The sequence below is a fragment of the Oreochromis aureus genome, linkage group 17, assembly GCF_013358895.1.
Source record: "Oreochromis aureus strain Israel breed Guangdong linkage group 17, ZZ_aureus, whole genome shotgun sequence".
Taxonomy (NCBI): Eukaryota; Metazoa; Chordata; class Actinopteri; order Cichliformes; family Cichlidae; genus Oreochromis; species Oreochromis aureus.
In genome coordinates this window covers 35,026,898-35,150,715 of record NC_052958.1, presented here as the reverse complement: position 1 = coordinate 35,150,715, position 123,818 = coordinate 35,026,898, and the positions used below count along the sequence as shown (strand labels likewise).

At 39.9% G+C, this 123,818-nt stretch overlaps 2 protein-coding genes and 1 long non-coding RNA gene across 4 annotated transcripts; 1 reads left to right on the top strand and 2 right to left on the bottom strand.

Moving 5' to 3' along the window:
• Positions 1 to 34,794: 34,794 nt before the first annotated feature.
• LOC116330925 (amphoterin-induced protein 2) lies at positions 34,795 to 39,058 on the bottom strand. 2 transcript variants are annotated; one of them, XM_039600762.1, is made up of 2 exons: positions 38,692 to 39,058; positions 34,795 to 37,267 (listed from the first exon to the last, which is right to left on the bottom strand). In XM_039600762.1, exon 2 carries the CDS (start codon positions 37,180 to 37,182, stop codon positions 35,668 to 35,670), a length of 1,515 nt encoding a protein of 504 aa, XP_039456696.1. In that variant the 5' UTR covers positions 37,183 to 37,267; positions 38,692 to 39,058; the 3' UTR covers positions 34,795 to 35,667. The 2 variants fall into 2 exon arrangements, with proteins under 2 accessions (XP_039456696.1, XP_031609249.1); XM_031753389.2 differs by having other exon boundaries at positions 34,795 to 37,261.
• A 20,622-nt stretch (positions 39,059 to 59,680) lies between these two features.
• On the bottom strand, positions 59,681 to 115,284 carry LOC116313818 (anoctamin-4-like). The gene is made up of 27 exons (XM_039601265.1): positions 114,955 to 115,284; positions 106,051 to 106,251; positions 105,217 to 105,365; positions 104,904 to 105,053; positions 103,706 to 103,806; positions 102,925 to 102,969; positions 102,716 to 102,847; positions 102,342 to 102,448; positions 101,551 to 101,606; positions 101,248 to 101,369; positions 100,937 to 101,071; positions 99,795 to 99,891; positions 99,250 to 99,310; positions 91,958 to 92,040; positions 90,607 to 90,747; positions 80,950 to 81,114; positions 80,660 to 80,696; positions 80,404 to 80,515; positions 80,072 to 80,129; positions 79,314 to 79,411; positions 77,086 to 77,228; positions 75,547 to 75,699; positions 75,313 to 75,460; positions 75,108 to 75,227; positions 74,671 to 74,776; positions 71,528 to 71,731; positions 59,681 to 60,243 (listed from the first exon to the last, which is right to left on the bottom strand). The coding sequence occupies exons 2-26, from the start codon at positions 106,109 to 106,111 to the stop codon at positions 71,540 to 71,542; spliced, it is 2,772 nt and encodes a 923-aa protein (XP_039457199.1). The 5' UTR covers positions 106,112 to 106,251; positions 114,955 to 115,284; the 3' UTR covers positions 59,681 to 60,243; positions 71,528 to 71,539.
• LOC120433977 lies at positions 93,379 to 98,676 on the top strand. Its single transcript, XR_005608878.1, has 4 exons — positions 93,379 to 93,695; positions 97,332 to 97,449; positions 98,008 to 98,151; positions 98,406 to 98,676. It is a non-coding gene; the product is annotated as an uncharacterized LOC120433977 (long non-coding RNA).
• Positions 115,285 to 123,818: the final 8,534 nt, after the last annotated feature.

Sequence of the window (123,818 nt, the reverse complement as noted above, 5' to 3'; positions counted from 1 at the left end):
CTCAAGCTCCCGGGCTTACGGTAGAGGACGCGAGCATGAAGGAAGACTGCTTACAGTAGTGAGTGGCGATTTTTATGTAGATAGGCCCTTTTCCTTCATTTAACTCATCAGCTGTTGCTTCAAGTTTGTTGCTGTGCACCTTTGTGCATGTTTTGGTTTTACATTTGAAAGCTCATTATCGTCAAACATCATCTAAACGACACACTGAACATGTCTGTTTATGAAAACATTCCAAGTGTGCTTTGTTGACCTGCTGTTCTCTGCTACATCCTTGCCCCGTATTTACAGGATGGAAAGAGGAAGCTGATGTTGGTTCAACTTTATCCACCTCCAGGTTTCACCTCTCAGCAGGCATTCATCTGAGAAAGAAACCATTTCCTAGGGGCTCTGCATTGACACAAGTGATGGTTTTCTTTATTATATGAACAGTACAGCTGATAACAGTGGGCAGGAAAATATTTTGTAATAGCGTGGGTCATTGATTGCATTAAAAAACAAGCTTCTTATTATTCTTATTCTTATTATGTCTTCTTATTATTAGCCAATGTGCCCACTGAGGTCAGAAATAGTTGTGTGTGGTGTTACAGGCCAGCTCGACATGCTTTCCCCCCTTTTTGGTGCTACGTGTCATGTGTTGTCTCATGTTTTGAATAACAGCACAGAAATGCTATAAATCATCTCATGAGAGTCGGCTCATTTCAGCTGACAGTGATTATGAATACTTGAACCACACTGGCAGTAATTAGATCGAGCTTCTGTCAGCAGGTAAGTAGGTCCCAGAGTTATGGTCCCATGAAGAACTCTCTAATACCTCAATGAGTTAACCATCCAGAAGTTGGCATCTTTGTCTGCTTGTATATCACTTTGGCTTTTTCTGTCAGGTAACGAGTTCATGTGAACTATTGTCACACGATAGCTGGTCCATGGAGCAGCTATATCTGAGACCAGAGGATTTGCAGGCAGATATTCTGAACTGCACGTCCCAACAGTGCAACACGTGCACGAACATGAAGCCAGATGACCTACTTTTTTCGAGTTCCTTTTCAGGCACAGAACATTGCTGGGTTCTCCACGCTGTTAAAGCGCAGGTAAAAACACGTGCGGGTGACTTTTAGGGTCACTGTTCGCAAAGATCAAGGATCACAGATTCACAAAGTTTAATGAAAAAAGCCAAGATGGTGTCACAACAGCAACAGAAGTTAACCATGGAGCTTTATTAAAGCTGGGTCTTCAACTGTGAGAATTTTACCACAAAGAAACAGGTGATACTCCTGGGATGTCTCAGAAACGTGAATAAGCCACTCAGGTAGGCTTCTCGTTAGAAAATCAGACAGGTTTCTGCAATCACCTCTAAAACGAATGTTTTATTCAGGTAAGTAACTCGTCACTGAATCAGAAGTGTCCTTCCTTTCTTGCACTGCTTTCTGTCCTCTATCCTTTATACATGGTCGTCTCCTAGTCTGGGATGATAGTGGGTCAGGCAGGAATGTAGATGTGTATGCTATTCCAAGAGGAGGAGGAGGGAAGCAGGTAAGTGCAAGCACAGATTAACAGCAGGTAAGTAGATCATAAGTCTGAATTGCAAGCGGCCTGCACTTCACAGCCACATGAAGTAGGTTAACAATCTGGCGAAATGTGGAGATGAAAGCTGGGTTTAAATATTGCCAGTGACTACAGATGGAAAACAGGTGCGCCTGGGCCAATTCCTGGAAGACACACGCTCATGCTCACTGAGAGGGGAGACGAGGAGAGAGCAAACGAGGAAGACATAGATAGAAGTCAGATCTTAATGAAACTTTGCATAAATATTGCCTACCTACCTTACAACTGCATTCACCGTGTGCATTTCTGGACGTATGGTGTTCAAATGCTATGTTTGTTTAGTTTGTGCATGTTGTGCATGTTGGTTACGCTATGCATCTTTATGGTCATTGCAAAATTGCCATCTTTGCAGTGCCGATGAGTGGCCGCTAAGTTACTGATATTAGCCAATAAAAGCACAAGGTAGGAACATAACACAGCAGAGCAGATGTCAACAACATCGGGATAAGAGGTAGAAGTTTGGGTGAGCATCCTCATATGATAAGGAAACCAGCTCTACAACTACAACTATCTACAACTCATCATTAATGCTTCAATACTTAGTACAGTGTAATAGTAACATTTTATACCCTTAACCACTTAAAGCAGATGGCTGCTTCAACATAAACCTGGTTGTGTCATAGGTTTCTTCCTGTTAAAAGGGAGTTTTTCCTTCCAACTGTCACCAAGTGCTTGTTCATAGACAATCATTTGATTGTTGTTGTTTTCTCTGTAAAATTGTAGGGTCTTGAACATAAAATATAAAGTTTTGGTACCATATATTTAAAGGGTTTTATTGTAAATGCAATGTATATTACATAAATATATTTGCAATGTTGACCATCATTAGGTGATAACAGTTCAAGTAAGACTGTTAAACTCAAAGTATGTGCCACATTTTCAGCGATCAAACAAGCACTGCAGGCCAGGCAGAATCCGCCTGTATGAAACTCAGAGAATTTACACTTACTAAAATTACTCACGCATAGCACAGAGATTTGATAGTTTATGTTTATGCTCCTCATGCTTTCATTCAAACACACCTACAACACTGATGGACTAAGCCAAGTTACCATTATGGGATTTTAGAATGTCTGTGTGTGCTGGACTGTTGCACTTTTATGTTTATGAAACAATGCTGCTGCCAAAATGTGGAAAAAAAGGCCCAATGCCCCATGTTCAGACCTTGTCGTGGGCAGTGCAATTCTTCAACACTTATATGTTAATATTTGCTTTTTAAAAAAAATATTAGTCTCCCTTTAAACTAGTTTGAGCAGAGGACACCTGCAGTTGTAATCCTATTAATGTGACGTGTGCTGTGCTGACAGTGATACATAAATGTTGCTACAGTCTTACTGTGCCAGATCAACCTTGCAAGATTGTAGTCGCTAATTTTATAGAAGAGTGACAAGTGTGCACATTCGGACATGAAGCTGACCCGATCAAATGCTCTCAGATTAATGGAAAGGAGTGCAAGTCTGGGACTTGACCTAAAAATGGCTTTCAATAGCAGAGCTGCAACTATTTGAGAGCCTTTGAGCTGCGGGTTACATTCTGTATCTGAAAACAAAACCAGTACACGTGAGCAACGTGCTAATTGCAAAATGCCGTTTATAAATAGATATGGTGCAAAAGTTGACATGAATATGTTTAATTAAAAACTTTCATGTTTAATGTACAGGATCATAATGGTTGAATGAGATTTATTCAATTTTATAGATGACTGCTTCCTGTAATAATGTGGCTAATTGTAGACCCAGAGAGCAGACTCAAAGAACAGCTGGGAAGTTTAAGATTTATTTTATTGACAACGACTGAATGAAGATGTAGTGGATAGATGGTCGGGAGGTTCTGCAGTTCATTAGTGAGCTCTGCCTTTAAATAGGGAGCTAAAAGCAGTCCAGTAGTGGGACACTGTTGACAGAGGTGAAAACTGTCAGTCTTACTTGTTTTGCAGGTGAATGGGGTCATGGAGGGGGTCTATAGGTGGCTAGTGGGAAACCAAAAGTTAGCAAGAGCAACAGGCAGAGAGTGAACTTGTGAGGAGGTGGGCAAGCCTGGCTGGAGGTTTGTATTTCCAAAGAGCCAAAGTTTCCACAAGAGCTCAGTTACCACAGGTAACTGGGAGGAAACAAACAAACAGATCATTACAAAAACCGGTAATGAAGGTGGCTCAATGGGGGCCATGATGGTGATGACAAACTTGCAAAGAACCAGTGAATCCACCAGCCTAGATATACCCAGGACTTGATCGCCAAATATGAAGCAGGTGTAGGAAGGAGGGAACTATAGGGAAATGCTGCCCAGAGGCGGACCCAGTGAGAGAAGCCAGCCCAGCAATTCCACCTGAGACTGATAGCAAACAGTTTAGAGAAACAAAGAAAATCAGGCTTCAAAGGCCATCCAGCCACTCCCATCATAACACTCCCATCATGTGGTTCTTTTGTTTTCAAAAGAGGAACAGAACCTACAAGTGCCTTCTATGTTTAGATGCAGTTCCCACAGAGGAAAATTAGTCCTTTATAAATAGCAGTCAGTGGATCTAAAGAACTTTTATTTTAGCTTTTGTAATTACAAAATTAATTACATAGAATCTTAGAAGTGAACTGCAATGACCTTTGTTCTTTCCTACCCGAAAAGGAATGAATGCTGATGGTTAGGTTACTGTTTACAGCAGATTGTGACAGGATCTTCTCCTTTGACGAAAAGCTAGGCCTTGTGGTTCATTCATACTTACAGGATGGTATTTTATTGTCAAAAAATAACTCTTAAAATATAAAATATTCCTTCCAAAATTCTTCATAGAACATTGAGGCCCAATCACACAAGCTTAAAGACTGGCTGGGACCTCCTGCCAACCACTGCTGACAAGGGGTAAAATGTCTATTCCCTGATGTCAACTGCCTAGCTTCTGAATTTACTAGTCATTTAAACGGGAGAATAAAATCAGAGTCTAAAAAGCAGGAAACAAACAAACAAAAAAAAACCCCATAAAAGCTTTATAATGGACGATGTTGAACAATAGCAGTACAGATACTGCATGTATTTAAGAGCAAGGTGAAACAGATAATCACATTACTCTATACTAAAATTGTGTCATATGTTGCTGAAATGTGCTGCTCTTTGTGCCTTGCATAATGTTGAAAACACACATAATGTCAGTTTGCAGTGTGGCAAACTCCATATAAGCAATCTCACAGGCATCGACATGAACATAATATAACCAAAAACCTCATTGTGACGGATTTGGTTGCTAGAAGATTGCCACAGTTGCCCATACTTTCAATGGAAGATGGCAATTTATAGCATAGCATATCACTAGGTTTGTTTGACTTGTGACTCTTTTCCTTGATTTGACTCAAATCGACTCTACTTGGTTTTGCTTGGTTTCCATTACAATTGAGCATCAGCTCAATGTGCAATTTGTTGTGGTTTTGATTTTTGTGAAGCAGTCGCTCTCAAGACTTATTGAGTGACGTCATTGACTGGCCAATCAGTGGCCTGCTGTCTGTTGACGTCACATTCTTCCTCACTTGAAAAACTGGCTGAGCAGATACTTTTTAGTACCTGGTACTACCACCTAATGGAAGACACTAAAAACTTAAATTGAATCAAGCAATCAAGCAAAAGTAGCATTAGGCTTTATCAATAGATGTATTGTAGCCCAGTGAAACTGAGCTTCCCATTTTATTTTTTTCTTCCCTTTCTGCTTAACCTATTTGTCGTATAATTCATTACAATTTATTTGTATTGTTTCGGCAAACATTTTCTATATTACCCCATTTATATGTCTATCAAGGTTATTTTGCTATCTTTTCACTTCATTGGTTAAAACTATAGACATGTGCAGCTGATTGACTGTGGGAAGTAGATCCCTCCTCCTCATGCTGACTGGAGGAAATTTTTTGGGTCATGTAAAGAGGCTACAGACCATGAGTGAGATGATAGCACAACTACAGGCTGGTAAGTAAGAGTGACCTAAAAGTAATAAAAATAATTTTTGTTGTGGAAAAAATAGCAGCTTGCAAAGCTGCATTTTGGCTTGCTGTCTGGTGTGGCAGTTTCTTTTCCATGTAGAAAAGCTAACTATTTATTATCAAATGACAGATGAACAGTTAGCTGCAAAGTTAGCTGAGGAAAAAACCCCAAACCAAAATATTTCCCTAATGTTAGTTAAGAAGGAAGAGATTTTGCTCTGGGGTAAGCAGAACAAAAGTATTGCTAAAGTGGATAAGCGACATAAACATAATGATAAATATCGCCCTTTATTGTTGAGCATGTAACGAAGAACGTGCTAATGCTAAGCAGAAAGATAGTAATTAGCAACATGATAATGCGCTTTCTAGCACTTAAGCTTTAATTGAAGGTAAAACATAATATTATACTCAGAACTTTCAGAAATAGAAAAGAAAGTGAAAATACTAAAACATGATTCTCAGAATTGTGAGTTTTACTAAAATATTTAACCAAAAAAAAAATTGCGAAACATTTTTGGACTGTAGAGCTAAATGCTCCTATGCTACTTTGATGTGTGCATGCTAATAAAAGACTGGTGTAACCAGGGCTATGACTGGTAACTTTGTAACAATGTCTGTTAAGTGCAGGTGAGCAAACTGTGTATTCCTTGTTAACTAGCATTTGCCAGCATGGATATTACTTGTAATAATTAACACAATAATTGGTATAATTACTTTAGAGATGTCAACACATCTTGTGACTAAAATCTACAGCAATCAATTTTAGTGGTTACAGAAGGAAGAATAAAACTGATCATAAATATTTTATTAATAGTGATCACTGTGGTGGGATACACATACACAATTCAAGTGTAAAAGTAACAACAATTAGAATAGAATAGAATAATCCTTTAATTGTCCCACAAGGGGAAATTTGGTTGTATCAGCAGCAAAAAAACACACATATACAAAAAGAACAGGACACAGAACAGAAAACAAAAAACACAATTTTTACATATTTACATCATGGACAATAGTTACCAGAGCAGTGTACAGTACAGTTGTTAAAATTAGCGTACAGATAGTGTGCAAACAGAGCAGGATACTGAAAGATGTTTAAATAGTTAAGAATATTTAGAATAATTAGAAAAGTGCAGATTGTGTATTGTATTGCATTAAAAAGTAGACATGTAACTTCCAATAAGTTAGTGCATATATAAAAATTATATATATAAAAAAAAAAAAAATTAAATATAGATTTAAAAATGTTACAAATTAAGACAAATGTCACATTTTTCATCATGCTGCAATTAAAGGGCTGGCTACTCTTAAGTAGATATTAATAAGCTACTTAAAAGCAGTGTGACCTTTCCTTTCATTTGATGTTACACATGTGTATCCCGTTTATTGGTTATTGTGATGGGCCCAACAACGCTGTAAGAGTTCTGTTTGCTCAAAGCCATCCCACCCTCTCTGTTCAAATACTGGTGAACTTCATAACTTGGACTTGGAGCGTAATATTAACAGAACTTAGATAAACTTTAGACTGGAACATACCTGTTGCTGCATGATAATACTCCCACTCAGCAAACCAGTCAAACGAATGCTCGCGTTATATAACTGACAAACTGAGAAAGACATTGCACAAATGCATTCGCCAACTTTCTGAACTTTTGCTGGAGCGCTCGCTGGGACAGGTTGAGTTTACTGCACGTGAAGTGGGACAGATAAAAACTTTGGAATTTGGAACTTTTAGGCCCTTGTTCAATGTCAGACCCTGTTTTCTGAATAATAACCACATCTGTGTTTTGCCACAGCTGAACAATGTTCACAAAAATCAAAGGGGAGGGCAAACGCGTAAGACCCCAGAGTGTTTTTGTTAAATCTAACATCTGTCTTCCCAATTTAGCATAAAAAGAAGTTCTAAACTGTTTAAAGACGAGAGGCGAGACCCCGACTAAGACCCTTCACCTCTTACAAATAGATGTTTATCCAGATGGGTGTTTTCTGACCATCAGAGCCACTGCACATAACTGATTTACAGAGGATAAAACTTTATTTATGACTCACTTGTAGTAAGTAAGTGGCACAGAAAATCATAAATAATAGTAATCAGATTCCTGGTTAAGTCACATTTAATTACATTGAGCATCAGTGTAGGCTGCTCAGATGTACTGCACACATGAGACCAAATGAAGTTGTGCAATAGAACTAGGAAACAAAATGAGATCTGCTGGCATGAAATCCACATCCCCTGTAAAACTGCATATGAATATGTCAAGCTATATCTGACAAAAGTTAAATTCTTTGGTTTATGCAGTGTGTCCATATTATGGTAAAATTTGTTTCATACAGTTTTGTTGAATATTTTGGTATAATAGGTTGTTTTCACTTTTTAGTTTAGCACTTGTCAGATTTGATCCCTAAAATGCCTCAAAACATGCAAATTATGCGTATATAATTTGTCCAATGTTCCTTAAATATATAATATATGTAGAATAATACACATCTTCATTCAATACAAAAATAAAATGCTATCAGCTATAGAAGCCTGAGCTCACGTAGGTTGATATCAGTTTGCATTAGTGCAAACAGTGCAGTTAAAGTAGGAAATATATTCTGCTGTATGTGAAGAACACAGACCCTGCACATGAGTTGTGGTTAAAGATTTCATTCACCTAGAGTTAACTACATTTAAACAATTTAATGTTCATTCTTGTTTTCTATTCAGGAATCAAGTGCTGCTAAATAAATGTGAATGCCTAATTGCAAAGCATTTTAGAAAGGGTTCATAAATGCATTTGCAATATTAGTTCAGTTACACTTACACCACTTAAGATTAGAAAAGGCAGTGTCATAGCTAAATTAGCTGTTACACATTATTAGTTATAGTAATGCATATTCTTACACTATTATTATCATGCACTTGCTACATTTAGCTAATTCTATACATTACTTGCGTTGTTAATTAACAATATAATGTTTAACCTTAATTATGTAATTACAAATTTCTTTCTAAGGACCCCTCCCCCCTCCCCCCTTTAGCTTTTAATTATTACCTTAAAGCTAACAGCAAAGTTGGTGAAAGCTGGCCAAGACAAAACAAAGCTGAACTGCATGTATGAAAGCATCAAGGTTTCACCGGCACTACCCAAGACTCTTTTTACAATAATTAAAATAAAAGGACTGAATGCATTTTGTTATTCCAGATGATGCATTGACATGCTTTGCAGAAAAAGCAGTCTGTCATTTTAAGAAAAAAAGTATAAAAAATTACCTCATGATCAATGAATCGAATAATTTCTGCATCTTTATTGTCAAGGCCAGCCAATGGAGTCCAAGTTATCGACCCCAACCTCCTCCCTGACATCTGCATGACATATAAATTCAGAGTCTAATTATAATTATTACTCCATCCCTCTGTTACTTGCAGTATCTTTGTTTTGAAATGTTCAAATCAGACTTTGATTGAAAACATAATGACTACACCAATATTATTTGTATAGATGTGCTGTTGTGTTCTAATAAGGAGATAAATTATCCAATAGATCCAGCTCTAACTATAAGCTTCATCAAAAAGGCAAGTTTTAAGCTAAATCTTAAAAGCAAAGCTAGGTTCTGTCTCTCAAATCTTAACTGGGAGCTGGTTCCACAAAAGAGGGGCCTGAAAGGCTCTGCCCCTCACTCTACATCACAATTCAAAAGACTCAACTTTTACTGGTTTTTTTGTCCTACTTTGTCAAAGCTCAATACATATTCTGCATCAGATCCACGTTGTAATTTACATCATAGCCTGAACCCCATTTTAACCCCACGCCACAACCTTCTACATAACCTGACGTGCACCGCCTGAGAAATGTAACTACACATCATGTCGACACATACTCCATGGCGTGGAAAGGTTACAGTGTAGGGCTATAAGGAATTTCTGGTTTAAAAATAAATTTCTCACAGAAATCTCAGTCAAGCTTAAATGCCTAGTATGCATCTTCTATGTAAACTGGAGGAGACTATGGCAATCTGCTAACGACCAAAGGAATCATGAGGTTTAGTTAAATTCACAACTTGCAAAGCAGTTGGTGAATACACATTATTCCTGAGTGATCAGAGGTTGCCAAGAGGGTCAGGTTTCGGTCTCTAGGCTCGGTGTCTGAGTAGTACTCACTTAAAGACACAGAAATTGCACCAAGTTCAAACTTTGTTTTCATTAGCAGGTGCCTTGAGCCGTTCATCAAAATCTTTTACACTTGCCACTTTAAACTGTTCAATCTGCACCACTCATTATCACGAAAAACAAAGTCTTCAGGCTCGCTATGGGTTACATTAGCTAAAACTTCCCTTCTGGTCTTACTAAAGCAGAAGCCAGTCCTGCTAGTGTCAAAATAAAATTTCAAAAACGACGCTTCCCTTTTCTGCACAAGCATGCATGTGCTGCACCACATTACTTTGATGCATTGTTATCAATACCGATCACCCGCACTTCCCTTGGTGTGGAGAACTGTCATTGGCCTAAAACCAAAGACAGGAAACTAACAAGTTTCTTCTTAACTCAAACTCAGTCTTGAGTTAAAATGTTTAACAAGGTATAGATCACATTTCCTGTCTTACTCTGTTCTTATGGCATGTTTTTACCTTAATCTGCCAGGGATTGCCAGGGAAACTTATGATGAACCAAAAGACTAGAAAGAGCATCATGTCGTTTTAGTCTAAAAACGCTTAGTCTAATAATTTGTGAATTTTTAATCTATCTTGAAAGTTTGAAACTCTTCAAACGTTCTGTCCTCATCAAGCAGTTAGCATTGCCCCCTAAAATCCTTTGAGCCCTCCTGTGTGCCCCTCATGCCAGGGCGCCGATACAATACTGCAAGGCTTCGGCATAATTTCCCAATTCTTCCGCCTCTCTGCCCCATCTATTAATTTCTGAGGCTTGTTACATAAGATATTATGCAATGTGTTTGTCTGATATCTATTTTTCAGGGCTCCGCTTGCTAACAGGTCCAGGGGCACATTTTTGATGGCTGAAGCTGCTGTTTATATTCAAAAGCTCGCCCCCTGCTCCCCTTCCTGATGTGGATGTTTGGCTCCAACAAACCCAAACAGGCCAAAAACAGTTGGCTGCATCGGAGAGCCCACCGTTCACGATCCACACATGTCTGGAGAAAACAGGGGACGTATGCAGTTTGTCAGTTACAGCGCAGCATGGGCTATCCTGTGGGTAGACTTATTTTTGTTTGGAAACTCGACAGACAAAAGAATGATTCATGAGCAATCTGGTGTGACATATTTGTAATCTGGATTAACAGTGTCTGTTTTGTCTGTCAAGATAAAGGAAAGTGAAATAATTAATTACTAATAACTTCTTGATGACACAAAGTAGGAGTATAATGGATAGATCAGCTACTTGCTGTCTATAGGCTGACAAATACAGGTGATTTTTCAGAACTTTAACACAAAAACAGAGTCAATGAGACTGAAACTATGACTCTAAAACTGAAACAATGAGCTCAAAGACGATACAAATTTATTTATTTATTTATTTATTTTTTCTATGGGTGCACAAAAAAAAAAAAAAAAAAAAAAAAAGACGATACAAATTTATTTATTTATTTATTTATTTTTCTATGGGTGCACAAAAAAAAAAAAAAAAAAAAAAGACGATACAAATTTAAAGGAGAGTAAATTTTTTTGTTTTTGTCAATGACAGCATCTTCCACATGTCTCTAGTCACTCGTCTTTTCCTTTGACAACATAAAAATATTCACAAGAGCAGGTTTAAAACTGTCATATGTTCACATATTTCGCCCTGTGGTTCTGGGGTTATTTTAAGGAAATGAACTTTAGCCTCCTTTCCTAATTGGTAATACTGTGATAATGTGATACTTGTTTTATTTTTTCCCTCTCCTTTAGAGGTTGGTGCAGCTGGGAGAAAGCCTGAAAAGTAATTAGTGGACCCTGACAGGCAGAACACCTTATCCTCGTTATATACGCTGTACTCAAGTTTACCACAACTACTGATTGTAAATACTCGCCAGATTTAAAACAGAATATTTCTGATCTGGCACTGATTTGTAGTATCGAATAGCTCTCCGTTTATTTTAATTACTACATTTAAAAATGGTCATGTGCAATAATGCAAATGTTCACTATTTGTAATATAATATATGAATACAAGGAATCAAAAGGGGCCAACGGGGGACACCAAAATAGACATTAGCTATCTTTGTCCTCATGTGACTTACAAAAACAGCTTCTAGTTACCTTCACTGTTCACATGAGCAAATGCAATTGGTCCCTCAGGAGCTTTTGCCTTCCCCGAACCAATGGGAAGCCAGTATATATATTGCTCAAAGATCCTTCAGCAGAGAGGATGTTTACTAGCAGAAGTGGATCTGTCCTTCTCATTCCATTTAAATGTCGACTCTTATTATGACAGTTCAATCAGTGAAACTTTGAATATGGAAAGAACAAATGTGTGAAAGGGAAACCTTAGTGGGAGTTACCATTCAAGAGTGCTAAGGGTATAGATGTTCAGTTAGATATAACATTTCCTGTCCTTTAATAAACAACAGCCAGTGACCACGAACTACGAAGGTAAAACAGCCACTTGCTTAAAAACTTGTATTTACTTATACACAAGCAACTTTAGTATACATTTGGTTTAGTCTTTCTGATATCATTCTTTATCAGATTCATTATCTATTTTTATTCATTTATTTTGACCTGTTCTGTCCAGCCAATTTAGCAACCAGAATCATAGCCTGAATGCTTTGTTGAGCTAAACACATCTGCATTGCCACGAGGAGAGGTAGCTTTATTTGTGTTGAGTGGAGATTAGGTTCGGAGATAGTTGGGTCCATAATTTGTGGCACAGACACAATTTTCTGCAGTTCTGCCTTTGTACACCACCACAGTGGATTTTACATCAAAGAATCAAAATGCGATTGAAGTCCAGACTTTGATTCAGGGTGTATTAAATATGAGGTCCAAAGAAAGAGTGTAACAGATGTTATTACAGGGACATCATTAACAGTGGAACACAAGGACCACCACTGGTGCAGACTCTTTTGTGATCACTTTTGTGATAAAACTCGTTGGCCATTTGAAAACTCAAAATGGTGACTATTTTCGAAGATAGATGTTGAGAAAGGAAAGAAAGTTAAAGTAAACTAGATTTGCCTTTTTGAAACCATATCATACATATTTGGTGTATGAGTGTTTTTAAAGTGCTATATAAATAAACAATGATTATGATGATGATGATGATGATGATATTTGTCCACAAGCTTTAAAAGTCTAAAATTAGTCAGGACGTTTTTTCTTCCTTTTCTTTCTTTCAGGATTTCTCAGAGTGCTGGCTTGAAGTTTCCCTCTAGTCTTGGTCCCCACATCCCCCTGAATTCCTCTTGTACAGTTTTAGGCATTCCAGGATCCATGTGTGAGCCATTGAGTCAAAGACCTTCTTGTAGTCAATCTAGGCGGTGCATATGTTGGTCAGTCTGGTCTTACAGTCTCGAGTGACTGCTCTGTCTACCTCTAGCTGGTGTTTAGCCCCTCTGGTGTTTCTGCCAATGCCTTTCTGGTTTCCACTCAGAATTAGCTGCTATAATGTCTGACAGGAGCTTCCATGTTGTGTTGAGGCCGATTATTGGCTGGTAGTTGGATGGGACTGCTGCCTTCTTTGGATGCTTGGGGACCAGGACAATATGACTTTTGGTTTAGCCATTTTGGGTGCGTCTTGTCCATTAGCAGCTGGTTTATTTGTACTGCCAGATGTGCATGGAGTGCAGTTTGCTGCTTCTTCTTTGCTTCACAGACATGAATCATATCAGGGTCTGGTGCTGTCCAACTATTCATGCTTGGGACTCTTTCTGGATGTCTGCCACTGTGATGGTTACTGGATTACTGTTCAGGGAGGTTTCTGTGCTCTGCTCTTAGATGCACTGGCCACTGAGCATTGTTGATATGTGTTGTGTCCCTTTCCCAACTCTCTTCTAGCATTGCTCTGTCTCAAGCCTTGGTGGGGCTGTTCCCACTGAAAGTGCACCTTGGGTGGTTCAGTGTAGAAAATCTGGTTTATTCTCTTGGCTTCTGTCTCTGGTATACCTCTTTAGGCAGCTAGCCAAGGCTGTTAGTCATTGCTTGGCAGTTTCTAAGGCCTCAGCTTGTTGTATTTCTAAGGTACCTCTTTCTTTACCACACCCTTTTGCAGTTCTGATAGTTAGTGAACTTCTCTCCGTCTAGCATGTGCGGCAAGGTTTTATTTAAGCAAGCACTTTTTTCTATACCTTTTAGTGCAATCTACAGTATTTCTGCTCTAGTCTGGCCTCTAGTCTCCTTCTCCATGGAGAGTCCTGCTCCTTGCAGGTGTTTATATTGTAGCCAAGCATCTCAAGGATCACTGTTGCTGTGGTGTATATCAGCTGGTTGGTTTCAGTGATGGTCGCAGTAGAGATTGTCTGTAATACTGCATTCACTTCTTCTAGGAGACTTTCAGAGGGTACTTCACAGAGTCTTGGTAGTCGGTCATGGCTTTAGCCCTTGTCCACTTATGTTTTCTTGTTCCAGTAGCCCACTTATTATCAAAGTATCCTGGTTCCACCTGACACCCAACGCGGACCTTCTTAATGAATTGCACAGTGAAGTTTACAGGGTTATACTCAAAACTGCAAAACTGATCCGACATTGCTTCACAGTGCACATGGATAATGACCCAAAGCATACTCCAAAAGTATCCTATGATTTTCTTAAGGTGAAGAAACAAGATATTCTTCAATGGCCAAGGCAGTCACCTGATCTCAAACCAATAGAGCATACTTTCCAGTAATTAAATAGAAAACTAAATGGAGAGGGAGACCCACAAACATGCAGTAAAGTGTCAGCAATAAAGGCCTTCCAGATCATCTCAAGGGAGGAAACTTAGCATTTGGTGATGTCCCTGGGTTTCTAGACTTCCAAACTTCAAAGGATTTTAATCTAAATTATAAAAATATTAGCAGCAATCCTCAAATGACAATTACTTATAAAAATTAGGGACTGTATATAAAAATGGCTGCATTTCCTAAATAGTAAATACACTACTTTAGTTAAACCCCTTGACTTAAAGTTGAAAGCCAGCACTTCAGTCACATATTGATTGTATGAAATCCACTGTGGTGGTGTAGACAGGCAAAACAGCAAAAACTGTGCAATTATCAGAGAAATTATGGGCGTAACTGTCAGCAGGGACTGCACAACAGGGTTTAAGGTCAGTGGAGGTAAACATGAACTTAGTGAAATAATCAAAACTTTTCTTGGCAGAAAGCTGTGTAGATCCTTTCATAATAACCTGTACTTAAGAAAAAAGGTTTTAATTTCTCAAAACACCTGGATTGAGAACACAATATTCCAGTGTCCTTCCCCGACTTGTTTTTTCTGCTGTGTCACCACTCATAATGAGAAGTCGCCCCTCATGAGAGTGTCTGCACAAACGGGGATTTGTGCGATGGAACGTCATGCGCCAGTTGTTTTTCCCAAATTGAGTTGTGCTAATTCTATACACAGAGCAGCGGCTCAGGAGGATGATGCTCCCATACAGATGATGATTAGGCGTGTGGGTGGCAGGCCAAAGACCTGTACTTTTCCATCAGACAGTTGAACAACTTGCAAAGGCCTCTGGAATTTTCTAAGCAGCCATGTCTTATCAAGAGGAATGAGTTTTTCCCCTCGTCATCCTCTCCTTGAGTTTTTGCCTGGATGGTCAGGAGAGGTTAGGAGGGGATTCAAAGAAGTCCCTGAGCGAGAATGTTATTGTTTCCGGAGCTGCAGATGACACGCTTCTTAGCGACTGAGGGAGGCTCTGCTGAGTGTGAGGCCAGTGCTTTGTTTAAATGCCTGCCACCTGCAAAATGGGGCCCGCCACCTTCCTGTCAACATGATATTTTTAGAAATGAACGTTTGGCTTTATAAACTGACCACATGTGGGGGCAAACCATTTTACTTTGCAGAGGGGAATAAAAAACGTGTCTCTGAAAACAGCATTTTTCATGATTTGCAATGATCAAATTCTAAAAATGCATCAACGTAAAGTTGGAATAATAAACATAAACCATTGTAGCTTTTAGTTTCTCTCAAGGACACATTCAGTTTACATGTTTTCTATCTGCAATGCCAAGTCTCAGCTCCACTGCGTTATACCTCTCCCCATTGAATGCTGGGAAGTCTCTCAGTGTGTGTGTATAGTGTATAGTGGGGAGTTGTCTTCCCATGCAGCGACCGTAGCGTGACGTGTGATTTGCACATTGTTTTTTCCCCCTACATAGTTTTAAGGGTGAGCACACGTGTATCAACACAGCGATAAAAGAAAACGATGCCTCGCAGGAAACGCCACACACAAGCACACACAAATCTTGACAAACAGGCTTAGACGTACAGAGAATACAGCTATGCAAACACAAAATGAAAGCGGGTATGTTAAGTAACAGTGGCAAGGCAGAACATATGTGATGTGAATACAGATTATGACCAGAACAGGTTATTCTAGAAATTCATGGAGTTTGCTTCCTGGTTAGCTGCTGGAAACACTTACATGTCTAATAAAGCCTGTTTCTGCTAGGTTAACCGTTTTATGCTGTACAGAAAATTGAAGAACTGAAGCTAACTAAATGTAGTAAACACATCCTTTACAAATAAAGCAGTTAGTGGTATAACTAGAAATGAAAAAGGAAGATAGGCTTCATTTAACCAATCGTTACATAATCCCCTCACTTTTAAACTGTGGGGTTGGTCCTACTTGTGCAGCATGGAGTCCTTTGTATTGCTTAATGACTCTGAAAGAAGAATACATGCTATTATGTCATCTTAGTAATAGTTTGCCATGTTTTTTTTTTCACATAAGCACACGGCCAAGGGCTCAATTCCCCTGCACTGGCCCCTTTTCCATGGCCCTCTGTACAGTTTCAGATTGATTTTCACTTAGCTGTTTGCTTACAAATCATTCGATGGGCTAGCTCCAACCTCCCAACAAGGTCACTCGTGTCCACTGACCAGTTGGGTCTGGTTATCCCAAGATCCAGCCTGAAGCACAGGAGGGAATGGGACTTATCTCTGTGAGCTGAGAGGGCCTCAACACTGCCTGTTCTTAAATTCTGTCTAAATAACATGTTATGTCATCAAAGTTTTTGCGGTAATGTTATGTTTATACGACTAGAAACATTGTTTCTATAAATTCTTATCTTTTTAATTTTTTATTCATTTGGTGTTTTAACACTTTGATTGTATAACACAGTTTGCTTTATAAATACATTTGAGTTTATCTATATTTCTTAACATATCTTTTGTGATCCTTGGTCTAGTTTTTATATTACCTTTTTCTGCTCAAGCACTTAAAGCACTTTATACAACATGCCTCATTCACCAATTCATAGAAGCATATGCTTAAGTACCTTCTATCTAACATTCACACTCTGGTGTAAATATAGAAAAGATTCCCGCCATAGTCTGTCTGAAAAAGTTAATATCAAATAATTAAAACCTAGTTACCACTAGAATACTAGTACTTGCATCACAGAGACATAAAGACATTTATCTTGCGTTAAAACATGGCCCGACTTACTTAGGCAAGCTAATTGCAATAAAGCTAGCTAGCTAACATCCCATATATAAACGAGTAATACAAACCACTAATAAAATGGTAAACGAAACAGAAAATGTACAAACTATAGTCTTTACCTTTTTGTTAGCTTGTATAGTTTAGCCTCTTTTGCCTTTCTTTTTACTGTTTGTAAAGAACGGTTTTCAGGCTAGCTAACTTTAATTTAACAGCTGCAGCTAGCTGTTCACATTATCAGGTCTTCAAGGTACAACCAACAACTTAGAAAGATGCCTAAATTTGGGGGGATATTTTGTTTATATTTAGAGAGAAAAGGAGCAGATGAAAGTAAATTTTCACTTATATTAAACAAAACATTAACTTTTAGCATTAATGCTACAAATAATCTTTTTAATAATCTTTTTTCTTTCTTTTGGCATTTAATTTACAGTGTGACAAAGAATAACGTCCTGATTTAGAAAACAGGACTATTCAAAGATCTTATGGAATCAGAATTATATTTACACACCAGCCAGTGGATGTGATATTAATCACACTCATATGATACTGTTCCCTGCATCATAAAATCATATGCCAGTAGCTAAACCCTTTCACTTGGCAAGTTAACTGTAACAAAGCTAACTAGCTATTGTACCGAGTGACTGCAGTCACTGATTTAAAAACACAAGTTTCACTGGGATCCATGTGATTTAGAATGAGGCAGTGCAAGAGCTCTGACTAAAATGCCAACAGTACTGATAAACCTGATAGAAATGTCCCTTTTGACATCTGTTACCACTAACACTGTTATCTGCTCATCTGTTTGTAATTTGATGAACATAAGTTATGAAAGCTTGGACAGTCAGCTCACAGGTATGTCAAGCAGATAAAGGTAGTTAGGATATGTTTAGCTAGCTGCTTACTTGAGTTATCATTAACATTTTCCTTACTACTTCACGTGTCAAGTCTTCACTACTACTAGTCTTTTTCCACTACTAACTAGTCATAATTTTGAAAATTAAGGGCCAGTGTACCTTGCGACTTAAAAGTCGACATGCGGGTGTGCATGACATAGTTGGGTTCTCAGCCAAAACCACCCCTCCCTATTTCCCAGCTCCACCCTCTCAACAAGACTAGGACAACCAAAATGGAAGACTCTCAAAAAGTAAGTCCAAAAGCTAATAGGTAGGTTATAATTTGCATATACATATATATATATATATACATATATATATGTATATATATATATTTATATATATATATATATTTATATGACCTGCTGTCACTATAGACACTATATGCATGTGTTGCTTAGTAGGCAGTAGATAGAGGTACCTCATTTATCCACCTGAGTGCGCTGTTTCTCCACAATAATAAAACCATTTGAGTTGCTCAATGCAGATATTGTCTGCTGCAGTTAAGCAGATAGTGCCTTTAAAAAGAAAAACTTTACATTATTTAAAGCATTTGCAGAATCGCTGAAGATGTTAAATCCTTCTCCATAAAGGCAAAATTCCTTGTCAGCACATTTAAGAAAGCCGTTTCCAGCTGCTAGAATCTTTCATCTGACAGACAAAAGGATTGTTTTAAATGAGACAAAGGCCCTGTGATGAAATGTGATTTTTTTTAAGCTTTGATTGGCGGTGGACTGGAGGATCTGTTGGAGGATCAGAGCTGAGACTGTTAATCTCTGGGTATTATTTTACACAATAAAAAACAGCAAAAGCTGAAGCACATAGCTTCCCTCACAAAGAACTAAATCTGCCAAACACATAAACTAGTGCAGCAGCAGCCATGAAGATCATTTTATCCAGAGAAATGAGCAGAGCTAATGAAGGGACAAGTCATTTTTAGTTCTTCTCATCATGTTTTTGTAAACTGCTTTTGGTACACTTCATTAGCTTTAATGATAACAAGAACATTTGGTTATTTTTGCAATAATCTGGTGATGTGGATATTTTGTATTGGATCAGTAAATCACTCTTTATAAGGCACAGGATAGTCTGTGGTTCTCCGTTTGCTTATATGCTTCTGTACTTTGTATCTGATGTGTTTCCTAAATCGGAAAGTTCAGTGCCTCTAACACCTCTGAGATTTCTTTAGCAGTAATTTAACACTGGAGTGAAGATGGATTTAAAAACTTGTTTTTGCTCCTTTTTTAAATCATTGTTTATGAGCCATTCATGTCTTATGTCCCCATTTTCTTCTGGTGGGTGAGCCTTGCTTTAATGGCTTTAAAGGCACAAAACTATCTTGGTGACTTTGGGAAAAAGATCATAGTTTGAATCAAGTGCACCATTTAAAACCTTCGTTTTACAGAGCCCTTCTCATCAGAAAGCACTGAAGGCAAACTTCTCCTGCAGCTTTTTATCCATGTGCAAAAGAAAATTAACTGACGAGTTAAATAAGCCGAGGGGGTTAAAAAAAATGTTCACACATAAATGTGCAAATATTTATCGTATCTTTCTGTATTTTGAGATTACTTTCAAACCAGAAGGTGTACACCTACCTGAAGATCCAGAGGACTGACTATGGAAGACAAGAAAGCAGGTAACAGATTAGTTTAAAAAACACACACAGCAGAGAATACGTGGCCCACACTTCTGCAAGTGGGTCACATTTTTCAAAGCAGTTTATTCAGCAGGAAGACAATGACCCCAACAAGCTGAAAGGTCTAAGGCCAGTCAAGTTAGTCACTGGGCTGTGATGTAGCGCGGTTTTGTCAAGGTGTCCTTTGGCATCGGTGCGCTGATGCATCAGCCGCTCCGACACTGGCCACCTCGGCATAACAGTCCTGTTTTAGAAACCTCGTCGCAGTTTTGTCAGCCAGGCAACTGCGGTTCAAAGACAGAGAGCCCCTGCAGCTGATGGAAAAAACATTTCCAAAGACGACTCTAAACACAGCAGGTCATATACTCGCAAATATTTGATGCTTCGGATGTTTTTTCATTTATCTGTTATTCACAGCTGGTTGCCTTTGAGTTGCTGGGCATTAAAGTGACTCTTTGTAGAAAAAAGTATACAACTGTTTTTGAGATTTATAACAAAGAATGCTTCTTTTGTATAGAAGAACTGCTGAACGCTACATCTTAAATGCAAGTTAAAAAAGAAAGTTATTACATGCTTTGTTAACCCCGAGTAAATAAGGGAGCACCTGAAAGTAGCATCTCCGTATTGAACAGCCAAACATGCTTCTGGCAAACAGCAATGAAATTGGAAATGAATGTTTTGGACTTTGCTTTCACCCTGCTGTCCAGTTTCTCCCAGTACAGCTCAGTCCACAGACTGTGTGTTTCTCCAACATTTAGAGTAATGATCTTGCTGCAGAATGAACCACAGACCAACCAGCTTCTCTTCCTTTGTAAGCATCGACTCTATACAGAAGAAGGGGTTTGAAAGAAACCAACACATTAATTATTCCCCATTATTGCAGGCTGGTTTTCCAGCCTTTCATTGTTTGGACATTTGTTTTAAAACTTTTCCCATATTTCATTAAACAACTTTAACTTAACTTTAAGGTAAACTGTGATCTTCTAAAATGTTTTAGAGGTGCATAGAAAATTAATGAAGTGCCAAATAAAAGCTTAAAAACAGTCTCTGCTTTTTTGGGTGTCTTTTAAATTCCTAAAATAGCACAAATATCAAATTTCACCCCATGATATAGGTCACACAGTAAATAATAATGTGAGAGGGAGTTTTTGATTTTAGGATCATGTGACAAATCATTTTTGATTGACCTGAAAAGGGTCAAAGGTCACATGAGAAGAAGCCAAAAGCCATGTCCAAATTCATAGACTGCATCCTCCTGAGGACCCGGCCAACCCATGTAGACCACGAAGGCTGGAAGTGAGCGGCTGTGGAGTGGGACGGTCTAGCCTTCAGTTTTGCGTCACCAGCTGTCTTGGTGGCGTTTAATAAACTCAGCCGTCTGCTCCTTGCTATGTAAAATATATCAGGACACTGGCATAAATTTTCTAACAACTCACACTTCTGTTTAATCAGTTTTCCGTTTGAAGTTTGTTCAGCTGTAATCTCAGCCAAACCGATTTACTCACGAACAAATAAAACACTGCAAAAAGCCAAATAATAACATTTTTAAGTTATCTAAGTGACTTATATATCATGTATAACCTGAGTAGCGAAAGACCGTGGGGGGTTTGAAAATGGTGTGCCGGGAGTTCGCTGTTCTCGCCGGCTCTAGTGAGCCTTGACCACCTGGCTAGCTATCAGGCTGGTGGGTAACAGACGTCTCTGAAAACGTTGGATCACTTTTGCGTATATCTTGATAAACCGAGCAGATATTTGAAGTTTACACAGCTACGTTCTCCTCTGAAAATATCTTTATTAGTAATGCTACTTAGAGTAATATTAAAACTATTAACTATTAAAACTATTAAAACTAGGTAGCTACCGTGATTGTTGGAAACTGGAATTGGTTGGGCCGCACTATGAATTCTGGGATATGGTGGGCCACGAATGATACACCCAACCCATCCTTCAAATCTGGGGAAAAGGAGGACGCATTTGGAGGGGTCTATGAATTTGGACAGCCTTCAATGCGTCGCTGTGATGTAATCTGCCTACAAATGCAGCCTCAGGAGGATGCACCCCCAAATACTGGCACTGCGTTGTTATTGATCTCTGTCAATTCGGTTTTGTTGTAATTTTAACACAAAATGACTAAATCCCATTTAAAATGTTCCTTACCACTACAGTGAAATGATTACTCCTTAGTATAAATGCTATTGGTATTACTAATACTAATAGTATTCACTGTGAGAATGTGGGCTTGGACACTCACTACAAAGCACTTTTAATGTCATGAGGGTCCTGTAAGGTGCTACATGCATTATTTAACCCACACACTACCTCACTCACAAAGAGGAGGTGGTGGTAGGCAGCTTTTGAACAGGGGAGAAATGTGTAACACCAGTGTTTTAAGTGCAAAACAGGAGAGTTTGGTGTATGAACATAGACATAACACTATAGTCACCACAGCTGAGAGCAGTAAAGTGAGTGGAAGCATGAAAACTGTCTGCATCAAGAGATGATACAGCTGAGTTTGAGAAAAACACATACACGGGGAAGGAAAAAGTAGCTGCGGATGAACGGAAACATCTACCTGCAAAGAGTGTCGGTTTACAGATGGGGGCATTTGGTTCAAAACCCCTTCCTGGTTCGCTCAACAGGCTCTCTGTTGGCAAACACCTTGGCAAACAGACAACAATAGCAATAAATTAACGTGTTATCATCGGCGATTGTTTTGTCTTTTTAAAAAAAATTAAATTGCTTGTTCTAGAGTTGCCAGTTTAGCTCACTGTGTTGAACAGGCAATCCATATGCTGCATGACTATTGCAGAGGACATTGTTCAAATCTATCCCCAAATCTTTTACTACATGGCTTCCCTCTGGTCTTCTGGTCTTTCTTCCAGTTTACGGCTTTTCTTTTCATTGTGCTATGAAAAATACAGGCTGAAAAGCTCAAAGACATGTTTAAAGACATAATGTATAAAATTTTCACCACTAGATGTCAGTTGACTGAATTCTGCTGCTTCTTTTAGTCAGCCAAGATCAGATCAGACCAGAAACATTAAATTTAGATTGCACCCCATAATGATTTGTTTCTACTACTGTTTGTGTAAAAAAGAACACTTTTGTAAACACTAACCCTTTCAGCATAATTGCATAATATCAACACCCTAAAAACAGATATGTGCCAATTCAATATTCTGTACCCAGCTAGCAAGGTGAGTTGTTGTGGATATCCTGAACTTGTTTGTGCCACTGTTAGCCTGAGTTAGCACGTGTTGGAAAACTTTATATGAAGTGCATATAACATTGTTGGACTCAGACACGCAATAAACTCTGATACGATGTGCGACTACAATCAAACTGCTTATCAGAGGGAAAAGTGAAAGGAGGGAAAGTCAGGACACTCAAGCCTAACATTAGCTGGCTTCGTGTTGCCAGCTAATGTTGTTGTTCTTGCTGTTAGCTGACTCTTGTGCACTGAGTTGTACAGAGAGGGGTTCCATGTTTAATCTGATCTAATCTAATCTGAGAGTAAGTTATTGCATGTTTATGCATGCTTTATTTATATTTCGTGGCTTCAGGTGAGAGGGAAGAGGATGACATTTTATTCAGATCCCAGTCACATCTCTTTCCTTTGTGTTTCCCTTTCCCGTCTCAGATAATAAAACAAAGGTATGATGCTTCAATACCACGCATGTGTTGGGTCTCTAGCCACATACATAAAATGTGATTAGGTGGAAGAGTGATGTCCATCCTGTGTTCATGATGGTGAAGAAGTGACACACATCAAAACATTCACAGTTTTCCCACAAAGTCTGTTTTGGCCTTTTGTAACATGCGATTAGGGTCAGAATAATGGTTAGCACCTATGATGATTGAGCGCTCACAGGGTTAGGACGTAAATGTATTATAAATATCTTCCAGGCTAAATTTTTTAAACATTGGTAGTTCTTTTATTTTCATTGTATTGCTTTTATTTTAATGCATTGAAAATATTCCATTTGGTTGAGGCTTATAGTGCATTATAGTTATAATTTAATAATAATAGAGTTTCCAGCATTTACTTGGGAAACTCAAACTAATAAATATAAAAGAACACCCAGATTTCCTCTAATAGCTGAAAACAAAAGGCAACTGACTATGTATCGGATGTTTACTTCACATTCGATTAGTTTCAGCAAAGCCAATATACCTACAGTACAAAACAATATTAATAGAGAATAAAATGACACTCAGTGATTCATTTACATAACTGAAAAGCTCCTAGGAAAGGCTAGCTATGGTAGAACATTATTTCTAATTTTTAATAAAAAACAAAAGAAACATTCCTAAAAAAGGCAGCACAAAGAAACACCCTCCACTTGATTTATTTATAGACAGTGACAAAAGTGGATGCAACCACCACAATGTTGCCTTTGGTTAAAAAAAAAAATCACCCTATTCAGAAATGTTATGAGGGGGGAAAACTATTCAAAAGTCAAACGCATCTTTAGAAGGATGCTGGGAAAAAAAATTATATATGTTATAGCATATTTTATTTAGTTGTCCCCTTTAACTTGGGAGTCTAAGCAACATGTGGGTCCATCTGCTCTGGTGACCCCCTTTGGGAATAAAAAAGCAGCCGAAATACTTAGTCTGTGGGGAGTGACTCCCTTTTGGAGCCATTTTCGAGCAACTGCAGTGTTTACCCTTTCGTTATTGGTTTTGTTTTTCAGCTCCAGGGGTTGCCCCTTGGGTCTAACCTAGTGATGTCAGACATGACATCATAAATGAAAGGGGAAGCTATCCAAAACCCAAAGCAATCTTTTGCATCAGGCTGCAAATATGTTTTTTTTTCTTTTCTTTTTAAATGTGTTGTTAGTTGTCACTTTTAACCCAGGAGTCTGTGCAACATGTGGGTCCATCTGCTGTGGTGACCCTTTGGGGAATTAGAGAGCAGCTGAAAATACCTAGTCTTTGGGGATTGACTCTTTTATGGAGCCAGCCTTGAGGAGCTGCAGTTTTTAACTCCTTCATCATTGGTTTTGTTTTCCAGCTCCAGAGGGGTCTAAACCTAGTAATGTCGGACATGATGGGGGGGGCATCTAAAATAATAGTCTAACATGGAGACTCATAACAAAAGAACAAACAATGTTTAAACCTGCAACATAGTTATAACAGATACTGGGCAAGGTTACATTAGCAATGGTTAGTTAGAGTCAGTGGTATAGGGACTGAGCACAGTGACACTTTTTCCCCAACCTTGCTGTAGCTTGCATGAGATGGAAGCTCTTTATGTTGTGTTTTTGTGCATTTTTTGACCTTGCATAAGCTCAAGTGTATTCAGAGGAGGAAGAATATGGGGGGTCAGCGTGAGCTTCGTGGATTAAAATGTAAGAAACACTTGTTGATCTAAAGCTTCTGCAGGTACCGTCAACACACAGACATCTCATGGAAATGGGCTTAAGAGCAGTGTGCCCTCCACAAAATCACTGCTTCCAAATGTAGTTATATTTAGCATCAATTTTTTAGTATGACAATGCTGATGCCTTTTTGTTCCCACTGAGACTAACCAGATGGCTCCTTTTTAATTTTCCAGAAACAAATCAATGGCAGTTCCATGTGTAATGTGTTGCATTTATCCTGCAAATCCCACTGAATTAGCTCACACAGCATGCAATATGCTGTATAAAATTTAGGTTTGGTTACTCTGCGTTTAAAGCTCAGAATCATACCACCCATTCGACACTTTTCTTGGCTTTGGGAAAGCTTATCCTACATATGTAGATTATCAAGTCAGTCCGCCACATTACAATTCCTCCCTATCTCACTGTGGGCTAAATACTCATCCCTTCAACGAAAGGGATGAGCTCGCATCAGTCTCTCAGCACTGAATCACACTCCCTCCTCTGTCTACCTCCTCCACTGAAAACATCCTTTCTCTCTCCAACGCTCTCAGTGTTCTGGGCTCAAGCACTTTATCACTGTAAGCTTGCAAAAACATGTTCAAGCATTTCGACTTGCACTCGTATGGAATTTCAATCTTGTTGTTGGACATTCTGGGCAGTTCTGCCTTCATGTTGCCATAATGGAAACTCATAGATACCTAAAGTGAGAATAAGAAGCTTTTATCATAATGAATAGCACGTGTGCTAATAGAATTCTATTAAATACAACAATCTTGAGAAACGATTCATGCTTACTGTAGACGTCCAGGTTGTTGAGCCTTTCATTCTGGATTCCTTTGAATCTCCTCACTGTATACATGAATCGAAAAACACACTATATAAGGCAGAAACAGACTGTGTACAATTTTAATGACCTTGAAAGTCAATATTTGGTATGACCACCTTTATGCAGGGCCAGATGGATCTCTCTGATTCTCTCTCAGATCTTTTCTTCTTGTTACGAACATGGCTATCAGAATTTTTTAAAGATGCCCTGCACACCATCCTGAGCAGTACCACATTTTGTGTTGTCTTTGGCGTTTGTCATAGAAATGTGAACAGATTGTATTTTTGCAACAGGTTGCTGGCAACAAATAAAGACTAAAATAGGATCTTTGCTAAAACTGGTTCATCACTTGAGTTAGGTTCTTGAATGATTCATAGGTCTGTGTCAAGTGTTTTAACAAACACAAAACATTAATCTGAAAATGGACAGATAAGACTAGATGAAAATGCAGCCAATGCCCAAAGGACCAAGCCTTGAGAGCTAGACCAGTGTAAAAATTATGAGAAAGTCTGACTCCCTGGAAACAAAATGTCATGGTCACTGTGTCTACCCGGCTGACTCAGTGAGGCTACATGTGTTTTTGTTTTGATTCTGCTCTCGCTCTCTTTCTCTCCTGTCTCCTACCTGCCTGGGCGGAGCTTCTCGGTACCATTGTATTGACTCATGTTAGTGTAACCCTGGCTAAAGCAATCTCTTGTGTTTCTCAGTAAGTAAATAACTAGTAACTAAATCCACAGTTGTAATTATTCCATCTGTCTGTATATAGATTTCCCCAAAAACTGTTCCTGAGTTTTCCTGGATGCCTGAGCGTGAGTGTGAGCCGAGGAGTGTAACCAGTTTGCGTGGAGTGTATCGGAGTACAGGAGTGGAGCCTGTGCAGCCAAAGGATCGAGGAGCAAGTGTAGAGTTTGTTTTTTCTCCCACCTGCTCTGGATCCCTGGAGACCCGACCTTTCCCCCACTTTGTATATAGTTCACCTGCTTTGTAAATAAAGAGTGTTTTGCCTGATTTTTGAGTCTGTTTCAAAATATTTAAATGCAATTTCCTAATTCTTTGTGGAAGTAAAAAAAAAAAAAAAATCAGACACTGGACCTGTCGCTCCAGATATCTTTTTATTTCATATAGATAACAAGATATTTGCCTTTGACAACAAAGAAATCATGTTAATCAAAGGTTACACAGGACAGTAAGTGCGTGCCAAGCTGGGTAGTTTGCAGTATTTTGCTCCAGTTTTCAGTGATGGACTAAGCTGGATTGGTATTGAGTGAGGCTGGTGAGTAACAGGACTTGCAGAACATCAGCTTATATATTTTAGAGTCCAGTAACTAAGTCCACAAACAATAAACCTGAACAGAACTAGGAGCACTGGACAGCTGATAACAGCCGCTATACAAACAAATGCACTGGGAGTAGAAACTGCTGCATTCATTTTTCCCTGCTGCTCTGCTTCACTGGAACTTAGAGCAGGAAACTCTCACTTGGTACTCTAATGAGGCACAATGGTACCAAGACTCCAGGTTCAAACCCCACAGATGTCATTAATTTTTGAATGTAGACTTTTAATGACAGAATCCTTTATTACTTTTTACAGCATATCCGGCTGTTTGATTTCAGAAAGAGAGTGGACACAAAGCCGGTCTGCAGGAGGTAGGAATCACCCGGATTTTTGAAAAGACAATTCCTTGGACAGAACCGCGAGGATGTGGCAGCTCGACCACAGAGTTAAGAGGCCAATATTAATAAAATCATGTTAATTAAATAGTGGGAACAATTTGCTAAATGGCCCCATTGTCTCGATGGTGTTCACATTAATGCTCTTGTTTCAGCTACGACCCACACATCCATTAAACTCCTCTGTCGTTTGAATTATGAATGGTCAGGAAATTACTGAATTTATATTGGGCTCAGAGGAAATGAAATACCTCTGTGGTGTTGGACTGTATTTGTGTGTCTTACTATTGGGTGTTTGAAGAGGCTCAGAATGTGATTTTAATCAAATTAAATGATATAAATTCCTACTACCCTACCCTTTTCTTAGTACTACTGCTACTATTTAAACATGCCTACGAATGAACAAAAACAACTAATCTCATAGACAGAACAGGATAACACTTTGCCAGAAAATGAAACACTGGCTACAAGTCACCACCAAGCAATCATAAAAAGTATCAGTCAAGAGCCAAGGGACAGGCAGTCACTTTGAGTATCATGATTCTCAGGGCAGGGTACAGTCTACCACAAATGAGATGCTAATGAGCTTGAAGATTCCAGTCATCTGCATATCAACTGGAGATTGGAAACGAGTGGGTGGACAAATGTTTTTAATGGTCTGAACACTGCTGGGTGGTCAACAAATGAAATGTACCTTAGAAACATGCCAATTAGGGATCTGGATGCACAAATGTCTGTCTGGTTAACGAGAAAAACAAAAAAACAAAAACAAAAACCTCCCTTTGAGCTCTGAAAACCAAAATGCCTTGATGGTGATTGAGCTGATGATGGCCATTTGGAGCTGATAGACTAATAATAATTCAAATAACCACTCTTTGCAACTGTGATGAGCAGGAGACTGCACAACATGGCCAACCCTGAGGCAGGCTACAAAAGCATAACACGATCTTAACGCTCTCTCCTGTCAGCCAAGGACATGAATGTGAGGCTCGTGATGATGTTGCCCTGGTGCACAACAAGCCCTTAGCACCAATTAATCATGGTGTGGATGCCACAGTCCATCTGAATATTGTTGCTAACCATGTGCACTACTTTATGTTTGCTAAATTCTAATGGCTACTCCCAGCAAGAAAAAGTCTCCCCAGTTGGTATGGAAACTGGCAGCATGACTGCCAAATCTGCCAAATCTGCAGAAATGATGTGTTGCTGTCATGGCAGTGTGGAGCAGCGTCTAAAAGGGATTCTTCCAAAATCTTGTGGAATCCATAAACCAAGAACTGGGGCTATATTCAGAGCAAAAGGACTCATTATTAGCATGGTGTTTCTAATAAGATGTTCAGTGAGCTGTACATGATATAGATGTGTAGATGCATTTATTTATAAAAATTATAGCGCTGTATCTAGAAGAGTCAAAATCCAGTCATGCAAGATCATAACATCTTATTACAACGTTTCATTGAAGTGACCATTTACCATTTCTATCCCAACCCAAGCCCCCAGTTCAACACCTGCCATTGGTATCTCATTTAAGAAATCATGAAACTGCTATAAAAGATCCTTACTTACTTTCTTACTGCATTTAAAGCTGGATGACATCAAGTGTCTTTTAAAGCAATAAAGCACAAAAGACAAAAAAAGGTTTAAAGAGGTTTTTCTATCTTTCCTAGTAGCCACAGAAAGCGCTTGTACTGTAAGAGGATTTCTGAAAAGGCGATTTGTTGACTCACTAAGAGGTCATTGGTCATCCTTAAATCCTTCTGATGTAACACTACTTTTTATTTTTCACCCAAACTGCCTCTTTGTACTCATGACAGAGTAACAGTGAAACATGTTTCATTCACTGGAACAAGGAGAACACTTCAACTCAGTTGAGGCAAAGTTTTGTTTCAGCTAATACTGTAACTGAAGTGAGTTCCTGCTTGGACACTTAAGTTCTCATTGTCTGTAACTGAATTTATCTTTAGCAAACATTTTTCATTTCTGTGAAACCTAAAAATTTTTTATTACCCAATAATTACCCAGTATTCAAAGAAAAATAACAATGCAAAAGCCTAGCCTATACTCTAGTGCAGACACAGACACAGACACTACAGATGAGTATTTATTCCTGTAGTCGGCCATCTGGGGTGCATGTGTGGTTCATTCACTGCAATATAAATTCTCTGCAGACAAGTCCGCACGGTCACAAAAACAGACACATATATCTTTCCATTTGAATTTATCATTACTCCTACTCGAGTGGAACCTAGTGGACTCGCAGGGACACAAAATATAAATAAAATATATTCAGACTAAACTGAAATAACGCCACTTATGGATGGGTTCTGTAGAAAATAGGAAAATGTGTTAGTCCAAAGCAGTGTCCCTGTCTTTCCAAAAGAATACGTTATGAACCTGAATAGATGAGTGTGTTTATTTAGACAAATATGCACCAGGTCTTGTTATCAGGATCATCTTATTGAAAAGACGAGGATGAATCTGGTAGAAAGAATTATGGCGTGTTTAAAGTCACAATTTCTAAGTTCTGCCTCAAGTCAGACTTCCAACTTGGAAAGTCAAACCAGCTGCAGTACACGTAAACATCAGTAAAACTATAAAACTTGTATTCAGTACTGCCACTGCTGTATATTTGTGACTGGCTAAATAAGCCATACACAGAGCAATGACCAGGCTCTACCCATGAATGTGCTGCAGCTGTGTCTTTATGTGCAAAAAACAAGCACTGTGCTGTATTGCTAGAGTTGCATGAATGGCTCTAGGTTGCTAAGGAGCAAAACAAATCCTGTTTTCTTTGTTATTCTGATTTTACTACTGGAACTTGATAGACTCAGAAGTGATGTCACTCCCAGCACCAATGTCTGACTTTTGGGGCAAATGGACCACTGGTATGAGGTCCTAAACTTGAGATGACTCGGCTAATGCTGGATCAGGTTTTCATACCAACTTTGCTGATTTGCTGTCTTTTTCCTCTGTCTTGCTGAATCTAGCTTTGTAAAGTATTTTTTAAGCCTGCCTGTTTTTGAATATCCATATAATGACATTTGGACACTCAGTGAATACTACTGCAGCTGTCTAGTGATGGTTACAGGCACCCAACCACACTGAACTACATGCTGCAGGCTTCAGCAATTTGAAGCTTAGACTAACAATTAGGCAATGCACTCAGCAAAAGTCACAAATAACAATTAAACAACAGCATATTTTTTAATTTTAATCACAATAAAACTGAAAAAAAAAAATAGAGAAAGTTCATATGCAGACAGCACTACACTAACTTGTGTACCTGAACAAACTTTAACCCTTTTGGCAGACTGAAAAATTTCCACATACCTATAAAAATGAAACAAACCTGGACTGTGGAATGTGGGTCACAGTAGGCTCGGGGTTGAATTGGCAAACCTCCTTCTGATGTCTGTGACAGTGATCCAAGCTGGCGTGTGCTTCTTTGCAGAGCCCAAACTCTGTTCCTGTCTGAACCAATAAGGATCAGTTCCTCAGTGAATCTGTTTAGCTGCAGGTCAGTGTAACAAGGTGGAGGCTGACCAAGTCCATTTTTTTAAAGGATGGACTGAGATCAAGTTGACAAGTGTCCAGCCTGCCAACCCAGTCACACCAGCTCTGGGTCAGTGTGTTTGGACCAGAACTCTAGTTCAGGTCCAAAATAGTTCTTCCCTTTGGGAAGTGTGTTTTGATATGGTGCTCAAATCATGGCAACATATAGTTCCTGTAGTTTTCATAACTGAAATATTACAAAAACAAAACAAAACCAACCAACCAACCAACCAAAACATTTTCTCTGATTCCTCTAGTCATATCTGTGTGATGGTATTTTATATAAGTGATTATCCATCTATCCATTCGCTTCAGCTTATTCTTTTTCAGGGTCATCAGGGGGCTGGAGCCTATCCCAGCTGTCTTAGGGTGAGAGGCAGGTTATAAGTAATCAATATTAAAAAACTTTTTTGTATAAATGGTGAGAGCCCTGACACTAGCTCTTGAACGATTATTAGGCTGATTTTGCATTTCAACAGCCACATTCTAAGTTTTATAAAACTTAGTATGTGGTAGTACTACACAATACACTGGGTTTACCCAGAGTGTAAACATGCAGCTAAGTCCATAAATAGTTGTACAATGACACTTTCATTTTCTTTTCTTTTCTTTTCTTTTCTTTTCTTTGCTTTTAGCTCTACATCCACAAAGAACATCACTACCAGAGCAAACAATTACAAAGTAACTGAAGTGCAGAATTCCAGGGTTAATTAAAGGATTTTAACATGTGCTTTATATTTGGATGCTCAAAAGTAATTGGAAAATTGACTGACAAGGAGTTGCAATGCTTATTTCATTACAAATTAAGCAGATTAAAGATTTGGAGTTGATTCCAAATGTTGAACTTGAATTTGGTAGCTGTTCACTCGAACTCTCAATCAATATATTGAGATATTGATCCAAGTGAAGGAGGCCATTATTAGGCTGAAAAATCATAATAAATCTCTTCAAGAGATAGCAAAAACATCGAAATGGCCAATCAATAATCAGGTATCTTCTTAAAAAGAAGGAATGTACTGGCCAGCTCACCAACACCAAAAGGCCTGAATGAAAGAAAGAAAAAACAACTTCATAACATCTAACCTAGTCAGGAACGTATGCAAAGATGTAGGTATATGACTTCTTGAATGGAAACACTGAGACGTTAGAGCAAGGTGCAAACCACTGGTTACACCTAAGAACAAGATGGCCAGATTAGACTTTGCCAGAAAACATCAGTCCAAAGATTTTTTTGAGCTCTGCACTGGCTCTTGTATATAAAACCAAAAATAACCAAAGAAAAGAAAAGTAAGGAGAGTATGAAACATACCACCATCTGTTATGTTCCACCTGGTGGAGGCAGTGTTATGCTATGGGCCTGTATTGCTGTCAGTGGAGTCACTTCACTGGTGTTTATTGATGACGTGACTGCTGATAGAAGTAGCAGGAAGAATTGTGAGGTTTACATGGCTGTACTCTCTGCTCAAATTCAGGATTTGCAAATGGATAATGACGCAGAGCATACTGCAAAAGCTACACAGGAGTTTATCAAGAAATTGGATACACTTCAGTGGTCACGTTAATCACCTGATCTCAACACAATGGAGCATGCTTTTCAGCTATTATATACAAAACGGAAGACAGAGAGACTCACAAGCAAACAGCAACTGAAGGCAGCTGCAGTAAAGGCCTGGCAGATCATCCCTTGGGAGGAAACACAACATTTGGTGATTTGGTGACTGCAAAATATTTTCATCTAAGTATTAAAATAAAGTCTTATATTTAAAACGATATTAGTTCCTCCAATTAGCTTTGAGCCTCTGTAACTAGGGGCTTGTGTATGAAAATGGCTGTTATTTCTTAATTAATAAAATGTTTTGGTAAAACTCCTTGAATTAAAGCTCAAAGTCTACACTTCAATCACATCTTCAGTGTTTCATTTAAAATCCACAGTGCTGACGTACAGACTCACAAGTGTAACCATTAGGTCACTGTACCAGAGTCTATATTACCCCTATGCAGCAAGTAAGTCTGCCATGTGTCAAGAATGTGTTAAACAACTAGTTTCAGTGACTTTAACTTTAAACCCAAGTGACCTGTTGCCTGTTGGATCCTGAATATAAAAAATTAATTGTTTGAAAAAAAGTTTAACATATCCTGAATTGTTAGTTTTTTACCTTTTATATATATACATTTATTAAATATTCATGTTGCTATAGAATTTTTGCTAAACATAATATGGACTGCTGGACACACGATCAATAACTGCGGTAAATGTCAACCAAAAAACTACAGCTGCAAATTATAACACCAGAACAATGAGTCAAAAGACACAACAAAGCCCTGTGGATGGATCTGAGGAGACCAGCAATGCTGTCACTGTAACTCAAACTGTGTTGCTTATATGCTTTGAACTACCAAAAACTAAATCCAGCCCACATCAGATATGGAGTGAGAAATCTCAAAGACAGAGTTCTCTGAACCTTACAGGGTTAAAAAATGAGGCAAAGAACCAAAAACTGCAGTTCCTTAAATGGCGACTTGAGAATCAGTTCAGGCAGAGCATTTTCATTCCCGACGCGTAACACATCGACAGTTTGTCATGTCCTGAGGCGTCCCATGGGAACGCGAAAAGTAACCTTCCGCGACCCTATGACACGCGCCCGATTGTGGATGGAATGGAACAGACTGACGCTCCTGACGGTAACACATATTCCAGCCGTGTATTCCGGACCTAAACCTAACCTTAATCCTAACTCTAGCCATAACCTTATCCCTAACCTTAACCACAACCTTAATCATGTTAAATAGTGTTTTCCAAAGCGATTAATGATGAGAAAGTAAAATAAATGTACATGTGTAGATTCAGTCCAAACGGTTCTCATCGTTCCTCCTGTTTCCAAACGCGTAACATAGGAATGTGTGGGTGGCCAAAAACGTAACATACCGACGATTTGTCACATAGCGTAATATGCTATGCTTTGGGAGTGAGAACGTCTTGGTTCAGTGAGTCCGTCCCTACAGATATGTTAAAATATCAAACTTTGCCGCAGAAACAGATAAAAACCCAGTTTTTAACAGTTCTTGTCTTTATGGCTAGTTTCTGTCTTTGTTATTGTTTGAATGAACACCTAATTTAAGGCATAATTGAGAACTACACATGATACACATTGGTCCTGATCAGCATCTGTACAGTTTAACATTGGCAGTGTTTTACAAGAGAAAATTAGCATTTCATTTTAAAGTGAATTGCACATCTTCTAAATCATGCTAGCTAGCTGTTGCTAATGTTAGCACTACCCCTTTCCCCAAATTTGATTATGTTCAGTTTAAAAAGAAAAAATTTAGGATGAAATCAGTCAAAATGGCACCAACTAAAAGCTATCTCCTCAAAGTTATACTTTGTCGATATCTGTTTTACCCAATAAGATATTTATCTCATGTCTGTTTTTCAGTTTGTTTGTTTTATTGGCTTCAAAATTTCATTGCCAACCACATTAAAACCTGCTGAAAATGTTGCCATAATGCAGAGTCAGTTTGCTTTCAGTCTTCGATTGAATCGAGTCAAGTTGGAAATTATAGAATTATATGTTGGATGGGATTTTGGTTGAACCGATTTATTGCAAGTTTGTTCGGCTAATTTTGTCTCAGGATGGTGGTGAAAGACAGGAGCCCTCTTGTTGGTAGAGTAGTATTCCCAGAATATTTTAATATATTCATTATTTATTGATTTTCATTCATTTAAGGAAATGTCAGTATTTGGTGTCCCTATATCAATACATACACGTGACTCTGTGCCGTACTGATTTTTTTCCCCCACCCCAAAATGGCAGACCACAAATCTATGGATAACATACTTTTAGCTACATCCATCATTTATTTACAAAAGCCATGTCAATAACAACTATATATCATCATGGTGTATTTTGGAAATGTGTTCTTCTTGAAGTAAACCACCCCTGTAACAGGTCATCAAGTGTTTTTTTTCTGCAACAACAGCAACACAATGGGTTTTGTGTGTATTTTAGTCTAAGAAGAAATTTTTACAGGTTCATATAGATTTTAAAGGTGAATGGCAGACATAGTTTAATCTGCACAACATTGTTAAACAACATTAAGATAAATTCACAAGTACGACTGGCATGTTTCAAAGACAATATGCCCCACAGTACAAGACAGATGCTAAAAGAATGGTCATGATGCATTGAAAATGCATGCACAATACCCAACAGCCGCCACTGCCTCTAACAGATCATCACATCAGGTGTGAATATTTCTCTCGGCCCAATGTAAAAAACCCACCCACATTTCTATCTTTGTGATCTTTGCTGTAACAATTTCCTGCGGTAACACTGAAATTTCCATATGAACTCTTAATATTAAAAAAACAGACACCACTTATAGTCGAGACATAATTGAAATTCTGCCCACAAAAGGATTGCATTTTCTGCTTTAGACCAAACACCCAAACCCCACAGTGCATAACTACTTCACAAGAATCACTGTGCAGTACTCACATCAAATGGATTTTTTCATGATGTACTGAAACAAGACAGTGAAAAAAAAAAAAACTTGGGTTCACGCTGTACAGAAATGTGCAAAAGGTTCTTTTTCTTGCTATGCCATGTGAGTGGCGTCTGTGAGGGGCTGTCCCACTGTCCTACTTCCATTTTTAAGAATGCCCTCGGAAGTGACATGACCCAAGTTAACTGCTGCAATTTTGGTGCAGCTAGTGTCAGAGTCTTCATTCTGAGGCTCTAAGAAAACCACCTTCTTCCCATTTGACCGCTGCTGTGTTGTCTCCACTTCTCTGGGGTCTGAACACAGGATGATGGCTCGTCCGCCGCAGCCTCTTGAGTCCCCGCCGCGGCCATCCCGACACCGACAGGGGGTGAGGTAGAGGTAGAGGAGCACCAATATGATGCTGACCACGCAAGAAGCCAGGGTGGTAAATGCAGTGTTGAAATTTTCTGCACTACTGCGATGCGCTGAACCACTGGTGGAGGTAATGCTTAAATTTCCAACTACCACTGTGACCTCCAGAGAGTGGCTGGGGTTGTAGTTATGTCCGCGGGGTATGACACACCCATATGTTCCAGAATCTTCCGTCAGCGGTTCTCGAACTTCAAGGGTGCCATTGGGAAGAACTGCGAGGTGGGCACTTAGATCGCTGTTTGAGGAATTCAGTACCGTTGTAGGGGTGACCCAAAACACCACAAGCCCCTCCTGAGCGGGCAAAGTCAACCCTGGGCATGGCACTCTTAACCACTGACCAGGCTCTACTTGGTAGATCTGTGTCTCAAGGGGCATATCTGACATTTCATGCTCCTTACAATGAACTCCTGACTCTGCTCCTTTTTTACATGGGTAGTCACCTCTGAAATCCAGTAGAGGGGGATACTGTTTCCACATCCAATACTCCAGCAAGGCAAGCAACGCACAGTCACAGACTAAAGGGTTTTCCTGCAAATAAATTCCTCTTTGGCGAGTGAGGGACAGGAGACTTTGGACAGGCACCTTAGTTAGTCTGTTATATGACAAGTCTAGAAATGTCAGATTTAGAGGTCCCTCGGGTTCTTCATAAATGACTAGGGGGAAGATTGACAGCCTGTTTATAGAGAGGTAGAGCCTCTGTAGGTTGCGGAGGTCCCTGAAGGCGCCTGGATCGATCTGAATAATCTGGTTGTCAAACAGCAGCAACTCCTTCAGTTCTTTCAACCCAGTGAAGATGGATGAGTTCAGCACTGTCAGCTGGTTGGATGAGAGGTCCAAGTGGAGGAGACGTGGTGTCACATTGAAGGCGTTCACGTCAATGCTTCTTATGAAATTTTTGCCGAGAATCAGCGTAACGAGCCGTTGCAGTGGTTGGGAAATCCAGCCCACACGCAGGGCAGTGAGTCTGTTGTGGCTAAGGTCCAACCGTGTGGCATAACCTGGTAGATCAAAGGGCACCACAGACAGATTGCATCCGCTGCAGGAAATTATATCACTGGCACAAAGGCAGGAAGGTGGGCAAGCGGCCATAGAGGGAGGGAAGCCAAGACACAGCAGGAGCAGCACTCCTGCAGCAGAGGGATTACAGCAACCCCTGACATCGGTCTTGCCTAAAAGCTCCAAGGCAATGGAATGCATCCTGGTTTTTCCTCAGGATGGACCTCAGGTTACCGTCTCATTAGGTGTACACATGTCAGGTTTATAATCCTCAGATAGTCTACAGCTTGAAGAGACAAAACAAGAAAAGTAAAAGAGAAAGACAATGGAAATTAATGCATTATACTACTTGAGAATAAAAATACACATAGTAGATGATGATGTCAGAATAAAGTTTTTTCTATTTAAAGTTTTTTCAAAAGGCACCGAGATGACAAGAGGAACACACAGTAAGACTGTTTAAGGAAATGGTTAAAACAGGTAAAGGCATGACATGCATGCAACTCTAAAAATAAATTACAATCCACATTTGAATACAACAATGATTGCTGCTGGCATCACCCGTACATGACAACTGGTGGTAAAGACTGGAACAAGTGTAACCTGATATGTGCACAGCAGTAACACTCCTCCCCTATTCCCCACCAATACAAATACAGTCTGCTTACTTCACTGCTCACAAGACCACATCTTTTGTAATAATACATTTGTTTACAGGTTAGTATCACAGTGTACACATAAAGAAAACAGCTTAATATATGTATTTTTCCAGTTGTTACTTTCTGCTTGGCCACTCAATTTTAACAAATGCATCAATAAATCTATGTGGACATTTTCATCCATTCAGAAAAAAGGTATCACACCAGATACTATAAACACCAAGAATGTGTCAGAATTATTATTAATTATTATGTTAATCCCATATTCCGCAAGAGTTATTGAATAATTTGGATACACAACTCTTCAAATCACCAGAAGCAGCTGTTTTCCCTGATAAATTTCTCTCATAATGGTAATTTAAAGAAATGAGCAGTAAAGCAAGAGCGGATTAATACCAGAGAGGCACGGGAGAAAAAATAAATGAAGTCAATTCAGAGAGGAGACAGTTAGCCAAGTAATCACTTAACAACTGACAGAAATTAATGTGATAATCAACAAACATTTCAATAATTTCTTATGCTGCAGTGCCAATCATTCTGTGTTTACAGCCTCTTGTGCCACCTTCTGCAAACCTAACTTCAATTTAAAAACCCAGACATGTTTAAACTCAGAAATAAACAAGTGAAGCAAATAATCCCGTTCACTCGTATTTTTGCATTTATTATTTGTTACAGAAATGTATTTAGCTGCTTTTGATAAACGTTTAAATGCAAATCCATAATCCATTCTTACAAATACATATTCTACACATGATTTTCTTCTACTTAAACAAAAACCTGACTGTTAATTACAAATTTTAAAGAAATACTACAAAAACCACATTAAATGCAGAGAAAACCTGAAAAAGATAGTTTAAAAATATAGAAACGTGTCTGTGGGTCTACATTATTGTCATAACTACTTATTCATCTACAATGCTCGCCTTAGTTAATCAGTTATTTGTCCTTCCTGCTCTTTCCCCCACACACGGCTCAGCAGAGCAATACCAACCAGCTTTTTTTCGACTTTGAAGGAACCAAAACGCAGACGCACAGCATAAACTCAGCTCACCTTTACATCCACACCGCTGCCCGTTCAAATCATCGTGCCGTTATCCAGACGCGCTCTTTGGGGGCGACCGGGTCCTGTTTCACGAGTCTTGCAAAAGCAACTTGGAGCTTTTCGCTGCAAAGCGCATCGTTTTCAACCCTCTGAACAATCCACGGAGAGGCGCCGGAGCAGAATCGTTCACCTGAAGCTCGGGTTACATGTCACCGTGGGAGGGGTCGTCCTGCGAGTAAACACGAAACACAAAGCAGCAACCAATACAGCGACGATGGGAGAGTGGATGATGCCAAGAGGAGGAGACGGGGCACCCTGGAAAAGGAAGAGAAGGAGAGGGAGAAGGTGCGGCAGAGGCAGAGAGGACAGCATCAGCACCACACACGCTGCAAATCCAGTGTTTTATAGCCTAATTGGTCAGAAAGTGAGTGCACCTTAAAAAAAGCCAATCATAACAACATAATAATAATAACAATAAAAGTAGACGAGTCTTTTAGATTTTATTGTTTCAGTGAAAAGGCGATCAGACGGTTATCAAAGTATTTCCAGGATTTTCCATTAATATGCTGTTTTCCCGTTTATCCATTTGCAATAATATTTTAAACATGGCTCAAATTACATGTGTATTGTGAAAAGAGTGACAAACGTTAGCCCAATATTTGGGTTTTTATAGAAACTGGAAAGTAATATTAGAAAGCGCCTTGAGGCGACTGTTGTTGTGATTCGGCGCTATATAAATAAAATTGAATTGAATTGAATTGAAATGTAGTAGGTACGTTTTGAAGCCCTCTTCAGGACTATTTAGGGCTGAAGAGGGCTGATCATTTCTTCTTCACCCACCTTTTTATGTGTTTATACATTGTTTTGCATTTAATCATTAGTTGTAATTAATCTCTGACTTTCTTTCACAGCATGTCTTTTGTCCTGTCTTCTTCCCGTGAACAGATGGCTGCATGAGCCTGGTTCTGCCGGAGGTTTCTTCTAGATAAAAGGGAGTTTTTCCTTTCTACTGTTGCCAACTGCTTGCTCATAGGGGGTCATCTGATTGTTGGAGGTTGTCTGTATTATTGTAGCTTTACCTTAGAATATAAATTACCTCGAGATGACTGTTGTTGTGATTTGTCACCATGTAAATACTACTCTGAATAGTTCCCTGTTGGTTAACCTCATAAGTTTTTCCATTCCCAAATGATATGTTGAACCCATCACATGTCCATTGTTTCTGTGAGCTGTTAAATGCAAGCAAGTGCCAAAACCTAAGAGAAATAATAATAGAAAAGCTGTGGACCCGCTGTACACCACCTGCCCAGCATTTAACAGCTGATACCCAGGTTTAACAATGTAGGAGACATGGCACTCAAACAATCCTGAATAGAAGGCTATGGGAGATTTCTGTAATAGCAGATATGGTGTTGTCCTGCCCCTACTCCTAAAAAGTCATGTTGTTGGGCACATGTGCACAGAAGAGGTTCACAGGATTTTTCAGTGAGTTTTAACTGACTGGTGGGAGTTATATCTCTCTATTTGTTATCACAGAAAAGGTGTCAATTTTAAAATCAAATTGTTTACCTTCTTCTGGGCTGAACTAAATCCATTTACATAATTTTTAATTCAGCTGCAAGTGATCACTAAAATTAATATGAGTTGTTCTTCCCCATTCATTTAGATTGGGGCAAAATAAAACAAATAAAAAATAAAAGAACTCAAAAGAATCTACTTCAAGAAAGACTTATGGAAATTATAGTTAAAGCAATGCTGATTCGAATTGGGAAACAATTCCCTTTATCTGGTTTTAAAGCCCAGTTTTTTGTCAACTCATCCATCCACCCTGACCTCCTCTCTTTAAAGACTTTGTGGCTCTGGAATCGCCTCACTTCCGTTTTTGCTCCCATTATTATCACAGCCAGCAGAAGATAAAACTGGATAAGACATCCCTGTTGTGCTTTCAGCTTTGGCTGCTGGACATAAACAGTGATGTTTGGTGATTTTTGTGAAATCAGTTGTTATAAAACTAGGGGTGGCACAGTTGCTTCACAGCAAGAATGCCTGGTTTCTGATCCACCAGCCAGCTGGGACATTTGTGTGTGGAGTTTACATGTTCTCCCAGTGATTGAGTGGGTTTACTCCAGGTCCTCCAGCTTCCCCCCACAGCCAAAGAAATACATGTTGGGTTAATTAATGATTCTAAACTGGCTGTATGTGAGTGTGAATGGATTGATCGTTATTTTGAATTTTGACCTGTGTAACACTATACACTGTGAGAAGTATAGCTATTGTTTATTCAGTAATCGTTAACCAATTAATCAGTGTGTTTACAGGCGTATGTTTATGTCACAGTTATACCAAAGTAAACAAGGATGGTTAAGAATATTCAAACTTATGACAAGTTTATAACAAACCACTAATAAATACTGACATATCATAACAGATTAGCACGACATGACACTTTATTTTAGTTCTCATATAATCCATTACCTATTTTGCAAGTAATGTATTCCTCTCACAACATACAGGGTGTTCATGGTAGAAGTACAGAGTAGAAATGATCTACACAATACCTGACTATTGAAGTGAGTTGTATCCATGTTTGATTGTGTTTCTACTCTACTGCACACAGACCAGGAGAGCTTTTCTTGTTGCGTTTGCTCTTTTGAGTTTGTCTTTTTATATAAACTATCCTGCAACTGAAGTTGGATAGTAACGGTAACTTGCTGTGCAACTTTTTGTAACTTTTGACTACAGTTAGAAATAATTTGAAAGTATAGTTCAGAGAGTAAATCAGGCCCTCGAGACACATTGTTTGGCCACAACAGAAAACTTCAGTTTGCCTAACAAACAAAAGTAAAATCAGTATCTTCTAATTGTGTTATAACGCCAAAGTGTGCGTGTTTTAGACCTAAATTCTATGCTTCAGTGGTGCACAACACTCTTTCTCCATCACTCTCCTGACATGGAAAGAAATGGAAATCTGCACCACAAAATGAATTCCTCAAATAACTCCCAGGTCACATTAACCCAAGAAACCTGAGATCTCTAACAGTGAGAGTATTATTGTGTGACTGATACCCTCAAATCTTTTAAGGCTCACGCTTTGGAAAGGTTCCCCTGCGTATACAGCAATTTGGAAACTTTACTTTTTTGTTCTTGGAAGCTCAAGGATTATAACGCCTGCTGAGATTTCTGAGCCGGCCCCATGGCAGCAGAGCTGTCGTAGCATTATGCTGTTAATGGCAGCTTGCCAAGGACAATTTGGTTCATTAGCGATAACATCATTGTAATTAAACATCTGTGACCTTAAAGATGCCTGTGGCGTTTTCTCCAACGGAGCCTCTGCTTCATCACTGCTTGGTCACATTGCACTGCAAAAATGTGCGCCAGAGAAAGTGCACTGAGTTGTGGAAATATGTAAACAAGCAGCTGCAGCTCACAATAACTCCCCTAGGCTTCTTTTTTTTATTTTAAAAGAAGAGCAGCATTTTAGGATTTGCTTGTTGAGGCAGAATATTTCAGATGGCGTTAAGCTGAGCAAAGGGTTTACATAATCCCCTCTCTTTTAAAACTCCGTTTATCTGTAAAGTGTTGGAATAAAAAATGAATCCCCTGCCTTATTTATTCCCTTAATGTTGCCACATTTGGTCTGCTCCATTCTGATGGGGCTCAATTTTCTGAAATTTCTTTCTCTGCCTGTGCTGTTTACCACAGTGTGTGTGTGTGTTTGTGATTGTGTGTGTGTGCTTCAGTTTGACACTAGCAGATGGAGTCTTTCATGCCACATAGAAATATTCTTTACTGAATCAGTTTGTCAAGGTTGTAAACTCTAAGCTTGAAGCTCTGACAGCTTTTGTGTTTTTTTCCCTCTTGAGTTCTTGTTCAATTTCTTGAATGAAGATGTAGATGTCCAGCTTAATACCTGGCAACATGAAAGAGGAAAAAGAATCAATGGAATTCTCATTTCTGAAGATGAGTCAATTCAATTAGCTGAAAGAGAAGTGAGAGTGAGGGCTCTTATAATCCCAACTTCAGTCTAATCACAATGCACTGGTAATTATGAGCTTTCCACCCGGGACTCTGTGGGAGATAAATCACTGTATGTTTCCATGGTGCTGATCATCAAAGGGGATGGCCTCTGGGGATTTTGCCAAAGTGTCCATCTTTGCTCTGCGATCACTCACGTAGGTTGTTGATATGCATGGGACGGATGGACCAACAGTTTTCTTATTCATGTCCAGATAACTTGGTGTTAAAGATGCACAGGATATGAAGCATATTCATCATTAATCTCTTTTGGTTTTTTTGTCTCATCAGAATGAGGTAGTTTGTAGCTTTAACCATTCGATCCATTTATTAAACAGTATTAAGGTGGGCCAGCAACTGCATCCTATTCCTTTTTGAGCATGTAGATTTTGTGGTGTATAGAGATAATCATGGCAGCTCGATATCTTGTACTTTGTTTTTTTCTGTTTACAATGAATTTTGTTTGTTTTTAGTTATATATAAATGTTTGAAATCAATCAATCACTCAGCCAATGCCTGCAGGTGTTTAATCTCGCCTGGCTGTTAAATATTTGTCACTGGATCCATTTTGCATCCTTGATGTAAATTAGCCTCTGATCACACGGTTAGAACCAACACCAGCTGGGTTCTGACTGCTGGCTGAAGCCAAGCTTTGAAGAGCACTGGTCTGGATGGGTTTTAGTTTAGCTAGAGTTCAACAGGCCATCTGTCCACTCAGCGCTCTAACCACTTATTACTCTCAAGGGTGATGAGAAGAACATGGCACACTTCCAGTGGGCACTCAGGATAAGTCAGTTTCTGATGTTCTGCAGGTTACAGGACGTGTCTTATAAAAGGGCTTTTAATCATTTTGGAAAATATGTAAAATGCAGAATCTATGTTTCAATCTAATCTATTAGCTAACACTGCTGAGAGGACCAGTCACTGGCTATGGTTAAAAAGGGCTAACATCACTTGGGCAGCTAAGGCAGTCAGCTAACCGTGAGAGAAAAGAAAATATTCTGTTCTTCTTCCCTCTGCTCTTCTTCCCTTTTCTGGGAGGCAGTGGGGAGGTAGAGCGAACAGCCCGATCCGGCGGGGAGGGAGGTATGGGAAGCCAGATCGGGTGGCCCCCTTCCGGCTCTCCTCTCTGCTCTGTCCTATCTTGTCCTTTTGTCTTACTTCTCTCTATCACCTTTTTTTTATAGCTTTGAAGAAGTGAGGCTCCATAAATGCTAAAGAGGTAAGTATTATTTCTCAGTTGCAGTGAATAGATAGGAGAAAATAAACTGTAGAAAACTAAACAGAAGAGTGAAGAAGAGAAATAACAATTTAACATAAACCAGTGACACACTCCGGGGCCTGATCAACCCTTGGATGAGGGTGTCTAGTGATAATGGCTGAAACACCCGATGAATCCAAGGTCCACTACTGACAATAGGGATGGGTATCGAAACCCGGTTCTTGTTGAGAACCGGTTCCCTCTGTTTCAATTCCTTGGAAGTGTTTGCCATTTTTGCAAACGATTCCCTTATTGATTCCAGTCGCCCCGAATAACGTCACCACGTTGCGGAGCGTCATTTACCTGGCAGGGCGCCTAAGCGGCTCAAACACTCAAAAGTTTGGTTATACTTTACGAGAACGGATGACAACGGGGCAACTTGCAATACTTGCAAAGTAGATATTTCATTTAAGGGAGGAAACACTACGAATATGCAAAAGCATTTGCTCACAAAACACGCGATAACCTTAAATGAATGTCGTGTTTTTAATTCCGCTCTGGACTCGTGAATCTCAACCCAGCAGCAGCGGTAATGTTTGCAATTCAATTCAATTCAATTCAATTCAATTTTATTTATATAGCGCCAAATCACAACAAAAGTCGCCTCAAGGCGCTTTATATTGTACAGTAGATAGCACAATAATAAATACAGAGAAAACCCAACAATCATATGACCCCTATGAGCAAGCACTTTGGCGACAGTGGGAAGGAAAAACTCCCTTTTAACAGGAAGAAACCTCCGGCAGAACCAGGCTCAGGGAGGGGCGGCCATCTGCTGCGACCGGTTTGCACGTCCTCTCCCATTAATACGGCAGGTAAATAATCAGCTAACAGTGCATATTATGTTAGCGCAATCTGCCTTATTACAAAACCTACCATTACTGTGCGCTGCATTTAGGTGACCATGATGAGAGAGACAGACAGAGTCTGGCTGGCAGTTCTCGCTGCAGTCTACCGGTAGCGTCTTCTTTCAGGCCAGGATAGACGAACGTCACCGAGCAGTGACTAAGTTTGTGGTCAAAGTCTTGCACCCATTTGCCACAGCAGATGCCCCCGATTTTTGGTAAGTGAATGTGTTTAATTGTAGGCAGGGACATTACTGGATATTTTTGTGTAATTGCTACAGAATAATTTATGTTATACTTTGTTATTGTTACAGAAGAATATTGATTTTATTATTTTACATTTACAATTTTCTTTCCTGGGGACCCTGTGACACCCCATTGAAGAGCCGTAGGCTGTGGATCTCTTAAGATCTCACTGTTGGGTTTGTAAGGCCATGTTACTCCTAAATTTCTATCTTGTTCAAAGAGAAGATATAAAACAAAGTTCTAAGCGAATCGACCTTAGTGTTCTCTTTTTAAAAAAAATAAGACTCGATAAGAGAATCGATAAAGAATCGAATCGTTATATAGAATCGAAAATGGAATCGGAATCGTGAAAATCTTATCAATACCCATCCCTAACTGACGATGTGTCCCCAATCTTAATATGATAGTCTAGATCAGATCTCTAATCCCCCCAAAATGGCAGATTAGCTTGGGTAAATAGATGAGGCACACAATGATGTGTGCTGCTGGTAAAGGGTCTGGGCTGTCTTTCCTCATAACAGCCATCCCTCAAGAGTCTCTCCATTTAAAGCATGGTAGTTTCAGGGTCCTTTTACTGAATTTACTGAATCAGGAAATATGGGAAGACTCTTGCTTAAGCAGGCAGGTTTGTTTAGCATTGCATTTAGTTTTTTGTATGACTTAAAAGCACTACCTTATCAGACCACTGTTGTAAGTCCAAGTAGGAATGCTTCAAAATGTAATTTTTCTGAAAGGATGTTTACGGGATGTTACAGAGATTGTGTTGTTATCAGTGATGTGGTTATTTATGACAGTCGTGATTTTATGAGCTGTAATCACATGACCATGTGTTTCTTGTGTCTGCAGGTATGTCGTGTAGTGAGCATCAGCCAAAATAGGGAAGCAACTTTAGCAACTCCTGAATGTAATGTAAGTTTTTACTGAGAGACCAACTTGAATACTTCGGCGCTGTTATACTGCATATTTAATATTTATATCTCCTCCATGATTAACCACCTTAGATGGTGGTGATGAAGAGTTTGTATATCTGAGTGTTAAACACTAGAAACAGTCTCTAGAAACAGTTACCTGGAGAGGGGCTGGACTTTTTTCCAATTTGGAATGGTGAGTATGATTCTATCCCACAGGCTCAGAGCCGTACCTATGAGTTTCCCCAAGTGGGCCAGATGATTGCGTCCCTGTGCATTTGGGTTGGGGACTGTGGTTTGCACACATTTTCCAGGAATCTGACTAGGATGCCTCCTAGTTACCTTGTAGGTGAGATGTTTCAGGCATGTGGAGAAATCATGGGTCTTGTAATTACAGAGGATAATGTTTTCAATACTGCTTCTTCTATTTATTATAAGCATTATAAGTACTGTGCATTGTGAAGACCAGAACCAAAGTGTAATGAAAAACGTTGTCTTATCTATGAAAGAAAAAAAAGACTGTTGCGTGAGCTACATTGACTTATATCAACAGAAAGAGAGTAGAGCTGTTGTGCAACCAGTAGAGCTGACCCTACTGGTTGCACAACAGCAACTCAGCTATGAAGCCATGTAAAATCAAAAAAAAGGTTGCCAACTTTCTGGAGTCAATCACAACAGATCTCCAAACTTGTGGGCTTCAGATTAGCGGGAGTGGGTTTCCATGGCCAAGCAGCTGCATCCAAGCCTTACATTACCAAGTGCAATGCAGAGTGTCGGATGCAGTAGTGTGAAGCACACCGCCACTGGACTCTAGAGCAGTGGAGTGTTGATTGCTGAAGTGACGAATCATGTTTCTTCATTTAGCAATCCGATGGACGAGTCTGAGTTTGGTGGTTTCCAGGAGAACGATATTTCTCTGACTGCACTGTGCCAAGTTTAAAGTCTGGTGAAGGGGGGATTGTGAAGTGGGGTTGTTTTTCAGGAGCTGGGCTTAGCCCCTTAGTTCCAGTGAACTAACTTTGTGGGAACAATTTGGGAATGGCCCCTTCCTGTCCCAACAAGACTATGCACGACTGCACAAAGCAAGATCCATAAATACATGAAGCTAATTAGGTGTGGAAGAACGAGACTGGGCTGCAGTTTCCTGACCTCAACCCAACAGAACACCTTTGGGATGAATTATTGCAGAGACTGTGAGCCAGGCCTTTTTGTCCAACATCAGTGTCTGACCTGATAAATGCTCTTCTCCTACGCACGATCTGATATCGTCGTGTTGGTGTTGTTCCCAGATCATCATGAAAATGTTGTTCCAGGATCAACATTGCAAGTGACCAATCAGAATGTTGTGACGTCATAGTTTTGCGACTTCGGGAAAAACCGCCGTAAAACAAAAAACTGTACTTAAGCTGCGAGAAACTGCCTCTGTCCGCCGATCAACGGACCCTGACCCTAATCCTAACCCTAACCCTTTAATAAACGGTAAGCAGAATTGATATCGTCCTTGCAACATTGGAATTTCATAAATGCTCGAATGGCTTGGCGCGCAAAAGAATAACGTCACAACATTCTGATTGGTCACTTGCAATGTTGACCCTGGAACAACATTTTCATGATGATCTGGGAACAACACCAACACGACGATATCAGATCATCCCTTCTCCTACACTCCTACTATCTTGTGGAAAGCCTTCCCAGAGGAGCTGAAGTGATTATGGCTGCAAAGTGTGGGTCAACATCACATTAAACCCAATAGATTAAGAATGTGATGTCGCTCAAATTCATATGCTGGTGAAGGCAGCATAGCGCATGTTCCATTAAATACTTGGACTTAACATTATAGTCAAAAGGATTTTTGTATTTCTGTACAATGTTGGAGGATCATGTTGGCTATGAGCCAGTCATTTTTTGACCTTAGTTGACTGGTATTGCACACTCCTGCTGCTGCAAGCAACTTAATAAGCAAGTGTCTCCAGGTTGGACAGAAATGTCAAATGCCTTGAAGTTTCACTGAAGCACCAGCAAGAAACACATTCCTATTTTAGAGATAAAACCAGTAAGAGTACCTCATTTGACAAAAAAGACATAACAGCACAGGACTTAATTGCAGAAATGAGGTGCAATTATTTTTTTACACTTGTTAACTGCCAAAGGATTTTCAGATGTGCAAATTTTGCATTTGAAGTAACTGTTGTGGATCGTAGCCCTCAGCTATCATTAATGGTCTCCATTTGCAGCACTCAAACTTCAAGGACTGAGTATCCAAACCTGAACTGTGGTTTTAAACACTAGGTGAGAATGAATAAACGCACAAATTAAAATTTATTCATCATGCAAAACCGCAGCTCCCGAATTTAAAAACACTGAAAAGATCAGCTTGTGTCATTTCCCTGACATAAGACATCAAATTATGCAAACAGAGGGATATAAATAGTGTCTTAATACCATGTATTAAAATTTCCCTGGCCTTCAGTGCTTCATCTTACACATCATCATCTGTTCTAGCTACTCTATGTACTGCTGTTAATGCCCCTCAGACACTGAAACCTGACTTTAGCTGCGAGAGTAGTTTAAATGAGGGACCTGTCATACTTGATTGAGTACACATACACCCTAAAAGATGATGCAAACCTCTACTATATCATATAGCAAATAGATTGTGTGCGCCAGAGAATTGGACTTTTATGTTCTGGATGTGTGTTTCCTTGGCATTTGCAAAAGGACTCTCGCACATAGAAATGCTAGGAAACGTTATCCTGTGTGTTAGGATAAAATTCAAAGGCAGACTTGAAGACAACAGGCTGGTGGATGTAAAAAGGTCACTTTAACGAAACAGGTTGAGTTGGATAGTCAACAAGCCCAGAGTCTAACAGAAAGCCCAGCTAACAACTAGGACCAGAAAGGAAAGCATAAACTCAGAGGGATTAACATGGAGACAAGAGGGATACTGGGCCCTCACATGACAGGCGGACAGCAAATGCACACTGACAACTGACAAAGGACTATGAGGGCAGGGCACACAATCACAAGGAAGGAGGCAAAGCAGCTCCCCCCACACACAGACACACATTACTACTAAAATAAAACTGGACGTGACTACAAAGCAGCTAACACAGACAAATGGGATACAAAGAGAGAAACAAGGACATGGGGAAATGGGCAGGAGAAGCAAATGGGAAGGCTAGAATTACAAGTCACAGAACAAAAAACAGCCATCAGTAATTCATGCGCATTACATGACAGTCACCAAAGTTTCCTTCAGAATTAATGACAATGGCAGTGCAACATATACATTAGCAAGAGTGGGGGTAAAGGGCGCATGGATGTCTTTTAATGCTTGCTTACAGGGGCATTAGATAACACAGTTATGTCAAATGTTTGCACCATTCTAATATAAAGAAATATAAATGTAAAATATTTGCTTACTTTAAAGTTAATGATAGCAACACGTCTCAAAAAAATTGGCCACGTAACATCCCTTCTTCTATTAAGTACAATACACAAATTGGGACTGATGATTTGCTGGACTTTTGGGAGAAGAATGTTGTCCCATTCCTGTCTCATACAGGATTCCAGCTGTTTAACAGTCCAGCTGTGGTCTTCTATGTTGTATTTTTAGTTTCACTATACTCCAAATGTTTTCGGTCTGGACTTCAGGCAGGCCTGTTGAAGTTTCTAACGTGCATGAAAATAAATAGCAGCAATGAGAGCACACTCAGCATTAAAATATTTCATTAAAATGACAATGTAAATTTTACCGCTCTGTGTGTTAAAGCCAAGGAATAACAAATAACTAATCAAGTAAATTTTTTTTCCATTAAAATGTAAACAGTTCATTTTACTGATACATTTTAATGTTTTTTTAATAGATCTTGCACATGTAGCGCTGTCAATTGTGCTGCTGTGGAGAAGGTAAGCAGCACCAAGTTCCTGGGTGTGCACATCTCAGAAGATCTCTCCTGGTCAAAACACACAGCATCGCTGGTCAGTAAAGTCCAACAGCGACTCTACTTCCTCCACAAACTGAGGAGAGCACGAGCCTCAACCCCCACTATGAGCACTGTTGAGAGTATCCACACCAGCTGCATCACTATGTGGTATGTCTCCTGCCATAGTTACAACGGGTAGTAAGAGCAGCGGACAGGATCGTAGGTACCTCTCTTTCCTCTCTCCAGGACATCTACAGGTGACTGCACTCATCCATCCAAAAGCTTCTTCAGTTTGCTGAGGAAGGAGACTGAAGAGCCTCCAGGCCAGAACCAGCAGGCTGAGACAGCTTCGTCCATCAGGCTGCTCTCACACACACACAAACTCCAGACCTGCATTCACTTCTTCCCTCTGAACCCCCCAAACATACAAAACTCTGAACCGCCTCCATTGCCTTTTCACTGACTGCCCCACCCCACTCGCACACGAACTTGCACACAATCACTATGATTGTGTTGGACACTGCTGTTTATATAAGATTGTATAGTATTGTATTGTGTTGTACAGAAGACTCCCATTTTATTTTTATCTTTATATTGTTTTAGTGACACTGAGGGCCATGAGAGCATTGCAGTTTCAGATTCCTGTGTATGACTGTACATATGGTCTTTGACAATAAAGCTAACTTTGACTTTGACTTTGATGTCTCTGATTTGAGTAGGTGGTGTTCAACTGAATCTCCCCAGAAAATCAAATGATGTACAAATGCTTCCTTTTATGTCAGCACGCACAAAGCCTGAAGCAAAGCCTCCAAAACTGTTTTATATATTTTTATGCAGATGACACAATTTTATATGCTCTTCCTTTGATTTGGATATTGCAAATCTAGAACCTACTTTTTTTACACAGTTTTTCTTAATTTGATTGTGTGGAATACTTCATTTTATTATATAGCTGTCTATCTTGAGAAAGAGATCTCAAAACCAGTGACAATACCTGTTTAAATAAAGTATTTAATAAGAATTCGTTTTTGTATCTGATGCCATTGAAACCTACTGTATGGTTTGTATTTTATGCTACAGAAAGTGATCTCTGCCACCTCCATAAAGCTAAAGAATTTGGGTGGTAGCTGCTGTTCTTTTGCTGTTGTTGTCTGCTTAAATGTCTGTGATATTACGTCTGTATGTGCAATCTGAGGTTTCAACTCGGCTCACATATTCTCCTGGGCTAGCACATTGCCCTTCAAAAGGCCATTACTGGTTGTAAGACAGCCAGTTTGAGGTGCAGCATGCAATGAGACAGTGAGAGACTGCAGAGACTCAATCGAGGGGCCACTGATACAGCAGCTGAAGCTGACCCAGATTCTGTGGGAAGAAGGCAAAAAGAGAGTCTTATCTACAAAGTAATTTCCTCTGTGAGAAAAACATTGGCTGCTTTGCCCTTAAAATTGTCTGACCAAATATTTCAGTCTGGATGTAGGGTCGGTGTCTGGAGAAGATGTGATCTGCTAAGGCATGTTATTAATCCTCATTATCTGTCCAGTGGTGCACACTGCAGATGTGCGAGTGTCTCTATTACTAAAGATTATCACAGCCAAATGGCTTCGCAAGAGTGAAGTAATATACCTTTATTAGTCCCCTTGTGGGATTAATAAAGGTATAAAGGTAAATGAGATGTTCTCAGTTTGAAGGACTTTTAAAGGTTTTTTTAAAAAAATGAACTAAATTTTTTTAGTATCAGAAACTTCTCTGGGATGCTTCCTAGGTCTGTATACTATAAGTTCTGCTGTACTTGTACTTGCTGTAGTTTACTCAGTCTCTATCACTATTTGCCCATCTCTTCAGTTCTGGCAGCCAACCAATCACAATATAAAGAGACAGACCTGGGCTTAATCATTATATTTATATGTAAAAGTGTCTCATTTCACCTTTAAGACAGTGATGAAAGCCAAAGTTTAAGCATTTTGTGTCACAGTCCTTCTCTCCTCTTGTCACGTTCTCTCCCTCCAAGTCATGTGTATGTACGTGTGTGTGTTCTGGTTTTGGTGCAAAAGCAGAACTTCCCTCCTGCTTCCAAACAGGTCTCCATGTCCTCCAATGCAGACCTGCTTTCAGTCTCCCTTTCTTCCACTCTTGGTGTCTATTTCTCTCTCCCATCAGTTTGCATCCCAGGCAGGTGCACCTGTTTAGCATTCAACGGTACTATTTCAGTCTGGCTTTCACCAGAACATTACTCATGTGTTGCTTTTGCAGTTTTCAGTTCTACTTTTTGATGGAGTTGCCTGCTTGTCTCCACCTCCTCTTCACATGTGCTGTGCCTGCTGGATGTTCTTACCTGACTCTGTCTCTCATGTGTTTTCTGGAAAAGAAACCCTGTCTTGGAAATCTGGAGTGTGGGAGCTGACCCTTTTTTGAAAAAGGAAGACGGAAAGCGGAGAAATAACAGGAAAGACTCTTCTAACAATCACAGACATGACTTACTGACCTGAGATCCTGCTTTTGACCTTTAGTGAACTCCTGTTATTGTGAAATAATCTAAAGTTTTTTCATTAAACCTCTCAGTTGAGTCATAAGTTTGAGTTCTTTTAATGAACTGTGACAATAGCTCTAGAGCTGTATTGTCATGTTTTAGATAATGATTGCTGCGTTCAATGTTTTTTCCCTTTCAGTCGCATATCTTCATTTTCAACAGAGCTCTTGATTTTATTACTACTATGATGTTATTTTCCATCCAGATAATTTCAACACCTGCTGAGTCACCAACAGCTTCTCACACCAGTGATGTGATCTTACAATATTGTTGAAAAGGGTAGTCCTGTTTTTCTCTTTCCTTTACATGGCAGTGAAAGAGTAAGAGCGCTTTAATGCTCGTTCTCCTGAAAATGATCCAGTGCTTGTTGAATTGTTTCTAACAGGCACATTGGTAGGGCCATTTCACATTTGTCCCATTCCTACAGTCATGTGATAATTTTCACAGCACTCTGTTGTGGCCTGGGAAGCTCACTGACTCAGTATCTTATAGAACCACCTTTAGCAGCAATAACTTGAGGAATGTCAGCCTACTGTTCTTTATGACTTTCAGTTAATTAAGGGTGATGTACAGTTTTGTTAAGATCTGGCTAAAGAATTCCAATCAGGTTTAAGGTCTGGACTTTGACTTTGATAGCAACACTTTCATTCTTTTCTTTTTCTGCTCATTCTTTAGTGAATTTTCTGTTTTATTTGGAATGTTGTCTGTTGCGTGAGCCAGTTTCAGCCAAACTTTAGCTGTCACACCAAACTCGCCTGACTCTATGAGTCTCCCTTATGAACTCCCACCCTCCTCGTTTTTTTCAGAAATGCCCTCTCAGCTCCCTAATCACTAGTACACCTAAAGGGCCCTGGGCTAACCCCAGAGACAACAATCCAAAAAGCCAGGAAGCATTCAGGCGTCTCAGTCAGGTGAGAAAACAAGCTGAGAAAACAAACTGAGAAAACAAGGGTGTCTTCAGTTTACATCAGCATTTCACTTTGTCAGTTTTGAACTGCAGTTAATGTCAGTGGGCATGTACAGTTCACTTTTGATAGCTTTCATTTTTCAAGAGCTGCTTTGTCTTCCCTGTAACGACCTTTCTACTGATCGCCTTATATTAACTCCTTCACTGCTAACAATTTTTGTGAAGCCTTCAAAGCCATCCTCTCTTCACCCATGTCAAGCCCTTTTGTGTAATATTTGACTCTGGTTTTAAGTTCGACAAGTAAATTGACTCAGTGGTTAAAAACAGTTTTCCTATTCAATTCAATTCAATTTTATTTATATAGTGCCAAATCACAACAACAGTCACCTCAAAGTGCTTTATGTTGTAAGGTAGACACTACAACAATACATACAGAGAAAAACCCAACAATCATATGACCCCCTATGAGCAAGCACTTTGGTGACAGTGGGAAGGAAAAACTCCCTTTTAACAAGAAGAAACCTCCAGCAGAACCAGGCTCAGGGAGGGGCGGGGCCATCTGTTGAGGTGAGAGAAGGAAGGCAGGTTAAAAATGCTGTGGAAGAGAGACAGAGATTAATAACAAGTATAATTTAATGCAGAGAGGTCTATCAACACAGTGAGTGAGAAAGGTGACTGAAGAAGAAATACTCAATGCATCATCTCTGCTTCATATCAAAAATTAAGCATTTGCTTTCTGTGAGAGATTGTAAAACTGTCATTCATGCTCTAATGTCCTCCTGCTTGAACTACTGAACTTCACTTTACAACAGACTCAGTCAATTTTCTATTTCATGAAATGCTGCTGTTAGTTGAAACTGATTCATTCACGCTGATTTTGCACAGTTATCAGCATGGCCAAAATCAAAAGTAAGATCACTGAGTAAAATCCCTCGGACATGTGCTCGTGTTTTCAAAGAGAAATAAAAGCTCAACTTTCAATGATATGTAGCAGTAGTAGACTCCAAGAATATGAGAATGTGAGTTTGTGTGTGTGTGTGTCTGTGCTAGTCCTAAGTGTGGATGTGTATAAGAATAGTGGAGGAGAAACAGCGTGAAGAATAGTAGATGGAGGAAAATAGGGATGGACATGTCAACTGTGTCGCTGTGGCAACCACACCACGAAGCAGCAGGAGTGAGGAGTGTTCAGTTACCTTTTCTTTTTTTTGGTTTCCTGGTATTTGCTGTGATGATCTGGGATGTCACTTCAGGGACTTGCTGTCTAAGGCTTGAGTGTGTGCAAACAGTCTGCCAGGCAGCTTCCAAGAGGTGCTCGTTAACTGTGTACAGAGTAAGCAGCTGGAGCCTTGACATTTAAAGAAGGCGGGTTTCTGGCACACGGTGAGATTTGTCTACATTATGAGGGGGAGAAAACATGTGCTGCCAGCCACCTGGCCTTCTGCTTAAGCCACTGATCAATGCAAATATTACACATGAGAAAGAATTTGTAAAGGAATCTGTACCTGAACCCACGATGAAGCTGTGAGCTTTATTTGCTATGTGCATTTGATTTCATCACGCAAGTTTCATAATAAGAAGAATAAGAAATATGTTATTTATCTCATATTTCAGAAATTATTTTGTAACAACAACAAGAACAATAAGCTGTATAAATGAACTTTTATAAAGTTTTATAAAAGATTAAAAAATGTATTAATAATAATAATGTATTATATATTTTATATAATAATTTATCATTATTAATTCATTAATGAGGTGTTCTCACCTGTAAATGGTCCACAGGGTGGCCAGGACGATCCATGAGGGATAACAGTTCAGGGACCACTTCTCTACCAAGAATCAAAAATATCAAATGCAGTCTTTAGTCTTTAGTGCTGCTCCCCCTGGCAGACCACAGCAAAGCACACTGTACTCACCAGCACTACTGATAGAAAATCTCCATCACTGCAGACACTGAAGCATCTCAGTTTACTTAAGAAACAGAACCCAGACATGGACCGTGTAGCCCTCCTCCTTTTCCTTCTGAAGTCGATTTCTTCCAGACCACAACACAAAATCCTCTACTAGTGTCCTGCACTCCTCCTCCTGCCCATCACTCACTAATTCAACCAGGTGAACAGGAATGGAGACAGCACAGTTCCCCGAGGAGCTCCTGTACACCGCCAGCCTGTCTGTCTGGTAGTCAATGATCCATGGGATGGTGGGCATGTTCCTTGACATTTCCTGTTGCTTCTCTCTCAGCAGCAGCAGCTGAATTGCATTAAATGCACTTGAGAAATCAAAGAAGGCCATCCTCAACATGCAGCTGTTCCTGCGGGATCTCTGCAGATAATCAAATGATTGCATCATCCACCCCTACATTTAATCTGTGTGCAAACTACTGAGAGCCAAGAGATGTTTTCACTGGTGGTCTTACGTGGGTAAAGACTAGTCTCTCCAGCACCTTCATCACATGTGATGTGAAGGCAACTGCCTGATACTGATGGTGTCAACTTCAATACAGGATCCAGGCAAGATGTTTTCCACCACACAGCAATGGCTTCGTGCTGACTCGGGTTGTAAATGTGACGACTTAGGATCACAGACTCCTGGTCCTCAGAACCTTAGGGTAGATCCCATTCTTTGCCCTGGTGTAGCAGCTGCCTCCTAACCTAACCTAACCTGTCCAGTTATCAGATGTGTGTGTGTGTGTGAGACGTAGCAATGTTTCAGCAGGCTGCCCACCGGTTGTGGTTATACACCACAGTGCTTAAATAGAACAGGGACCTGACTATCCATTATAACAAATGACTGTCTTTTCCTCTTCCTCTAAATTTGTATGTAAATCACTGTGCAAGTCCGCCAAATTACAGCCAGCAGTAAAATAAAATTGTCCACAAAAGTTTAGGTGCTGATGCAGCTACTCACAGAAGCTGGAGATGGGGCATGATGCCACAATAATGAATGCATTAATTTTAAAGTCTGGCTTTCCTAATTGTTGATTTACTTTAATGCTAGGGGGAATACAACTCCAACCATTTAATATCTGAAGTCAGCTCTCTGTGAGATGCTTAAACAAAGTTTGCAATGTTCTGTAATTTTTTTTTTTATCAGCCAAGCTACCTTGACTAATAATACAGCCCAGTGACTCTTGTTAAAGCAGCTATGAGGACACTAAGACCTTCATGTTACCAACAATTATCGTTGGGCGATCGTGGCTCAAGAGTTGGGAGTTCGCCTTGCAATCGGAAGGTTGCCGGTTCGAGCCCCGGCTTGGACAGTCTCGGTCGTTGTGTCCTTGGGCAAGACACTTCACCCGTTGCCTACTGGTGGTGGTCAGAGGGCCCGGTGGCGCCAGTGTCCGGCAGCCTCGCCTCTGTCAGTGCGCCCCAGGGTGGCTGTGGCTACAACGTAGCTTGCCATCACCAGTGTGTGAATGTGTGCGTGAATGGGTGAATGACTGGATATGTAAAGCGCTTTGGGGTCCTTAGGGACTAGAAGGTGCTATATAAATACAGGCCATTTACAATTAAATTCATCACACACAACAATCACAATGTTGACTAGCATTTATGTTTCTGTCTGCTTGGTTTATGTAAGTACAATACTTTTTGGAGATAAGGTCCAGGAGCCACCGCCAGCCCCCTTCAAGGCCTTCGCCGATTGTTTAAGCCATTCACCTCTATCTACTAAAACGCTGTCCAACCTAAAATGAGGACGTAGGCCCAGTGAGTGAACTCTCCTTTTATCTTTGTTTTGGTCTCCTCCACTGCCTTTGCGGAGAAACATCTGGCTGTTTTGCCACAAAAAGCTCCTCTCCGGGGGTTTATTGGCTGAAAACAGCAAAACAGCAGCCTTCTGCATGTAAAAATGGCACTTAAATGAGCAGGAGTGAATGGAACTGCAGGGTTTCAACCAACTTTCTGTGGTTTCACTAAACAATAAGCAATACCTTTCATGTCAGAGTTAGTATTTGATCCATTTGAGATCCAGAGAATACTGAGCTTTAAAACAACATAACCTGAAAACCACAGAGATTCTTTTAAATGTTGTCAGTGAGAGGAGAAAATGCTGAGGTTAGCGCTTTCTGCCCTGCGATGCATTCTAATTTCCACATATGCCTCGTTACTTGTTCACTGCATGTGTACCTTTAACTATAGTGATTTCACAGAGTGCCGAGCTGCCAAAATACAGGATATGAGAAAATGTCAGATGTTATCCTCTGACAGCCTTATGTAACTCCTGAGCGTGTGTCAGGGGTAATCCTCTTACAGGGGAGAAAAGTCCCCTTAATAGGAAACAAAACAGTTTGCCTCCTCTGTCCCCTGCTTTTAATAATCAAATTGCAGCTTGCGCAAAGGCCACCACACCAAAGTAATCCATGCTGGAGGACAATCCTCTGCTCTTTAATCTATGATTATTTGCGTGTACAAAATGACCAGAGAGTGACAGACCTTTGATAAACAGATGTGTTTGGGCATAAAAAAGCATCTTATTGATGATAGCAATGATTCCTTCATTTTTGTGTATGATCTACAAAAGAGTGCAAACCTAGAGGCTGTCGTGGAATTTATTCATTAATTTGCCTTGAGGTATGGCTCTGTCTTCATCGGGGTATTATTAATATTGGAAGAGGTTGGTCAGTTAACAAAATGTGAACTGCAAATTAAGGCTCTGACTCCCTCTGTTGGTGTGCGATGATAAATGCTGGTGTTACCCAGGATTAGAGTATTTCAAATGCACAACAATTCACAGCTCTGAACTCAATACCTGGTCGTGTCATGAAAGCTTTGAGCAGTGAAAGTGATGTTAAAAAACAACAATACAACCCTATATAACAGAGTTCAGTACAGATAAAGTTTTTCTTCTTAATACAAGAAAAATGAATAAAAAGCAAGACTCTGTGTTAAATTTACTTGTATCTGGCACTATTTTAACGGTATCTGGTTGAGATGGCAAACTTTGGAAAAGTCAGTGACAGTTTTGTAAAGAGTAACAAATCAAAAAAGTTACAGTCATTGTTTTTAATTTTAGCAAAACATGTTAGAATGATTATTTTCTTCTTTCCCCGGTTTCCAAGACTGAGGAGAACTATTCAATAAAACCAAAAATTACTGATTGTGTACTGTTAGTAGAAAAGTACTGGTTTTTACACTTGCCTGGAAAGTGAAATGTTACTTCATTTCTAGCCGGGGACAATAATCCCCTTTGGTGATGCATCAGGAAGTGTGAAACTCTGCCAAATCAAACATGTGGAGGTACCTGCGGTGGTGACCCCGTGTGGCAGGGGAGCAGCCAAAAGTAGCTCTCAGTGATGACTTCGACCTCAGTGTGTTAGTGCGGCCCAGTGGTGAGCGCTTTTCCACACGGCAAGAGAGCCCTGGGTCAAAATCAGGGTTGTGGACCTCATGTTGTTTATCTTGGCTCAGAGCACTCTTGAAAAGAGACTCTTAATTTCAAGAGTTCTACTTCCTGTTAAAAGAAAAAAGTAACTTAAAGTCTGATATCTTCCTCTAAAATGCGGTGTAATAATAAAAGTACTCTATGAAGTAACAGAAAATAGTTACTTTACCATGTTCACTTTTATTTTAACCGTTTCATTGGGAAATATATTTTAAGAAAATAATGAACCAATTATAGAGGAAGTATGAGAGTAAATACTCATTAACCTCCTAGGACCTGGTGTCCACATATGTGGACATCACATTTTGGGTTATTTAGACCAAAATACTGAATTTTTCTTTACAAGGGCCTGATATCCACTTACGAGGACATTATACTGCTACTGTTCTATCAAAACTTTAAACGAATATCCTCATATGTGGCTCTTTTTTTTCTTAAAAACAAAAATAAGGGAAAAAAACAAAACAAAACAAAAAAATCTGGTAATTCTTTGTTTTTACATTCATCGGGCCCCAATATGACCAAATATCAAAGAGAAATTAAAAATGCATGCCGTGGAAGAGTTCGGGTCTTAGGAGGTTAATAAAGTTATTATCCATTTGATTATTGCTGACTGTTTTTATCCCATTTGTTCGTAGTGGTTTGCACCTCTAAAGAAAGTTGACATTTTTGCCTCTGTGGTTTTACTCTGGAATTAATTAACTCGAAATATATGTGAGTCTGTGTCCTTGTGGTAGGAACTCAATTAAATAAATACATCTTTTTCACTTTTTAGTGAGTGTTGACTCACCTGCAATGAAAAAAAAATGTAAAAACATAAAGAAAATAATTGGATGCAGTGAAAGAATTTACCAAAACATTTTCGTTTTTGTTTGCAGTGTTAATGACTATAATGTTTAAACGAACAAACATCTATTGACTCAAGATATTCAAGAAAGGGAACATCAAATGTCTTTACAATAAATAATATTTATTACTGCAGTTATCAATCTAAATTCAAGTGGAAAGCATTTCCAATATAGGCAAACTGTGGACAGTGCCATAGCCTTGATAGAATAGGTCTTTACGTTACTTTATTTTTCTTGCACTACACTATAGCAGAGCAGATAGCCTGACATTCATTTAAATACATTTATTTACAATAAAGCAAAATGTGAACTCCCTCAGCAAGAAGAAATGTAAACAGGGTTTGTTATCTAGTAAGCTCAGGAGAGTAGGTCCTCTCATCTAAAACAGAAAATGTGGAAAAGTTTCATCTTGCTTAAAATCTACATTCAGGATCTGAAGATGTACCCTGCTGAGAGTCCAAACTGGAGGGGGAAAAGTAGCAAATCCCACTGCCAAATGTTCCAGAGCACTTCTCTTAGTTTTGCAGACATGAGCTCCAAAGTCACTGTGTGACGGTGGGCTAGATGCAGTTCAGAAACTGTCCAACAGGAGGGGCTGGTCTGACATAGCAGGAGGAAGGGATGAGAGTCCAGTACATGCAGGAAACCCGGCACTCTCCCTCTGCTGTGCTGTGAAAACCAAAGACCTGCTGACTACCTGGAAATAAGAGACACTCGTGTAAAGCTTACAAACACAGAGAAACATGACAAACAAACAGCTTTATTTACATTTTTTGGGATTGCAGTTTGAATACATTTTGCTGACATTGTACTGAATATACACGGCATTCCTCCACTGTGGCAGAAAACTGCTTTTAATGTCATCTTTTGAGCAATACCTTGAACAGCAGTTTAGTAACTTCACTCTGTAATAAATTCATATGTCCTGGGTTTTAGTCCAGTAACAGGAAATGCTTATTAAAACTACTAGAGGTAAAAGTGACTATAACATTTATTAAACACAAAAACCTTTATTTCCTGGTCATAGATATTACATGAGCTTTTGAATTTCTGTGGATAGACTGGGTAGAGAGAAAAAACATAAACCAGGCTTTCAATCAGTTCACATTTTTAGTCAGGACTAAACATTAGCACAATTTGCTTGCTTGCTAGAGTAAATACAATACTGTAACAGCTGTTCTGGTGGACTGAAATTCATAGTCCCCATATGCAGATGTTAGTTGTGAGCAAATGGCAACTACCAGAGCTGAAAACGGAAGCTAATGCATTAGTGCCAAATACTGCATTTCCTCAAGACTGTCTCGAAAGACTCTCTTGGTAAAACTTCATAGCAGAAACAGGGATGTTTACAGCCTTATTCAAAAAAGGCTTTTGGTCTCTCTAGCTGATTCACACCAGTAAGTATTAAAAACTCAGACTTTTTAAACTTTTAAAACTTAGCAGCAAAAATCTTTAAAAGGTAGTAAAGCAGTAAATGCCACTACAAACGAGTGTAACCTCTCTATGTTACTTGGGAGACACTCATGCCTGCTGTAGAATTATAGGAATTATTTTAGGGTTACTGTTCATAACCATCATCTTTATCATTGCATTAATTATCATTTCATCCAAGCATTTATTGAAGTGCTGGCATGAGGTTATAATTTGTATTACAGGGGTTATCATAATCAAATATTAACAGGTTTATTACAGGTTCAGTTATAATCAGTTGAATCTATAATTTAAAGGTTTCTGAATGTTTTTATATTCTTACACATAGTCTTCAGTGGGGAGAAGCTGATTGCAGGCTGACAGGAAACGGTGTGCTTTTTGCAAAAGTGAAACCAAAACCAGAGTTTTGATGATGCTATTATCATCTTTTATGCATTTATACGTCTGATTAAGCTTTGATTAAGTTTTAAGTAGTTGTAGTAGATTGAAATATTTGTTTTATACATTTTACATAGAAGTTAAGATCATCACAACACAGGATGGCCTTAGCCTGGTTGCCTAAGGGAGGTCAACTAAGGTGCAGAGAGCAGATGCACACTCTGTGTACGCACAGACACATACACACACACTGTTAGGGTGTAGGTGAAAGTTGACTGATGAAGCAGTAGATGCACGATGCGAGAGCTGAGCTGGCTTACGGAAACCACCGGGAGAAGATGGAAGCCAGTGTACTTTTAATTGTGCCTTAAGTTGTCAAATAGAACATTTGTGGTTTTGAAGCTGATGTATGTGATGACGCAATGAGGGGCGTCACTAAATATACTCTGATGCATATAAAACTGTATTTTGATGTTAGGAGGATGAGATTGTGGGGCTGTCTGCTTACAGAGTCCGCTCATTCTCCCACGCGTGTCATTTCATTAAAATCATCGTCTTTACCCTGTGGACCAGTGTGGTTACTTGCATTCCTCCTGTGTTTCCTTCCTATATTTTTGAACCTTAACATTTGGGGGCTTCGTCCGAGGGGGAAGTGAGACAGGATGGAGAAAGGTCCGAGGCGTCAGGCGCTCAGGCATTGGTCAGTGGTCAAAGTGAGTGACAAGCCGGCATATAACAAAAGGTAGGCACCACCTGTTGATCTTATGAACCAAAGTGTGTCGAATTGGGCTGTGTAAATTGAAAGTCTACTCACTGAAATTACTGGTAGATGTCTGCTTTGATTTTGGTGAAAAGTTGAAGGTTGAAGTAATGATAATGATAAGGAAGTATAAGTGACAGTACTGAGTAATGAGAATAAAGGAATGAAAAGAGAATTAAAGCAGTTGGACTGCGAAGTGAACTTTAGAATGATAGGGAATTTGGTCATTGTGTGGGTTCAAGTCCCATTGGTTATGCAACCCTTAAGAACTTTCTCGGAGGTGACGCTCCCTGCTGGATAGAGAAATTTATCCTTCACCTAGCGATGACTAGGGATAGTTTCGGGCAACATTCGAGGAGGACTCGGGAATCTCCAAAACTGTTGAGGGTTGTCCTTAATCTTAATCCTGTTTTGGGTGTAGATTGTTGTTTCAAATTATTCTAAAATTACTTGAGGACGAGGAGTCTGGGACCCTTAAGAAGCGCATTTTCTCCTTGGTAACGCTTGCGCTAAGACAGGACGCTGATCTTAGACCTACTAGGACAGTAGGGATAGTACCGTCGACAGCGGGAGAGAACTTGGGAACCTCTGAAATTGCTAGGAGTTAGAGTCTCCTATTTGCGCTTTTTTGGCTACGATAAATTTGGTTAGGGCATTAGCAATCGGGCCACCGTCAGGGACGGAATACTGGCTAAAACTGGTCGCAAAAAAGTCAGGGACTTTTATCGGTCGGACCGTTATGGATAAATTTGTCGAAATTTATAGGATTTAAGAGGCCTAAAAGAAATCTGTGCAGTTGTAATTAATAAGACGTCTGTAATATAAAATATGAGATCTATGAGTAGGATCAGTCTCTGTGTCAGTAATGCACAGCCGGATGTGCACGGATGGTGTGTGTAAATGCAAATGAGCAGCAGTGACGCGCAGAGAGGGTGGTTTCAGTTCTCGAGAGGACTGAGAGCTTTGCTAAATGCCTGTATATAAGAGGTTGGTTTTGCTTATTATGAGAGTGTAAATACAGTGTGAATATATTAGTGTGGATGTATAGTAAATGACTGAATTTTGATAGATGTATAGTTCGTGAGCCATAAATGTTGGTGTGGTTTATTTTCAGTTATGTGTGTGGGGAGAAGCTGCGAGACGATGAGAGGTTTCAGTTTTCTTTTTCTTTTTCTTTGACTTGCTCTTTCTGATCATGGAAGGCATGTCCAAAATACTCGTATGAAAGCGTATTTTGTGTGATTTTAACCGTGTGAATGCTGTCAGTATTTGATTTGAGTGACTCTGCATGATTTGTCTGAGTGAGTGGAAAATGGAAGTTTGAGAGAGAAAAGGCAGTGTGTGTGAGACGATTACTGAATGACTAAAGAGGTTAGAACTTTTAAAGGTGTGTATGGAATAAAGGAGTGTGAAATATATTTCTTGTGTGAGGAAAAGTAGGATGTTTTAAAGTTTGAAAGTGCTTTTAATTCAAGAAATCCATGAGAGATGTTATGACAGGTTGAGTTTATTTTTTCCGATTGAAAATACATAAGTATATATACTTGGGAAACCCAGTTAAGAGATTATTGGGTGACTGATGCTATAAAACTGACCTAAAGAATGGTCCTGTCCGTGGAGAAGTGTTAGTTGTCCTGATGTTTGGAAGAGCTCTATTTAAAAGTGTGTGTGAGAGAGAAGGTGTGTGTGTGTGACTGATGATGTCAGGGGAGCACCCAGAGAAATAGACAGAGTTAAATTCTAAGAAGATGAAGCGAATGCATGTTTTAAGAAAAAGTAATAAAGTAATAAAATTATATTAATTACAGGTTTTAGAAAAGAGACAGACTGAGAGAAATAAATACAGGAACTAACAATTACATTAATGAATTGAAAACATACGTACACAAACTGTTACATGTGAAATTATTGTTGAAAGTTTAAGAAAGAAAGCAGTTTACACTCCTTTAATTTCCAGAACCAGTGTGTCCCCTAGGCCTGATAACACCCTTGCCCAGTTGGCTCCTGTAGTAGGCGGGCATGGAAGGCTGGACAGCCCATGACGGGTAAGATCCCACCTCGAAACCCTGGGACAACCTAAGGCAAGGCGCAGTCACGATTGCTCGAACCTAAGTCCCGGAGTGACCGTGGAGTCACTGGAGGAGACGGATTTAACAGGTAAGGCCACTGGGCACAGACGAAGGGAAATGTCATTCACAATGACCAGTGATGAACCAGAGAGAAAAATACACCCTGTCAAAGGAGTTTGAAACACTGCAAAAGAAACATTTACAAGATCACAAAGATCATAAAGAAACATTTATAAAAATCACACATACAAACAGAAAATGCACTAACCTTACAGAGATAAGCTCATGAAGATTAATGAACAGATAATGATTTAAAACTTGGCTAAGAACACAAACATATGTAATTAAATCAGCCTGCTAATTTCATGAGGGTTAAAATGGTGTGAATGTTGAAGAAAATACACTTAAAACACACTTGGATAAAATAGAGTTGTGGAATAACTCAAACGAAGCTGTATGACAAGGGAGTGAGTTATGGAAAAAAAAACAAAACAAAAGAGAAGTGATTACTTAGGAGTGCTCTTGCACTGATTGATCAAAGTAAGTGATTAGTATAGAAAGAAAATGAAAATAATTCAATAATGTGATAAGGTTTAAACATGTATTCCTCTTGTTAAGTTGGCTGTTGAGCTGTGGGTTTATGCAAATTAGCTGGAGTGAGTGAGTGACAAAGACACTTCCTGTGTGCGTGTGTGTCGGAGGCTTTCAGTTCAAGAGAGATCGGGGCTGATGAAGAGTATTGGGAGAAATATATAATGGTAAAGTATCAGGATATTTGATTACGGTGGTCAGGTCTGTTCAGAGGGGCAGATTTGGACAGGAAATTTATAATTTAAGGATGATATGTGGTTGAAATTGGTTTTTATCTTGTGCTGAATGAACACATGGTAAAGTGAGGAAGGGTGACATTGTGCAAACGGTCTTTGATCTTTTGACGAGGTTTTCGTGTGTTGAACGGGTGAAATTTAAGATTGTTTCAGATTTTGAGGCTGTTGTTTTATTTCCAGAGAGGGTGTTTAATTAAGACATGGATATGTCTGAGAGGGGCCCCAAAATTTTTTGTAGTAGTGCACTCAGGAAAAAAACCTGTCAGGTGATTTTGTTTTGTACTTTGATGAGCTAATAATCAGCTCTCTTTTTTCATTTTTGTTCTAAGCAGGCCTGGAAGAGAGTGAACGGACGGCGTTGACAAAATTACCAAGTACGAAAAATCAGGTGGGCTTTACAGAATTATAATTGATTACAATCAGAGACTGATTGGCGGCAAGTCTCTGTCTAAAAATGGATTGTATCGATTCAATCCAGTCAAAAGTATAGAGAACTATTTTCCTAAACAGGAAAACGAAATAAAACGAATGATTGAGCTCATTTTGCTGATGTGGAGCATCTGATGACGTCTTGCGGAAGGCTGCAGATCAGCAAAAATATCATGTGTGAATGCATGGGAGTGAATGTGAGTGGTTGGACCAAGGGGGAAATAAATAAAAGGTTGACAAACAGGAGAAGTGGAAGACTTAAATCTGGGGATGCTGATGTTCCTTTGGGTGAATTTCTGCTTTGTTGATTTGGGTTAGACCATGTTATTACATTATAGAATGCTAAATGCTAAAAGGGAAACATTGTTTGGTGTAACTTAAGTTACCATGAACTGAGGTAACTCAGGATTAATAACTGTTTTGTTTAAGGTTATTTTTGTCATGACCAGTGTTGGGACTAACGCGTTATTAAGTAACGCGTTACAGTAACTACGTTATTATTGTGGTAACGAGCACGGTAACTAGTTATTATGCCAAAACCAGGAACGCGTTACTCGTTACTGGGATTTAGATAGGCTCGTTACTCGTTACTTCGTGTGGTGGATATCGCGAGCTTCCACAGATTCAATAACATTAGCAAGTGGTGGAAGCCAGCAGGTGGATGAAGGAAAAGGAGGCAAGAGGAGAGACCCGAAGCGGCCGCCGGTCCGCGTGTCAGGTGAACTGAACTTCAGGTAAGAAGTTATGACCTGCAGTCTATCTGGGTCAGATATAAACCAAGTTTAGGTGGAGTTTATTTTCGGTATGCTGACATGTTCGTACTGCGTGCTAGCTAGCATGACGGAGTTTCTATACAGCTGGGTGGGTGCTATGTTACTGATGTTGAACTTTATTTTGTTCATACGGTTAATTATTAGAGTTGCCAACCAAAAAACAGAATCGTCTGGTATTCAGAGAAAATATTACGCGTTTCGTACTGAGGTGAAAAGGAACACAGTTTGTCCCGGACTTCAGCTACAATGAAAAAGACACAAAGCTGAAGCTGCACAGCTGCCTCTTCTTCTCTCATTCTCTCCTCTCCTGTTTCTACTTCAATCATAAAACTGATCAATGATCAGCTGATCGGCTTTTCTCTCTTGTTTATTTATCGCCCACTTTGCGCCAGAAAGAGGAAACCAGCTGATGTCGCGTTAAACAACAGCAGCACGTTTAAGCTTGATCAGCTGTTGTTAGAATTTATTTAATATTAATTTCTAGTATCAGCTGATGTTTGCTGGAGCCACAGCTGTAAAGCTGCTGGTCATGATATCGGTTTGGTTATCTGGTGAGAGGGAAACATGCAGATGAAACCAGGAGATGTCCTTACTGAATCATCAGAGCTGAACAGGTGATGGAGAAACAGGTTTACCTTTTAGGTGACATGGATGAGTTGAAGGGAAGTTATGAGCTGTTTCTGAGAGACAAATAACACCAGGATCCTTTTCTAAGTAGCTGACAGCTGGTAACTGTGCAGGGGCGGGTCTAGCAAAGTGATGCCAGGGGCCAGGTAGGGCATTAACAGGGAAAGGGGGGGACAAAGAAATACTTTTCTTTATTATTCTCATTTAAAATGTCTCGCTTTAAAAAAAAATAATTATCTGAGTCTTACAACAAACAATTGATAGATTGATACATATATACCATCAGAACAGTGTACATCACTGTCACAACAGTGTTTATTTTCATTCAAAGGCTTTATGATTTTTCCTATAATGGTGGGCGGTCTCTAGTCAAAATGCCCGGGACGATTTTTTTTTTTTGTCCCAGTCCAGCTCTGTATGCAGCTCATCTGCAGTCTGGTGTTACCTACATCTTCCTATTCAGAAGGCAGAATTTCCAAGTTCTGAGTACAATCAAAAGCACCACGACTGCAGTTTTTGTGTTGGATGTAAAAAGCAGGCTAGAATCATGGCGGCGGTCAACGACGGTCCAGGCGTGGGATTTCTCTCGTGGAAATGTGCGCATTATTTTTTCCTTTCTATTGGTAGGTGGCACAGTGCACTTGTGGCAAGTAAGCAAGCTAGAAGACTGGCAAACTTGCTGGGTATCCAGTTACGGAAGCAACACATTAACAAGAGAATTCTGAGTAAAACCAAAGTTACTTTCCCTAGTAACTAGTTACTCTGAAAGTAACGAGTAACTTGAAGTAACTGAGTTACTTTTTTAGAGAAGTAACTAGTAATGTAACTAAGTTACTGATTTAAAGTAACTTACCCAACACTGGTCATGACACAGACTGGATCATAGAGGGAGAGTATGAAATGTAAAGTACAGGTTTTGTTTCCAGGAAGTTCCAAGGATCCAGAGTTCGATGGAGCAACGAGTTGGAGAAGATTTGACATGATGATAAAATTGATTTTGTTCCTTAAACACAGGTTTTCAGGGCTGGAGCAAAATACCGGAGAGGACAATTGCTGAGCTGTTCTGAGAAATGAAATGACTAACCTTTTTTCCTTTTAATTGGTTAAGCTTGGGTGGAGCACTTTGAGTTTTTTGCCACATGAGATGTGTCAAAAAAGAGAGGGATGTAAGATTTAATTTGTTTAATTTGAAATGGGTTTTAGTATGATTTTATAACTAGGGGGGTTGTTTGATAATCTAGATATAGTAAAACTGAGGACTTGTTAAAAGAAAGGAGTAAAATGAACTGAATTCTGTTTAGAAGATAAATTGCTGGGGTTAATAAGAAGTTGTACACCAAACTTAAAGGGGAAATTGTGGGAATAAAGGATATGCTTTGGGGAAAATAGTGAAGATTTTATGAGTAGAAAATGTGGGATTTCTTTTTGATTTTTAGGATAAGATGAATAATATTGGAGATTATATATGTAGAAATGATTTTTCATACACATTGCATTTTTGTGCCTTTGACGGAGTTGTGGCTCAGAGAGTCGTCTCTTGAGGGTCACAAACTTTTGGTTAACGTTATGATTAGCCAATCTCCTGTGAGAATGACCTGAGTTATTGAAGGATTGCACACGCTTACAGACATATAGAGCTCATTAAGACCTGACAGTATTGATTCCAGGCAAAAGGCCTGAAATCCATTTAGCATTTAACTGAATACGAGTTTCGTTTGTAACTAAACTGTGTGACATGTAAAATATGGAGATAACACATGCAGTTCTAAATTAGTCCTCTTATATAAAATGCAGTTACAGAATAACAAATACTTGTTGAAGGGATCAAGTTTTTGCTTTAAACTAGGTCCAAAGGGAGAAAGCTTATATATGTTGGTTAAGTCTGATAAAGTTTAAGTTAGAAGGAGTCATTACATTAAAAGCAGCGAAATGAAATAAAATGATAGATTCAAACAGGTTATCACCCAGGAAATGGGAGTTCAAAATACAGTTAGAGTTCAGCTTTTAGCTATGATGAAGTTTATCTAGGAGCAATTAACTATGTGCTTACACTGAGTGATTAAAGCGGTTGTTTTTTATTATCCTTTTAGTAGAATAAGCCGTTATAATGATTTTATGATGATTTTGCTGGTGAGAGGTGACTTTAGAGGGAGGTAGGCCCTTGCAGCAGTGACAGTTTTGTGTACAGGATGTGGGTGATCAGATAAGGAGCAAAGAGGAAGCACATGCAGAGACGTGCTTCCTTCGATTCTCTTGAAGGCAGTGCTTGAAGAGTTTTACAAATGCTGAGTACGGTTGATTAAGATTTGAAAATAAAAGTCAAAAACCAAATATGAAATTAGGTTCATGTTTTGAGAACAGTCGAGGAACAGAGTAACTTAGAGCATAGTAGGGAGAAAGTGTTTTGTTTCCTTTGCAGGTGGCCAGAGTTCCACTAGAGTGGGACCCAGAAGAGGAGCAGAGACCACTTAAGCATGAAGTGTTCTCAAGTGGGAGCGGGCATTTTATAACTAAGACCACCTAGATGACATGAGGTTGTCTGATTTGTTAAGTCACAGGATGCCAAGAGAGGTCAGAGCTAAGAACAGTGATCCTAATGTCCATGATGTCTGGGATGGACAGGGGAGCAGCTGAATGGGCCAAGGAGTGACCCAACACACAGTATGGTGACCTCTTGTGGTCAAGAGGTCAAGAGAGGGAAGTGTAGAATTATAGGAATTATTTTAGGGTTACTGTTCATAACCATCATCTTTATCATTGCATTAATTATCATTTCATCCAAGCATTTATTGAAGTGCTGGCATGAGGTTATAATTTGTATTACAGGGGTTATCATAATCAAATATTAACAGGTTTATTACAGGTTCAGTTATAATCAGTTGAATCTATAATTTAAAGGTTTCTGAATGTTTTTATATTCTTACACATAGTCTTCAGTGGGGAGAAGCTGATTGCAGGCTGACAGGAAACGGTGTGCTTTTGCAAAAGTGAAACCAAAACCAGAGTTTTGATGATGCTATTATCATCTTTTATGCATTTATACGTCTGATTAAGCTTTGATTAAGTTTTAAGTAGTTGTAGTAGATTGAAATATTTGTTTTATACATTTTACATAGAAGTTAAGATCATCACAACACAGGATGGCCTTAGCCTGGTTGCCTAAGGGAGGTCAACTAAGGTGCAGAGAGCAGATGCACACTCTGTGTACGCACAGACACATACACACACACACTGTTAGGGTGTAGGTGAAAGTTGACTGATGAAGCAGTAGATGCACGATGCGAGAGCTGAGCTGGCTTACGGAAACCACCGGGAGAAGATGGAAGCCAGTGTACTTTTAATTGTGCCTTAAGTTGTCAAATAGAACATTTGTGGTTTTGAAGCTGATGTATGTGATGACGCAATGAGGGGGCGTCACTAAATATACTCTGATGCATATAAAACTGTATTTTGATGTTAGGAGGATGAGATTGTGGGGCTGTCTGCTTACAGAGTCCGCTCATTCTCCCACGCTGTGTCATTCATTAAAATCATCGTCTTTACCCTGTGGACCAGTGTGGTTACTTGCATTCCTCCTGTGTTTCCTTCCCTATATTTTTGAACCTTAACACTGCATATGGCGCCCATACACTTTATGGTATTCTAGTTTTAGGCACACCGCTGTCTGTCCAAATACGGCCAATACTGGCTAAAAGAACAGCAGTGGCCAAATTGATAAATTTAAACCATCAACATGAGTCTTCACCAGTGTACTGGTGTAACGCATGACAAAGTAAGCAAGTAACGTGATTAATCACATTATATTTGTCAGTAATACTGTAATGTAATATGTTAATATGGTACTAAATTCAGTAATTACATTGCAGTTACAATTATCTGTTTACTTCTGTTACGAAGGTTCTTCAGCGGCAGAAATAAGCAAAAACACATCAAACGCTTTTTTTGTATTCTTGTGCACTTGCACTATAATCAGATGAATTCAGGTAAAGTGGTGGAGCGGTACTATGTGCATCACTTTTATTTCACAAAAGGATGAGAACGTGACGGTAAAGTGGAACTACTACTGCATGCAGGAAAGAAATAGCCACATTTTACTGATAGCGCAACTTTATTTTTTGCATGTGTCTGCACAGACAGCATGCTAACGCAAAGCTAGCCAAAACCCAGAGTGATTTTCTAGCTGAGTATATGCCGACCCCAACCCAGCAACCAAACACTGATCTTTAACAGGCCTGATCTTCACTTAGACATCTGATGAGCAGTCAGGCTTGAAGCCTCTGTTTCCACCTGTTCATGCCACTAAAGCAGAATCACTGCAGCAGCCCCTTTGAGGTTTCTTTGCTTTGTGTTCATATGCAACTACTAAAAGAAAGATTGTAGGCCTGTCCTCATTAGGATAGGGATTTGGGCTGATGTGTGGGACTGTAGCCTCAGGTTTGTTAAATAGTAATTACATGACACTGTGTTTCAGGTCATTTTACAGAGTAACTGGACCCCAACGCATTCACAAACAAATGGATGACATCATGGTAGCCATTTTTTGATATACAGTCCATTTTGAACTAGATTTTTAATGTAATTTAGTTACTGGTATAGTGTACTTACCCCCCTCCTCCTCCTCACTACAGGGAGTTTAATAAACAGTACAAGTGTTTCATGGACATGAAGAAAATCTCTCTGCATGTACCTGTTGGTGTGTTCAGGGCCATTCTTTATGGTGGACCCTGTCTTTCTTCTTCTTCTCGTTTTTCTCCTTTTGCAGTCTCTCCAGCTCAGCCTCATACATCATCTCCTGGATCAGGTATTTCTCCCTGCGCATTCTGTCTCGCAGGTCCTTGGGAAGGTCGGGGATCAGGTACGCGATCAGAGTCTTGATGGCAAAGACCATATGCTACAAAAACACAAAACTTTATCAGAAATCCCAGACCTATACCTCCACTATGCTAAGCACTTTGAAGTGATAAGATGCGGTAATGCTTTTCTTCTTTTACGGGAGGTTTGATTGTTATGTCCTAACAGAAAAGACTGGCTCTTTATCAGTTAAATGCTTCACAAACCAAAGCATAACAAATGATTTGAAAGATGGTAAAAATTTTGGAGTGACACATTTATTTGAGCCTCTTCTCTGATAAATACACTGTACCCGAGCAGCTCTAATCTGGATTTATGAAATGCTTTTTTTACACCTCCTAAATCTGGATTAGTTGCAATGTTACTTAGAGCGTGTGAGCTAAAATAGAAGAGTGCACTCATCCAGCCGCTGAAAGCTGGAATAGGTCGATCAGAATGCCAAACACAGGAAGCAGAACATGTTTTTTTTTAAATTGCATGACTCTATTTTGGTCACAGCAACGTTAGAACGTGACTGGGCTTCTGTGGCTGCACTTTTTTTGCACTTCTTCAAATCTTTAGTCTCTAAACGATTTGAGTTGATGGGTCATGGTTAAAAATATTCACTAGACCCATGTCTCTATTAGGCTTTATTAGATTAGAGAAAAATATTGAGAAAAACACAGTTCTATGAAAATGCATTTAACCCCTTCATAATTTCTTACTTTTTTGCACATTTGTAACACTTGCATGTTTCAGATCATTAAACACTTTTATTATTATTCAAAAGTAACCCCAGTAAATACATCCATCCATCCATCCATCTTCATCCGCTTTATCCGAGGCCGGGTCGCGGGGGCAGCAGCCTAAGCAGAGAAGCCCAGACCTCCCTCTCCCAGCCACCTCCTCCAGCTTATCCGGGGAACACCAAAGGCGTTCCCAGGCCAGCCGAGAAATATAATCTCTCCAGCGTGTCCTGGGTCTGCCCTGGGCCTCCTCCCGGTGGGACATGCCCGAACACCTCACCCAGGAGGCGCCCAGGAGGCATCCTTGTCAGATGCCCGAACCACCTCAACTGGCTCCTTTCGATGTGGAGGAGCAGCGGCTCTACTCTGAGCCCCTCCCGGATGGCCGAACTTCTCACCCTATCTCTAAGGGAGAGGCCAGCCACCCTTCGGAGGAAGCTCATTTCTGCCGCTTGTATCCGCGATCTCGTTCTTTCGGTCACTACCCACAGCTCGTGGCCATAGGTGAGGGTAGGGAGGTAGATCGACGGGTAAATTGAGAGCTTCGCTTTTACACTCAGCTCCCTCTTCACCACGACGGACCGGTGCAGCGTCCGCATCACTGCAGCTGCAGCACCAATCCGTCTGTCGATCTCCAGCTCCCTTCTCCCATCACTCGCGAACAAGACCCCGAGATACTTGAACTCCTCCACTTGGGGCAAGAACTCATCCCCGACCCGGAGTGGGCACTCCACCCTTTTCCGGCTGAGAACCATGGCCTCAGATTTGGAGGTGCTGATCCTCATTCCCGCTGCTTCACACTCGGCTGCGAACCGTTCCAGTGCGAGCTGGAGGCCCTCACCTGATGAAGCCAACAGAACCACATCATCCGCAAAAAGCAGAGATGAGATTCTGAGGCCACCGAAGCGAAAGCCCTCCGCCACTTGGCTGCGCCTAGAAATCCTGTCCATAAAAATTATGAACAGAACCGGTGACAAAGGGCAGCCCTGGCAGAGCCCATCACCCACCGGGAACGAGTCCGACTTATTGCCGGCAATGCGAACCAAACTCTTGCAACGGTTGTACAGGGATCGAATGGCCCGTAGCAATGGGCCAGACACCCCATACTCCCGCAACACCTACAAAATGCAATTTTAAATTATTATTAAGGGGAAAACAATCCATCTAAACGTGACTGGTTGTGCCGCCCTTGGTAGCAAGAATTGCAATTCAGTGTGACAATTGGCAATGAGTCTTTCATTTCACTGTGGAGAAATTTTTTCTTTGCGAAACTGTTTTAATTTAGCAACACTGGAGGGATTTCAGACATGAACGGATCAAAGATTTAAGTTCAGACTTGGAATAGTCACTCCAAAACCTGAAGTTTTGTTATTTTTAGCCATTCAGAGGTGGACCATCACACTGTTACCACCATGTCTGCCTGCTTGAATGATGTTGTGTAGTTTTATGGCAGATGTAAGATAGTTTTTAGCAATTGTGAAACGAGCCTTTATGTTCTTTATGGTCAGCAGTGGCTTTCTCCTTCAACTCTCCCATGGTGCCATTGTTGCCCAGTGTCTTTCATATTTTTGAGCTATGACCTTTAACCTTTAGGGACAATTTACACCTGCAGTTCTTTTGTAACCTCTTTGATGAGTTGCTGATGCACTCTTAGAGAAATTTTGGAAGGGTGGACTTTCCTGTGAATGCTCCAAGTTTTCTCCATTTGTAAATAATGACCTCACTCAGCCTTAGAAATGCCTTTGTAACCCCTCCACCCTGGTGTCAATGACTTTGTTTCTTATCTGTTCTCTCAGATCTTCTTGAGTTTCTTTAGATCGTGTCATGATGTTCTTCTTTTTAAGATCTTTTAGACCTCTTCAGCTTCTCAGACAGGTTCTATTTAAGTGATTTCTTGATTCAACAGGTCTTCCTGCGTGTGGCTCGTACTCTAAAACTCAGTTATCCAAAAAATTTGGTTTACAACAACTAATTCATCTAGACTAAGGTCGAGGTAAGATTTAATAGCTTTTTGATCAATAAAATCAATATTTAAAAAATGAATTTTCCATTTACTCTTTTTATCTTTCTATAAAATTAGAATTAGTTTGAAGGGGGAAGGAAGGGAGTCAAGTACTTTTTCACAGCACTGTTGGTGGGTCCTGATAAATAAGAGAGAAAGGTGAAAACCTGCCGACAAAATAATAAGAAGGAATCTAATTCCAAAGGCAGCCTGCAGCCTGCTGTCATTTGTCAGTGACTACAAAAGACTGACCTCAAAAACAATGATGAAGGCCAGCCGGGCTGCCAGGACGTGCCAGAACTGCAGAGTGTAAGAGTAAGGCTCGGCAGAATCTGGAGGCTCCCTGTAGTCACGATACCTAAAAGGGGAGGGGGAAAAAGACAAAGGTCAAAGTTCATCCTACAGAAACATTGATGACTCATTTACTCATATTCGTGAGCAGGAAAATTGGGATGCTGGCAGCAACTGGCACGTTTCCAAAATGATGTTCTGTAACTTTAGTCCAATGTGGATCCCAGTAAGATCACTCAGTTAACAGAATCATGAATACAGTAGTGGATTATCTTATGGTTGATCCTGTGCTTTTAGCTGAAGCCTTTTTAAAATAAACAAACTTCTGTTTGCACACATTGTTTCTGTTTTCTACATACAGCTGCCTCAAAATAACAGCTTTTCACTTCTCACACCACCTGCAGTACTTCACGGCTTCTCCAAACAGCTCCGAGCCATTCGTCCTGGGGTGCGACCTCCTCTCAAAATCTGACACCCGGAAAACTGAGAGACTGGCGTTGACATAACCCATCATGCACCTGCGGCACATATGGGAAATGATTTTACCAACTGCAGCATTCAGCAACACAGAATTAAAGCAAAAACTGTAAAATCATCCCTCACCCCTCCCCTGCTCGGCCCTGACCAGCACAGGGACCATACTTGTAGGCGTAAACAAGGCGAGGGATGAAGTCCGAGGTAACGGCGATCACAAAGGCGTTGGTGATGACGGACAAGATGCCGATGCCCTCCAAAATGCCATACCAGATCCCTGCCAATAAAGAATGATTTCAAAGACACCCCACAAACAGGAAAGTGTTTCTGCAATAAAGGAACATACTGCATTTTACTCTTTACCTATGTCTTTGGCTTGTGATGGCAGAGGGCGTCGCCACTGTGTGACAAACTTGTAAGCGTCTAAACGGATCTCGATGATGTTGTTGATCAGTGCCAAGAGAGGGGCCAGAGGGAAAGCTGCCACGAAGATGGTGGTAAAGCCAAACTGTAAAACTGAAACAAACAGCGGAAGACTTCAGAGGCCTGCACTACAGCCGGCCACAGCAGATGGCTGCTGTTTGAGGTTTCTTCCTGTTAAAGGACAGGTTTTCCTTCCCACTGTTGCCAAGTGCTTGCACATACAGGGCTGTCTGATTGGTGGGGTTTTGTCTGTATTATTGTTGGGTCTTTACCTTACAATAAGAAGCACCTTGAGGCGACCGTTGTTGTGATTTATACTCAATTTAATTACAAGCAGGATTTCAGGTTGCCATGGTAAATCCAGATATTTATGCTGCACAGTAGCCTGCTTCCCTGAGCAAGCTACATTTATAAAATCTCTGTCTATTGACCACTCAAAGATCGAGCAGACCTCAGTGCACAGATATTAAAAAAGGGTCTATTTGTTTACTACTGGCTGTAAGTTTTTGGCTGTTTGACATCACCATGGCTGGATTGTAAAGAATAGGGATACATTTAAGGGATTTACAATCATATCTACTCATGCACAAATATGAAGGAATGATACTGTTGACCCTAACCTTTATTTATCGAGTTGAAAACCAGTGTTGTGAGAAGGTTTCGGCTGATTGTGGTTATTAGGTTTAATGAAGCCAGACTGTATAAAGGTATACAGTCTGGGGCAAGGGCAGGGATAGCTCAGTAGGAAGAGTGGTCGCCCCATGATCGGAAGGTCGGGGGTTCGAATCCACTGAACGGCTACCCTGAGGTACCCCTGAGCAAGGTACCGTCCCTACTCACTGCTCCCCGGGCGCCTGCTTAGTGGCTGCCCACTGCTTCACTGAGTGAATGGGTCAAATGCAGAGAAAAACCAGTAATTTCCCCACGGGGATCAATAAAGTATATATTATTATTATACAAGCTACCTTGAACTTGGTTTTTCTTACATGCCTGACGTCCAACATCTCCTTTAGATGTTCATCATGTTTTCAAACTGTTGTTTTTAGACTGGAATGCAAGAATTTAGAGTCATGTTACTGGCCGCTACATGAATGTAAGGCAGTAGTTTCTGTCCTGTTCAGCTCTTTATGACTTGAAGCAAGTGTATAGTGGATTTATTTGAGTGGTTTCAAATCTGGGAATGGGTGAACTTAAAAACTGTAGGATGAAAATCCAAAACAATGATCAAAAACATCAAATGCACCTTAAAGCTCCTTAAAGCACGTGGAAAGGCTTCTAGCTCTAATTCAATATAGTGCAGTGTCAGAATTACATAACATGGATTGAAGCTTCTGGGACACAAGATAAAAAAAATTATTTAGATAAATTCTGAAGATTAAACTGTAGAGTGCATTTTAGGATAACCTTAAAATACAAAACCGATATCAAAGGTTACCAGCAAAGCTTATTTCATTCATTTTGTGCTTGCATCCAACATACTCATCTCCAGGTATTCATCAAACAGTCCGTAGGCATTCATTGGCTGCAGGTTAAAATCCCTCTCCCACTGTGGGAAGCCGGCTTTTGCATTTTGGCCGTGTTCTCTCCTCAGCCTCCGCCGCGTCCACCAGTTCTGCATCAGTCTGAAGAAATAAAAACAACTGGGCATGATCTTCTTGTGTAACTACAGTAAGTCCAGGTGCTCCGGAACACGAGAGACTGCTGTTTTCAAGTGAATTTAAAAGCTCTCCAGATCTGTAAACACAGTAAATGTAACCATATGGTAACTGGAGCTGCACACAAACACACTTGAGTAACATGGGAATGCCATTAGCTAGGTACATGACCATAAGTAAGTACTGGCCAAATGCTTGATTTAAAAATAAATAAATGAATTAATTTATAAAAAGCGTAAAAGAGAAAAACACTTTATCAGGGAAAGATCGAAGTGTGGGCAAAAAAACTAAAACAAAAAAAACAAACAACAAAAAACAAAATGGGAGTGAGACCAGTTTTGCAGTAGATGATGAATCACAAGGTTAGAAAAGCAGGATTCATTGCCAGGGGATCATGAATGTTTACCATGGCAATAGATTCAGATACATTCAGCACCTTTTCAGTCTGACACTGTCACGGTTCTGGGTCATTTTGACCCAGCTTTTTCTGTTTCTGTTTTGGTGTTTTTCTAAACTATGATTTGTTCGGGTTTTTGAGTTGTGCTGGTTTGATTTTGTATTAAGGGTTATTCTTGGTTTTGTTCTCTTTACATTATTTGGTGTTCTGGCCTTCAGCTTAAGTCACTGTCTTCTCTGTTTTATGTGTTATATTCTTTCTGTCTACCTCTCAGTGTCAAGTTTGCGTTTTTGTGAATGGTTTCTGGTTTCCTGTTTTACTTTGAAAGTTCATGTCTCATGTCAGTGTGTTCAGTTTTACTTCTCCCCTGTCTCGTTAGCCTAATTTCTCCCAGCTGTGTCTCCCTCCTGTTGCCCATTCCCTGATTACTCCCCTGTGTATATAAGCCCTGTGTTTTCCTGTGCTCTCTGTTGTGTTGTACCTGGTGTTGCTAACTTAGCGACTTTGTCGCTATATTTAGCGAGTTTTAAGACCCCCCTTAGCGACTTTTTTCCTAAAAAGCGACTAGTGACAAATCTGGCGACTTTTTCTGGTGTTATTGGAGACTTATTTATGACGACTTTTTGACATGAAAACGCGTATCGCCCTTACTCTCAACAAGCAGCGGGTGCTGCCGTGGGCACCTCGCCCGTGCCAAAGCCCCCAGCTGCTATCAGGGCAGGAGATGTTCACACCTATGCATCCAAACTGCAAATGAATCATGCATGAGCGAAGCCTCTGCTCCCGCACTGACTGTAACGCAGTCAGTTCTTTTTTTACTCTTATGCTGTTTTGTGGATCACAAGGTTTAAAACTACTTATAAACACACATAAACACACACACACACACACACACACACACACACACACACACACACAAAGTAACTCCACCAGAGTGCCTATTTCGGGTCACTTTTGCCGGTCCAAAGCCGGATAAAGGAGCAAGGTTGGAATTGTGACATGAACAAAAACAAAAATTGCTAAAAGAAATTTTATTTGTAGTTCTAAATAAATTCTAAATGCATTTAGGACGTTTTTTACTCACTTTATGTCTCTTCCACGATGTTATTTCTCTTCCACGAGTTTTATTTTATGAGATAGTTTTGCCAACAATAAAGCTGCGATTTTGAGTTCCAGTCCCGTTTTGAGAGTCCTGCATTTTTGGTCCTTTTTCTTGCCTGCCTGCCTGCCACACAGCCAACCATGACAGACACTGCCGTTTCTTGACCAACATAGACTGTATATAAAAGATGAATGTATCCACTGTGACGTACCCAGCTGTGAACAACAGTTCTGAAATTGAATGTTTGACAGTTTTGCCATAACTGTGTTTTTTTTGTTTGTTTGTTTGTTTTTCTTCAAATTTTCAGATTACTAAGAGTTAGAGAGTCATCAGCTAATGCTAGCACTGGCTAGCAAAATGCATTTGGAATTCAGCATTAAATAAAATGGGATAGAATTATATATTATTGTATGTTACTCCATATGCATACACGTAAGAGGTCACCATAGTAACTAGCGCCATATATTTTAAATTTTACACCAGATGCTGCTTTTTGTCTAAACACATAACAGGTTTATATTATTTTAAGGTTACAGTGGCAAACGGAACTCACGGGTAGCCGAGCTCCATAAAGTTGTTCCACGTCTGTTTTAGCACCATGATGATTCCCATCTGCATACAGAGGTCAATGAGACAGCCACTAGGATGGCACTGAGGAGACAAGAAAGAGATAGCATGAAATCAAACTTTAGTTTTTGCCAACATGGTGTTTTAAAGTGTAAACAAAACAGTTTCATTTTCAAGAAGGAATCCAGGATAGCTAGAACTAATCACTGATACAGGCATGAGTCTTCCAGGTTTTGTAAGCATCACTTGCTGGAAAACACCCACTGCAGCAATGCAAATGCAGTTTATTTCGGAAAAGCTATAGTCACAACCTGTAATTATTTTTCATACACTTATGATTATGATTTATGCCTGCAACCTTTAGCAGCTTTTTAAATGTGCAGTCAAGGCAGTAATGTCTTTCAGGACAGTAATGGTTCTGCATGGGAATAAAAGGCTGACTGAGGCTACACTTGTACTGTACATGTCACATTATAGAGACTTTTTCCATTCCGCTGCTGAGGGAAAACAATTGGGAAAACATTAGCTCAGCACCTAAAAGCGTTGGCTCAGGCCTTTTGTCCCCTTAGACCACTCCACTGTATTATTTCCCTGCATGTTCCCAGAAGTACCACTTACTAATGATGGGGGTTAAATGCCTGGTGGTTAGCCATACAGTAATAGCTTAATGCCCAATTTAGAAACATGTCAATCCATAATGCCTTGCGATTATTCCCCACTGGGAAAAGGAAAGTCATTACTCACTTCTTCCAGTTTCCAGCGATTTATGAGACGCAGATACGCACCAGGTCGGCCTGTGAATCTGTCAACCAAGGGTCGAAAAAAACAACAGGAGTAAGGAGAGTAAAAAGGCACACAATTAGAGCTACATGTTTAGCATCACTATAAGCTACATTAAGCCCACTTGACTTTAATATCACAGTAAAATATACAGCCACCTTGCTAAACAAGGCAACTAGCCAGTGTAAGAATAAGCTAATAGGAACTCAGCTACGTATATTTGTGTGAAACTGGTTACATGATTCAACTATTACTGCTTGTGTCCTGTATTTGTGAATTGCCTGTGACTTACTGACCTTCCCAAGAAGAAGGCGATGTAGAAAGTTGAACTGTTAAGATTGACAAACTGAAAAAGGAACATCTTGAAAGTAAAGCTGTTCTCCCACTCGGACTCTGTCCTTGGTTGCTCTGTGGTTAAACAGAAAGAAGGAGTTCATTTTAGGAATATTGTAACATTATGCGTACAAAAAGAAATGCAGAGTAGTGGGCAGCATTTAGGCCTTGAGATTATTATAAGATTATCTTATTTTAAGTTGTGTGTCACCAGCTTACCTAAGTTGGTAAGAAGCAGAGCAACTTTTTCATAAAGCTGTAAAAAAGGTGAAATTAAATGTATTTGTCAGGACTTTACATTTAAATTCGATTACAGTAAATTTATTGTCTAAAAATTGTGTTAAAAGCATTAGAAAAAAACAAAATAATGCCCAATCTTCTATGTATCTGTGTAACTATTCATACAATGCATGTATTAGCCGTTACATTTAGAACACTATTTAATGTATTAACTATTTCGTCATTGCTCTACTTCTGCACAGTGCAGTCGACAAACAGCAGAAACTTACCACGTTAAGGAGCATGATGATGCAAAAGTTGATGCAGACTGCCGTGCCTGTGGTCGCCACCTGAGAGTTGTTCCTGATGAGAGCCCAGCCGAAGGCAGCGAAGGTACTGACAGTGATAACTCGGTAAATGACGATGCCGAACACGGCAGCAATCACCACCAATATCTGTGACGTGACAGTGACAAGAAAAAGAGAACATTTCAACTGTAAATACTTATGTATGTATATATGATAACTGAATACTTTAGTCTATAAACTGAGAGGTCTAGTATTAGATGGAACAATGGAAATTGTAATTGCAGACAAAAAGCAGTTGGCACATTTAGTAACACATCTTTTACTTAATGCTCACTTGCTCCAGAAACTCACTGTCAGAGTGAATTGTTAAATGTTTGTCATTTTTATGCTTACCATCCATTTCTATATTGTTTAACTGTGGGATGAAAGGAATTTCACAGTCCCCCTCCCCAGATTCTCGAGGTTCTGGGTGAGGGGCTATAGTGTTTTATTGCAGATGCATCCTATCTGGAAGATCTGCGTCTTTTGATGTAAGCTTCCTGCCCAGCAGGAGGTCTAACACACACACACACACACACACACACACACACACACACACACACACACACACACACACACACACACATATATACATTTACATACAGTGCCTTGTCTTTGTAACCAAGGGGGGTTATGAGGGGAGGTACTATTGTTGTGTGTGAACTGTCTCTCAATAAAAGGCAGCGAGAGGAGGCCGGATTTGGGGTCATTTCGTAATGAGCTAAGATACCAACGAGGCCTCCCTTGCGCAAGTAATCGATCGAACGCTGTTGCCTTGTTTTTCTTTTATGGGAATAAGTCCTGGATACAGCGGGGTCTGAGTTTAGACCCAACATTTATTTGGTCCTCCGAGCCGGAGCCTAACACATCGCATTCACCGAGGAGAGGGAGAGGACGCCACCGCAGTCTGCTAGCAACCATCGTCTGGGACGATTGACGAAAGCCCTAGTACTTTGCTTTGTTCTAGGCCGGACAGTTTGCGCCTGATGGATGGCGATTGACGGGATACAGAGACTCTTCCCATGAATGGAAACAACACGAACAGTGAGTACAGAAGGCCTTAGAGAGCGGCTACGTGCCCGTGCGTTAAAGCAGGTACGTGAGTGCGCAAGCTGTGCGTGTAGACGCAAGCTGCCTGGTTTCTCCGCCAGTGTTTTTGTTTTTTGTTTTTAATCTTTTTGATTTATTTAAGGAGGGTTAAGTCGGTTACTCCACCGAAGGAGGTTTAAAGAGGTTTCTCCACCGAATAGAAGGAGGGTAAGGACGGTTTCTCCACCGAAAGGAGGATAGAGCTCTATAAAGATAAAAAAAAAAAAGGTTCTCCGCAGTTAAGGGTGTTGAGTGTATGGTTTCTCCACCAATGGTAAGGAGGTAAAGAGCTCGCCGCGGTTAGGGAGGTTATAGGCCTAAAAGGAGTGTGAATGAGCGTATATGTGTGTGAGTGCCAGTAAGTGAACGCAGCAGCACAGAAGGAAACCTAAGCGCTGTTAATGGAATTCTGTGACCTGTTGTGTACACGTAGCCTGGGTTTTGGTGTAAGTCGCGTTGCCTGCTGCAAACTTAAAAGAAGTCTGCCTTGAAAGAGGATGAAATACACTGCAAAGTTTTTATTGGGCAGCACGTGGTGTGTGGATCGTTGATGAATGAAGTGAAATTGTGCTCTAAGCAGAAGCGAGTGTGAGTGTGTCTGACGTCACGGTGTGTGTGAAAAGGTATCCAGCTGGGGCAGACGTGATTCTGCTGGTCACCTGCCCAGCGGACAAAGAAATACAATAGTTGTGCGGTGAATGATAGCACGAAGAGTGTTTGGTGTTTCTCAGCCTGAAACAGCTGTAATGCTACTTTCTGTTTTGGAGAGAAGGACAGTTTAAAACAGAGACAGAGAGAGAGATGTGTGTGTTGTCTTAAGCAGTGATGAGATTAATGAAAATGTGATGAGAGGAACACAAAAACATACAGAAAATGCATCAACCATACTAACCCTACATGCATACACAATAAATGATACTCATGAAGACCAGACAGCATCTTAAGCATGAGATTCTGTTTGTCATCTTGTCCAAGTCACTAGTAAGATGAAAGTGATACATAGACTAGTGGACTGAATATTATAGTAGGACAGATGACTGCATCATAGAGGAGAAAACAGAATGCTGATGAGGGGTCTTGAATGAGTGAGCTGATTGTGAGTTTCTGGTGTGTGAAGAAGTTTTACCATGGCACACATTTGGTTACATGAGATGAACCTTATTATGTGACGAGACAACAGGGTTATGCTGTATGTTGTGTGTGGCTGATTGGATGAATGTTTGAGATTGATCTAGCTGTTGATTTGTCTTTTGTTATTAAGTTGAGCCTGCCAAATGGGTTGTTACAATTTATCCCCCTGGCATGAAAAACACGTGTCATGACTTAACAAGGCCTTTCTTTCATTTGCTTTCCTTTATTTTCTTTCCTTTCTTTTTATTTTGTTACTTTCATGGTGCACTGAAAGTTTCGGTTGATGATCTCTGTTTGAGCAGAGATGCACGATTAGAACAGAAGTAGGGATGCACCGATACCGATACTGGTATCGGGTATCGGGGCCGATACTGTAAAATGTGTGCGTACTCTTACTCGTAAAAGTTAACCGATACCATGAACCGATACTAATGTAGCCCGGATGGGAATTTGGGAGTGGATACTCATAATTCCCATGGACTTAAACGCCACAGTAACATAAGGTGTTCACAGATGATGTTATGTGATGTAACTCTACCCTGAATGTAATTTGCCCTGTAATATGTCACAAGGTAAATACAGGTAATTAGAGCAATCAAACTGTTATGTTAATCATAAAAGTATTATTTTATGGTATGTAACTCTGAAGGGAGTTAAAATATTTTTCAGAGTTCTCATTTTCTGGAGGCCCGTGAAGGTAGCATAAAATGGGACCTGTGTATCTGTTGCAATGGAGGAGGAGAAGAGAACGGCATGGAGAGATGCACGAGGTTAGCTGAACCAAAGTGAGAGACTCGGCTAGTTTTACTGAGGTTAACTAGCACAAAAGAGTGTGTGACTAGAAAGCTGACCGTGTGAGAGCTTCACAACAGAGTGTGGGTGAAGTGACTTTTTGTTTCAATGGTCGTACCACCGTGCTGTGTTTCCAGCTACGATCGCCGAGGCTAAAGGCTAGCCCGGACTGCTTGGCTTCGCCACGGAGGCAGCCGCTATGGACTGTCGGAGAGCTGGACAGTGACTCGCTAACGCGCTGTAGCAGAGACAGCATCGGGTCCGCAGGGAGTGGATTTAGTGTGGGATTGGTGAACGGCGATCTACCGAGCAACGGAACTGTAAGTCAGACTTTTGTGCTCTTACTGGGGAGAAGAGGATTTTTCTCCATCTTCCGGCGTGAGCAGCAAACAGGCCTGCAACAAGTGTGAATGTGAGTGTGTGTGGGGCCCATGTGTGAATATTGTATGTTTAGTGGATTTATATAACGTGTTTTGGAGTGTATATTAGTGAGTCACTTACCAAAAGGTGATAACATAAGTTGGGTTGTTTAATATAATTTTAAAGGGAATTATTTCATTTATACAGTGTATTTCATTTGGTTAAGGAATTGGAATATCATTTGAGTTTAAAAAAAGGGATGTGTTGTACAGTATTTGTCTCTGCCCTTACGTTCAGTAAACGTTTCGTTTGTGTTAAAGAGTTGTCTGGGGTCGTTTCTTTACTACTGGTTAAGTTTAACTTGTGTGTGGTAGAAGTATCGGTTTTTGTACTCTGTATCGGCAAGTACTCAGATCCAAGTATCGGTATCGGATCGGTTTGAAAAAATTGGTATCGTTGCATCCCTAAACAGAAGCGCTATACGACTCGTCGTCGAGAAAACTGTTGCAAAGTGAGTTTCTCCAAAAATTAAAATGGGCTCAGGAGAAAGCCACTTATTTGGGACAATCAGAAAACAAGTCCCTGCCAAAAAGGATTCAGCGAGGTAATCCAGTCTAAATTATTTTTCCTTTTTTGAATTGACGTCATTGCTGGCAGTAGAAACTTATTACGTCACGAGAGCTTCTACTGTCAGCAAATAAAAATGGGGAAAAACTGACTGACAAAAGCTGACAAGACTGACTGACTTAACACCATTGTGTGAAGTTAACCCCCACCTGACAAAGGCGTGGATGCATCTCTGTGTGTGTCTCTGTTGCAGGAACAGAAGGAGACCGCAGGAGGAAACTTGGGTCACATGACTATGTGAACTCAGCAGATTTAACCTTTTAGTTAAAATTTTCTCTGTCTGTGAATTTACCATGGGTGTGTTATTAACCACTTTGTGTTGCTCACAGAGATTACTGTGAGAAAGAGTCTATACAAATGCGCAGCGCTAACATTTACATTCCTTTTTACAGCAGATGGTTAATCATGTGATTCGATCATGTGATTTATAGCAGGACACAACTTAATGTGTTTTTTCTACCACAGGATTACTGAGATTTTGTGTGAAGAAAACTGTGGTTACAGGCTGTGTGTTGGTGATTAAATTACACTGTGTTGTGGAGAAAATATGAATGTTACAGGGGAGAAGTGAATACAGTGTGACACTGTGTTTGAAACCAGTGTTACTTCTTTTTACAGCATCTCTGGAATCTGGATGGCCGACGCCTGACCACCAGGATGAACCGTGTGTTTGGCTAATGTTTGTTTTTCTTCAAGAGTGCTTGTAAAGGATTCAGCACAGACAGACAAGTGACAATTGAACAAATGTGCAGTGGTTACAGAATAGTTGAATGTGGGGCTCATTAGCTGGCCACTATTGAGCTCACAGTGATAAAATGAGTGGAGTGACATTGCTTAAGGAAAGTCACCGATTAAATTGTGGAATAAATTGGGATGATTCATGATTTGGGACAAATTATGATAATAATAGTGATTTAATGACTGGAGAAAACCTGCACATGATATTTGTCTTTTATGCTGAATACCTTATTACTCTTATGATCTATAGTCGGTTGAAAATGTGAAGTTTGATTTAACAGATTTGTCTTCCAGGATACAGGCTCCAGGTGGAGCTGAGAGTTAGACAAGCTAAACATTTAATTGCTGACTGATGTTTTTACACAGGGTTACAGGTTGGAGTGAAGCTGCTCCAAGGGACAAACCCTGGAGATTGTTTTAGGGAGACTGTGCAACATTCTTGTACATGTTTCATTGGGGAGTTGACACATGGCGGAAGCCATGTGGGGAGAGGAGTGTCATTTTAATTTGCAGATGTCGTGAGATGCCATGACGAGAGAAGTGACTGAGAGGATCGTCCACAAGATGGAAGCTGAGGCCAGGAGAGAGGCTTCAGAAGGATCGGAGATCACCTTCAGTACAGAGAGCTGTGCTACTGGGCTTCCAGGAGATCGTCATGAGGAGACTCTGCACAGAAAAGTCTTAAATAAGATGAAAGAGTTTCGATGTTGACGTTGAGGAAGACAACTAAGGTGTACGACGTGCTCTGCCTTTAAAATCTTCAGCAACGTTGAACCATGAGAACTTGAGGGAGCGTGCCAGGCTCCAAAAAGTGACGGCGCAGAGGAGGTCCAGCGATGGACTTGTGGTTCTGTGAACAGCACAAATGCCAGGTGACTGTGAAATAACTGACAGCACTTTTTCCACAAGTGAAGCCAGTAACTTACTATCCTAACAGATTAGCTCTAGTTGCTTGTGCTTTACCTCCATGCGTGAGATCAGTATGTGCAGCAGCTTACGCTGTACAATGTTTCAGGAAATAGTTTATTTCACCTTTTTGACACTGTTAGTTCCACACGAGGTAGATGTCTACTACTGCAGACTAAAATTACATTTCTGTCACCTACAAGACACTTGTCTTTAATGTTACTGTTACTCTCATAACCATACATAACCATAAAGTGATGCACAATTCTGAATCCATCAAACCTTGTGCCAACGACAGAAGAGGGCATTTCTTATGAGTGTAGACAACACGTAGAGAGGAGTGTAAGCCGAGGGTTGACTTAATAGATGTGCCACTTGGTGAGGGAAAGGTTTGGTTTGTTGATGGTTGAGTTTTACAACAGTAGAGGGACAGACTAAAACAGGTTTTACTGTAGTAGATAATGAGAAAGTTATCTGTGCAGGACAACTAGCATGTTTCATATTTGCTTGAGTAGCAGGGATAGTAGCTTTAACGGAAGCGTGTAATGCTGCAGAGAAATAAGATGTGATAATATACACTGATGGCAGTATGCATTTGCTACATTACATTTCTTTATGATGCAGTGGGCAAGACGAGGTGTGACAGCCTCTACAAGGAAACCTGTAAAACACGCCAAACTCTTGCAAAATCTGCTGGAGGCAGTGTTATTACCCAGTAGAATTGCCGTTTGTAAATGTGCAGCACACATGTGAGGGAAAGATCCAGTTGCATTAGGGAATGCTTTTGCAGATAAGATCGCGAAAGAGGCAACTTTAGAAGAACATGGTGTTAACATTTTAGCAATGCAACACCAACAGACATTGGCTATTATGCGGAATGCACTGGTAGACATGCAGGGCCACTCATCTACTGCAGGGAAACAGTTGTGATTTACAGTAGGAGTGAGCTTGCAGGATGGTGTTTGTTATCTGTGTGATAAACCAATACTGCCTTAGAATTTGTATCGGGCTGCTGCTATTTTGCGCCATGGGCTTTGCCATGTCGCAACAGGAGGGAGATAATGAGTAGTTTATACTTTAACATTAAATACCCTTAAAAAAACTTTTTGCAGGTCATGTATGATATGTTGCAAGCACAATTCTCAGGGTAATTTGAGACCTAAGAGAGGGAAATTCCCCAGATCCAGTCACCCATTACAAATCATTCACATGGACTATAGAGCTGTCCAGCTGTAATAACTATAAGTACTGTTTAGTGATAGTGTGTCCTTTTTCAAAGTGGGTAGAAATCGTCCCAACTAGGGAAGCAGATGCCATTTCGGTTGCCAAAGCAATATGTAAGAATATCATTTGGAACATGGGATTCCCGAGACCATTTATAGTGATAATGGTCCACATTTTGTAAATGAAGTGATTAGATTAATGGCACAACATCTAGGGATAACACTAAAACATCATTGTTTATATCACCCACAAAGTGCAGGGTTGGTAGAGAGAACCAATGGAACAGTAAAGCTAAGACTTAGGAAGTCAATGGAAGAGACACGCATGACATGGTTAGACTGTATAGAATTAGTTAGGAGGTATACGAATGTACATGAGGATTACTCCAACAGAGAATTGTCTGACTCTTTGAGATTATATATGTTAGAGCATTTGGAGTTCTAGTCTTCTGTAGTGATGATAGAAGAGCAGAAGAGAGAGCATATTAGCAGATTAGATGCTTAAAATGTTTAAAAATAAAGAAGTCTTGAGAACAAATGATCTGCCAGATGATTCTGTTCTCCGCAGAAGCAGAGTCTGAAGTCTGGAGATTGGATGTTGACAAGGCCATGGAGAGGAAGTGCTGGTCCAGTCCACGGTGGGAAGGTCCATATCGGATGCTGCTGACGACGACCACAGCAGTGAAGATTGCTGAAAGGATTACTTGGATACATTAAGCACACTGCAAGAAGGTGACACACATTCAGGCCAGCTCGGGGTAAGTGGCAGGAAGACCGGGTACAAAGAGGGGGGAAAGCCTCCAGGGCCCCTCGTCTCAATCCGGTGAAGAAACCAACTGAGCCACAGGTACTCATCAGAATGGCTGGGAATGTGCTGTGCGCCTTCTTGTGCCTGTGGACCCAGAGTGGGATGACAGGAGCGCACTGGGACAGAGCAAATCACACCCAGTACCCGCATGGGGTTTTCAGCAACTACTGGTGGCAGTTTATGAACACAACTGCTCACATAAAGAACGAGACCAATGGTTATGCTTGTGATGCCACTGGTTACACATTCTTCTGGACTGTGGCCATATAGCATCACTGAGAGCGAGACAGTTGTTTGGTTGCTGTGGCAACACATCCAGGAGTAAACGTACTTGGAACACTGCCAACTTTTCAACTTCTGAACCTGAATGGACGGTTGATTCACCAGTAGCTGGGACGGTGAACTGCTCTGGTACGACAGACCTGCTAGTCCGACTCCAAGAATCTGACTTGCTGCAGGACATTGAACAGCTAAATGAACTGGAAGCAGGCCAGTTGCCTATGTGTATGAAGGGCAATGGATTAGTCCAAGTTGGAGATTTACCATGGAATTTGTGCAACGTCACCTATTCTTTGTGTCCCCTGCAAGAAGGATGCAAACAGAGAAGCCTTTTGTCTACATTTACATCATGAACACTTCTGTAAGCTGGTTGAGGTTTTGAGCCAAGAAGATCAAAACAGCTTGATCCAATTTCCTTTACAAAGCTTTTCCTGTGGTGACAACAGGACAGGAGAAGAGTTGTAAATGCGGATAATTCACCAGTTGACTCTAACCCCCACAGGATGCCTACAGTGAGAAGATTTGGGGGTTGATAGGAGTCATAAAGAAGGGTGTTGACCAGGCTACAGCTTTGAAGTTAGCTGAGAGCCACAAGGAAAAAAATAAATAAATAAATAAAGTCAACTGATATGTGTGAATGCCTATGTCTGTATACAGTTGGATTGTAGTGACATATGATTTTTGAGTATGTTGATTATTCTTGTTTGACTGTGACATTGAGTTGTTTATTTGCAGGAATACATAATGAATCGCACGACAGGAGTAGATGCACCACAAGGCTGGAGAGCTTGGTGAATGTCTGGTCCTTGGTGGCATCTTCTTTTGAAAATATTAACTCGTGTTTTTGGACTGTTGACACTGATTTGCTTACGTATAGGATGCGTTTTACCGTGTATAAGATCAATGCGAACTAAGATGATTTCTAATACATTTGTTAATTATGTACTTTTACAACAATATGAATTGACTGAAATGAATGACATGACAGAAGTCTGTGTATGAATGACGCCTGCACTGGAAATGTTAAGCAAGAGGTGCATGGCTGAGAATATACTACATAGGAATAATTTAGAGCATAAAAATCACAAAACAGGAGGGAAAATGTCAGAGTGAATTGTTAAATGTTTGTCATTTTTATGCTTACCATCCATTTCTATATTGTTTAACTGTGGGATGAAAGGAATTTCACAGTCCCCCTCCCCAGATTCTCGAGGTTCTGGGTGAGGGGCTATAGTGTTTTATTGCAGATGCATCCTATCTGGAAGATCTGCGTCTTTTGATGTAAGCTTCCTGCCCAGCAGGAGGTCTAACACACACACACACACACACACACACACACACACACACACACACACACACACACACACACACACACACACACACACACATATATATATATATATACATTTACATACAGTGCCTTGTCTTTGTAACCAAGGGGGTTATGAGGGGGGTACTATTGTTGTGTGAACTGTCTCTCAATAAAAGGCAGCGAGAGGAGGCGGATTTGGGGTCATTTCGTAATGAGCTAAGATACCAACGAGGCCTCCCTTGCGCAAGTAATCGATCGAACGCTGTTGCCTTGTTTTTCTTTCATGGGAATAAGTCCTGGATACAGCGGGGTCTGAGTTTAGACCCAACACTCACCATAAAGAATATTCCAGATGTGGAAACGATGAGGCGACTGTATTTATCAGAGAAGGCCTGGTAAGGCTCAGGTTTTCCAGATATAGGGTTCATCCTCTCCTTCTTTGAGTATTTGGCCTCAAACTGCGGGCGTATTTCTTCCTGAAAGATAACAGACTACACATATGAGCATAAACTGTAGTAAGAAAGAACACGTTTAGCTACTAGTTAGCAGCCATTTCTGCTGAGAAGTTTTTCACATGATTGGATAGTTGAGGGTGCAAGTCACAGGCAGTTCACAGATAAAGTAACTATAGCATTGAGGTACGTATTAACACAATCTTTACAGAAGTGGAAAGCGTAAGGTCACTCCTTGTGATGCAACAGCTCAGACTTGGACTTCAGTTAGCGGGATAAATGGCATGACATGTCAATGCAATTAGAAAAAGACTGAACAACTATAACTTTTTTGAAAGGGATACCACAGAGAAAGCTGCTTCTCTCAAAAAAGAACATGGATAGGATTGTGTGAAAAACAAACCCAGGGTATCAGCACAAATATTTAATACAAACTGTAAAGCACAGATATGGGTATCATGGGATGTACCACCAACAGCTAGAGGGAGTCTCTGATGTTAAGAAATCCTACCAGTGGCTAGAAAAGGCCACAGAGGTTCTGATCATGGCAGCACAAGAACCGGCCTTAAGCACCAGATCTATTTGGGCAAGAGTCTACCACAGCCAACAGGACTCAAACTGCAGGCTGTGTCCAAAGGTGCCTGACACATGGTATCAGGATATAATATCCAAGCTGGGACAGTGTAGAGGCACAACCAAGTGGCTGCAAACCACCCTTATGTCCTCGAGCTTTGACCAAAAGCCTGTCTTCTCATGTTACGTACAAAGCAGATTGAAATTCTGAATCACATTTACATCAAAAGAAGAGCAGCTTTTCAAAGACCGCATTCACTATCTATTATGTGATTGACAGATGATGGTTGGAGGTTGATACACAAGACAGGAGAGAACATAAAAACCCACAGAAATTACATTATGACAGCTGTGTGGGTCTTTAGTTTGTTTGAGCTTTCATTGTAGAGCTGCAGATTTTCAGTGACTCATAAAATGAACTGAGACAGACTTGACGTAGGCTCTCAGTACAACATCTCCACCTTTTTAAGTATATGCTTTGAGTTTGACATGGACTGAAAAGGGTGTGAGTAGGCCAACATTTCTCCAGGGAAGAAGTGCTTGTTCAAGAAAAAAAGAAATAACTAGAAATAGAATTGACTATCTTTTCCCTCCTAATTTCTTTTCATACTATTTATTTATGTTAAAGGGAGCAGATAAGCTACAGCTACAGGTACTTTACCTCCTCTTCTTCCCAGTCAATGAGGTCCCAGTCATATGCGAGGACAGCTCTGCGTCTCTTCCAGAACTCCAGGAAGACCGTTGCTGGAAGACATGAACGAAAAAGTTTGCATTGTGTCACTCCTAAACAGTCCCCAGGATGGGATTACATGGCTCCTACCAAGCACTAATCAACTTTCTATTAAATTTCTTCTGTTAGATGCTTCTTCTGTCATTATGTCTACAATATTGATGATCCCGTCAAGTTTTTGGAGATAACATGCTTCAAATTTAGACGTACAAGACTTAATAATGAAGAAATGGTCACAATCTTTAAATATTGGCCTGATATTAATCAACAAGTCAGATACTTGTACTAAAAAGCAAAGTGCATTGGTCAGAAAGCTAAGTCGAGCTTAAAGTAAGAGTTTTCTGTTAAACACGTGTTTACAAAGCAAGTTCAATACCGAGGGCATTTTTCCTGTATCTGGATTCACTAACCCTAAACCTGATGATCAGAAAAACCTTAGACCCTCCTACCATCCGTGCTTAGAAGACCAACGGACCTTTCAGGATTGGCAATGTTATTTTCCAGAGAACTGGTGGTGATTTCATATCTGCACATATTATTCCAATAATATGCTCCATATGTGTTATTGTCTGGACCCCAGTTTCTTGTATGCATACACATACTTGGCCAGTAAAGCGCCACTTTCAAGACACAGACATGGCTCGATAACCCATGAGTGTAGTACACCCCTCAGATTCATCTTGTAGTTTTGGACTGCAACAACTTCGCTTGCTTAAAGCATGCTAGCAAGAATTGTGTCAGGTTTCTGACCCAGCGTTTTCAGTTTATTCTGTGTTTTTGAGTTTCTTATGGAAGGTTTGTGATTATAAGTTCTTGTGTTAGTCTTTTTTAGGATCTAGTGGAGTTTTAGTTTAGTCATTACTATCATCTGCCTCCTTGGTTTTTGTGTCTTGTTTCTTGTCTAGTCTGTCATGTCATTGTCAAGCTTGTGTTGTCATGTCTCTCCATGTTTAAAAAACCATGGAATATTGAACAAAAAAAATCTGCGAAACAACAAGGCTGCGAAGGGTGAAGCCTGTTATAGCGAGGGACCACTGTATATATGTAATTTGACCAACTGTTTATATAAAATAGGCACAAAAGATGGAACATTTCAGCTTTTACTTGTTTAAATTTTAAAACATCACTAAATAAAAATAACTTGCATCACTCTCTGGGTGAGAGAATAGTGTTTTGGCACTTATTTTCTACACCACAGATCTTTATATTGTGCACTATTAAGTTAATCCTAACTGCAGAGTGGTAAATAGTGAGAGGTTGATATGATGCCCGTGTTATCCAACTGTGTTGAAGATGTCACGTGTCAAAGTGCTTTCTGATTCCAGTGTTTACAATGCACGACAACTCAGAAACAGTGCTGAGCCATGGAAGTTAGATCCTGCCGAACAAAGTCCTCCGGATAGCTTACTTATTGCAGACGCTGCTCAGATCAGAGGCCTTCATCCTCAGTGTTTCAAACAAGCTCTTCATTTATTTTCTCTGTCATGCCCACATGCTGTCTGAAGCTGCATTAGAGAAAGGTATTTTCAGAGCGAACACTCAGCTGTATGAGGAAACAGCAGGGGAGAGAACTTCTGAGGAACCTTAATGAGGGGATTTCAGTGGATTCTGTGCTGCAGTCGAACCCAAAAATTAATTCGGACAAGCGGCGAGAAGCAGTGGATGTAAGGTCGGTAAATTACTGCACTTTCTTTTAGACTTTTCTTTAAATAAAAATAGAAAACTGGGAATGTTTTTGCCATATTTGCAGACTTCAAACAGTGCTCTGACATGCCAGTGCAGCTGTGAAAACAGCTTTAGTATTCTACACTGGTTGCTAAACTTGGCAGATGTTTCTATATGTGTAGTCCAATGTCTAATAAATGCAACTATGTGTATTCAGGAATTATCAATTATTATACAGGAATAAAAAAACTGTTATGTGGAGTTTAACTTTGTACTATTTAGAGTTCAGTTGGGCGCTTATTTGTTAATTACGTAAGAGCTGGTTAACTTTGTTAGTTGATAAGATAAGGAACTAGGATTGCAGATTTCATTGTAGAGTAAAAATGTTATAGCTCCCTATCAAGATCCCAGTGCCCTGTGCAACACTATATTATTAACAGTTTAAGTTTCAGTAAGTTGTTTACAGAGGTTGTCTGCAGAACTCTATTAAACTTAAACTCTTTAGTAGCAAGGAATGCCCTCTATCTATCTATCCATCCATACTAAGTGGGTGACTGTTATTATATACTCTACTGAAAAGTGAATTATTTAAAGTGCAGCAGTTTTTTCGAGGCTGCACAATCAAAGCTGCCTCTTTCTTCCCGCAGCACAGATTAAATATGCAAATTAAAGCACCCAAAAGATAATCAGCAGTGATCTCCAAAAGTTGATTCTGTTCATCTGGACTTAGCGTTTTCAGTGGGAGAAACGTTTCGTCACTCATCCAAGTGACTTCTTCAGTCTCAGCTGACTGCAGGTTTCCCCAATCTTATAAACAGTACATTTGCATAATGACTGAAACTAGCCCACATCACAGCAGTGATGTTTAGCACCTTGCTGTCAAGAATGTCTCTGCCTGAACTGTACTATATAATCTTCAGCAACACTTTAACATTTTAAAGTAAGACTTTAAACCTCATTTTTAACTGCTGTGTTGGACCATCACATTATTACTTCTCAGTTCAGCAGCATTAGAAAGTGCACCTAAGATCATCCTCAGAATCTTAAACAGATAAAAACATGCCACATGCAAATGTAATTTGAGGTGTTTACTGTCATCAGGCATTTTGTTTTCCCAGAGAGGAGCTTTTGATTTACAGGCATATTTTGTAGACAGCACAGCCCCACCAGGGGTGGGCGGCTCAGTCTAAATATCCATAGTATTGATACCAATGTTGGTATTGTTATCGTCTCGATACTAGCGAGACAGGATCAATGGTTTAGTTTGATTTTCTCCTCTAGGTTCACTACTTTGCTCAAACATTAATGAAAATGTCTGAATACAACGATCCTTTTGTGTTGACACTCAAGTCAAGTCGTTACATTCCAGGTCACCAAAAGACCCAGTTTTAAAACATGTAAAAACTGTGAAAGCTGCGTTTGGTTTTATTAAGTAACACAACAAAACACACTAATAGTAGAATTAAAATTTAAAGACATTTAGGTGTATTCCGATGAAGTATATTGATAATAGATACTTATAACAAATTGCTCTCCCCTAAATAAGCTGCTGTTATCCCAAAAAGTTCATTCAGTTTATCTGAACGTAGCGTTTTCAGAGGGGGAAACGTTTGATGTGTCAGGAATATCGGAACAGTTGAGACAAATTTTCTCGGTGCTGCGCTGCGACAAAAATTGGTCAACCGCAAGGATCGGGTCTCCCGACACAAACAATGTAATGTAGTGTACGCTGTTAAGTGCCAAGAGAATTGCTGTGATTTATACGTGGGGGAAACCAAACAATGGCTACGTTGTTTTCTCTCTCTGCTTTGGCCTCCCGTCCACACTGAGACGGCATTTTCACTCAAGGAAAACGCAGCGTTTTGAAAACGGTCTTGAAAACGCATACATTTGAAAACGGTGCTTTCGCGTCGCAGTATGGACAGCGAAAACGGAGACTTTCGAAAACGATGACGCATTTTAGTCATGTGATGCAGTCATGTGAGCAATTAAACTAAGATAGCGGAGGGCATTGTACAGCAGTTGTTTTGTTTGCGCTCAATTTTGACAGCCCTATTAAAGATTAATATCAGTCTGTACATGCACCAGATAGCTTTTCTTCAAATTCTTTAATTCTCACTCGGTTTTGCAACTTTGTACTTTTGTGTTACTCGTAGCAACAACTCCACCTCATTGTTAGTCCATTTAAAAAACTCTGTGCTTTTCCTCGACATTTTGCCGCATCGTTTCAAAGAGCCGAAAAGTAAATAAGCGGCAGACAGAAATGAGGCAGGTCGAATCGTCTTGCGTTTCACCCATGCGCAGTACTGGAACGTAAGCGTTTTCGGCTGTTTCAATGTGGACAACTCTGTGAAAACGACTGAAAACAATAGTGTGGACGCGGAGCGTTTTCAGAGGAAAACGTAGTTTTCAAATTTATCCGGGCTAAGTGGATGGCACAACACGGAAGAGCAAACTCATCAAGCCAGGACTCTACAATCTACTCACACCTACAGGCCAGTGGACCAGTGGACACTCTTTCAATCCTGGACAGGGAGGACTGCTGGTTTGATGCGGGGGAGTCAAGGAGGCCATTTACATGAAAAGGGTATCTAGGAGGGGCCTAAGGGTACATCTGTCGCCATCTTACTTTCCTGTGATTGCAGTCATTCCCCAACTCTCTGTGAATGGTACTCATGGCCACTGATCAATGGTCTTTGATCAGTGGTCTTTGATCAGTGGTTGTTGATCAATGGTCATGACAATTTGCACATTAATGATCAAGGAACCGACCTCACAGCCCATTGTTCATTCAGTGGTGCTAGTTTCAGTCATTGTGCAAATGTACTGTTTATAAGGTTCTGCTGAGATTGAAGAAGTCACTTGGATGAGTGATGAAATGTTTCTCTAACTGAAAACGCTAAACGTCTGTGATAATGGTCCTGTATTTACGTGATAATGGATCAGTACCAAATGTCAGACACGACATCATCAGCACTATAAAAATCAGGAAATGGTTGGTCGATAGACAACAAGTTTGTTTCTACATAAAGGTGAGCATAAAAAAACCACAATTGAAATCTTCAACATATTGCTAATAAGTCACTCTCACCCTGGTAATATACCAGGAAGGATGTGGCACTGAAGTTGTAGTTTACTTTGCATAAGAACTCCATGTGCTCAGTTTATTTTTTAACATTATGCAGAGTAGACAATAGCCATATATACAAATGACATATATGAAAACAGGAAGAAGAAACGGGACCTCATGTGGCACTCTTTCTGTCTATAGATCAACTGGGATATCCATACTAAGAAAATCAAAGGAATCCTTTTTGATCACATCATGGCTTCCCAAGCAAGTTGTAGATTGCATTCTAATGAATTTGAAAAGTTGAAAAGCCAGCGATTAGTTGAAAGGACATGGCAGCTTGCTGTAACGCTGGTCTGAGCTTTTACAAGCTGTAGAGTATTTGTTTGTTTCTGGCAAATTGAACTGAATGGATTCTGAGCTTTCCTTTATTTAGCTATACACAGCTCACAAACACAAGTATCTCATCCACTGGAGCTTTTAATTTAACCTCTTTTCAATGAAAAGCTGAAAATGAAATTCCAAGCCCAGCTGATCAAACTCCAAATGCCTGTCCTTTTGCCTTCACAGCAAACCTCCTGGAGCAATAAGATCTGCCTGATGGGGCTCCTCCAGAACCAGAACCAGTCTCTGGTCTTGTCTCAACCAGAGGTCATCCACTTGGAGTCCACAGCACAACAATCAGCTGGTACTATAATATTTCCAATACACAGGGATTCTGATTCTGTACCTGAAATCCTTTAAAATCCTTAAATTTAGAAAAACTGTCTTGATTTTAAGTCAGGTTCAATTTATGATCCAACTGCAACTCACCACAACACCACCGTGTTAAAAAAAGGGATTTACACTGATCAGTATATTGGTTGAATATAGAAATTATGATTGCAATGAGAGGTCAAATGCACTGCAGCTTAAGAAAACAAATAGAAAAAAGAGATTTTGTTTGTACTGTTTTATTCAACCGTGCATTTGTACTCTTAGGCCACCATAGAAAACTAACAAAGTATCAATAATGATTTAGTGCCTCTTTGAACACTAAATGTAGGCATTATCTTTTAATTTATCCAATAATTAGTTCATGTTGAATGAAGCTACACCTCATTTTTCTGTACATTGTATTTATGAAAGTAATCAATGGTAATTCATAGTAATTATAAAGAAACAAAGGTCCAAATTTTATTCCTGTTCTGTCAGTCTGATTTATTAAACCTTTTTGTACCTCTTTCTTCCGTTTTACCCTCAACAGTAAACAACATTGTCATCGTGCTGTGTGTGTTGATCTTCATCCTCCAGCTGTGTTTAGCTCTGTTCTTCATGCTGAGATGTTGTAGGTATGACAACAGAATACGAGAGGCTCTCAAACAGCCGACCGCTGTTAAAAAAATCCTTGGTGAGCATCTGTTGCTACTCTACTTTTTTGTTCTTCTTTTACATAGAAATTCGAATTAAACACAATTCAACAACATTTCTGATTATATATGGGAAGATCAATGTGCAGGAACACAAGTAAAAGAGTGTGGTTATTTTTAGACATCGAAATTTTTTGATATGTATCATTTTGAATTTAATCTTTTAGAAATTTGACTTTTGGGTAATTTTTCTCTTTTGTATGCATTTTTTCTGCTCCACCTTTCTGTGACTAAGGCATTTATAAAGAGTCCAGGGATCAACTTTATGATGCTGCTGGTTCTTCATCACCTGCCATGTCAGCAGTGGAGGAAAGTTATGAGGAGCCCACAGCTTCTTTGCGTGCACCGCACATATACTGGGACCTTGTTCAGTAGTCACGTGTCTAACAGTTCAACCAGGCTCTAAACAGTGTTAATGAAACTGTAAATGTCCGTTTAATCTATTAAATATGTAAAGTATGGAAATGTTTTGTTTTTAGAGTATTAAAGGAATACAAGCAACTGATGTTACTGTGTAATGTGAAAATCTTTGATATTGGAACAAAGATTCATTTTTGCTTCACCTCAGCTCTGTGTTGAGATGTTTTAGTGTCTTCAGCTATTGGCTGCTGATTCACTCATTTTCAGTCCAGTCCTTATACCTGATGATTTTTAGGGGAATTATCTTTTTTGTTCATTTCTGTATATTGTTTTTCAGTTAATTTGATCATGTAAACAATATACAGAGAGTCATTTAGGGAAAAATAAAAAACAAATAAAGCAGAAATAATCTCCAGTATCTGTCCACCTAATTTGATCCTCTTTACATATCAAACAGGAGTGGGAACAAGTGCACGTTTATTTAATACTGAGGCTGAATGGAGCAAAAGACAGCCAACCTGAATATAGTTCAAGAAGCCTAATTTTCATGTTCCCTGCAAAATACAAATAAATGAGGGGTGGCTCAAGACTTTTGCACAGTAATCTCTATCTTTTAGAAAACATCAGAAGAGGTTATCAGTGCAGCAGCACAACACTGTACGAACATCATAGTTATGTGTTTCCCTGCTGCATTTTTCCAAAGTTCAACGTCAACTTACCCCAAACAGCCATGAACACAGCAAAGAAAACAGTCGCTCCGTTGTCGAATAGATGGGTGACCTTAAAACAAAGACAAAATCAGACATTTTTATGTCAAAAACCAAATTTAGGAAAAATCTACACAGCTGAGTCAATGACAGATGCATATTACAGTGTTCTACTATACAATATATCATAAATAAAATGACTGATGCTTGATTAGCAGATTTAAAATGTCAAAGATTTTAGTGCAGGTTTATGTGCAGTTAGTATGTTCCTAAGAATACTTGTGCATGATGAAAATGTCATTTTCATCACAGTGTTTCCAAGTAGGATGAGTTGACTGAAGGGTGACAAACTGAGGACACTGCACATTCATGCATACATTACTAGCTTGTGAATAAAACATAGGGCTACCCCAAAAGCGTATCCTCATTAATCTCTTTTTGATGATGCTTCAGATAAACAAATATTTCAGTAACACATTTTTATTAAAATAACACTGAGATTGGCAACAAACACAAGTATCAGCTGCTGGGAACATTTCGTCCCCCTGTTTGTGTACCTTGGCGTAGATGCAGCTGTCTGACAGTCTCAGGTAGGGGCAGTACTGGTCACAGATGGGGCACATGATGATGTCGTTGGCCTGGCAGATTTCTTTGCTGAAGGACAAAAAACAACATTTAGACCAAAGCATTCAAGTAGGACTAATATTACAACATCCAGCAAGAGCCAAAGTCACAGAAAAACCCGACTAACGCAACTCTGAGTTCTCTTAAAAAATGCAAGTGCAAAACATTGTATGTGTGTGCGGTCTCTGTTCAGGTAAATGAAGTTATGTTCTTAAGAAAAGTCATTACAGAGAACATTTGCTTCTATGTGGGATTTTTCAGCCAGAGAAGCCTGCGCACGTTTGATTTCCTTTGTTTCAGTTAAGCAGCATCCAGTATAGTCACTTACAGGGGACAATTTCACACTCTGTTGCCTCATCTCAAATTGCAAATTGCAGTTAGCTCCATAATCTGCTGGACAAACACACATTTTTTGTAGTTTTGCCTCCGTATTAACACTGCAGTGGATTTTAAATCAAACAGCCAAGATATGATTGAAGTTTTTGTAAACAGAAATATATATATAGTTTCAACAAAGAGGCTCAAAATTCTTTTTAGAACTGAGAGACACAGCAAATACCTTAGGAGCAGTGTTGGTCAAGTTACTTGAAAATAGTAATTAGTTACTAATTACTGATTACTTCTCCAAGAAAGAAATCCTGTTACTTTACTGATGACTTATTTTCAGAAGTTATTAGTTACTTATTACTTATTTACATGATACACAACCTGAATATGTAATAAAGCAACAGACCTTTCAGCCTGATTCTATTTTTTCTGCATAATCTATCATATAAAACTGAATGAAATGAAAAAGTCTCTTTTTAAAAGTTGTTAGTTTTAATCTTTTAACTTTATGCATCAAGCAAAGGTTAAATTATATGCAACAGTCTTTGACTGAAGTAGAAACATTTTTAACACATTGAGGACATAAATGTACACACGCAAAAATAACTTAACCTTTAATCTGCTCCCCACATGTGGATTCGTGGAAAGATGCAGCAGTTTGAAGAAAATAATGCATCTTCTTCTGTAGACGCTCAGAATACATAGCAGGACACACATTTTTATCACTACAGAGAGGAGGTATCTTTACCTGACCTGGCAGTGCTCCAGAGTGAAAAGCCCGTACAGAAATACCAGCAGGCCTACTAGAGCTGCAGGAAACAGCATCCCTGTGTACCAGCCAAGCCAGGCGAAGTACAGTCCGATCTTCTCTCCAAAATACCTCCTGGAACAACAGCCGAGCGCAAGAAGAAAAAACATGTTTGTTCCCTCAGAATGGCCTCGAAACTACACCTGTATGTGGTAAAAGCTACACTACGCATCATGATGTCTTACCGACCTGATGATGATGACGTTTTCATTTCAATATGGTTTCAGATCTAACTGTGTGCATGTAGTTACCTGATGAGATCCAGCGGCTGGTACTTGTACCAAACCCCCCACCAAGCCCAGCACTCGTACAGGAGGTGCCGATGGTTTTCTGCTCCGTGCGTTCTGATGGAGTTTTTGCTGTGGTAGCTCCCCTGTTAAAGCATGCATACATATGTGTATGTACACATAGACATGATCTGTGTGTGTACTGGTATAATATTACTGCAAAGGAATCACCACTGGCCTCATGTAGCACATGTGAGAGCAAACGATGATTACTTCAAAACAGGTGGTGGAAATGAATGAGTGAAAGGTTTCTAGGAGCCAAATTACCTCATGAAGGGGGAAAGCTGCCTCGTATGAATTATTGCTCAAAAGACGATTAAGCCCTGCAAAAAATGAATAAATAAATAAAAGAAAGAAAGAGAAAGAGAATCATTAAACGAGTAAAGTCAGGTGGAGCCATACTGTTACAGTGTAACCTCTTCAAATTTAGAATTTACCGTGTGAATGCATAATCAGATCAAGCCTTGCACGAGAAGACGGTTTTTCATGCAAACACATTCATGAAAAACCTCATGAAAACTGAGTCAAAATTTTGCAGCTGGGGTTTTTTATTTTACAGATATCAGCTGAAATTCTGGTCCCTGCAGAAACGCTGTTTGAGCTGAAGAGGATTTTTTTCGTTGTTGTTGTTGTTGTTGTAATACCACAACTAACCACTGGGATAAAATCAGGAGCAATGACTGTAAGTCTGCTATAAAAGCATTTCGAGAATTCATCTGGAGTTTTAGAGACAGCATAAGCTGCAATTTTTTATGGGCCTTAGATTAATATGCATCAGATAGGACTGTTTGTTGTTTGGTTTTTATGTAAAGGCATTGATAAACAGGAAATAGTAATATTAAACTTCAGTAAAATCACATTTAGAGTCTACTTACACGTAAGCTTAAAGTGGAACAAAGAATGGAAACCAAATGGATTTCTTAGTCTTGTATGTTTTTAGTGTCAAATATACAGTGCTTATATACAATAATATTCTGGTGCATTTTGTGCATTGAGTAGTAATATGTATTTTTTTTATTAATTTTTTGGTAATTTTCATTAATTCTGTAGAAACTTACCCATCTTAGTTTTCCCCTCCTCATATTTGACCCGCTGGAGGATGTGGTGGACGATGCGACTTCTGGTGGCGTTGTTGAAAAATGTATCTTTGTTGTGGATGATGAAACTGGAGTGAAACAAACTGGTTAGAACAAGTCTGTCTGCTCTGACTGATAGGTTGTTTGTGTATGCGTGCACATACGTAGGTGCAAAAGTGTGTTTTACACACAAATTTGCACCAATTTGCATATAAGAGGCAGCAAACCGAATTTTGAGAGGCTAAAGTACAAAAGAGGGAATGGAAAATGGGAAAATGCACCAGTTGGCGGTGTAAGATTAAGTTCAAAAAGTCTCACGGGGTGGAGCTTTAAAAGAGCATTCCTCAACAACTCACTGATGGATCCTCGATCGACTGAAGGGGGCGGTAAAGCTCTCGTTCTCCTCCAGGTCGGGCAGCCTGTCGTTGTCGAACTTCATGGGCTTGCGGGGAAGCCAGCCACGGAATTTGTTGATGCGCTTCTCCATCCTGCAAAAGAAGTTTCTGTTGAAGCTGCAGCAGTGGAGGTTTGCTTAGTCCACTTACACGTTGCCATGGACACTCACCTGCTCATAAACTTGTGCCGTCGGTGCATGTAGAAGATTTTCCTCCTGGAAAACGGAATGTTGATGAAGAGAAGAAGAAATTCAGGGAGGATGCTATCATTTGATAATTAATTCATTAAATAAATAAATAAATAAAATGAATGTTTTTTACAACCTTACAACCAATTTGGGCTTCCATCTATTCAACTGTGCAATAAATGCCACAGAGCATAAAATTACTGTGTGCACTGGGGTTTTAAGATGTTTTTATAGAAATAAGCTACAACTTTCAGCTAATGGATCTCATTAATTGTTATGTGTTGTTTTTATTGGTAATTTTATATTACAGTGTTGAAACAGTAGGGAATCATCATGACAGAGAATGGAACAGGGCAGCCAACATAAAGAGCTCTGAATGCTCTTAAAGAAAGGTTGAAGAATAAAGGTGGCCATACCAAATACAGACTTTCAAGCTGGTTTTTTTGCTTTTTATACTGTATTTTCATGTATGTTTGAATGTATGTTTGAATAGTAAATATTAAATATTATATTTATATTGTGCACAGTCACCTCAAGGTGCTTTATATTGTAGGGTAAAGACCCTAAATGAGGGAGCACTTGGTGAAAGTGTGAAGGAATAACTCAATTTTAACAGGAAGAAACCCCTGGCAGAATCAGGCTCAGTCATCTGTTGGGGTTACATTTACACTACATGCAAATATTTTCTGTTTGTGTATAAGAAAATTCGACAGGGCAGCTTTAATTTTTTTTCACATTAGCATCGTTAGAATTTCTCTCCCACCTGAAAGGCATGCGAATGTTCATGAGCTCTGCATAGCGACAGAGAACATCCCACGGTGCATGAAGCTTCAGGAAGATCACATCACTGTTTGTTAACGAGGCCTGTAATGAAGTCAAACATACACATAAATAGAACTATACTATTTTATAATATGTATATATATATAAAGCAGAATTTATTTCTTAAAGGGAAGAGCTACAAAATATCTCACTGCAGGCTGTTGAGCATCTGCTCTTTTCCTCACCTGTTTGTACTTCCTGACTGTGTAGGAGTCTGTCTACGGGTACATGAATCAGAAGCTAACTGCATAGACCTAAAAATAACTAAATGACTCCATGCAAGAAATACACACAAGTGGGCTGAAGGTTGAAGGAGACAACAACCGTTGCCTTGCGCTGCGCGCTCTAGATAATGACGACCTTGGCGCTACAGCATCAGCAAACAGAGCTGAGGTTAACACACAGCATCACAACATCCACCTTCTCCCTTCTATCAAGTGACACTTTTGCTCAGTGAGAAGCAGCGGCAGAGAAAATTGCTATCAGCGCATTTGATTTTGCTCTACGAGTGTTGAACGTCTCGACAGCCCCCAGCTGTCAGACCCGGCACAAAGACTTTGAGCATTTTAAAATTCAGCACTTCGGCCATTTAGATTACATGCATAATAGCGCTGTGCATTAAATAACTTCCTCACATAAAATGGTATCGCTGTTGAGCGAGGCTCACAATGAATGCAGCTGCAGGTTGGCTGAAGAAACCGCAGCAAAGCCAGTTCTCAGTCAGCACCGGAAACTATCAAGCTTCTCCTTTACTGTGGAGTCATCGCTTTTTAAGGAACTGCACTACTTTTGCTTTGCTAATGTCCTGTGATTATAAGAATTGCTCTTGAGCAATAAATATATGGCCCAAGAGCGAATTGAGTGCTACACTGCTGACCTCCAAAACAAAATTAAAAATACGGTATATCATAAATGATTTATAATCCAAAGTTTGCCTCATTCATTGACTGAGTCTATTGTTTTGATTTTGCAAACCACAAGGAGATGCTTTAGAAGAATTCAGGTCACATTGCTTTTATTACTGCTGTCAAAAAAAGAGAAAAGGAAAAGTTCTAAGAAACTGTTTTACTTGCAAAGTGCAAAATACTAGAAAGGATCAGCGAATGGTTAGTGAACACTGTGCAAGCCAGCTATTTTACCTCCTTTTCCATGTGCAGGCCCTCTGCACGGATGTTCCGTTCAAATACTTCCCTTTTCTCTGACTGTGAACTGGCTTTCCTGTAGACCAGGATGTAATCGATGCGGCTCTTTCCATCACTGAAGCAAAGGCCACTGGACTTACTCCTCCCCTGAGGACACGCAGATAAAGAGAGTCAGCAAAGAATAGCAACTGGCCATTTAGAGGAAACGTTATCTCTGCTGTTTTGACTCAGTTATCGTCTATTATTTACGATGGATGGATGAATAAGCAAACATTTGGCTGTCGGTGATTTGTTTATTTTCACTGCTGACCTCTGGGAGACCTGCACTCGACTTTGTGTTGTCATCAAGGATGCTGCTGTGGGTGCCCTGGTTCTGCAGGGTGGAGTCGTCGTCTCTGGACGGGCTGCTGATGCCACCTGACCGTTCTCGTTCAAGAAGCACGTTAACATCCTTCACAGCTGGAGAGTAAATGGAAAATAGAATAGAACCCAAGTTGACAAACTCTTAATCCAGTAAAAATGCCGACACTTCAGCTGTTCTTATTCAATAACTGAGCAATCATAAGACAGCGTAAGAAAACCTTTTCATCCCTTATTATTTTTAGCTATAAAAATCCAAAACAATGAGCTAAAAAGCTCAATAACATGAACACGATCGTAGTGTTTTCTCTGGGATAGAACCAACTCTGCTTTAAATTCTACTTTTAAGAACTATAGAAACCACAAGTGACATTTTCAGATACAACAGGAGCTGATTATTCAAGAGCTTGTATGAGAGGAAAGGGACTTAAATTAAATTCCAATTCAAATGGCTTTTGATTCTTTCACAATGCTCTGTACTGTATCTAACTCCTTTAATTAATTTGTGCTGTCACAAAAAGCAAGTATGTTGGCTTCAGCAGAGAGGGCTATCGTATTTTACTATTTTTATATCAGGTATAGGGGAAAGACTCTAAATACGGTAATTGAAAATGCCAACAACCTGCACCCAAGTCTGAAAAAGTTTCTCTGAACAGTGATGGCCTTTTATTAGCTGATGTAGAGGTTTTTATTAGAAAGACCACAATGCTGCCAGCTAAACTTGCTGGGAGAAAATAAGCTGAGTGAAGTCGACATAAATGTAGTTGCTGCTGGTGGTGCTCACCCAGCGGAGGTACATCATCTTGAGTGCTGGAATCTGGGGCTGTGGCCAAAGATTCCTCCATGATGTCTTCTTCCCCGCAGGAGGGGAAGGCGAGAGGTCTGTCTGCTGCCCGGTAGCCAGAGGCCAAGGGCTGCAGCTGGACTCTGTGTCGGCGGAGGCTCTGGTGCTGGAGCTCAGACCCATGTAGAGATAAACTTGCACCTGTAAGGATTAGAGATGGACCGATCCGATATTAGGTATCGGTATCGGTCCGATACTGACGTAAATTACTGGATCGGATATCGGCGAGAAATAAAAAATGTAATCCGATCCATTAAATATCAAAAAAGCACCTCACAAAACTTGCGACATGGCGTAACTCGGCTCATAACCGTAGCAGTCGGAGCAGTGTGCCTCACGTGATAGAGCGGCTGTGTGTATTTGTAGCCTCACTAGCAATCCAGCAATTCATCTCCGAGGAAGTTATCCCAGAGAGAAGTAAAGCAAGTGTGTAAGTTCATCTCTGAATGTTTGTAAAGCGTACCTGCGTTAAGCTTAACCACCGATATATGGAGCGACTGCCTCTTCTCTCTCTCCCTCTCCTGCCGCTACTTCATGAAACTCCTTAATGATCAGCTGATCGGCTTTTCTGTCGGGAGTCCGTCTCTCTTGTTTGTTTTGGCCCACTTTGCACCACAAGGAGGAAAACAGCAGCTGAACAACAGCAGCGCGTTTAAGCTTGATAAGCTGTTGTTAGAATTTATTTAATATTACTTTCTACACCAGGATCCTTTTCTACGCAGCTGACTGACTGGTAACTGTGCAGGGCGGATCTAGCAAAGTTTAGCCAGGGGGCCGATAGGGGCATTAACAGGAAAAGGGGCACAAAGACATACTTTTCTTTCTTATTCTCATTTAAAATGTCTAGCTTTTAATAAATAATTATCTGAATCTTACACCCAAAGTTTTAATCTGATGTAAAATGTATAGAAGTCCATTACTGTATATAGTAACTGTTAAGTCTAATATACCCTAGTAAGCTATAGTACTTTTTCCTTTGGGAAGATACCATCTGTGAATTCTGCAATTCTGTAGAAGAAAGATGTTGAATCTATTTAATTATTCTTGAAAAATAATTTATTTCTGTGCATTTTTTTTTCCACACTGCATCAAATTAAAGTTGATTATGTTGATTAAGCATCATGAGGTGGAGGGTGGGGATGGTTCCTTTTTTTTTGCTGGGAGTTTACAACCCTATTAGTTAGGTTGCTTAATATTTCTGCTAAGTACTCTTTAAAATACCAGAATAGGGAGGATGGAGTAGGTTTAAGTTTATTAGATTGATCAGTATTGCTGAACTATGAAATATTTTGGGTGCAGTGTATTTTTTACATACAGGTATAACAGAATAGCTTTAGTGTTGTTGTTTATTTAAACTTGAGTATGAACTTATACAAAATGCAGCAAGATATTAAAAAACAGTTTTATTGATTAAAAACACACTATATCGGATTAATATCGGTATCGGCAGATATCCAAATTTATGATATCGGTATCGGTATCGGACATAAAAAAGTGGTATCGTGCCATCTCTAGTAAGGATACACAGCACGTTACTGTAGTTTTTTTGCTTCCTTTTAAGAGATAGCAATTAATCTTTTAGTGCTTATTGTTATCTTTTTCCATTTACTTGCTCTTGCTTAAGACACAACAGAAAGTCTAGTAATAAACTTGCCAGCAACTGGTCGAGTATTGACCGTGTCATCTGGACTGGACTATTGTGATAGTGGACATGAGAAGACTTTCTGTCAGAACGTCCCCCAGGTAAAGCTTTTCCACTAACTACATGGTAGTGGCCATCCATACAAGAAGAATACATCAAGACCAAAGACCCGAAGCTAAATGTGAGTCATCCCAAGGAATAACTCAACAAAAATAATCAGGGTCAGGCAGGCAAAACTTGCAAACTTGCAATTACTCTGCACACACACACACACACACACACACACACACACACACACACACACACACACACACACACACACACACACACACAGTCACAAGGGCCCCTCCAGCCAGCATCATCTGACAGCAGCAACCACAGCCTTGCAAAAACACAATTAAAGTTACACTAGAAATGGCAGAGACCATTTTGACTTCACTAACAATGCCCAAGTTGACTGGTTATAAAATGTTAACTATTAGCTCCTAAGCTAACATGTCAACTGCCGGTGTCCCAACTGTGACTTCTGCCTGTGCACACTTGACTCGATCACATCATGGCCAGTAGAGCTTGACACACACAAGGCTGCTCTCACAAGCTAAGTTAACTAATGTTGAACTTCAAACAAATGAAATATTTCTAAGTATATTTCACTCGCAGTTAAGGCTAGACTTGACTCAAACTCAACTTAATGTATTTATAAAGCACATTTTAAACACATTGTTAACAACCAGCACTGACCAAAACCCTGTTCAAAAGGCAAAATGGATTTTTTTTAAAAAAACCCAAACTAACAAAAAGCAAAAAGCACAAAAGGGAATAGATACGAAATGACTTAAATACATTTTAGTAGGTGCTAAACACATGAAGCTGAAAAAGTGAGTGAAGACACACTGAGCAAGTCCGATTCAAATGCCAGTGAGTAAAAATGAGTTTTAAGTCCAGTCCAGGCTGGATGGAGCAGATTTGACTGGGAGGGGAATGCTGTTCCACAATTTGGAGAATACCACTGAGTTTCAATTTAAAGTGGAAAGCAGTCAGAAGCATCTGATCAGCTAACTGGATTAAGAGACAAAGAGTTTTTGTTAGATATTATCTTTTCTATTCTTTTACTGTAGATGTAGAGCAGATTAATTTCACTCACATGTGCCAGAAAGTTTTCCAAGTGGTCACTCTGGGTATTGCAAAAACAACAACAACAACCTCCCTCTGCAAATAAAATAAATAAAACTTTGTTGTAAAAGAAATATTTTTAAAACTACAGCTTCACCGGCAATCAAGACTGTCTTTTCTAAATCTTTAATCCATGGAGGATTTGACACCTACAAAGGTAGCTAGAGTTTAGTGTAGAGTGGATAGGAGCAGTCCTTAGGAGGAAACACTGATGAGCAGTCGTGCTGTAGATAATAAATAGTGTAAGCCAATGGGTAGAATGCAATAAATGCTGAAGACGTAGACAGCGATTCCCACTATACAAACACTTTCCTTGAGTTTTTGCTTAAGTATAACAGCAAAATTTAAAAGGTAGACAAAAAAAGCAGGAATGGATGTAGAGCGACAGATAATATGGCAGAGGAAGCTGTGTGAAAATTAGAGGGAAAAAAAGAAAAAGCACAGCTCTATAACTTCTATCTCCTTAGCAAAGATTAACCTTGAAAGACCCTCCAAGGATAGACACTCTCTGCATGGGAACACATATGCTAATTGGAGCTATTGGTCAACTAGACTGTGCCCGTCTGGGAGGGAGCAATTATTCCAAGCTTAGCATAAAACGAACAATCTAAATAGATCTGTGTCTCTTACTTTCAGTCCTCTGGAGAGTGGGAAGACTTCGAGAGAGTGGGTTGGCTGTCTTGAAGGTTTGCACGCTGAATTTACGTTTGTGACAGCAAAGGTGACTCAGCTAAATTTTTCTGCTGAGCTGTGGTAAGAGGGACAGAGATATAGAGGTTGGGGAGGTGTCCCGGCTTTTAATCAGCAGTTGATGCTTTGGAACATTGGACTCCATGGATGCAGCTAATGGAAAGATGATGAATCTGATATTATTAGTGAAAAACAGGGCGACCAACTCAACCTGCAACCTTCAGAGAGGGCACACTGAGAAAACACTTTATTTATTCAAAGAAGATGAATAAAGTTTAATATCAAGATTTGAGATGAAAAGTTCTTCTATGGAAGCTCATTTCTGCCAGTAAGTGAAAAAAGATAAAATGAATCACAAACTTTAAAGAGTATCTGAATACTTACAACCTTTTACGCTTCATTTAAATTGAAAAAATTAAATAAAGTCCTAATTTTACTATTCTTTTCCTATGATGTCATACTTATGTTGTACTGTGCCTGGGTGTCTTTGGAGGAGTCGACCTCAACCACACATAATCTGTATTCAGGAGGGGATACATAAAAATTAAGTGAAACAGTCACAACATATGGATTGTGCTTTGCTCACAACAAAATTGAAAGTTTGTTCAATACCTGAATGTATTCCAGTTTTGTATCAGTTTAAATCGGTGTACTTTTTTACTGTGTTACATGCATAGTTTAAAAAAAACAATGATTTTTTTAAAATGGAAAAATTATGATTATTATTGTTTTGTTACTGGTGGAAATTGGCTTCCATAGTTCTGACACGAGAAGCTTTTTTAGCATGTTATTTTCAACTCTTAAACCCAGGCAGTATGCGATGACCTCATACACTTCCCGACCCCGTTTCCTCAGCACCCTCAGCACTCCAACGCTGCTCTCATTAATGGAAAGGAGAATTGCTTACTATAAATATTGGCTCTCGGAGGACTGAGACACCAGATATTAGCCTACATCACGCCGCCTTGCCAGGCAGTGGCCAATCAAACAATGTATTCATCAAACTTTAACAACCTTATGGTACTTCTGTAACCCAAGCCACAACTGGGTTCACATGGTACTAAAGCTTTGGGTGTGCACACATCTTTTTTTTTTGGACTCAATAAAGACACACTTCAGCAGTGGCACTGTAGATTATTTCCTTTTTCATTTTGAACAACCAGTAAAAAAGCATCTTAAAAATGTCCAATTACCAGAGGAAGAATTTGTTATTTGTATTTTAAGATTTTATATAACATGCCATTACATGCAGCCTAGTCCTGTAGGTTGTTGCTTTATTATTTATTCTATTCTCACTAGTTTTGTATGCATGATGCAGTTTTTTTGTTTTAGAAAAAAATATTTTTAAATCCTATGTTGTGTCAAGTTTTCTCATGAAGTATTACCTGTGCCACATGTGCTCACTTACTTGCTGTATACAAGTAAGTACTGTACACTATATTCATACTCTTAATGTAGTTTTTATACTCATCAACTCGTATTAGTTGTATCAGGAAAATCACTGGGGTTGGATGTGGCAGAAAACCATACACATACCACATGTATGCTATTGTTCTTTGTTGTGGTTTAACCTGTCAAGGACAAAAATGTAATTTCTGCATCAAGCCTTGCAGTCATATTGTTTCTGAGTGACAGTGTGGTGGTTACCATTGTTGCCTCACAGCAAGAAGGTCCTGAGTTCAAATCCACCAACTGTGTGAAGATTGCATGTTCTCCCTGTGGGTTCACTCTGGGTACTCTGCCTTCCTCCCACATAACAAACATGCGCTTAGTGGGGTTAGGTTAATTGATGTTTCTAAATTGCCTGAGCTGTGTTAGCCCTGTCCAGCTTATACCTTGCCCTATAACACGTGGGATAGACTCCAGTCACCCTTCGCCCCCCCTGTGACCCTGATAAGGACAAGTGGATGGAGTGACAGCTATGTACATTCTGTTATTCAAAAAAGCAAAGCCTAGACAGGTTTTATGTTAACCAGACTCTAGACTTTGTTGAACACTCCAAGAAATAACTCTTTAAATGAACTTTAAAATAATCACGGAAAGGTATTTCCACATTAATAAATGGCTTTCTCTTAGCATTAACTACTTTTGCTGGACTACTCTAATTTGGAAAGGTTGGATCAATTGAATTTAATTAAATTGGACTCAACTCCAGTATATAAGTTGATTCACCATTAATTAATTAAGTTGGTCCAACTAAAGTGCATTAAGTTGGAATAACAGAATTGCATAATGCTAAAATAAAGCAATTTAAGCAATTTAAAAAAATTCTGTTCATTCAAAGAGTTTTTTTGTATAGAGATGAGGCAAGAAGCTCAGACATCTGAACTGGAGACCCTGAATCTTCTGGAGAAATTTTATATCTTCTATAGCCTGGAAATACCTTAATGTCCACCAGCAGAACTGAAATGTAATAATCTCTATTTGTCTGATACTCAGCTTTGGTGCAGCACCTCACTTCATCCTTTGCTTGAACCATGCTGCTTTAGCTCCACTGCCTTTAAGGCCTCCTTCACTTCAAGCCAGCTTTCTTCCAATTGGTTGTCGTAGCAAACAAAAGGTTTAAGCATCAGGTTGGAGGGGCTTTGGTGCTCACCGCTAGAGCTGAAGCTAAAGTTTGGTTCATTTCAGGTTACTTGTACATACAGTGACCTGATTATATGAAACTTTAGCCATGTTTAGTATGAACAGCCATCATTGTAACAAAACCAGTAGTTTCACACTAATGCAGACATTTTCCCAAACTGATTGCTACTTTCCAACCACACAAGCTTGAACTAAAAATAGCTGATCACAGTTATGTTGAAGTTACCTTGCTGTGACTTTTTCACTGCGATATGCTGATGGCCATTAGATGCTTCATAATGACATAATGACAGTTTGAACAAAAGCTGAAAAAAAGACGCCAGCAGTGGAATGGTGCAAAAAATTAAGTGGGAAATTGTCTGCCTCTGAAGAAAATTCATAAAACTGTGTAAACTGATGTAATACTGGAGCTTCATGTGGTCACTCAAACAGGTCTTTATTGATTTTGAAGATGCAAAAGCGACACATAACTCTGGATAGCCTGTTCGAATAACTTCAAACAACCTCAGTTTGATTATGTATTTTATTATCTGCATTTTTATTGTGGTGAGCTTCCTCTGTTAACATAATATTCCATTGTGTCAGTTTGTGCAGCCCGAGTACTTTTTTCATTTACAGGATGTCATATCAATAATTTAAACTTGTCTGCTAAATAGTTTGGAGTCAAGATCTCCAGTATTTGAAGCAAGTAAGTCATCAAAATTAATGTGAGGAGAAGTAGGCCATGCTTGTTATTTCAGTGTCAGATATGGTACATATTTAATCAACATGTCTTGAGCTGCTCCTCTCATTTCGAGTCACTGCTCCTGCCTTGTCAGTCAAGAAAGGTGATTGAAAATCTCATGCACATTGTTTTGCGTGGCTGTCAGTGTGACTATTAAATAACTTTTGTCGTTCAGAAGCAGAAAATATTTGAAGTTTTCTGAATTAAAAAAATTGCTTTAAAGTGACATCAGTCTTTACAGTTTTTAGATCCACTGCTGCTTCCATAATTAACCCATGATTTAGCCTTCATAGATGGCATAGGTTAGATGGCAAGTCTTTGGTGCAGTTTCACTGGTTTCTCAGTCACATTGACAGCTGCCGAATGTTCAGTCGTACTTAAAGAAGCACAGTTTTACTAGTAATTTCTGGATTTGCTTTGCTAACCAAACTAGCACTAGCTGATTAGCTTCGCCCTTCCGTTGAAATATCATCATGTCTTGATTCCAAATGCCATTGGCTTCAAAATAGTAGCCTAATAATAGCCCCATGACTATGAATATCATACAATGTATAAACTAGAGCTAAAAGCATAACTAATCTATAAAGTAAAGGTTATTGACATTTACAGATTGTGGCTAATGAGCTGTTCTTATTTTGATCTTGAATGTAGCTAGCTTGACAGTCTCCAGGAACAACCTGTATGAAGTTGAAATGGTGTGGGTGCTTTATGGTCACATCTGTGGACACACCACGAGATTTTAGCGTCCATGTTTTTGTGTCATTGTGTTTAGAGATTTTTTTATTTTTGCTATTTTTATGAACTGCTTTTATTCTGTCTTCTAAGATGCGTTTGTATTGTTGTTTTAGTTTTCTATTATATTTTTGTTGTCATTATTCCAAGTTTTTTTTATTATTGATTTTCTTGGACAGCGCTTTGTGACTTCATGATAAGCACGTTAAAAATAAAGCTTTCTTACTGACTTGGTTGCTAACTGCTTGTTCCCTGCCAAATACTGTTAAATTAAATTTGCTAGTATGCTTGCAACATTGTCCTGTTACATGACCCAATTTGGCCAAACTATAGCTGTAAGACGAGTCTAACCCTAAGCCTATAGAAGTTACAAAGGTGTGTTTTTTTCAAAAGACGGTAAAGATTCCTGGGAAAACTTTAGTTTCCACCTGACTCTATAATGACCGAGTACACAAAATTAAACCTTTTTGTTTGTTTATTTTAAATTATCACTCAGTCAAATTTATAAAAAAATACCAAAGCCCACTGCCCTCCAATTACACCTGTTCTGGCGAATCTCCAACATATTATGTCTTCAGTGTAAATATTAAAAAAAACATAACATTAGTATTACATAAGAATATTTAAAGATTTTTCTCCAGTGAAAAAGGATTTCTTCTTCTCTTCTAGTTGCTTAAAACACTCAACATGGAGATGACAGCTCACGCTGAGAGGAGAAGAAAAGTGTATGTGTGTGTTTGAATGTGGGGGGGGGTTAATGGGAAATGGGAGGGGGCGATGTGTGTGTTGTCAAGGGGGATTAGGTGTCAGTCACCAGTTAGGAGGTATTGTTTGTTCTAGCTGGATGCGCGAATCATACCCGGGGGCACATTTTCTCCCTGGCAGCCAAGGGATGGAAATTTTTGCACCTGCCGAGCTGCTACTGGTGCCCAGTCACCACAGTCGCAGCAAACGCACACTCATACACGGACACTGCTCACAGAGACATGACTAGTTTCTGTGCATTACAGCTGATGCATCACAGAGAAAGAGCTGGTGGAGCGTGTGGGAAAAAAACATGTAGAATTACAATCAAGAGAAAGGGGATAGTGAGGAGCTGGAAAAAAGAGTGTGTGTGTGCATATGAAGGTCAAATGCTTACACTGTTCAGGGAACTGCGGGTGAAAGATGAAGCAGCGTAAGGGTGGGGGGAAGGACACGGTAACAAATGAGTGAGAGCACTGCAGAAACAAAGAAGAGAATCATCCATTCTGGAGATCAAGCTGCCTTTGCTTCAAGACAACTTGATGACACTCACCATGTGAAGGTGGGCAGAGGCAGAGAGGCAGCTTCGCTCCTCAGAAGGCAGGAGGAGGAGGGGGGGAGAGGCTTCACAGCTGAGCTGCAGCAAATGCCAAAACAGCCCGATGACTCCTCTACATACACACACTGACATATGCACACACCACCCTCCACCTCCAGCCCCTCGCTGAGGGTGACAAACAAGTGCGATGTCCCGCGAGGGCAACCAGCATCCCCACTTTTTTTTTTTACTCCTTATTCCTCATATCCCTGCATCAGTCGGTCCAGAATCACTGTAACATTCAAACACATGTGGATCGGATCTGTCATAGTGAAAGATGCTCAAATCTTGCAGCAGGAAAGCTGCAAAAGCTGTCACAGATCCTCACTGAAGGAAAAAAACACAAGCATGAGCAGGATGTTTACAGTGTCAGAGGGAGAGAAAGCGAGAGAGAGAGAGAGAAAGGAGAGCTACTCATCGGCATTCTTAATCGGGCTTCTCTGGCAGCCAATCGGGGGTCAAGCTGCTCTGACAGTGGCCAATCAGAAAAAAGGGCCGGCTATGTCAGTGTTGCTGCAGCCCAAAACAATGACAGTTGGCACTGATGACAGTGTCAGCATGGCCCTCTGATGGAGACTCAAGGGCATACATGGTCACATACAAATTCATGCACGCACACATAGACACACACACCTGGGAATAAATATATTCATTAATCTAGCTAATCTATTAACAGAGAGTTTTGCATTATTTCAGGTTTATAATGTCATAATAAAAACCCTATAAGAAAGACTGATTTCAATATAAAGATCTGCAGTTCGTTAAGCGAAATAAGTAAGTGGAGCAGAAACAGCTGTGCGGGGAGGTGGGGGCAAATCTGGGTGAAGGACAGCCATATTGAAAAGGTGACATTGCTGAAGAAGTGATAGTGTTCTACACCACGTCACAGAGGTGTAGCAGATGTGCTGCCAAAGCTCTTCTGCAGAGATGTACAGACATAAGAACAGACGATTGGAAAACCTGCAGCCTGGTAAAGAGAGGTGAACACAGAGGTCGAGGGGCCAGAACACTCTGACCAATATTTAGGAATGAAGTCCCCGATAAAAACATTATCTCAGCCTCATCTTCTCTGGTCTAAAACTGTAGAGGTCAGAAGGAAAAATACTGGTGCTCGCCAGACTCCTAGTAGATACACATATGGTATCAATTTCAAAATCCTACGTTGCCTTGTTCTCAAGTTATCGCATTTCAAGATTTTCAGAAAACTTGTGCTCTGACCTTGAGGTCGAGGTCACTGAGATTTGAATTAGTCCAAGTTTTTAAGTAGTTGCATCTATGGTATCAGTTTGAAACTCCTACGTTCCCGAGTTATTGCGTTAAAGAGGCTATTTCCTCAAACAAAAGGCTCAAGAATGACCTGATATCGGATAGAACTGTCCTTTTGTTATACTGTGACTCTGACTGGAGCTAGCCAAAGACAAAAGAGGGCAGAAGAGTAAATCATGTCCATATGTGTGTTGACTCAGCATTGATTACACTGAATGGGAAAACCTGATAGTGTTGAAATAAAACGAAACCCGCACTTACGGATGACAGGATAAAACTTTAAAACTGCCATTAGCTGAGAATTCACGAACACCGGAGGGTCCCTGGTCTAAAGCCAAGCTTGAGCATTGAGGTGCTCCCATAACATTTGAATCATTTGTTGACAAAGGGCAGTTTATTCAATCCAGGGCCTGAGAGCACAGCAGATGAATGTCAACAGGAAACAGAAATGCATGGTGGAGGAAACTTGGAGGTTGAGACCACGTTTCTCCTTATTTAGCTTCAGATGTGTTCAGAGTTTCCTTAGTGCTAAAAAGTACAGACACCGTGCAGTCTATCTGCTCATAGATTAATTCTGCAGTATGACAATCAGCCCATATGTACAACCAAAGACATTAAGAACTACCTTCAGCTAAAAGAGTAAACAGTTGTTGTGTGGCCCACAGAGTGCCAGTTTCAGTGTTATGGAGATTGCATAGAGGGTGAATCATGACTCCTGATATCAACGCAGTGACAGGATTTTACCATCTGACCTGTTGTGATCAGTGTTTTACTAACTGAAATGTAGATTTGGTGTAAAAAAGTTCTCATAATTTAAAACATGTACTGTCACAGCTCTCAGCATACTTGTGCTGCTGTCACACAGGGTCTCCTGGCTGGCACTGCACGTGGGGAGCGGGGTGATGGACAGCGACGCCGGGCAGGACACTGGCTCAAGATGCTCACTGATGGGCGGGACAGCAGAGGCCTCGGAGTGAACGCAGTCTGGACTTGGGAGATTCTGGCTGCTCTCTGGAAAAGGACTCTTCCAGTGTGAGAACTCGATGGCCACTTGACCCCCGAGATCAAACCCTGTTGAGTGACAACAATCGAGGCAGATAATGAGATTCTAAACAAGAAGGGAAGAGGACACTGAAAACTTTAACATTCATCTTATGGGAGCATTGCTACATGTACAATTTGGGACTGTGTATGCTGAACATAACAGCAAACAGATGTTGCAATGTTGCCCCCTAGTGGTGGAAACTGTCAACTTCAATAAAACATTGAATTTTCATTGTTGCCAGGTATGTCCTCAGCAGCAACCACAAAAAAGATGATTGACTCAGTGCATGAGATCATAGTTCAGCAATGTAATTATGATAACATTCATGACAATGTAATGCAGCCACACAGATAAATGGACATAAAAGCATATAATTAAATGATAGATTATTAAGCATAATTTTGCAATTTCCTCCAATAGCTAAAAGTTGAAAAACAACAAGTTAATACACAGGAATACTTCAAACACTGGACCAGAGGGCAGTATGATAACCTCTGCCTTATTTTCAAGATGAAAATATAAATGATGAGAAGGGCCACGGAGAACCTCCACATCCTTCTGTCAGTTTTTGCTGCTCTCCAGAGTTCCCGAGGACCAGCCCTCTGCTGAACCAGCTCGGCACGCTTCCGGCCTTCGATTTCTCCTCACCAGGCTCCCCTCCCCATTTCAGCTCAGCTCTGACAAGTGACTGAACTGAGTGTTTTATGCAACTGGATGGTCCAGACATAGCCCCCCCCCCCCGCAAGAAGAACGGGTTTCAAACCTTTATTGTCTATAATTCTTCAGTAGGGCATTATAGATGCAGCAGATCTGATTGTAGAGTATAGCTATACTATAAGCTGCTGCTGACCCCATTATTGAATTATCAAGTGCAGTTTGGAGGGCTACAGGGACCATGCTGACCTTCAGAATGCTGCAGTCAATTGAAATGCTTTATACTTGTCTTCCAGGTCATGGTGCCCTACTTTACCTTTCAATTAGGACCACAATGTACATTTGTGTACCTGCTGTTAGAACACCAGCTCTATGTTGGCTTAAACTTTGGAATCAGAGACCCAACAGATCCAGATGCAGTAGATGAGCTCTGTTGTAATTAATCTGTGTTCTTTTCAATTTACTATTTAATTCTGTTCCATTTATTAATACTTTTTGATTACTTTGTTTTGTATTTTTTATTTACCTTGACTTTATTCTATGCCTTATTCTAAAGAAATCTCTGATATAATGCCAATGTATGTTTTTTACTCTACACCAAATAACAGATGTGTGCTATTTTGTGCTATTTTTCAAGACAAGTCTCGTTAAGGAAGGACACATGATAAAACTATTTCTCTACACTTCACAAACCTTCAATTTTTTTAATTTCATTTTTAAAACAAATTATTAATTAAATCATAATATTATCTTTTCAATAGCAGCACCACTACCTGTAATGGGTTTCTGCATTTTGAATCTAAACTGATATGTTGCATTTGCTTACATGAGTGGACTGGTTCTGCCGGAGGTTTCTTCCTATTAAAAGGGAGTTTTTCCTTCCCATATGGAAAAGTTAAAATTAAATCTTCTAAAGTTTGTATCTGTCTTGTGTGAAACTTGTATGAAAAGCATACAAGAGTGAAAACAGATATAAGATCCCTTGAAAAATTATATAAATGAAACTTGTATGTTTTAGATACTTACTAAAACAATATATGAAAGTAATGAGAAAGTGGCTACTTTCATGAGTAAATCATATAAGCCTTATATGATTCACTACATGAAGTAGGCCACATCTTATGCAAGTCTTCTATAAGTTTTTACTATTTCTTTTCCATATGGGTTCCCACTGTTGCCAAAGTGCTTGTTCATAGAGGGTCATATGATTGTTGGGTTTTCTCTGTAGGGTCCAACTTACAATATAAAGTGCCTTGAGGTGAGTGTTGTTGTGATTTGGCGCTATATAAATAAAATTGAATTGAATTGAATAGATAAGACATATAGTATCAAATATATAGAGCAGTAAAGTGTGTTTTTAATGCTTTGTATATTTAATATTTCTGGTATCTTGCACTGGCAGGTGGGATAAGGGAACACCTCCACCCATGCCACCTCCTGGTTTCCTGTAAAACACAAAGCCCAGCAGATTTCAGATGTAATCAGCAATGAACAAACGCAGCCCCAATCAATAGCAGAAAAGTGGAACGCCTCACAGTCTCCGGGCCGTCTGGCTCGCTCCTTGCAATGCACATTCAGCTGGAGGATAAACTGCGATGAGGAGTGACGGGATAAATCTAAGCCATACTTTATATTTCATCTCCTGTTTTACACCCTCCAGTTTTCAGAGAGAATGAAAGGAGGGATTTCACAAATGAAGTGTAAGAGTGTTAGGCTAGGCATCCCCCAAAATGATGTGCTCAAGTCAGCACTTTCAACAACTGCGAGTAGGACTTTATTCACCCCGGGGGAGAAAACTGTAAGGTGCAATACCTCTGGAAAGACAAACCTAACTCCCGTCTTTGGTGGGTGAAAATTTGACATAGATATTAATTAGGATGTACAGCAAATACTGGAACACATTTATAATATAGTGATCATTTATAGTTAATTTTGTAGGTGTGGATTAATAATTTTGTAAAAAGACAGCCTGTAATAATGATGAAAACTTGATTTTTATCAACTCTATTACAGCACAGACGCCTTGTTAAAATACACTGTGTGCGTTAACTCATTAACAAACATTACTGCAGTGTAACAGACCTGCCCTCACGCAACAGGGATTTGTTATCACAGATCTTATTTCAGTGTATGATTTGAAATAAGGATCAGTCAAGATATGAAACAATGTGTCATGTGCAGCTCATATTACTGAAGGTGATAAAAATAGCAGGGATGGATGGATAAATTACATTGCAGTCTCTGAGACGTATCCGTTACTGATGTACAGTGTGAGGTGGACACAAGCACCTGCACACTGCAGGGTAGTGAGAATGACCCTAAGACAAAGGGAGGCTATTTTATAGATGTTATTTGGGCTTATATCTATGTATACTAAATCTGTTATTTCTTTTAGGGACTTTTAATATAAAGCATGTTTGCTCTTATTTTCTAAGATATTCCAGAGCAGCTCGTCTACTCGATGGCCACAAACGGAAAGAGCACTTCAGCAGTTTATATATGCATAGTTTTGTTTTAAACTTTAGAAGTGGATTAGCCTTTAAGATGGGCGTTTAATGTAAATTTATATTTACTTCACCAACTACTACTAGTATAATTTTGCCGATTTACAATTTTTAAAAAATCTTATAGCTTATACCGTTTGTCTAGTTGATGCCTTCAAGCCTTAAAAAGGAATCTATTGATTTATGTGGGGATGTATGGCCCCATTAATGCCTTTTAGAATTTGTTTACAGGCACACAGTGTTCTTTGAAGTTTTTGTATCCTGTACCTGCTTACATCCCCGCTGAATGATTTATGTGGTCAATGTACAGTGGTTCATAACCTGTAAGTGGCTCCTGGATTTTAAACTGTATTAACAAGTGCTTTGAGCCACCAATGCCATCATCTCATAAAAGTCACCCACAACGACGGGAAGGGTGGAGTGGGTGCTGTAATCTACACCTGGCATGTATCTGAACGACCTCCAAAACTCATGTTGCCCGGGTATAGTGTGTTCTAAGCATTATCTATGTCGCAGTCATCAGAAAAAAGTGCCCCCGTGGCTCTCTGAGGAGAGAGAGCCCTAGATACACCCCCCTCACTTCCTGATGCCCTCAGAGGTAAGAAAACAAATGCAGGTGCATTTATCTGGGCCACATGCTGCACAATGCATTAACACGTTTGAGCTGGGAGTTTACAGGAAACTACTGGTCTTTTCGTTTGAACAGTGAATGTGCATGTGTCTGAAACGGCAGCAACACAGCCTAAGAAGTGCTGCACAATTGAAGTTATACATTATATTAAATACTGTATGAATGGTTTTTATCATTTTAGGGACAAAACTAAGTAAAAGGTGGGAAACACAGTTGTAGCTTTGCAAATCTATTTACAGTATTATTCTTGATAACAATAGCTGTCTTTTTCTGTCAGAGTGAAAATCTTCCTACAGTGATAAAGTATGCATACATTCAATTCAGGGTCAAACAGAATGAGTGAAAATGTTCATTATTTGCTTTTTACACCATTTTAAGGTAACAACCTTAAGGAAGTTAAATAAAATAAACATAAAAAAAGAAAAGTTTTTTTTTTTTTTTGCAACCTGCAAAAGACTGGTGATCTGTTAGGAGCATTAAATGTCTTCATATGTTGAAGCATTAATAGTTCCTTGCATTGGAACTGCTGGGCCACGCCCAACTCCTGAAAAACAGCCCCACACCATAACCCCCTCCACCAAACTTGACACTTGGAGACACAATGGTGTCAGACAAGTACCGTTGACAACCGCCAAACCCAGACTCGTCCATCAAATTGCCAGATGGATAAGTGTCATTCATCACTCCAGAGAGCACGTCTCCACTGCTCTAGAGTTCAACCGGACGCTTTGCATTGCGCTTGTTTGCAGCTGTTCAGCCATGGCAACCCATTCAATGAAGCTCTATAGTCCTATACGCTCTATATGTTCCTGAGCTAATCTGAAGGCCACATAAAGTTCTGACTCTGCAGAAAGTCGATGACCTGAGACTTTTGGCAATACAGTGGTCCCTCGCTATAACCAGGTTCACCTTTCGCAGCATCACTGTTTCGTGGATATTTTTGTGTGCAATTTTGCATGATTTCTGTTTTCTTTTCTTTTTTCTTTTTTTTTTTTACAGCGCATTGTGTTCTGTGTCCTGATTGGCTGTAGACCATTGTCAGTCAATCTCATGCCGTGTCTCCTGTACAATACAGAATGTGTCCAGCTTGTCAAATTTACATAAATCTTTGATCGCTAGCAGTGTGACTCTGAAGTGCTGTACTGTATGTTTGTAAGTTCTCTCCCCAACAAACACAACAATGTCAACAAAACGTTTTCCACCGTCAAAGGCACCTGCGGTAGCAACCAAAAGGCAGAAGATGCTAACCATCACTCAAAAAGTAGGACTTCTCGACATGCTAAAGGAAGGTTGAAGTTACCGGATTTTTCGGATTATAAGGCGCATTAAGTGAAACAAAACAGACAAGTCAAACTTTACTCGACTCCTTCTTCCTGCTTCCTTTGTGTATCCCAACCCTGTTTTTTTACCCAAACCTAAATTGTTTATCTAGAACAAACCATAACACCCTTTCTTCTCTTTATTCACGTTCTAGCTCACTTGATCACCATCGCTCCCTGTCCCTACGACTGCACTGTCTCTGTTGATCTTGCTTTCTCTGACAATAAACATCTTCACTGGTCAAGACACTGGACTTCATTGGTGGTATAAAAACATACCTGTCCCTCCTCATCAATTCATCCATTTATTTCTGTTTTATTTTTCGTTCTGTTGTTCTTCATCTGACTTCTTGTAGGTTGCTGGGTTTTTAAAATGCCGCTTTATGTGGTTCTCTTCTCAGATTTTATTCAGTGCCAGCAAAGACTTTTTCAGGGCCACTTACTGTATATGCTTTATACCAGCTTAATTCTTGCAATGTGTCGAGTGAAAAGTGCTCTTAGCTGTGTCACACTGCTTAGTTGAAGTCAGGGTGAAAAGCGATCAGTTAAAGAGAGGGCTGAGATGGGATGAATTGCAGAGCTGGGGATCTTTCCTCAAAGTACTGAACTTGAATTTTGTGATGACCTGATATTTTTACAAAACACCATGAATCCTCCCTGACGGCAAAATCTAAAACTTTAAACAGAATAAAAAGGATAACTTGTGTTTTTGGTTCAGGCACTGTGTAGAGCCAACCTCAGTGCAGTGGTGCTCTAAAATTTCCAGCATGACGCATTTAATGTTTTATTTCATCCTTTACTGAATCCCTACCTCAGGGTGAATATTAGCTCTGTCTATCAGCTGCACTATCCCAGTACATTCCTACAACAATAAAGGAGGGTGGAATCGATGCGAGATTATAATCGATTAGAACTTTTAAGAACCTACGGTGATGCTGACTTGTATTTTCCTCTCAAACAAAGGCCGGGGCTTTAAAATCACAGGCAGCACAGTAAATCTTTTTGATGTCAGAGTGTGGGACGAGACTATAGATCTTTCTTTTGTAAAACCAACAGAGTGAGTCTCAACGGTCCAAAGCTCCCCCTCAGCAGTTCATTAGTTAGTTTTTTTTTTTTTTAATTTAGCTTCTAGAGAAGAGAGGAACACCTGCATGCAGCAGCAGCAAAGTCTGAATCCCCTTGCTGTCAACAACCTATACAGTAGCTTACAGGCTAACCACACACTGTGTTAATATTCATTGAAAAAATGTCAAAAGCCAAGGCCTGAATATTCCAAATGGCAGGCAGTTGCAGTTTTGTGACAGACAGGAAAATTATGTTGAACAGCTTTGTCACCAATGTACAATTTTCCATCAAGAACCTTGGACGTACAAACAAACTTCCACGTCAGCGGAAATCTT

Bases quoted from the DNA above. Each gene is read 5' to 3' on its own strand.
- LOC116330925 (XM_039600762.1), bottom strand. From the start codon at position 37,182: ATGCATTCCATTGCCTTGGAGCTTTTAGGCAAGACCGATGTCAGGGGT.
- LOC116313818 (XM_039601265.1), bottom strand. From the start codon at position 106,111: ATGGAGGAATCTTTGGCCACAGCCCCAGATTCCAGCACTCAAGATGAT. The intron at 101,607-102,341 runs GTAAGTTTCTAC...CATTTTTTGCAG, and splicing joins GGAGGGGAAAACTAAGATGG to GGCTTAATCGTCTTTTGAGC. The intron at 101,370-101,550 runs GTAATTTGGCTC...ATGCTTTAACAG, and splicing joins CAGCTTTCCCCCTTCATGAG to GGGAGCTACCACAGCAAAAA.